Source organism: Athene noctua, chromosome 1 (assembly GCF_965140245.1).
Source record: "Athene noctua chromosome 1, bAthNoc1.hap1.1, whole genome shotgun sequence".
Classification (NCBI taxonomy): Eukaryota; Metazoa; Chordata; class Aves; order Strigiformes; family Strigidae; genus Athene; species Athene noctua.
Genome location: NC_134037.1, coordinates 32849512 through 32993690, shown reverse-complemented (window position 1 = coordinate 32993690; position 144179 = coordinate 32849512).

Genomic DNA, 144179 nt, shown 5'->3' with positions numbered 1-144179 from the left:
TAATGATTCTTAGTTTTAGTTCAGTTCCTTTTGTGCACCAAATGCTAGGATTCACATATGCATCTTTATGGATTCTCCCCTTGTGAATTGTGTCTCCCAATATTTTTTTTCCTTATCAAATATCTTACAATTTCTCCCCCTTTACTACATAATCTTCATGTGAAATGTCTGCTGACCGTAAGTAGTGCCTCTTGCTATATCTTGTATGTATATGTATATGTATATGTATATGTATATGTATATGTATATGTATATGTATATGTATAGGTTGAACCTTTCCAGCCTCCAAGTCAGAAGTTGCAGAATTTAACAGAACACAAGTAGGCCTCTCTACCTTTCTAACATTCCAGGAAAACAGTTTTTAGATGCATCTGACATTGTTTGATGGGCTACATTTTTCTACAAATCACAATCTGGTCATGAAATACAATAATAACTCTGAGCTCAGAAAGTGCTACTCATAAAATGCTTTAGAGAACAGTACAGTATAAATTGCTTGTGATCAAATACTTAAGTGAAATAGGAAATGTATAATCATTCAGTCCACTTTCATGTTCTAACACAGGCTAAGTTTGTAGATAATAGCAGGAAATACGTTCCTTGTCTGATGAGCATGGTTAGCAAAAGCCCTAGTTCTTGCTATTTCGAGTACCTGAGGATTATATTTAGGGTGTGTTAAATATCCAGCTCATTCTGATCATAGTTATCTTGATAATTTTAAGACACTGTGTTAATTATTCCTCACTAAAAATGAATAAAAAGTGTCAGGAAAATTATTATTATGACCTTTTCAGTGTGTGCTCTTTTCATGATTTTGTTAAGAATTTTACAAAAGAGTTTATGAAATCCAGGGAAAAAGGAAACCCATGAGACAACTATTTTACATACTAAGAAACAGAAGGAAATCAATGGTGTATGAATCTGGATGTGAGACACAGAACAATCTTACAGCAAAGAGGCAACAGGAAAGGTAGGAACCAGGTCACAGGTATATAAATAAGAGAGTAAAACTGATTTGAAGTGAGGCTGTAGAGTTTGCTTATTTTGTGCTGGTATATGATTACACTAGATTAATCCTAATCTACATCAAACAAGTTCAGATTTTGTAAACAGAAATCTTGGTTCAACAGTAAGAAAACTTTTTTATCTGGACATTCTATGGAATACTACCAATTTCATAAGGCAGAATCAGAACTGGTAGCAAGGAAGTAGACCAAAGGGAATTAAACAACCAAAAATTATCAATTTAAGGAAACTGAATTAGAATTCATTAACATAAATATGTTTTAAAATTTATACATATAAATGTGGATTAATTTAAAAAGTATTATCTAAGTATTATATTTATACATTTAAGAAGACACAATGCAGAAAAAATAAATTTTCCCATTAATAATATTAATGGATAGCAGAAGAATGGAAGGTGGAAAGGAAAAGCAATTTTGACCTTCAAATCAGTTAAGAGTATATAGGTGATCACATAAAAATTGTTACAGCTGGAAGTGATTCAAAGGATGATGATGCAGAAACATGTGACCCACATTTGTAAATAAAACCTTAAAATTTCAGATTTGAAAAGTAATTCTTTTTAACCTTTGATAGAGTTCCCTTTAAAAGTTTTAGATTGTAAATCAGTCACAGGTTTCAAAGGGAAAGAAGCAGTCAGCTACCATTTGTGCTAGTAGTGTCAGTATGCTAAACACGGAAATTATAATTCTTTTTAAGATAAACCATTTGTCACAGCCTGAGAGCATTAATGTTTTTAAAGGTAGTATGTATCTACTTACTGTATTTCAGACTAAAAAGAACCAAGAAATACCATTTTTAAATTATATAACAAAAGACATTGCTAGTGAAACAGCAGTCAGCTCTAATAGAGAAAGTTTATTTGAAACACACTTGAACCAAGACAATTGACTTTGTATTGGGTTTGCTGCATACATTTGGAAAACATACAGCTGTAATGGGACAGCCAACACATTGCCATCCTAAATCTGCCTTCAGTGTTTCTCAAAATCTTGTTCAGTCTCCCCTTAAACTTACATACACTTTTTTTATCCACAGCATTCTTTGGCAATGAGTACTACAGATCTGCTTGCTATGATGTGGAGAATCAGCTGATTTTGATTATTCTGAATTTGGCTTCTAGTGGCTTCAAATGAAGGTCACAGGCTTGAGGAATGGAACTGAGAGTGAAGAGCTGAAGAGTTCCTCCATGCCCACTACATCACTCACAGATTTGTAGACTTTTACTATAGCCCTCCTATATGATCTCCTTTCAGTTCTTTACATAGCCTGCTTAGTCTGTTCACAAACTCCTAATGAAAGGTATTTTCTGTTTACCATTGAAGTTCAGTTTTACAGAAGACAAAAAGGAAAAATCCCCAAATTACAAACTATTTATGGTAATATTATAAAAAGTCCAACAATATACCATGTTTTGTATCTATCATTCTCACATCTGAAAAGCATTAAAAGCAAAGTTGGAAAAAACAGATTTAATTTCTTCTAATGGTTTAAGATGTAAGTTGAAATAAGATGGACTGTTGACATACAAAGAGGCTTTTGTATAAGAGAAATGCAGTCAGGATTGGCTTCTGAATTTTACATTTTAAGCCAATCTGGGTAGAAATCAACAAGAACAATAGATAACCTAGCAGGTGATTGACTTATATAGGTTTAAACTTGAACTGAATTTGTCTAGCTGACTCATAAGCTCTGCGTTGATTGGTGGCTTACAACAGCATTGTAATACATGGGAAGAGGTACACTAATGGATACCAAAATGATAAGGATAGTGTTCTGTGGAGATGAATGCCTCAGAAGAAAACTTTAAAATCCTGTAATTAATAAAGAGTGCAAGGTATTGCAATATGCTCAATTTTACATTGGAAGGTACTATATAAAGCACATGTATTGATTAACATAAATCCTGACTATCAGTTTGATCTATGAAGAATATTGATTTGTATAACACATTTTACATTGTTTCTATCACTGCATCCCATAATTAATAGTAATTCCCTTCTTGGAGTATTATAAAGAATAGTAAGTGGGAGGACAATTTGATTTCTGTATTGATAAAAAAAGAGTAACTTTAAAGACCTACTCTTCCACAAACCTTATCTTTAAAGATCACTTTGGCTGCTGGCAATAGGTTTATTGCCAGAAATGGATGTAATGGAAAAATGCAATCAGACTAATTCTTCATTTAGAGAAATCAATCACAGAATCATAAAATCATAGAATGCCAGTTTGGAAGAGTTCTCAAGGATCATCTGGTCCAAACTTTCTTGGCAAAAGGATGGTCTAGACAAGATGGCCGAGCAACCTGTCCAGCTGAATCTTAAGTGTTGAAGAATCCACCACTGCCCTGGGGAGATTATTCCAGTGGCTGATTGTTCTCATTGTGAAGTATTTTCCTCTTGTGTCCAATTGGAATCTCCCCAGGAGTCTCCATCTTTGTAGACACACTTTTAATATACACGTGATGATGAGGTCTCCCGTAAACTGTTTCTTCTCAAGGCTGAACAAACACTGTTCTCTCACCCTTTCCTCATACATCAGGCTTTCCGGTCCTTTGTTCATCTTTGTGGCCTCCCTCTCCAACCTGTTCACATCTTTTCTATAGCAGGTATTCCAGGTGTGGCCTGACAAGCACTGAATATAATGAGATAATGACTTCTTTACTGGTGATTCAGCACACTGTTCTCTCATACTGAGCTTGTTGACAACCAGGCCCCCAGGTCCCTTTCCACAGAGCTACTCCCCAGCTGGGTTGCTGCACTCTGTGCTTCACTCCCAGATTTTGTTTTCTAGGTGCAAGATCTGATACTTATCCTTGTTGAATTTCATAAGGTTCTTGTTAGCCCACTCTCCAGCCTATCCAGGTCTTCCTGCAGGGTGTCTCTCCCTTCCAAAGTGTCCACTTCCCCACTCAGTTTGGTATCATCAGCAAACTTCATCAGGGTACATAAACTGCATCCCATCATCCAGATCACTTATGAAGTTATTAAATAATGTTGGGCCCAATATCAAACCCTGTGGGACCCCACTTGTGCCAGGTTGCCACTTTGAAGAAGAGATATTTCCCACCATCCCCTGGGTCCAGCCTGTCAGCCAGTTCCCAGCTCACTGCACATACCACTTGTCTAGACTATAACACATCAGTTTCTCTGGAAGGAAACTGTGGGGAACTCTGTCAAAAGCCTTGGAGAAATATAACGTTGTGGTTTAAACCTGGCTGGCAGCCAAGCACCACACATCTGCTCACTCATCCTACCCAACTTCTGGGGAATGGAGGAAAGAGTTGGAATGGTAATGGTGAGGACACTGGCAGGTTGAGATAAAAACAATGTAATAATTGAAATAGAATAAAATAATGATGATAATAATAATACTAATAATAGAAAATACAGATTATTAGCACGCAATGTGATTGCTCACCACACACTGACCATGCCCATCCCATTCCCAGTAACTGATTCCAGAGAAGAGAGAGTCCTGAGAACACAAACTGGGAAACCAGAGTGACCTTCCCCATGAACCCTTATCTATATACTTAGCATGATGTTGTATGATATGGTATATTCACTTGGCCAGTTTGGGTCCATTGCTTTGGCTATGCTCCCTCCCAGCTTCTTGTGTACCTGCATACCAACAGGACATGGGAAGTTGAAAAGTCCTTGACTTCTTAGCAACAACTATAAACATCAGTACATTATCAACATTATTCTCATATCAAATCCCATACTGAATCCAAAACAAAACACTATTCTAGCTACTAAGAAAGAAAAAAATCAAACCTCTATCCCACCCAAAACCAGTACATCCAGGTAGACAATGTTCACCTCTTGCCTCACATCAACTGAGCAGTTTACTTTGTTGTAGAAGGTTTTTCAAGCATGATTTGCCCTTGGTGAATACATGCTGTCTGTTCTAAATCACCTGCTTCATTTGACTTTGATAAATACCTGGGAAAGTTATGGAACAAGTCATCCTAGGGGCTAAGTAAGACTAGGCCTGTAATTTCCTGGATTCTTCTTTAAGCCCTTCTTGTAGATGGGGGTGACGGGTGACATTAGCTTCTTCTTATCTTCTGGGATGTCCCCCAATCTCCACGACTTCTCAAAGATTATGGAGACTGGCCTCATGATGACATCAGCCAGCTTTCAATGCCTTCAGGTGGATAATGTCAAAACCCATTGATTTGTAGGGGTCAAGCTCCTGTAACAGTTTGCATACCAACTCTTCCTTCACTGATGGTGGGTCTGTGTTTGCATCGACCTGGATTTTTGTTCCGGAGGCCTGGGGCACAACAGTGCTGGTAAAGATAGAGGTGAAGAAAGTGCTGAGAACCTTTGCCTTTTTCAGTGTTGTTGGTGACTAATTCACCTCTCCTGTTTAACAATGGACTAATATTTTCCTTCTCTTTATGCTTGTTCTTTACACACCTGAAGAATCCTTTCTTGTAGTTGTGAGAGTCTGAAATGTCATATGACTGTCTCAGAGCTTGCTTGTATCTGTGCAAACCTCCAAGACAAGCTTCTGCAGCCTGTGGATTGGTCTGGGGGATGTCACCCAGGGAAGTGGGACCCCCATTTCTTTGCAGTTGCATTGTTGGACTCCTTAGACAAGCCTCAGAGTTGCAGTGTACTGAGCTGGCCCCATCCTGTAGCCATTTGTGGCTCTACTACATTATCAATGCATGCATTGATAATGAACAGACAAGAGGCAAATGTTCCTGCCCTGAAGCCAGATGCAACAAAAGCTGTTGGACCAGACTAAAGAAAAACTAAAGGTGGGCATATATGCTAATGAGCGAATATGATGAACTTAAAAAGGCAGCAGAAAATTTTGCTCCCTGTGCATCCACCATGGAAGCCAGATCCGTGTGCACCCACCACCGAAGAACTGAAGACTGAGGGCCAACGGGATGCCACTGGATCCATGGTGGTGACTATTCTTGCAGCCCTATCCCGCATCCTTGCTTTATTTCTGTCTTTTCCTTTCATGCTGTCCTATTGCTACCCCCTTCACTTTTTAATAATAAAAACCTGTTTTGGGTATATGGCATTTGACCTCGTTTGTGTCTTAATTTTGCTCTTGGGATCATATGAAAACCTTCCCTGACATTGGATCGGGAAAGTAGTTTTTGACATCTCTGGCTAATTTCAATTTGAGCTGAGATTACGCTTTTCTAACTGCATCTCTGCATTCCCTGTCAATACCCTTGTAGTTCCCAAGGGGTATTGTCTGCTTTTCCATCTGTGGTACACTTGTCTTGTGTTTTTGAGCAGACTCAGAAGCTTGCAGTTAAGCCAAGGGGTCTCTTGCTCCACTTACTTCCCTTACCTTTAAAGGGGATGAACTGGTTTTGTGCTTCCAGGGGACAGTTCTTGAAAAGCTCCCATAACTCACTAGCTCCCTTTATCGACCATGGAAGCTTCCCACGGAATCCCTCCCAACTAAGCTCTGAGTGAGCTGAAGTTGGCTCTTCTGAACTCTGACCTTTGTCTGAGTACTAACCTTCAGTATGCTCAGCAGGATCCCACACTCCACAATATTGTGATCACTACAGCCAAGCCTATCAGTAACCAAAATACTACGTAGAAGGTTTTCTTGTGAGTAACGAGTCCAGAAGTGCCTCAGTCTTGGTTGACACATCTAACATCTGTATGGGGAAGGAGTCTTCTACACATTCCAGGAACCTGATGGATGATGTGTGAGGTGCTGCATTGTTCTTCCAACAAATGTCCATTTACTTGAAATCACCCATTAGAACCAGGTTCTGCTGACTCAAAGCTTGCTTAAGTGATCCAAGTATTGCTTCTTTGGCCTTATTATCTTGGTTTAGAGGTTGGTAGCATATGCCTACTGTAAGATACCCCTTATCCACCAAAATAGTCCATCCATCAAATCCGTATCTCTCCAATTTAGAGAGAAGGATGTTGTGGGGAACCATGTCAAAGGCCTTACAGAAGTCCAGACAGATGACATCTGTAGATCTTCCATTGTCCACTGTTTCATTAGAAAAGCATGAAAAAATACTCTAAGACTTTCTAATAGTGTGTTTTGGAAAAAGAAAGGCCCACAGGGTATTTCTCAAATAAAATCTTGGGAAAATGCTTGTATTTTTTAATAGATTTGAGGACTTATTTAATGCAATGAAAGGTTTTAATAACTTTTTTTTTTTTTAAATTTGCATATAAATATGAGTTATGAGGCACACATAGGAGTCATGGAGCACTCTTACAGGACATATTTGGTTTTATTTTGGGGTTGCTCTTATGATAATAAAATATAAATAAGAAGGAAAATGGAAAATGGTAGACTATCCTGTGAAGATACAATGAGAATCGAGAACCATTCATTTATTTTCAAAACTCAGCTATTCTAGTATTCTAACAAGAATCAAGAAGCTCAGCTCTGAATACTGAAGGAAAATGCAAAACATATGCATGCAAAGGGAAGTACCATCCTCCCTGATCTTGTGAGTTATTTTGTGGTCTTTGATGACAAGCTTTTGTCTTGTAGCCTGAGTCAGCCAGATCCTCAGAGTGCGGTACATCATGGAAGACTTATTAATTACAAGAGTTGTTCATAAAAGAGATGTGGACAATAGTAATATTCTTCATGGTTAAAGAAAGATTTCTTCTATTTGAAGCAGTGAAGACTGATAGGAGTCATAAGCTGGGCAGTAAAGACAACAGGAAATCCCACTACAGCAAAGTGCTGCACTTTCCCTGGGTCACTGGTATATATAAGCAATGTTTATGTTGTGGCTACTTATGGTACGGTCTGTCTTCCAGGTGCTCGTAATTAAATTAGTAATTGGTGATGTTATTTGTAGTGTTTTCTGTTGTCATTATTTTCTGCATCAGTAAGTATGGGACCAAACTTGAAGGCTTTCTCACAGTCTATCCAAAAGATACTGCAGCTTCATATACAGTTTTGCACTCTAATAACTGCTAATCAGAAACTGGATCTCAGTAGGTTTTGTTTGTGTTTTACATCACTTCTCCTCCATTTTGTAAAGATTTTTTTAAATGTTTGATTATTTTTCTTCTATTCCTTATCATTAGTAAGAATAATTTGATTAGCATAAGTAGCAGAGGAAAAATACTTGCTCCCCAGTCAGAGTTGCATTTGCTTTGTGTTTTGTAGCTAAATTTATTTCAGCAAAGAATCAAAACAGAAATAAGTTTTCTGCTTTTTAAATGGTATCTTCTCTAAAACAAAATTTTACTCTGTGGTGGGTTAGCACTGGCTGGCAGCCAAGGGCTCATGCAGCTGCTCACTTCTCCATCAGCTGGACAGTGTGAGAAAATAGAAACAACAGGAGCAAGTAAGTTTGTGGGTTGAGATAAATAACGGGAGAGTACTCCACTGTTACTGTTGCGGGGAAAACAAATTTGGCTTGGAAGAATTTACGTAACATTGCCCATTAAAATAAATATTTAATTTCTGATTCAGATAGTGGGAAACAGACAAAAAAAACAAAAACAAAAACAACAACAACAAAAACCACAAACAAACAAACAAAAAAACCCTGAAAAAACCCCAAATCAACCAAAACCAGAAACAAACATTTACACACTTAAGGAAAACAGCTTTTCTTCCTCCTTTGCCAGATTCATCTTCAGTCCAGACACCTCTCCTCCCTGCCTGTTATTGCTGGAAGTTAAACTCAGTGCTTTCAGTGAGTGAATGGACAGTGCAGCAGGTGGTTGTGGCCAGGACATAGAGGTTTTAATCCACTGCTCCATCCTTTGTGCTCAGTTCTTCTGCTATGGTGTGGATTCTCCATGGGTTGCAGTCCCTTCAAGGGCTGTGCCTGAAACACCATGGAGCACCTCCTCTTCCTTCCCCCCAGGCCCCCTTTTTTCAGGCTCAACTTTATTCCTTCATTCACTCTCCTGCCTCCTCCTGCATCCCCAAGCAGCACAGGAGGATGGGGAACTGCCGTTGGGGTCACACTGTAAAAGCTATAGTTCTGTAGTTCTGCAACTGTAGTACAGGTACATAGAGATTTCTAGACACTTAATAGGTTGGCACAGGACAGACCTGTGTGATGATGGATTTCTCAGTCTCCCAAAAAACCAGAAGTTACAATGGGAGAAAATAAACAAACAGATAATTGAGGAGGTAGCTGTTTTTATCTTAAGACTTTTGAATAAAATAAATCACTTCTTAAAGGTTCAGTATTTTTCAGGAAACTGATATTCTACCACAGACTTTTGCACAATAAGCAAGGTTATCCAGTTATATAGTCTTTTAATCAAATACTCTCCAGGACTGGGAAGAAATCAGAATTTTCTGGAACTGTCTTAAGTCTCAACAAGCTGAATATATTTTCCTACTGTTTTGAACAACAGGCAGTACAACCCTGAGCTTATTTGCTCATGCTAGCAGCACACACTAGCTGTCCATGAGAAACTACAGTTATGTCATTAACGTTTCTGAGACCAGTCTCCTCGCTTAGTACGCCTTCATTGCTGAGGACAGACTCTGTCATGTTTCTGGAACACTGTGAGAAGTTAGAATGGTTTCTCACAATTTCCTACCTGTTAGGTATAAAAGTTGGTACTTTGTAGACATGAATATGGATGCAAAAAGAGGGTATGTTGGAAAGGAAAAGTATTTTAAGCAACAATGACAGCATGTTTTTATCTTTCTGTAATACCTTACTGGAACTACATATATCAACTTTATATCAACAAGCTTGCAGTAATATTACAAATGGATTGACACTTTAAATATTACCAGAACACATTAGATTTCAATCATGTGGTTTTACCTTTGTCTACTTACCCAGAGAGCAGTATAGAATGATTCAAAGGAAGAGTGTGGTCTCCTCCCAACACCTCTATGTTTCCGTGTTTGGTGGTTTTTTTGTTTGTTTGTTTGTGTTTTTTTGTCAGGGTTTTTATACAGCAGCCATCATCATGGAATTCACCATACTGTAAAATTTATGTAAGGAGTCACCATACGCTTCATTACTGGAAATACTTATGATTTAATGTTGTTTTAATGTAGCTTCAGAAGAACTGATGCTTTCACTGCAAGAGTGCTATAAGCACTAGTGAAATAATATATTTCAGAAGCAAATATCCATATCTGGCTTAAGATACACCTGTTTACATCAAGCCCAAGTGCATGCTAGATGCATAAATATTAGGGATGCTGCTAGAGGTCTCTTTTGTAACATCTCTTAGGCTACAATAGCTAAATAAACTGCCTGCTATTATTAAAATAAATGATTAATTGGATTAATAAGAATTGAACAAAATATGAACACACAGATATTATTTTCCATTTTTCTGTATCTGCTGTGCAAAGTAAGTGTAGACTAGCATTGTGTATAATCCACATTACATTCAGACTGTATTGATGTAAATAATTAGTTAAGAGGTCAACTTAAAACTGTTACTTAAAGGGAAAATCAGTTAATGAAAGGCAATTTGCTTGATATACTTTATCTGATCAAGAAATAACCTATGGTAACTGGAAAGTGCTTGGTGTTCAGATGCAAAAGTTGAAGCAGTTCTTGCAAAAGTCAATAGGTGATTCTTAATTCTTTAGGATTGGAGTATGAGAGCTACAGGTGCTTATACAGAAATAGTGAGAGATCAATAGTAAAAGTGTCAGGAGTTGCTGAATGCAGTAGGCTGACAAAGCTGAGGCTGCCACAGCTCCATGTCCCCAGGACCAGCCCAGTGAGCATGTTCCCAACAGGCACTCATGCACACATATGCACAGTATACATACACACTACTGGGCACACAGATTAACACAGATGACACACTTAGCACTCACACAAACAACATCAGTGTCCTCATGTCCTCTCTAGTTGATCAGAATGAAGGTCACTTTGTGGGAAATACATATTCACATCTACAATGGGAATCCCTCCACTTTGCCCAGTAGTTTGCCCCTGGCTGCCAGGACTCCCCAGTTACTGACTCTTGTGTATTATGAGTCAACAAGACCCACAGTTCCACTCCAGTTGTAGACTCCCCTCAACCACAGACACACACACACATGCACATCCATGCACAGGTACGTTACAGATCCTCCAAAATAATTCTGCTAAACTACCCACAGTATTTAAGTTGTGATATTTTAAATAATACTGAAGTGGAATTTCTGGGGATAGTAGAAGGAATATTGTAAAAAGCATGAGAAAGACCCAGTAATAAAAAGAAAAAAACCCTGGAGAATTCATTAAAAGACAGTGGCAAAAGAAGTTCCTCAGATTATGTGGAGATGAAGTATAGCACAGAGGATTTAGCCTTGACCTTCATATGAAGTTATTGATTGTAAGCATTTTCTCAGATTTTTGTGTTCCTTATTGATATACATGTATTTCTACCTGGCAAAATAGGTATACATCACCGGATGAATTACTTATTTCCATAGAAAATGAGTTATGATTGCAATTGCAAATTTTTCGCTCACATGCATACATACATTCATTAAAAAACTCTTGGGTCAAACTGGCACACAAATGCAACAGGGATGCATTTACTAAAAGATGGAGATTCTGCTCCAAGACACATGCTGAGGTTTCTATTGTGCCCGCATTTTTCTTCTGGTTTAATTCCTCTGATTTCAGTAGGGTTACTTCAGAAGAGATATGACTCACTGACTTCAGCAAGAGTAATATCCATGCACCTAAAATCAAGGTTTTGAGCTTAGAAACAGTTTGTGAAGGATTGAAAGCAACATGAGACACCATCATATTTTAGATTGCCTTTTCTCTCCTTTATATTGTTGTAAGAAATGTGTGATGTTGAAAAACACTTTTATTTACTTAAGATAAGGATCTGTCCCAGTTTCATGAAATTAAGAATAGGGATGAAAGATGGTTGTGACAGAGGTGACAATAATCAAGCTGGCTGACAATTTCTTTGCATAGCCTACCATGTGACCTTGTATTTTTCCTTCTGTAGCTGAATAATGAATCTTAATATCAAACTATCCTGAGTTCAGACCTGACTTGTAAATAAACTTAGAATCAAGTGCTTTGAGATATATTTATTACCTATACAGTATGGAAATATTTAGTGTCCTCAAATTATGTTCTCTATCAATGAATGTATAAAATACCATGTTGTGGTTTGAACTCAGCTGGTAGTCCATCGCCATATGGCCAGTTGTTTACTTCTCCCACTTCCTTTTCCAGTGAAATACAGGAGGGACAAAAGAAGACATTCGTAGTTTGAATAAAAAACAAATTTAGTAATAGTAACAAAAACAACAGTAACAATAGGAAGTCCAAAAATGGGTAAAAATGCAGCAGTGGCTTACCGACTGCAGCAACAGGAACACAGGCCGCCCCTCCCCAGCAGCGATCCAACTGTACCAGAAAATCCCGCCAGGCTGACATAGAAATCAAAATGGAGCATGAGAGAGCACGCATATGCCTATATACTGACCATGAAGTCACATGATATAGAATACTCCGATGATCGATCCGGACTCGGCACTCTAGCGGTGCTCCCTCTCAGCCCAAAGAAAGTTAACTCTATTCTGGCTGAAACGAGGACATACCATTAACATAATTATGAGATATATGTATACATCAAGGAGAGTCTATATTCTTCAAAAAGACACTGAGATTTTGAGAAAGATATCTTTAGACTTATCTATGTCTAATATGGTGTCAGCTATCAAAGTAACATCTAATAAACATTTGTTAGAACTATTACATGCCAGGCCACAATATGACAATAGGTCTTAGATAAGATACTGTGGTGAAATGTATTGCCTATGAAAAGTGAGATAACTGAAAGAATTCAGAACCAAACAACTGGATTTAATATGTTTATGTTATTATTAATAGCAGTATTTACTGTATTGGCATCCATATAATTCTACTGTATTGGCATTTTCCTTGTGTAAATGCATTTTTTTATTCTGGATTTTCAAGTGTGGTGTGAATATTCAGATAGTATTTACACAGGATCTGGGACTGTGAAGGACTAAACGCATTGTTTGGTAATCAGCCCAACAGATGTAGGTAGGGCAATGAAAATAAAAATTATGTGAGATGAGTATTGCCTGCATTTGAGTCTATAGTCATGCTGTAGTATGACAGAAAACTGCAGAAGGTTGAGCAATTATATTTTGGAAACACATCCACAACATTATTGTTTCAAAAATGAACTTGTGAAACGTCCTTTCCCTATTCTTCCCACAAAGATGTGCTCTGTTAGTCCTTCCCAGTTCTGGCTTGTTCAACATGGCTCCAGTTTGTCTGGGCACTTATTGAATGAGCAAAAGGGTTCTTTTGACTTTAGTGTTTTCCTCATAACTCAACATTGGTGCATATATTTTCCTGCTTCAAAGATGCTCATTAGTGAAAGAAACAGTGTATCTCCAACCTTCTGGAAACTGTGAAGTGGTCTAATGACATTTTGTAGGGTGATTATTAGACCGTTTTGCCTTCCAAAGAGACCAATAATTTACTGAGAATTAAAGGTAAAAATCAGAATTCTCAATAATGTTGCCACTTCAAGTAAAATATTAAATGTATGCAAGGATTTAGCTTCCATTCAGATGATGGACAAGAGACAGGCGATTGACAAGTCATGCATGAATAGATTTATGTTAATCTCATTAAAAAGAAACAAAGGTGGTAATGTAGGCCCCAACACAATGAATTGTGTTATGTGTAAAAACTGATCCACAAAGGGAAAGAGTCAGTAACTCTCCACAAACTCTCCAGAGCCTGTTCACGTAATTCTTCTGGAGGGATACTGCACAGATGGCTAAGACAAAAGTAATGCAAATGAACGTTTCCCCTTTTTCTTATGTCTCGTAAAGAAAGTATCCTTCTGCAAGAAAATGGAAGGACTGGCACCAGTGTTTTATGATTATTGGCTTTATGAGCAACTTTCATTCTCAGAAACAGATCTTTCAAACATGAGATAATCTACGCAATGCAAAATAAAATTAACTGAAAAATTAAAATGCCACTCCAAACAATTGAAACCACTGAGTTATAATATGAATGATACAGTGGAGAAAACACCCATAATTCAAACATCAGGAGTGTACATTTTGTTGTCAATTGTCATACAAACACCAAAATTAAACTTGCTTCTCTGACTAAAACCAGCTTATATTCCCCATGGGACAGTTTATTTAAAACATTCATATTCCTAAAATAGATTATCTCCTCCTTTGGTAAAAAATTTTAATGTCATTTAGCACTTTCATCAAAATGCTTTTTTTAAACAGCTCTGCTTTTGATAGTATACAAAAAATATAACTTGTGTATTCTTATTTTCAATTAAGATCCAGTATTCCAATTCAGTTCCTAAGCACATTATTTCAATTAAATGCAAACTCTTTTAAGTTCTAGAAATGCATTAGTGTTTTCACATTTTCACAGCTCACAGTACGTGGACATGATCACAGCCAAGGTCTTTGTATGATCTTGTTGTTGATTCATGTCAACTTGGGAAACAAAGTCAACAAGTAACAGAAGGCATGTAAAAGTTAGCATGTAGGTTCTTAGCTTCAACAGTTTAAGTTGCAGTTTATGTAGATACTGATACCTGACCTGATAACTTAAGTTCCATTTATAACCAGGGAAACAAAAGTTGAATTCCTAGGGTAAAATACAACACATCCAAATCCTGACTTTAAATGGCTCATGCCATAAAGTGTCCTTTTTTTTTTTTTTTTTCCTTAGTGTAAATTGAGCCCAGAATCAACACTCAAAAGTGTTCAGATCTGAAGTACAATGAATCCTAGCAAAAATGTAAAATTTTCCATAGAATTTGCCAAGTATTTCTGGAATCTTGTCAAAAAAAAAAAAAAAAGTTCTTAAGTCCTGCAATTCTTAAATCAGCTAAAAACCCACACTTTGAAGATGCTGTGTCTGATACATGCTGTCTTCAGTGAACAAGACAGCTTACTTCAGAGCTACTGTCAGAAAACTTAGTGAACTGGGTTTTAGACTTGGAGACATCTTTGTATATTTAAAAACCTTAAGTATTTTCTTTTTTAATCTTTTGGGTTATTTCCTGTCTCCTGTTTAAAGGTTGTACTAAAGGATACATTTGAATTATTACATAAAGTGGGTCAGGTGCTGCTCACTGATGGTGAGACCAAGTGGCACAACACTACTTGCAGCCAGTGAGTCAAACTCTGGTACTTCAAATCAGGACAGCTGCATCCAACTCAACACTTGGGCCTGTACTAGCCATGACTGTATGTCTAGATCAGCCTGGAGGAGCAGTAGTTGGTCTCAGGCAATTTCCCAGACTCCTTTCTGGTTTATGTTTGGAGGAAAAGGTAAAAGGTTGTTTCTATGTAACTGTGTAAACAGAAGAAAATTTCACTGGCTACTCCTACAGAATTAGAATGAGACTAGGGTGTGCCATATAAAAGCTTTGTTAGACTGGAAAGATGGAAAAGTTACTTCTTTTCATGTTATCTCTAAGATCAGAATCAGTGTAAATGAGCTAAGGATAACCATAACTGGTGAATTCTCTACATCAGTATTGTGATTAACAATGATTCATGTGAACAGAAAATTCCCTAATTTTAAACTCATTTGAAACTCATTAAAAAAGAGGAATGTTTACAAAACAGAAAAGGAGCAAAAACCCATGATAAAACCTTTGCTTAGTCAATGTCTTCAAACAAATAAGAGTTAAAATTCTTTTCAAGAAGTACTTGACATTGTCTTAAGTTTTAATGTAAAATTAGAGGACCGTGGTATTTAAATTATGCAGTACCAATAGTGTCTCTCCTACACTTTTTGTAAGTATTTCAGTTTCTCATTATGCAGGGAGGACCATCTGACCTATGAGGAGGACAGAAAAATTAAGAAAATTGAATAGAAATTATTTTAAGAGTCTCATTGAACTCCCACTGGATTCAATAAGTAAATGCCTAGCTATTTCAGTGGGAGTAGTACTCTAGGCCTATGATAAGCAGGTTATATTTTCTAATATACAGTATATAGTAGTCCTATAAAATGAGATTCAGAAACTATTTGACCTTCAGGTTGCTTCATCTTGTAGAAAGCAAGAATTATGGAGCAAATACCTATAGGTCTTCCTAACGTTGGAGGGACTAGATCACATTTTTAAGTACAATAACAACAACGCATGTAATTTATAGTCACTTATTTCACAACACAAGTGATGTAGACATGAAGAAAAGAAACAAAATCTGTCAATTTAGTCAGGTGATTATATGGGTCATATTTCTTAAAATATATCTTGAACTGGTGAGGTAGCATAAATGCCTATCCTGGATAATCTGGGGTAGTCCTGTAGCAAAAGTGAAATAAAATCAACCTAATGTTTGTTTGGTTTTTCTTTCAGAGATACTTCTCCTTTCAATAATTATTAAAGATGAGGCTTTAAGTGTCATTAGCTTGTCATGTAATTCTTGTTTCACCAGCTGGAAATGAGCACAAGTGTAATCATTTGAGAATGGAGAAACAGCATCTTTTAGACATTAGTTGTATAATATTACAAATGTCAGCTGCTTCAGTATTCATTGGTTAATGCTGACGCCTATAGCATTATTATAATTTCTTTTACTGGTACTATGAATTCAATGTTTTAATAAAGTGTATTGGATCTTGAAGTGAATCAAATGAATTTAAGTAACCATCTTCAATGATTGTCATTAATATTGCTGTAATTAGATATCAATAAAAAGTAGTTGGGAAAGGGCTATACGTATACATAAAAATAAGTTTAGAAACCCCTACTATATTGCATGAAACTGGAATCCAGAGTAAGAACTTATATGGAAGTGAACCGTCTCACAACTGAAGCGGAGAAGCCAGCAGCGGTTTTTGCAAGTACACAGGCACAGGATGGTGCCAGAGGTCTCAGGTCTATTTATACAAGTGATCAGTTATTGGTATCGAAAGGTGTAACAACCTAATGAAGCTGCCCATAGCCGATAGCATAGTTGGAACTATTTAACATAACAATTAATTGTACAGGTGTAACTGCTCCACAATTGGTTATGTGAAAATAGTGACCCAGATATCCCACAATATGAAGCATTTATCATTAAAGGGAAATAACTTTAATGCCTGTGTTTGGTTTAAGATTTGACCCTTGAGGTTTGACTGCATTTTAAATGCAACATAGGGTCTCATAAAAATGACAAATAAATAAAATAAAATATGTGGTAATGTTTTTGAATATTACTGATGCGACTTTAGGCAAACAAGGGTTATAGGGCTGAACTGAATGTTGTCTTTTTACAAGTAATATTACAAGTTCTTTTTTTTTTTTTCAATATAAGAAGCAGAATCATATACCAAATAAAGTGCTATGAAGACCATTTGAAGATAATGTCTAAATTTTATTACTCAAAGCTATTCTATACACACTGGTAGTATATCATGATACTGAAACTGCATAACTCAGAGCACACTATGTTTTTTATTGTACTTTTATTTGATGCAGTTTTTAGCAGCTAACAGATGAATTCATATGATCCCGCATAGAAGAATTTCATATGATCAAGAAAAACAACTTCAACCGTTCTGTAAAATTCATGATGGTATAAAGCATTATTTTTGCCTCTTCAAGCATATTACTACATAAATTCTTTATTCTCAAATAATTTTCTGTTGCTCTGAATATAAATTTATTTTAATACAAGGTTTTAAAACATTCTGCAATCACTCCTTCCTTTTTTTTTTTTTTTTTAACATCACACTTTGCATGTTGTTTTGTTTGGGTGTTTGATGACCTGTTAGGCAAAATGCTGACAAATTAGAGAAGGATTGATTTTGACCTTTTACAGCTTTGAATCTGTAGATGTTTAAACACATGCTCGGCTTTCTGAGTGAATAGTCCCACTGTTGTCAGTATGACCACTTTTGTTAAGTTTAGAAATTTTTGCAGGGTCAGGATTCAATTCTGTAGAAGTCCAACTACAAACAAAAGAGGAGCTGACTCAGCAGATTTATCTCATTGATATTAGAGATTCAACTGTATATAAGCTAGAACTACAAGTACTTGGCAGATTCTAGGAAATTTCAGTCTTAATTTGTGAAAGAGGACTTAAAAGCAAAACCATTCTCTTATTTTTAATTAAATTTTCTCCTACAGTCAACCCTTTTATTTGTATGCACAGGTGGAATTTCTGTACTTCCAAAGTACTGGTAATTTAATATGAAATGATGAATCATTTACCAAACAGTACATCTGATAATTTAAAAGCTAGGCTAATATCATACTTACATTAATTGCAAAGGATATTAGTGTTTAGAAGGAAATGTCAACTGTAGTGGTAATTATTAATTTAATTTCATTTAGTTCTAAATAATTTACAAACTTCTGGAACGTAAAACACAGTTATGAAACTTACTGAATTACATCCTACAGAGCTGACCCTTAAATTTAACCACAGTCTCTACAGTTTGTGATTTAAAACTCTTATAATCCTAATGATTTCAAATTAGCTATTTACCCTTTGCTTATGTTTGAGTAAATCAATTTTCCTATAAAATTTCAAGTTACGGCAAAAAATCCTGAAACGGAGAAGGAATTAGTTAGATTTTAAAATATGCGCAGAAACTGTGGGGATAAAGTGAAATCCCAAAATAGCAAGGACATTAATGTAAATTTCATCTTAAATAAAGGTCAAGCTATCAGATCATGTTGAAGAAAAAATGTTTCATGTGGAATTGTAATATGCAGCATTGTAATCAACTTCTAGAGTCTATGGGGAAATAAACTTCAATTCAGGTGACCATGGGTAAAGCTATTCATCAGGGAATAAGATGGCACCTATTTTCTTATCCTGAACATCAGCATATCAACTGGACTTGAACTGAAAACAGTTTTACAGCCTGCTTGTCACAGATTTTGGACATTAATCACTTTAGCTGGATGCTTTGCAAATGTAATTCTAGCCAGTTTGCCTATATTAGTTCTATTTGTACAGCACATGGGAGTTTTTTGTACTTGCTTTGGTTAAAAATAAGAAATAAGAAATAACAGTCTTCCTTTCCATGAACATCTCATATACAAAGGATGAGCGATGACATTTGATCTTTCTTACAAGAATACAATTTCTTTTTGTCATACTCAGACACCATTTTTCAATGTGCTGATACTTTCTGGTATCAATATTACAGCAGTGTGATGTATGGAGTACAGGGAGATCAAGGTGAATGTGGCCATTCTCATTAAAGGACACTGCTCTGCGAAGAAAAAAAAGATATATTTCTAGTGGTGAATGATGTACATATTTCTGCAATATCTTGTAACTACATTAGAAAATTTTTGTCACCGTACAGAATGGCTTGTACTGGTTCTTATTTCTTGAGTTTACAAGGGTAAGAAAGAGATCAGCTGACTGGGCAACATGACCCTGGTTGACAACATTGCCTGACTTGTGTCAGTAGCTATCTGAATGAAACCTGAAGGTATCAAAATAGGAGAAATACTTTTCACATTTGTTGCTTGTTGCTACAAAACAACATCTAAAAATAAATATATTCTATCAGTGCCGTGGCATGAAAAAAATGTATTTTCCAAGAGTTTGTAAGAACCAAAGAGGGTTTGTTTGTTTGTTTGGTTTTGCTTTTTTTGATTTACCTTCCCTTAGTTCTGTAAGTTGGCAGGATTTTAGTAGAGTCATTAGTCTATTTTCATAGGGTTAATGACAAATAGTAAAACCAATTTCTTATATAGCTAGATTTTAAAAAAAATTATTAAAAATAGATATATTTAAAAGTAGATTTCTTATATTCACCAACTACTGTGAGTTTCTCAGCACATATGCTTTTAAGAACAGGATGTTTCTTAGTTTCATGTAAAACTACCTTATTTGGAAACTCATAATATACCCATAGTTATATGAAGCTTAGTGCAAGTGCAAGGCCAAGGACTCCTAATCACTTTTCTGTCCCATGCTGGAATGTAAGATCCCATGACCAAGCTAATAATGCTGTTTAAACTAAATAGATAATGCTTAATATGTCTTTGGGCAATGGATTCACACTGCTAAATGTAATGCAGGTATACACAGACTGAGGAAGAAAGTGTTTGCTGTGTTTTGTTCTGTTGTGATTTGTTCTGCTTTGTTTCAAAGTGAAGAGCTGTCATCAGAGTATAAGTAAAAAGTCAGTAAAAATTCTCAGAGTTGCTCCGCACCTTGCATTAGAAATGTGTTGTTTAATTAGTCTCTTACACATACAAGAGGGAATTTTCCATTGTTATTTTTTATAACTGACAGAAGGTAGATTATTCTTTATATAAATTATATATTGTATATATTATATATTAATTTTGTTTTGGAAAATGTAGTCTAATTAATTCTATTCAAAAGTATGTGCATGTAGGTGTTTTTCGTTGGATCCATATGAAACACCTACCTGAATACAGACAATACTACATATGTAATACATCTGTAATTACCTTATCTGTACTTAAGGGCTTCTTCAGTAATCAGTTTTCTGGGGAAGAGTGTTTCAGAAAAGGTGCCTGGTTTAACAGCTATAAATTAATCCTTTGAAATGAGTTAATTTTTTTCACCCTTATTTAAGGATGAAGCTTAGGGAAAATACTACAATTGTAATATATGTATAATTTTTAAAAGTGTCTGGGTTTAAAATAACAGAATCATGATATACTCCTATTAATAGTACTGCTATAGTACAGGTTCTCACATTCTGAAGGTGATTAAGGCACTTGGAGCTTTTGACTCTGCACCAAATCTCAATGGCTTTTAAATAATAGGAAAGACTACTGCCATCATGCTTGTGGCTATAATTCAAAATTGTACGTTTTCAGTAGATTTATATTATTAGCATACTCTGCGTGGGTAGGCAGGACTGCAAATATATGACATCAAATTTATACTACTATAATTTCTGAATAAACTATAATGCATATATATTTCTTTTATGAGGAAATGTGTATTTGTTTATTTAGCAGTCATTCATAAAACGGTAGAAAGAAAGTGATCTGGAATAGAAGTATTTTACTGTCTTTTGAACTAATGGTCCAAGTCTTATCACCTGGCAACACCGTCTAGGCAGTGATTCATGATATATGGATAAAATATAAGGATACAGGCAGTAATCATAAAGACTAACTGGCCTCATGAGGCTAATCTCCCTTGGCTTCCTCAGTAATCCATGGACAAGGATAGATCCTTGGAAGAGTCATTCAGAGGAGGTTTCTAAACCAACCACTATGAATCGTCATCTGGAAAACATATCTTTTTGCCTTGCTTAACGAAGAAATACCAGGAAATTAGTCTTAAGAGGCCAGAATTTGCTTCTGTGAATACCCCTCAAAAATGAGGGTCTGGAGGATTCCAGTACACAAAAACAGCACTTGAAGCAGAGACCCTATATGAACAAAACTACCATCAATTTAGAACTCTGCATTCTTAAAGGGAACATTATGAAAAGGTCAGGAAGCTAAATGTACCCCCTTCGCTCTGTCTGGAAAGTATAACTGTGCAGTGAGCAACTGAACAGTTAGACAAACAGAAAATAACTCATCTTCATGATAATTCAGAAATAAAGGTTTGTTTTGATAGGTCTTACAGCAAAAAGTTCTGTTACTGAATAACACTGTTAAAAGTGCTTCAAATGAAACTGGTGAAATTTCTTGACCGAGCCACAGAACATGAGATTTTGATCTAATAAAACACCTGAGCACATACCTAACTGACATGTTAACATCTGTGGTACTATTTGTGCTTAAAATCCAGAACACATTAAATACTTGAAATGTCAGTTCAGGACTTTAAAACAACCAAAGGTAAAAATAATTTCAGGGAATTGTCTGACCTATTCTCTCTGGATAGCACTGACGAACAGATTCAAAGTTTGGTCTCAGTACTACGTGCACTGACTTTTTTCCTGAATAATAAAATGCAATATATTGTTTAGTTGTTCTGGAACAGTTCCACATTTTAGTTAGTTTTGCCAGACACATTAACCAATATTGGTTTTCATTTTTATGTTTCTTTTCTTGCAGCATTCACTTTTTACTCATGATTTTAACAAGGTAAACTAATGCTTGTTTGGTTGCTTTTCTTCCTCTCTCTCTCTCTCTCTCTCTCTCAGGAATATCTCAGCTGTCATAACACTAGGACTCAGTCCCACTGCATGTATTAAGGATTTCAAACATTTCTTTTGTGCCTGTGGTTCCTGTGACATGGCAATGCAATATGGTCAGAACACCAGAGTCAAACGAGGTGGTTTTGAACTCTTGCCTAGTGTTGAATGTTGTATGGACTGGAAACCACAGCACTATAGCCAGAGAGCCAACCTTCTTTTCAGAGAGAGAAGGGGACAAATAGGATATGCAAAGAGCAGATGTCCCCAGATCTACAGAGATGTAGCACTTGTTTCACATTAATGTCCAAGCACAAGAGTTTTAAGAGGTTAGGCATCTTGTCCTTTTCTCCATGTCACTTGATATAAGTATACAGCCAATTTCATTTCACATAGTTCTGCTATTATAATTCCCTCCTCCTACACATTCATACACATTAATTATTTTTCTTCTTTTTTCTGCTATATTTACATAAGGTAATACAGCTGACGTTAATTTGTTAAAAGAATCGGAAAGCTTCTGCATTACTAAGGGACAAAGAGGATGAGCAAAGAGGAGAGTAATTCTGGCTTTCAATGGACTATTTGTGAGTTTATATTGGACATAGTAACAGTGTAAAGTATATTTTCCTAATCATCATTATGCTAAGAATATTCACAAAATGTCATTTAATGAGTAACATACTATTACAAGTCAATGCACTTCACAGCTTTGAAATATTAATTATATATGATGCAATACAAAATAGGAACTATGTTGTTGAGGTCTACATTAAAAGAAAATGAAAGCAAAGATCAGCTATGACAAGCTGGTAAAATTATTCATCAAAACCTAGAATTCTATACAAAGTAAAATATAAAAGTCCACCTTCTATCCATGAAAGATGCATTATCAATAAGGTTAAATGATTATCTCATTTCACCCATTAGCAAATGTCTAACAGTAAAATGAGTGAACATTTACACAATCAGGATGTAAAACCACTTTTGTAATTATTGTCAGTGTGTACTTCTAGAAATAGAGAAATTGTTTCCACTTCTAGCTTCCCTATTGTTGTCACAGCTTTCAAGTAACCTCCCAGCACACTGATTTGTTAACGGGTATTAAAAATGCTACTTGGTTATAGTTGCAGTGGTAAATTCCAGTGCTTAAAAATTTTGTATGGCAGAGTCATCCATGTGACCACTCTGGGGGTCAGATACTTAAGATATCCTCAAAGCCTCAGGAATAATAGATAGGTCATTTATTTAAAATACCTAAAGCATTAACGTTAGAAAAACATGTGTCTCTTTGTTTCATTTTGTTCTGTTTTGTTTCTTTGATTTGCACCTAAGGAAATTTTTTTGTGAAATATATAACGTATCAGTAACAAAATTAATTATTAGAATTCAATTTACTTATCGCTATTCTCCCCAGGTTAAGATGCTGATAAAATTAAAAAAACCACTGAAGCTTGATTCTAAAAAATTTTCACTCATGAAAAAAATGTATAAACGTGATCAGTCATACTGAATATGAACACTACAATAGTTACTTGTGTGTGTAAGTGTTTTTAAGGCTGAGCTCTAACTCTAGGTTTATAACAGAAAAAAGTTGCTTGCACAGATTTGATTTTACAATGAAGTTATGAACCCTTGTCCTTTATGGAGACAGAATTTATAATGCCAAAGGAGTTCTGCTAAAATAACTTATACAGGTTGCATGAAATTAAAACATATTTTTGTCATTTGTTATTTTGTTTGTGTTCTCAATGACCATACATGATAAATATTTGTGTAGGGAGTTATGCCATTATAAAATTAAAGTTTTAAAAGGTCTTGATCTGGTGTAACTCTTTCAGTACTTATGCCAGTGACTTTCATTGGAATTCCAAATGAGAAAAAATCATCTGTTGGATCATAGCATGAAGACAAGGAGATTTCTGTTGTATTAATCCTTCATTCTTCCAGAAAATGTCTATCCGAAGTTCGATAAACAAGTGATATCTCTCCCAACTTATTCCAGAGAGATATTCAAATGTGTGTATATAAAAAGGCAGATCTATAAAATTTGGTACAGACAGGTATAGCTGGATCATTTCCATATATTTATTTAGATAGGAACGAGATTTTCAAGTGTTAGATTACCCACTGACAATCATGAACCTCTTGATTTTACTTCATCTAATGACTTGTGAACTATGAGAACTAATGTATAGAGCAGCCCAAATAATTGTTCTCAGAAGTGAGATGCTCAATATTTACCACAAATGCCAAAGGAGTTGGCTGTAGGATCACTGAGAGCAATATTAATATTAAATGTGTGTACAAACCAGTTGACAGTTAACTTCCAGTTCATACAGGGTCATTCTCCGTCCAGTGGCTTAATGCTAATTTCACAGTGTGCCGTACTGACGAGCAGGTGCAGCAAAAGTGCAAAAGTGGAGGTGAAGGGATGAGATCACCACCACGATCATGTCACATGATGCAGAATCATCTCTGTCCTCTTCCAGAACTGCACATGGTAGTAGATGCAGATAGTTGGAAAGGAGATCAACTACATCTGCCATGTCCATTTCAAGTGCCAAAGAGAATCCATAGAGATACACAGAACATATATACATTACAGTCTCTATGTTGGAAAATGGGAAACAATAATTATTTATTTGGTAGATCATTCATCCATCTTTAAAATAACAACATAATGGGTTTTTTCTACAAAAATGAATAGTAGTAGTATCTCATTGGAGCCCAGTGGCACTTTCACTTAAGCATGAATTTAAAAGTGTAATAAAAACATTGAAACAATACTTCCCTTTCTATTTTCTTTGTGTTCTGACTTCTTTGGTCTTGCTGCAGCAGATGGTAAATGAGACTCAAAAGGCAAATCTTTATACATTAAAAGAAGAAGTCTTGTTTCTTAATAATTTTTTTGAGGCAGTTATGGGCAAATCTGGTGTGGTCATTTAGTCAAAAATAAATCAGAAATAGGATAATTAATTCCTTATAATTTATTTGCTTATAAATGCAAGCAAATCCTTAAAAAGGTTTTGAATTTGTCACATAAAAAGCCAACCAATTCACAAATGAACAGTGCCTATACAGATGGGAATCAATGGACTGTATCATATTCTGTATCTCTTAAATGCTGTTTGGAAACATACTTTTACATCTGGATAGTTTATTTATCAAGTAGTGCTGAGTCACTGTTAACTGTGGTACACTGTGCCTTCCTCCCTCTATGGAGTCCTTCTCTTGTGTAGCTATAAAAGAAGCCTTAAAAAAATTCTTAAGTGGTTAACTTCATTGAACTCAACTGCTCAACTCTAAACATTGGTATTTTAAAATGAACTTGGAATGGTCTTGAAATACTTTGAAATATTTTTGTTCATGATTGCTACAATTCTGGAATGACCAAACTAATACACGGTGGCTACATGTCTTCTGACTTTTTCTGGACTGGAACATTGTTTGGCTGTCTACAACAAACATTCCCAATGTTATTGCATAAGAGTCTGAGCAGCCCATGTAAACATTGCACGCTGACATTACACTGACTCCCGGCAGAAGGGATAGCTCTTCTAGATATGTTTAGCTACAAAACTTTTGTAGAGGAGACATTTCTGAATAGTATGCATTTCCACCATGAAATTAGTTTTCAGGTTTTTTAACATCACTGATAGAATCTCATTCACGAACTGAAGTAAGAGAGTATTATTTTGCTGAAGCAAAATGTTTCAGAACAATCAATGTGTATATTTGCAGAAGCAACCAGAGTGAAATGAAACAAAAGCTCCAAGGTTTTATATGTAGAATTGAAAAAAAAAAAAAAAAAAAAAAAAAAAGGAAAAAAAAAAGCAGCTGTGAATATAAATCTGACACTGTAATACATGAATATAATGATAATTCAAAATAAACAATTACCTTCTCATCATTCTATAGAGACCAGATTGTAAAAAGCAAGCTACCATTATACTTAAAGACTTTTGTAATGTGATTAAATTCTTTTGAGGGGAGTTTGAAGTGTTTAAAACCTCACTGAGACCTCTGACAAATGTGTGATGACAAATGACAGTGAATAAAAACCAGCTACATGTTCAGAGTTAAAATGTTCATGGAGAGACAAAGACTTATTCAACAAACTGATATTAATCCACACTGCTTTCTTTGGAAGAGGGGTTTTCTGTGGAAAGCTTCTTATTATCTCAGACTATGTCTGCTAAGCTGCTGTATGCATATCCATTTTAGACTTTCTGTGCCTTCTTTTTAGAAAATTACAAAATGACTCTACTTTGTTCTGAGGTGGAATGAAAACAAAGGTCAAAATTAGTCAAGAAATAAAAGGTCTGTTTTCCAGATAGCTTTAGGTCTTAGGAATTGATACACTGTAAGTTATATCACATGTCTTAAAGTCAAGGGAAAAGTATATAGTCTAAAGAAGGAACTGGAAAACTTGTACTGGAGTCTCCTCTCTTTTTATTACTGCTTAATTAAATTCCCTTAAAATTAAACTGTTTCTTAAATACCTCAGCACAAGTGAAAAGAGAATCAGGACCTCCTGTTCCAGAGGTCGGAGAATCTATAATTACTCCATAAAACTTTTTATATTTTCCAGTGTCTGGAATGTGTTGGATGTCTTTTGGCAAATTTTCAATTTAACAAGTCTGTTACCTATTTATAGCAGAAAATTATGTAAAGCAGAGATGGGTAGTCATCTAGGCATCAGGATATTAGCACTCCCTTCAAATGATTTTATTTAATGAAACAGTGTTGATACAGGACAACACTAGAGTAAACAACTTACTTCATCTTCCTTAGGCAACATTTGTCCCTCAAACAGAGAACAAAACAACATTTGGGTCACCAAATGTGATAGGCAGTATTAATTAAAATACCAAAAAACATTTTAGTGGCATTTCTTAAAAAGGTCTAAGTCTACAGGTAGATAGCAAGGGATCACAAGATGTTGGCAGTAAAAAATGTATCAAAGAATACATGTATATACATGTATAGAATCCACATCTGTATACAATCCTTATCAATATACATGGATTTTTTTTTTTTTTTTTTCTGTTAATGGGTGGCAAAGTGATTACTGCAAAGTTACATGTGTGGTTGCCATTTGATAGTGGGGACAATTGACTAATAGTTAAATCAGTCCAGCATCAATGACTCTGGACCTTGGAACAATACATCCCCATTGATGTGCCTGCACTAATATGACCTTCTCTAAACACAATGTTTCATGAGTGTGGCTGGAGTATCTCAAATCTGAGTGGACACCAAAGCGATTAAGTTTTGTGAGGTGCTCAGATAATATGGTAATGGGTCGCAGAAGTATCTAAAGTAAATGGAGTTTATGACAGATAAATTTTCTGTTATTAGATCATTTAGCTTCTCACCTAGAAAGGTTCTTGAACATTCATTCTTTGAATATCTGGATAGTCATGTGTAGTTAACATGATTTTTTCCATGGCTAGACTTAGACGTTCTTAAATTTCTTTCAGAGCATTGGTGTCTCATGTCTACATCAGTGAGATTGAGGCATTCTTTCCTCAAAAATAAAAATATTAGCAAGCATTCATTCATTTGTATAAAGCACTCAAATATTATAGTGGCAAACTATATCAGTATGCAGAAAAAAACCCTGCATGTTCTGCACTTACTAATGCAAATTTGGCTTTGTGCAAGTAACTAACAAGATTTTTTGGTTTTGCTTTTTTGATTTTAACATATAACAAAAATGTAGGTGAAAGCATCGCAACATATATTTTGTATCTTCAAATAAATTACTTGCAAGTGTCTTGATATATGGACGAAAGCTATACATTTAACATAATATTCCTTTGTATTTAAAGCTGTTACAGAAAATTAGTCATTATTTCTTCATCTGTAGAGTAATAATTCCTAATGTTCTCAAAGTCACATACTAGCATATGTTAACTGAGACTTATATTACCCCTCTGGGTTAGATAAAGAATACCTAAATTTCACTTCACTTGCAGTTGAAGTGTAGCCAAATGTAGGTTATTTGTGGCAGATTTTTTTCTGCTCAGCTGAATCAGAGGACGTATTATCAAGAATATATTTGGGGTTATTCTGAACGAGAACATTCTCAGAGCAGACAAGTAATATCCTCTGTCTTAAGCAAAACACCAAGGAATGCCAAGCTTCTCTTTGTACTTTTTCCAAAATAAATTAGCTGCAGGGGAACAATCACCAGTAACACAATGCTGAGATGTTATATAGGTCAATACTGATTCTGATCATAACACAGGTACATATAATTTTTGTGTATTACCACCTCTTCCCAAAGTAATACCCAAAGTTCCATTGCTGTTTAGCCACTAAACCAGTGTAAGAGCTTGTTTTGAAAGGTATAACAAGATAACAGAAGAGATTACTAACCTCTGTGATTTTGTGCTTGTAGGCTGAAATAACAAAGATGTATTTCAGCTCTGTATAAGAAAGTACTTTAACACATTCTGAGTTTTAAATCAACAGTGTTTAACCCCAAATTAAATAGTTGGCTTTGTATGAGCTAGGCTGCAGGGCACAGTGCCCAGTTTTGGAAATATGGAGATGCATACTGTGCAATAGAAATTATGTGTGATTTTTAATTTCATACTGCACACTCCACACCCTTGTGTAACTCATGATTTCCAAGCTTCTCTGGAACCTTTCCTAGTATATGATGTGCATGCAACTGAACAGCTTTTAGCTCTGGATTAATTTGTTTGTATTCAGATTATGTATGTGTGATTGTATCTATATATTTATATTCATATTATATGTATATATATATAATTACTTTTGTGGTTTAAATGGTCTAATAATGAATGGGAAGGATAGCAGAAATTAAATCTTATTTTTATCACTAAGATCTGATATAGGTTTTATACACAATGAATTTAAAGGATCAGGTTAGAACTATTTCAAGGAGGTTAGTGTCCCTCAAATGAAAATTATTACCCTGCAGTTAAGACATGCTCTTTGGCATTGTAAATAATCCACCATATTCAGCAGTTTAGCATCTTAGCTTTGTGAGAGTTACTGCTAAACTATATGACTTGTAATGGATAAGTAATGTGCTTGAAGAAAATTATCTCTTCAGAGATGAGGGGGCCAGTAACTAAAACTACAAAATCTCAGTCACTTGTGTCTAACTGGTCATACCCTATTTCTGTTTTCACCAGATTCCCTAGATGTAGCATGAAGCTGTTTGTCTAGTTCAAAGAATCACCAGGAGAATTAATTACTTAGTATATGAATACCTGAAGATGGAGAGAGCTGCACATAATGTTGTAAATCACACTTATTGAAATACTTTGACTAGAATTGTTAATTATCATTCTTGGCTTGAACAAGATATTTTTCATCTCTTAATCTGAGAAGTCTCATTTGCAGACTGGACAGAGCTTTTATCATGATCTCAGTTGTTTTGCGAACTGAAGCAGCATGTATAATAGGACCAGCTTTTCTCAGCATAAACAAAATTCATTATCTTTGTATATTATCTCAGCATTTTGCTTCCTGTCTAATATTCTTAGCATTTATTATCCATTGCTGCAGGCCAGTGCAGAACAGGAGCCGGCAGATTTCCCTTCCAAGGTTGTTCAGTACAGGATGGGGCCAGACTCACAAGCTGGCTCATAGCTGTTGAAAGAATTAGCAGAGGATGGAATATCACTTTCTTGTAACTGCTTGCAGGAATTATATATTTATTCATAGTATCAGCTTTTGCTCCCCTGCTATTATGCTTGTGCCTTCCTTAAATAAAGCATAGGGCTACTTAGTGGGTTCACACAGGCTCAACTAATTTTGGAAGATGCGGCATGATTTCCTTCAGTTAGAATTTTCTTAAAATGCCTTAGCTAGCTATTTCTTTGCAAAAAGTAGAGTTTTAAAATCTCACCCACATGCACTTTTATAGAGTTATTTTGTACTGGCAGGAGAACAGTCACCACAGAAGTTCTACTATACACCATGAATGGGATCTTTTTTGTTACTTTCATGGTCCTTGAACATTCAGGTTCTGAAAGTCATTCAAAGGTACTAAATATCAGCTTTTAGAACTAACACACTGTCAAGCGTGAAATGCATATGAATAAGACAAAGGAACTAGCATACATTTTTAAAGGGTGCAGATTAAGATGCTGAGGGGCTATTTTTTTCAGAATATCAGAAAACTAAAGAGTCTTCTTTTTCTGGAAGATATTTGCTTTTTTGTTTTGAGTGAAACAATATAGTGAATAGGCCATATTTTAAAGATCTTTTACTTTCAGTTATTATTGATTATGTCACCAGAATTGGTAGAAGCAAGGGATTATTTTTTAAATAATTTATTAGTACTTCCTGCTATGCAACCACTATCTATGAATTTGAAATGACATGTATGTTGTTAAAAAGCCAATTAAATCTCATAATAGCAGAAACCATTAACGTGTGGGCATCCTTTTAATCATCATTTTAACATGATTTTTACTACCAAATTCAATTCTGACATATCTGAAGTAATCTTTTGCATCGAAAGTATTTCAGATTTTTTGGCATTATTTGCATGCTAACAAATAAAAGTTCTGAAAGTTGACATGATTTTTTTCAGTTATAGTTATCCTTTAACATTATTTGAAGGTGAGTGAGAACATGGAGACATTCTGTAGGAAATGAATTACATCGGGGGGGAATTTTAGACATTGATCAGAAACAAAAGCATACTGTAAGCATGTTGATAAAGTATGTGTTAGTTAATAAAGGATGAATAAAACTCAAAGTATTTTTTCTTAAAATTTCTGTGTAAATAATATGAAAAAATGTTTATGTTAATGGATGCCAGTATGCATATCTGCTTTGGAAGCTAATTAGAAAGCATTTTACATTCTGAGACATTTTCAAATCACTCTCTCAAAACTGTTATGCAACGTCCTTCATAGAATTTCTATCTCATTTATCTTTTTTGTTCATCTTCCTTGCATTTTCTGTTCACCTGGTCATTTTCTTCTCTCTGTTCTGATAAACCCTTGCTTTTCTCAAGAATACTTTTCTCATTCCCTTTTTTCACCTCATTATTATTTATCCTTTATATTGCAGTAGTTCCTGGAACAGGGATTCTTAAACACAAGGAGCCATGATTCAACTTAGGGTAATGAGTATAACCATGTAAAAAAAAAAAAGGGTAGTTACAAGTCTGGAAATGACCCCAGAACTGAGAATGGAAGTGGGGATTGTTAGCCCTGAAGTGGAGCCAGAAGCAGAAAAGTTTTGAGAACATTAGCCAAAGGGTAAAATTATATGTATCCAACACAATGCAAAGTGCTGCAGACTCTACAAGGGAATAATTATAAGAATGAGACAGAACTGAAAAAATGATACAAACAAATGGAAAAATATGAGGTAATTTGGAGAACAAAAATAATAAAATGTGAGAGGTTCTTGGCCAGTCAAGTAAATCCCAGGTTTTTTCCTACCTCCACTTTCTTCCTGAACTTTTGCTCCCTCTAAAAATTATCACTAAGTACTTCAAGCTTTCAAATGTTCTTCACTCTCTGCCCTCCCAGGTTGCAGCTTTTCTCCATATCTTTCTGAAGAAAAACAAGGTTGGATGGTGTGGGAGGGAGCTTGCCTTTCAGTTCAATATCTTCTGCTGATACACTGACAGCTATTAAACTGCCTACCCACTTCTCTACTAAGCCATGTTTTCATAGGGCAATACAGGCCATCTCAGGTCAGGCACCATACTGCCCCGCAGTAACAAAACTCACTTCAAAGAAAGAGAAGAAGGATGCTGACAGCTGACACTGCAGCTCTTTTATGGGAAAAGGCATATAAGGGACCTTGGAGCTCTATAAGAAATGGCAGAAACTTTGGATCCACCACTGAGTTAAACGTAAGAGGTTAGACTAATTTTGCCAGAGTATTTGAATGTTTTTTTCTAGCAGTCTTGCTATATAACATTTCTGGTTGTAATCTCTATTTCTTTCATAGCTAGAATTTGCAGCAGCACCTGGACACCATACTGGGTAGATTGTTTACATTTCAGTAACTATTTTAAGATAAACTGTTGTTAATCAACTCTTTAAGGATATATCAGAAGACACAGGAGGCAAAGTTAAGAGTTTTGATCATGAATTTTTTATCTGTTTCATGTTTGAAATGAGAATCTTAAGGAATATTAGAGAATTATACCAAAATAAAAGATTTCTAGCACAGTAGTGCATGTATTTTTAATTTATGTATTATGTATGTGATTTTTTCTGTTTATCCTTGTTAAATTTTGATCAGGTTAATATTATTAGAATCAGTGAAACTGACAGAGTAAAATGAGATGAGAGACATAGAAGTGTTTTTCCTTTAAGAAGTCTCGGAGTGGTTTTCTCAGGATCTCAAAGCAGTGCTGTTGATTTTTCTCTCTTCAGTTTCACTTGCTTTCCTTCACATTATTTATTTATATAACTCAAGAAAATAAAAGGTTAATTTGGGAGAAATCGGTACAAGATTGAAAATCAATACACTGAGATGAAAAACTTAGCAGCAAGTATGTTGGGTAGTTTACTTCCATTTGGTGTGGCTGTCTGGAATGAAATGGATTATTTCCCATTAAATGAGGCAGCTTTGGGGATAGAAATACACTGAGTCTAAGTGACTTACTGAAATGTATGTCATTGTGGAAAAATTAATAGATGAACACACAAATTAGGTGGGAAAAAAAGGAAGTTATACAGACTGAAGCTAAACTTTCTTTGCAGGGTATGTCGAGAAAGACCCCCATCCTCAGTCTATCCCTTCTCATCTGTTTTTCTTTGAAGTGTACTGTGAACACTGGAAGAAAAAAAGACTCTTGTAAACAACATGGGATGAAGGTGAGGGCTACTTTATTGGACCTACTAGGACTTCACCCTCCGTTTCAGCAAACACAGTTTGAGAGTATTTCAGCTGGTCCAGTCTGTTAACAAATACCTTGCAAGGCCATGAGACATTCATTGCTGTATACTCACATATGACGTATGGCTTCACAAACTGTACTGTACACACAGGGTGATGATCTCTCACCTTTTGGAGCAATGTCACTGCTACACTAGCATTTCTCTCCAAGAAAAGCTCATGAGCAAAATTCCCAGCGGATCAAAAAGTTTCATTAATCACACATTTAGAAACAGAGAGCCACAGTTGTACTTTTTCATCACAAACATGGTATTTCCTCTTTCTATCTGCCTTTTGACCTGGGCATCTATAGATGGAATTACTATATGACTGTCTGGTTTTGATTGTTGTACAATCCATGCTTTATCAACAAGCCAATTCTGAGCAATGGACATACTACCGCTCCCAATATGATGAGCAGTGTGGTGTTTATACATGTTAAGTGGTATTTTGTTTAAGATTTATGTGCAGCTACCAAGTATGATGTCAAAACTTTGCCTGCTATTCCCTAACCCTGTTTGTTTCTATCATCAACCAGCAGTGGCTGGGGTGGCTCCTGGGCCAGGCACTCAGGAATTAGGGGGTTGGGGTCAAATCATTGAAGCTGTCAACAGGAAGAAGGTGGAAACTCCACACTCCTTAGGATGGCTCCCAGGATCTGTGGCCACTGACCCTTGCCACCTCACTGATGCCTGTCCAGTCAAGGAAAGCTCATTGAGTATCATGCCAGTGTGGCATCATAGCTTATTAGATCCTATTTATATTTATGTGTGTTAACCAACATATAATTGCTTTTTACTTTGAGAATGTATATATCCTACTTGCAGAGTGTCTTTGTACCTGCCTAAAGATGCCGAAGAAAACTAGCCCAGGAGAAGGGTGGGAATTATGGGAAGAGAGAATCAATAAAAACTCAGACATCCAGGGAAACAATAGACAACAACATATGGTCAATCAAGCTTTAAGTTTCTTGATTTCAGGATAAGAAAGCATTTCAAATTATGTTGGGAGTCTTTATGTAGATGGCTAGAGATTTGGTGAGTGTGTAAGTTCTTACAGTTTTACATTGTAGTTGCTTAGGTTCCAGAAATACTGCTTCTATGTATATAAATATCTTGCTCTTGACAAAAGAGAGTAACTTGGCTGTATCAGAAGTAAGTTCTGCTAGACTCCTTTAAACTGAGCATTTCTCTTTCTTTCTTTCTTGAAGGATACGCACATATTTTTCCCTGTGGATGAAGTGTAAACCTGTCTTTTCAAAGCAAAGATATGGATGTCTCCATTTTTACCATGGCCTTATGATCAGATCAGAAACCTGGGCTCAATTTGTGTCTGTGGTTAGGAGTTCAAATCCTCATGTTCCACATCTCCAAATCTCTTTTTCTAAGGTGGCAGTACTGTTAAATCAAAATTTAAAAAAAACCCCAAAGTGTTCTCATTTCTGTACAATAAAGAAAAATACATTGGAACCAGAGATGATGTATATAAACCTGGTTGTCTTGTCTCGTGGTTGTTCAGTACATTCATCTGAGGACTAATGGGTTCCTCAGAGATTTTTAATATTGTATCAGTGTTTTTATAAGGGAAAATGTACAATCAACCTTTAAAGCCAGCACCAAAACCCAAGCCATTCTTTGAAACTGGTTTGGATTGATTCCAACGGAAGTGTAAAGAATGCTCTGGTCCTTCTTCCAGAGTACAGCCAATGCTTGTGGTTACAGTACTTTTGAGTTACTGGATTTGAATTCAGTAAGGTAAAGACAGATACTAAGTCAGAATTTCCATGAGATAAAATAGAATGTTACTATTCAGCTGCTGTGTAGGGAGAAAAAAAAAAAAGTATCGATATCACCTAACATTCTACTTCACCAGTAAACATTGTTTGGTTTTCATTTGAAAGAAATGTCAAAAGAACCTACTGTTCTGGGTTTGGCTGGGATAGAGTTAATTTTCTTGAGCTGGGAGAGACCATAGCTGGGCTGTCTGACCTGGGTTTAGTGCAGGATAGAGTTAAATTTTTTTGAGCTGGGAGGGGGCACATCTGAAGTTCTGGGCCCAGATTGGCCATTGGAGTATTCCATATCATGTGACATTATGTTCCATATGTGAACAAGGTCGGTTCTGTCTTACTTCTGGTGGGTGTGGTGGGATCTTTGTTCTTTCTTCCGTTGGGATTGCTGCTGGGGACAGGCTGGGTATTGGTCAGCTGATGGTGAGCAATTGTGCATTACCTGTTTGTACTTTCTGTTACTGTTTTGTTACAATACAAACACTAAACTGTTTTTTATTTCAGCCTATGAAGTTTTTTTTTCCTTTTTGTCTCTCCCCTATTTTCTGGGTGTGGGGAAGGGTGAGTGACCAACTGTGTGGTGTTTGGCTGCCAGTTGAGTTCAAACCATGACAGCTACTTCTAGGAGGTGGCTCTACTCTGTGAAACCCAAGTGGTGGTAAATGTTCAGACTCTGGAAGCTATCTAAATAGAGTTGAAAACTCAGCACTGTCTTCTGTTTTTTTTCTGTTTGCTAATATAATCAGATTCCAGCTTGGGGTTATTTTGCAGAATTTTGTGAAAAGATTTTTGTGAGAGAAAAAAAAATCTATAACCACATTTCCCAGGCACCCAAATTTCCCTGGAACTTTTCTAGAAAATTGGTCCCTTATTCTACAGTGGGATCCTGCCCAGTCAGCAACCCATAGGCACTTAAGGGGATGATTGTTGCCCAAGGAGGTGATATATCAACGTCAACAGTGCTGAGTAATTCATTAATTGCATCGACATAATGATTAGAAATTAAGGAAAATGTCTCACAGTAAATACTTTTTGCTGATTCAGTATTTAATAGTGCCCACATTTTTTTACCTGTGAGGAGTAATTCCAGGTATTACATATTTCCAATACCATCTTCTCTGTAGTGCTCCTGTGTTTTCCTTATTAATTTTTCTCCCTGGTAGCCTAAGTGAATAGCAAATCTTTTCACATTTTCTTATGTTAACATAATATCTTATAATTTATAGTAGAAATAGTAGAAGATATGGTTCTTTTTCAATTAATTTTGGGGGGTGATTCATATCAGCTAAATTTAGATGTCCACAGTGGCGACATCTACATCTGATCCAATCACCCTAGTCTCACAGTAAACAGATTAATCACCTGAGCTATTTTAAATGTCTGTAGTAATTATGAGATGAAATTTATCTGAAAGTACTAATTTCTCTCTACTGACTACAAATAGAGTCTGAAGTGACTACCTCAAATATAGGAATCTACTTTTGCCTGGAAAAAGTCCACATTCTGTGACTTTTGTTATTTACATTTCAGGTGTCCTCTTATAATTTTAATTTCTGCTTTAGATTACATTGACTTTCTTTTTATTTGCATCAATAAATACATATATTAATGAAATTAATATCAATAAACAATAATGATCATAAACACTGATTGTTGACATCAGGAAAATACTAAATTCTGCAATTTAACCATTCTTCTTCATTGCACACAGAAGTCAGACTGAGAACAGAATCTGAAACTAATGCAATTATTTGTGTATTTTATGCATGTATGAGAACACAAATCTACCTTGATGTACTGCTTATAAAGACAGTGTCATACAGGCATTCTAAATTTGATAACAGACCTTGAAAAAAAAATTGGACTATTATAATTGAGAATTCGAAATTTAGTTGGAAAATAGAATTATAGCTGCCTTTAGAATTAAATTAAACACTGAACTAAAGCATAGCAGGCACTATAAGCCAAATTATCCTAAAATATAAAGGAGTCCTTATGACATGGAATTTACTGGTCTTTAGCCTTTGTAGATGAATTAGGGCACTCTAAAATGTTATAGTTTTATGTCTTAAATACTGATTCTTTTGTCATAAAGGGAAGATCAGCTCTCCTCTTGGTGTTGTTCTAAATATTTCCTCAAAAATGTTAAGGAAAGATCATCTGATGCATGGATGTCATGAACTACAGTCTGATGTTTTTAATTCACAAGGTTAAATTACCATTTATCAATTGTAAATCTGTAAACCAAACAAAAAATAAACAAGAGAATTAGCGAAAATTAAACCCCACTTTTACCCAGAGTGTTTGTTTAATTTGCAAATCCTAAACGTTGTGCAATAAATTTTATGGTGTACGAAAATTAGTAATGGACATGGACATACACTCTTTCAGGAGAACATACCCTGAAAGGGTGTTTCTCCATCAGAAGCAGCATTGTCAGAACATGCTTCTTGTGAGAAGATTTAGTGGGTAAATCATTAGATAAGAATATATATACTTCATTTTGGAAGACTTCTTAAAAACATATGAAACCATAATAAACATCCCATGTCTAATGTTGCTCCTCCTGAAGTGACTAGTAAGTCATCCATGTACATAAGCAACTGTGGATGTGGATCAGGTTTCTTATTACTAGTACTATTCCTTTCAGCCACCTATGACCAACAGATCTGACATCCCTTTTCACTAATTCTGCTTTCTTAGGGTACCTTTTATTGAACAAATACTAACCGCAGTCCTAAAAATCGACTGATTATAGTTTGGACTCAGTTGCAGCATTCCATCTCAGGGGAGGCAGACTCTGACCCACAGCAGAAAGTGTATTTGCAAGTAATCTGATATATTTTGCCACTTATGTCAAATTTGGTTTTAAAGTAAAACAAGCAGATAAGTAGGAAACTACATGCATATGAATTTATAATGCTGCTAATGGCTTTTCTTCAAACAGGAAAATGTGAGTCCTGTATCATGTGACTTAACTGTATGAGAGCTGGGAAAGCATTCTGAATTACACCGTAAGCACTACATAAATATGTAGAAAGTGCACAGAAGTAGAAATTTAATATCCTCTTCACATCTATATTACTGTAAGGTCGGAACATTACAGAAATTTGCAATATGAAAAAGAAACCAAAGAAATGAGGGTGGCTGAAAGAAGCAGGAACACGTGGACAACCAGGTATAATCTGTCCCATTATGAACAACTAACATCAAAGTCCATTTGACATCACAGAATCAAAAAATAATAGAATGGTTTGGGTTTGAAGGGACCTTAAAAATCATCTAGTTCCAACCCCCTGCCATGGGCAGGGACACCTCCCACTAGCCCAGGTTGCTCAAAGCCCCGTCCAGCCTGGCCTTGAACACTGCCAGGGAGGGGGCAGCCACAGCTTCTCTGGGCAACATGTTCCGGTGCCTCACTACCCTCACAGTAAATAATTTTTTCCTAATATCTAATGTAAATCTACACTTTTCAGTTGAAAACCGTTACCACTCATCCTATGATTACACTCCCTGATAAAAGAGTCTCTTCCCATATTTCCTGTAGGCCTCCTTTAAGTAATGGAAGGTCTCTTTAAGGTCTTCCCAGAGCCTTCTCTTCTTTAGTCTGAACAACACCAACTCTCTCAGCCTGTCTTCATAGAAGAGGTGCTCCAGTCCCCTGATCATCTTCATGTCCCTCTTCTGAACTAACTTGAGCAGGTCCATGTCCTTCTTATGCTGGGAGCCCCAGAGCTGAACACAGTACACCAGGTAGGATCTCACGAGAGTGTCATGTCTCAGTTTCTTGGGAAGATGACTCAGATTCACCGATTTCCTGGTCAGGATTAAAGTGAAACAACACCAGGGACTCTTTAATTCACAAAATTCAATTTTTATTTGTTCACAACAGATATTGGCATGAAGTTTTGTAAGTAAGCCTTGCAACCTCTTCAACAAGCAGTAAACCTTATAACATGCACCCTCTAACTGGAAACTTTACAACATATGTCAACAAGTGGCACATCTCATAACATACACTGACAAGCCACAAGTTTTATACTGACAAGCTGTTAGTCATACACTGACTAGCCTTGCCGTATATGAACAGATATAGGGACAGAGTGTGGGAGAGGAAAGTAAGGAGAGAAAGAGCAAAAGGAAAAGGGAGACAAAAAAAGGGAAAGATTTCACCACTCCTGATTCCAGCACTGGTCCAGCCAGCCCAGATGTTCAGGTCTGAAGGGATTCACCACCCAGGGCTTTGACTCATTCTTTTATAATTCCTTCCCCTTCCTCTGGGCATGCACTTTGACTCATTAGGCTAATTAGGCATCTTGTGCAGTTGATGCCTCTAGAATTTTTTTTTTTTTTTTTTTCCCCTGGAAATGGGGAAGTGTTTTAGGGGGTCATTGGGGAGTTACTCTTCCCTCCATGTAAATATGACTGTTGACTGACCTATTTTTGGGTCATGTGTCATGAAAACAGCTTCTCTATTGACTTTTTACAGAGTCATTCAAGATAGGGAAGTTCAGCCTCAGAAAAGTGTGATTCTACCTCAAGTGGGACCCCCTCCTCTTGTCACGTCTTCATGCCATTGCCTGCACAACCCCAGTGTGTCTGCAAAGACCACCTCCTTTACTGAAGTTCCTCATCAGATATTTTAAGATATTACTTGTGATTGCGTAGGACTGTCACAGAGAAATGAGTAGAGGGGGAAAATCACCTCCCTCGACCTGCTGGCCACATTTCTCTTGATGCAGCCCAGGATGCAGTTGGCTTTCTGGGCTAGAAGCACATTGCTGGCTTATAGTCAGTTTTTCATCTACCAAAACCCCCAAAGTCCTTCTCCACAGGGCTGCTCTCAGTCCACTCATTTCCCAGAATGTATTTGTGATTAAGACTGCTCTGACCTGTGTGCAGCACCTTGCACTTGGCCTTGTTGAACTTCATGAGGTTTGCATGGGTCTTTTAAGATCCCTGTGGATGACATTGCTTCCCTCCAGTGTGTTGACCACACTCCACAGCTTGGTGGTGTCAGCAAATTTGTGAAGGGTGAACTCAATCTGTGTTGCCAATAAAGACGTTGAACAGCTCTGGTCCCAACACCGAATCCTGAGGAACGGCACTTGCCACTGGTCTGCACTTCAAGTCTCTCAGTGCAACCATCCAGCCAATTTCTTATCCATGGAGTTGTCCATATGTGAAATCCATGTCTCTCCGATTTAGAAACAAGGATGTAGTGTGGGACAGTGTCAAATATTTTGCAGAAGTCCAGGTAGATGTCATCTGTTGCACTTCCCTTATCCACCAGTGCTGTAACCCTGTCATACAAGACCACCAAATTTGTCAGGCATGATTTGCCTTTAGTGAAGCCATGCTGGCTGTCACCAGTCACCTCCTTATCTTCCATGTGCCCTAGCATATTTTCCAGGAGGATCCACTCCACCTTGCCAGGCACAGAGGTGAGACTGACTAGCCTATAGTTCCCTGGGTCTTCCTTTTTTCCCATTTTAAAAATGGTGATAATGTTTCCCCTTTTCCAGTCAAAGATCTACAGGAATGGGAATATCCTTATCAAGTTTCCTGACAGACCTGGACCAGCAATTAACTGGAATTCAATGTCAACTCAGTGTTCTCAGCAGTATTTCCTTAGCTTACTCTCTGGGACAGTCTTCTAACCATGTGGTAAATATTTCACTGAAGAAGTATTGCCTACTCCTCCTTAAAGAGTAAGCTGAACTTTTGTTTTGGAAATATGTGAGTATTGACATAGGGTCAAAAGAATTGAGGTTGGCCAGCATAACAAGTTGTCATCTAGAAGCTACACTATGTTACTATGTTAGTGGTCACGTTAGTACCCTATATTTGTTCTAAAGTGACTTGCAAAATCCCTTAATGCCCTTTAACTAAAAAAAAAAGAACATGGAGAGTGTTGTGGTTTGTAAGACACATGACCAGTTTAGGGCTATACAGTGTCTTAAATTCTAGACCCTTTTCACAGAGTTTCCCAATATCTATTTCTAGTCTTCTCCAGTGGACTGTTACAAGTACCAGTCTCAGTGCCCCTAAAGTTATTATACAGAAAAACAAACAAAAAAACCAAAAAAAACCCCTTCCTATTTTCTACCACTTTCTTTGCTGTTATGTTCACCCTTACACTTCTTTGTGGATGCTATGGTTGGCTCTTTAATCTTCCTGGAAAAGAATGGATGTAGGGTGTTTACTATGAGACATCAACAACTTGAGATATTTGCTAAGAGGTTTATGATGTTCATGGTGGGAGTTTCTTCCTCTTCTGTCTTGTGGTCCACTTGTGTTTATCTTTATACTTTTCCTTATCACAGTCTGCTTCCTTTTTACTTGTTCCTGCTGAATCCTATCTAGAAGATTATATGGTTTTTGTAGTTTTTTTACTCTAGATGTATCCCAAATTCCCCCAACCTAAGAAGTTAAAATTTAGTTCTTGAGCATGTCTGAAGGGGATCAAGAAAGTAGGGAACTGGCATTTTATGACCTTGTGTTGCCTTTATATATGTCTAGTCAGCATAATGTTTGTTCTGATAACAGTGCAAACCATGACATTATGACTGTGATTGATAGTTTAGCACTTAGGTTGAAGTGAAGACGATGAAAAACGGCTCTTTATAATAACCTACTCTTTAGAGCATTTAGTGAGTAGGAGACATTGGCCATAGGTTTATTGAAACCTGAGAAGGTTTAAATGCTTTTTTGGTTAACGTCTATTTATGATGAAACATATTATTTTCCGGGAAATGAAAGCTGTATGTTGGGTAGAGGAAACCAATGGACTAAAGTTTTCCTTTAAACTATGTGAGTATTCAGATCACTGGATTAATCGTTAAGAACACCAACTACTACTATTCTAAACCAGAAGTTACTCATTCAGTTATGTTCTGAATATAAAATCAATTTATTAGGAATATCATGTTACTGGGGTTCATGCTAATGCTGAAATCAAATATTCATGACCTGTCTGACCCATCCTCCTGCTGAATGTCTTCTTGTTTATCATGTAAGGTGAAAAATCAGTGTTTAAATTTATTCTTGAGTAGCTAACTATTACAGCACGGAGCCGCCTAAATACTTGACTCAAGGTTATGGATCTCACTCTATTAGGAACAGAGACGAATTCCCCAGCTGTAAACTGGACTAATGTATTTTGTCGCCCCAGAAACCTGGGTAGGTAAACATTTGGTGAGGTTGAGAGAGACCCGTGTACTGCTCTAGTGGAGACCAGGTAAGTGCTTCAGGTAGAATAAAGATTTTATTATTCTGTCAGTAAAGAACTTTCATATGATATTACATATGCCCTGGTGGACTGTCTAAGATAGGGACTCTGGAGAGTCATAAATCACCTTCTGAAGAAAAGAATTATCTTTGTATTGTCTGTGTGAGAAATAAGAACTATGTATTCCTATTGATCATCCCTGTCCAACCTGTGAATGGCACTAATGGGGTCTGGAAGGAGTCACCTCTGGCTCTGTCTAAAATAACTGTGCTCATCTGCAATTTTGTGAAAGAGATTATTCAGGAAAATGAAGATGTAGGGCTGTATCCACCCTTATTGTGTCCAGAGGAACAGTGGACACAATTTGGGAAAGCAATTTTGTCTGTAGTAAGAATAGATAATTTTTTTGTTTCTGTTTGTCTTGTGGTAAACTGTTGATCCTGCAAGGACCATGCCAATAGTAAGAATTATGTTAGGTTGTTGATTTTCTTGTTTGACTTAGTTTAGTTTTGCTTTGGTTTTTCTGCTTTTCGTTTGTTTGTTTGCTTGGGGGAGGGGTGGGGTCGGGTTTTTTGGGAGTTTTTTTTCAGTTTTTGTTTTTGTGTTTGTTGGTTGTTGTAGGGGGTGTGTGTGTGTGTGTGTGGTTTTTTTTGTTTGTTTGTTTTTGTTTTTTCTGGAGAGAACAAACACAGTATGAATTCCTGATTCCCACACAGAGATACCACTATACTAACAGCTCATACACAGCAGAAAATGGAAGATGGGAATCCAGAGGCTGCCTTATGCTTCTAAAAATAACTGGACTAAAAGTGACAAAGTCTGTTAGGAGCAAGAACAAGAATTCCCAAGTGGCTCTTTAAACTTTAGTCTGTGGATGCACATTATCTGATCTGCTTTCCTTTCTGGTTGAATGAATTATTTCTGGTTGCCTGGTTGTCCCACTCTGAAACAGTCCACTCAGAATCTTCAGTAGCATCTTGGTTAGGGCATTAGATGAACATTCAGCTGCACGGTTTTAGTACTTTAGCACCATGATAAACTGGAGCACACAGCTTCAAGTTTTTAATCAAATAATTTAACAGCTGAGCTAATATGCAAAGCAGAGAAACAGCATATCATCAATCGATATTTTTATAAAGAAAACAGTAGGAAAATTCTTCAGTCAAAGGACAGACTTAGCTTGCTAAGAGTGGAGAAGTCAACCAGATCCCTTTTTAACACTTTGGACTGACTGAGCTAAGTGCTGACTTAGTCATTTCATGCTGTGTCTTGATGTGATAATAAATATAGTTTTAGAGTACCTACTACTGGATCAAAAGACTTTAGCCACATGACTATTTCACCAAGCAGGTTTTTAAGCCTTTGAAGCAATAACTTTTTTCTTTGTTGGCCTTATGCTTGATAAAATATCACCTGGCTCTACCACTCTTTTTATGCTGCTTCAGGTGTCATCTACCAACTTACAGCAAGCATAAACCTTGGTTAGAAGTATGAAGTCAGCATAAAATTCACATCATCTGCTCTGATTACCTGGACAGAAATACAGTCCTATCCTCCAAGCTGATCTGCAGTGCCTCATGATCCAGAAATAGATTTAGTATGAAATTTTTATGAAATGACATAACACAGATGACTACAGGAGCACACTTTCATAGATCTGCCTCTTTCAAATCCTTTTCATAGATGTGGATTCAGGAACATATTTTCTCTGGCAGCTCCAAAAGCAAAAATGCCATGCAGGTATCCTGATAGTATAGTTCACTGCCTTGTCAGATGAGCTAAGTTTTGTGGGGCTACATTATAAATGGGATCACTGAAGTGACCCGAGTTAGGTTAAAAAATAAAATCCTCTTTACTGTTGTTGCTGGTTTGTTGGTTTTTTGTTTTGTTTTTTGTTTTTTTTTTTTTTTTAAATCCAGTGAACCCTTTTACAATATTCTCTGTACACAGCTGCATCAGAACAGACTGAGAAAATGGCATACTGCTGTGTAGGCTAAGAATAAATAACTGGGAGAGAGAAGGGAGCAGAAAGTTCTTACAGCTTTTGCCACTAGCAGAAAGCATCAATGAACACCACCCTTAGGCTCTTAATTCAGGTTTATGGATTTCACTTCCTAAGCTGGATGTCTAACTTCCAGACTCTTCAGCACTTAACATGATATATGTTCAAGTCCCTTAACTTCTTTATTGTCTCTAACCCTTGTTCCCTGTATCTGTAACATAATTTTTAACAGTTGCCCTGCCAATGGTTAGCTGCCTGTAGTATCTATGGAGAGAGGAAGATTATCAGGAAGTACCTTAGATACCCACTTAGGATAACAAAGGTTTCAAAAGTGTCAGAACATGCTATATATTTTCACAGGAATGTGCACAAAAGAAGGTAGAATTCTTCCTCTGTTTATTTGTTCTGTAAAAAGAACCTTTTAAAGATAATTTTAGTAGAGGGTGGAACTGCTGATTCATTCCTCTACTACCATTAATCAAGTACCGAAGCTGAAAAATATACAAATACATGTTAATTCAGGTTTAAATATGATATTTTTAAGGGGTTTTTTTTAGGAATTCAGTGTACTCCAGCTCTATAACAATAATTGAGCAACTGCTTACACTTCAGATATTGACATATTTTAATATACTGCATTTTTTTTTTATTAGTAATTAAAGATAGAAGCTTAGGCAAGATAGCTAATATGTTATTGTTGCTATTTAGTATAATAAATCAACGTGCTCATCGTTTGCATTAAGGTATAGAAAGATAGAGATAAGGTTTCAAAGTGTATGTCATCCATTTTTAAATACTATACCTATTGAAATGACTCCTGAAATTTTGCACAAGGTGCTACTTTCAGTCCCACTAAACATTGACATTGTCTTTATCTTTGTATTTTCTGTATGGTAAAGAAGGTTTAGCAGTAAGTATTTAGATCAGCTCTTCATCACACCAGTGTAACCAATTTTATGATAATTTACAGTATTTTCATTAGAGAAGAAGGGATGGTGGGTTTGAATCACTGTAGACATGAGATGGACTTGAAGTATTGTGCACTGGAACCTAAACAGGTGCTCTAAGTGCTGGGAAAACAGGGTACTTTGGCCACTATCACATTAAAAGGATAGGCATGGATAGCTTTTGAAAAATCATATACTCCACCTAGGGCTTATAGACCTTTATCAAGGGGAAGATCATTACTGTCACTTGAATAGACCGAGGCACCTATGTGCGCAGAGGAAGTGGTCTTTAAACTTCTGTTGGCTAGCTCTAACCAGCTTTCTCCTCTGAACGGCAGGTGGGTTGTAGTGCACTGTGCCCTCCCACTTCTGATGCACTTGTTTTACAAATTTCAATCCACATCTGTGATTTAACAGAAGGTGAGTCTTTAAAGGAATTATAATAGACCCCAGATGGTAAAACAGAAGCGACAGCAATCTCAGAGGTTTCTGAATTAACTCTAGAAGGTTTTCCCCTTGTTTAGCGTTTTTAAGCTAATAGTTTCTGCCTTTTCAAGCATATTAAAAATTACATCTGTTTTAATTTTACTTTATTTCTGGTTTTAGTTATAGACTAGGTTGGAGTATATGACTACCCGAATAGAAGAAGTGTCTCATTAAGCTATATGGGAAATTCACATTTAGAGTTTGATGTTTTGGTTAGACATATTTTTAGACATTGTTTTACTAAATTATATATTTAAGGAAATATTTGCATAGAGTCTTGGAGGCTCAGGATAACCTGTTCCACATTTCCTCCATAATGTTAAGGGAAGAACCTGCAAACATCTGAAAAGCAACCTGAGAAATTCTTTAAATCTCTTAAAAATCCAGTATCATGACTACCTACTCCTATTGGTAGAACAGCACCAGAGAGACAGAAATCTGTGATTATTCCTTCCTTTTCATATTTTGTTCTCTTTTTCTTAACTTTCGTAGTCCTGCCATTCCCTCTATTTGACCTCTGCTCCTATTAGAAAAGACAAATGAACAAGAAAGGATTCAGCTACCAAAGCTCTGGCAATCACTATTTTAATTTGCTTGGAGGTTATATCTCCATTCCCAACCCTCAACCTCTTTGTGCTTTTCTGATCAGAAGCTCTGCTGGGTGAGAGCTGTCTATCTGTATTTGTACAGCACACAGCACTATTCTCACTGGGGCCTTTGGGTGTTACCATCCTACAGTAATTATGTTCATTAGCAACAACAAAGACAAACTATGTCTGAAAAATTAAATGAATGTACAGTGCAGGTCAGGCCTGGGCCTCTGAGCCACCCTTTCTGTTAAAGGTAGTTTTCATTTTAGAGATTTGGAATAGATTTTGAAGGAGCTCACTCCAATGATCCAAACACCTCTACTTTTCAACACAGTTGTTTGTGGTTTTGGTTTTATTTGTTTGTTTGTTTGTTTGTTTTAATAGCGATAATTTATCAAAAAAAGAAAAACAATATTTAGCCATCATTTCTTCATCACTGGGGTTTCCTATAATTTCCTTAAAAATCTTCACTTTCTAACCTTTAACTCACAGTAACATGCAACTCAAAGATCATGCACAGACATTTTGATACATACTGAGATCAACAGAATTAGATAACAAGAATTTGGAATGCAGTGGCTAAGTAGTTAAATGGATTCAGAAGGCTGATTTGGCCTCATGTACAAGGTGTGATGTATCTGAATAATTTTTAAAGAAAAAAAAAAAAGAGACATTTTAAAATTAGTGAGGTGAAACTTAAAGTTTGTTCAGTAGGTGGCCTACCAATTAATTTAGGCAGAAGAGAAATGTGTTAGGCAGGAGGCAAAGAAGAAGCACTGTTTTCATGATAAAAACACTGTTGGAGCTATCTCTAGTTCTGGTCTCTGTTTCCCAGAGTTATTTATGCATATCATATTAGGCATCTGTACTTAAAAAAAAAAAAACAACAAAAGCAACAAGCAGAGCACATGCTCAGCACAAGTTTCCCACATTCTGGGGTACTGCTCCCCTAATTTAATTATTGAGTTCACACGGACAGCAGTACTTGGCACAGCTGAATAATGATTATTTAGGTGGCTATGTTCAGGACAGGTTTTGGTCTTCTGAATCTGAATCGGATGGAAACTCTTGCAGTTTGCCGAGATGTTCACAAGCATCTCTGTGTTTTCTGTTGATTACATCCAAGTAGTTCCTCTCAGTAATGGGAAATGAACCTTCATATCAGTACTATGTTATTTGACTAAGTCATGCAACATACCAGATATGCACGTTAAATATCACACTGATTCATGAGGCTAACAGATGAAGGCTTGTGACAATTCCATCACATCATATGTAGAGCTGTAGTGTTTCTGCCCTCATGCTTTTTGTAGAGAGGACAATCAGTTGGGTGTTCTGAAATGGTGTACAAGTCAGACATCTTTACAGGCTTGGAAACAAGAGGAGGCAGTCTGAATTGGACCCTCAGTTATAATTTCAAAATATGTTCAGTAATGGAAAATCTCCTGCTGCTACAGGTTGTTTATTTCAGCAGTTAATTATCCTCACTGTTAAAAATCTGTGTTTTCTCATGTATTTGAATTTGTCTGGCTTCAGTTTCCAGCCCTTGATTCTTGTTACACTTTTCTCTGTTTCATTAATAAAAGCTTTAGTGCTTTCTACCCATGAAAGTACTTATGCACTGTAATTAGACCTGGCAGGGAAATTGTTTTCTTATCTCACAAAAGGTTTTGTCATTTTGCAACATTCAGGAGAATAATTTCATGGAAGAGTCTGAAATGTAAACTGAAACCAAATACAATTGTGCTTCACAATAAAGAAACAATATTGAATTGCTTCACAAGAAAGGAATAATATTGAAATATTTTGTGCAGATTTTGACTGCTGGATTTTTTTAGATTTCTTTTTAATGATATCATGATGTTTCTAAATCTTATGCCCATTAACAAAACTGATCAAGCTCTTTTAATTCTCTCAACCTTAAATATTTTCCTCCACCCCCTGAAGCGCACTTGTAATTCTTTTTATTCATGGGCTTGCTTAGTAACAGTACAGGTTTTTCAATTTTTTTGTTACTGATCTTAAAACGGTTTTCATTTCAACTCAGAAGTGCTGTACATGGGAAAAAAAGACCAGCTTTATAAACACTGGTTTCTCATCAACACATAGAAGAGTTAAATTTATCTTTGCCTCATAACACTGGTTTTGGAGCTCATGCTGGGTGTTGTCTTTTAGTCTGCCCTCTGCCCCGTCTTTGTCTTATTGGATTTCCAAATCCCTTTTTACAATCCCTCCTTTACACCAAGCAATCTTTCCATTTTGTAACAAGAATTAATATTTTTAAACTTACCTTAGGACATCACAGTCAGACAGTACTGTTTTGATTTTTTTTTCCCAAGTAAGCCATATGTGACCCATAGTCACAATCTACTTGTCCTTTATATTAATTCCCCCACAGCCTTTTACATCTGCTATTCTTGTTATACCTCTTTACTTTGTCTCAGAGAGACAATACTTTTTTTTTTTCTTTTTTTTTTTTTTTTTTAATGTTATTCTTCATCTGCTCTAATCCTGTGGACCAGCTGGCTAAAAGCCTCTCTAATATGCTTCAGTGATTCTCCTAGGAAGACCTTACCATGATTTGTCTTTCTCATCAGATATAGTCTCAGATATTTCCCTTCAGCTAAATGCTTATTTATATCAAAACATCAGAATTTACCACAGGATTTTCACTGACTGTAACTGGTTTGCCATTCTCAGTAAAATTTTATTTATGTATATCAGAGAAAACAGGAAGGACAAGCTCTAACAATTTAACAATCTAACAAGAAACAGATTTAATCATCTTCATCTTTTTAACAGTTTTCTGTCATCTGAATCAGATTCTCGCATCAGAACATGCTATTACTTGAACATTTAACAAGAGATTTCTTGTGTTTAAGAAAGAAGATGTGGAAAAGATTATGACCCACCTATTTAGAATTTTTTGTTATTCTGCTCCAGGATTCATACATTGATTTACTTCTTATTACCAAATCTAACAATCTAATGCAACACCAATCTAATGTAAGTAGAATTCAAATATATTTATTAAAGCAGAGAGTAACAAAATTTACATATTTAAGAATAAAATCTAGAGAAGATTATGAAGGTGACTGAACCACCTAAATGATGATAAGAAAACAGCTAGTTTTCTGCATTTCCCTTAGGATTCTCCTTTCTGTCATGTCTATACAATACAGATATGTACAGTTTCACTTAACCGATGCAGCCATACAAGTAAACTTATATTATTTACATCTTGCAGTATTATCTAAGTATTTTCCTGCAAATGATCATTCCAAGTATCTTTTAAAAAAAATTCAGAGACGTTCAGAAGCACATCAAACTATTCACCCAGTCACAAATGTGAATTTTAATGCATTACATCTATTAAAAGTTCAGGTTTTACTCACAGCAAAATGGATTTCCTTGCACACTACGTGACTATATAGGTATTTCACTGTACAAAGGAAGACTGCATTCCTGACTCCGAGAAAACTAGGTGAGCAAATTATCCTTTTACCTGTGTTTTGCTGGTATGAGGCTATTAAAAAGCTCATATAAAAATTATATCTCACACACAGATCTTGTAAGGGTGCAGTTGCAAGGAAGCCTCCATCAAAAAACAGAAGAGCACAAGTTATAGTAAAAGAAAAATGACATCAACAAGACAAATGACAATGTCAATAAGATGAATACAGCAGTGAGAAGAGCCAATCAACAGCATATCTACATGACAGTGCAAGTGACAACACCGAACCTGCCAGCCCAGATGCCTGACAATTCTGCTAGGGAGCCAAAAGCATTTGCTGAGAAAAAAAATATCTTCGCAATTTGACATCTCTGCTGCAAAAGATAAGGAGTATGAGTACTATAATGAGCTGAGAATAGTATATGGCCTATTCCCCCCAAAAGGCATATAGTTGTTGGGTTTTTTGGTTATTGTGTTTTTTGTTTTGTTTTGCTTAACAAAACTTCTATTTTGAAACAATTGAGTGAAAAGATTGGTGGGAAAATACTGAAAAAAAATGTCACCCCCATCCTCCCAACCCCCACCTCAAGTGAATACGTTAAAGGACCTTAGTATTAGGTTTTTTCTAGTAGTCACTCACCTCGAGCACAGGTATGTTTGGGGCAAGGAATCACCATATATATAGTAAATTAAGAGTTTTATGCTGAGCTTGTTTCACTCTAAATCATGCTTAACCTGACTTTACACAGCAACTTTTATTATTTGATATTTTACATTTTAATTATACCAAATTACAAAACATGCAAAGAGGTAAAAAGACTGTCTTGGAATAAAGCTTTTGAAATTATAATGCTCATGTGTCAATTCAAAAACTACTTTTACTCTTAACATAATGACCCCCCTTCAGCCAAAAAGTCAATATGGTATTCCTTTATCATCAGAATAATTGGCTATTCAGTGCAATTATTTCTTGTACATCTAGATGTATAAAGGCAATTTAAAATGAAAACATACTTTTTCCACTGAGATTTAGAATACGTGGGTGATTTTAGGATAATCAAATGTCAACGGAATTATTTCATTTCCATTCTGATTTATTACAGCTATTAAAGCAGAAGGTAAAGCATAATAAAGCTATCTGCTTGGTATACCCAGGAGCTATTTTTCAACACTAAATAACAACCATATTAATTATTTTCACCTGTAAAAATCAGAGGTTCTGAAGAAATGATTGAAATCTGAAAAGAATCTTTTCAACATAATAATTTTATATCTTACTTTATAGACATTTTAAGCCAATAGGAAATTTTTTTTTAGTATTCTTTGCCTATGGAATTATTTCACTGATTACCACCTAGCTTTGAAAGGAGCTGACACTATGTGTGAAATCAGAGGAAAAAAGTCAGGTCATAAATGAAAAAATGCATCATAGTGGAAATAGGAAACTGACCTTTTATAGCAGCACTAATGAGAATCACTCTAATAGCTACCGTAACCAGATCTATGAAAACAAATGCTCACAGATAATATGTTTTAGAATATTTAGACACATCTTACAGTGTGCATTAATGCCAGACATTATTCAAAATCCTTAGTGTTTTAGTGAGATGATTAGGAGTTTTAATATCTTCATATTAATTCTCTGTGAAATGACAGTCAGTTAGCAGAGAGTTTGTGAGACAATGGATAAAAAACTACTTGTTTTTCATACAGGAAAATAGTGCAAAGTATTTTAGCTCTGGGATTCAATACTGCACACAGCTTGATATTTTAGAAGCTGTGCAAAAATCTTTTCATCATGTTGAATGAATTCTTCAAGAGAACCAAGAAGGAGTATTAATGCATCACTGTTCTCTGTAACAGAAAAATTATTTGTTATTCTTCATGTTGTGCAATAACGATTGCTCTTGTTTTGCTTATTTGAAGTGAGACTGTTATCATGGAAGCCATAGAAATCCAAAGAAGTTTCAATGGTTGCAAACATTTTGCAAATAAGGCAGCAAGCCTTGGAGAGACCATTCATTATGCTGTGTGGGAGGGAAGCTAGCATTAAAGAAGTGATGGCAAAACAGACACAGCAGTAACACAAAACTAGGTGCTGTACAACACTTCCAGAACTATGTGGAAAATAACAGGACCATGAGTAGCAGAACCTGTGAAGTTCCATTTCCTGTGGATTTGTGTTTTAGTTTGAGGATTCTCTGATGACAAATAAGATTGGAAAGCACACAAAGCATTTTCTTCAATGGTGAAATACGATCTTTCTCTCTCTCAACAAACTTCTTATTTTTTTCTAAATTTTCAAGAATTTTATATCTATCCAGACTATTAACACAACCTAGGCAGATAAAAATGTTACGAAGATAATGTCTCAAAGACAAATACACACATAAAGCATTTTTTAATTCTGTGTAGGGGTTTACAGATGCATAGGAGTCTAACACACTATCATAGTCAAGAGAGATCTAGTCAATAAAGTCAGTGGAGGTGAGACAGTATTTCAGCTGACTCTCAAGTACAGAGGGATTAGCTTGAATAGTCATAGCCATGAATAAGTGTCTCATATAATTTGAAATCCTTTAGGGATGTTGCCTGGCCTTTGGTAGAACCTTAGAAGGGCATGAGTATCTCACAGGCCCTTTGTAATACCTGACTGTCCTATGTGATATCTCAGGTAGTCTAGGATAGCTCAAATGGCATTAGTCATCACCATGTGAGCAACTGAACCAAGCATCTAGAGGCTATGCAGCTGAATAAAGCTCCAGATTTGTTGACTTCTTGATTATGCTGACTAGGTCTCCTGTGCTGTCTGCAGCTGTTCACCCTTCAGGGTCTAGTGACATTTAAGATGCATAGAATACCCTGTCTAGCCTACAGCTGTGACCCTGGGATAGCACAGGTCTTCCATTGTATCACACTGTCTCATGTGTATGTCTTTGATAAAGAAGGGCATCTAAAATGGCACAGAATACTTACATGTAGGCAAATCCATTGAGACCCACTGATTGTAACAGAAGCCCAGATACATATGGCATATATGGGCACTTATTTCTAGACACATTAATTTGTGTGTATAAATTAAAATCTGAGTTCTCACCAGAAATACATACACATACAGATTGAGTAGAGGTGAGACCCATTTTCTTGGGAATTTTCTTCATCAATATGGATTCTAAGAATTTGCTAGCTCTATAAGAATAGTATCACAAGAAATTGTGCTGTAGAAAAATAAGCAAACAAACAAACAAAATCAGTGACAGACTAATAATTTATTCCACCTATATATGATCTGCACCCTTATTGTTTAGTACATAGAGAATGCAGTATGGACACTGTTTACTTGCTGAACATTTCCAGGCAAATAGGTACTGTAATTCATGTGCATAACAACACAGTTAAATTATAATAAAAATAATCAAAAGGCCAAGATATTTTATGTTTTCCTTTATAGACTTCTGGAGCAGAAGTCTGACAACCTCACAGAGAAATTTTTAATGTGAAGATGCACAAAATTTTTAGCAATGATTAGCATCAGTCTTCTGTTTAAAAAAAAATAGTTGTCCTAGGTCTCAATGTATAAAATACCTGAACATTTCTTGATTTCTGACTGTAGGCCTTACAGAGAAATTCAAGCAGGTTTTAAGTAATAAGAGATGTGAAAAGTGCCTATAAAGAACCAGGAACCATAATTATAGCACGAACCAGAATGCTACTGCGTTATATAAGGATGATGTTTCACAAAAATCTTTTCTGGACAGAAGAGAAACTTGGGGGGAAATAGAAATGTAGAAGACACAGACCAAAGTACAAAAAATTAATAACTAGAGCAACACAAACCAGTAAATGTAAGAAAATCATTACAAACTTACAGTATCACAGTTTTTGGATCCCTGCCACTTCATAATGATTTATCATCATCTTTATCAAAGCCGAAACATTTTCTAGTTGTCACAAGATTCATGGTAGAAAGTCAATAGAGCAACATGAATTAATCAACATGTCATTTTTAATACTAATGTGATTCACATAGTTAAAGATTGAGAACAGAAGACCAAAGGAATCTACTGCTAATGACACATGAAGGTTTAGACTAGATATCAGGAAGTATTTCTTTACAGAAGGGGTTGTTAGGCGTTGGAATGGGCTGCCCAGGGCAGTCGTGGAGTCCCCATCCCTGGAGGTGTTTAAGAGTCGGGTCGACATAGCGCTGAGGGATATGGTGTAGTTGGGAACTGTCAGTGTTAGGTTAATGGTTGGACTGGATGATCTTCAAGGTCTTTTCCAGCCTAGATGATTCTGTGATTCTGCATTTCAGAAGTCCTGCATTAATTTCAAAAGCATCACTGAGAATTATTCTTCTTGAGAAAGTGATCTGGATAGACAAAACCTCAGAACAGTGCCACTCAGTTCAATGAAACAGAAAACGGGGAAAAAAATTAAACCAAAAGAAGTCATATTGAAGTGATCCCTTTATATGATTCCGGAGTATTCTGGATTCTGCATCACACTGTTTTGCATTCATATATTAATACAAATTATGACAGTTTAATGTGTTACTTTTTGTTTACTGTCTCTCAGCAGCGTATAGATGCTTCTCAGTAACTTTGTAGGTGTCCTTTTAGTATAAGAATATAAATAGCCATAGAACAAACAATTTCTGATTCATATAACTTTTATTCAAGTATATAATGACTTGTGCAAGCCTGTGTCATAAAACAGTACTATGAGATTATAAATCATTGCATTTATTCTTATAATATCATGTGTTTTATTAAGAATTGAATAAATGTCTTACTGCACTTAGTAGAGCTACTTCTTTTCTGTAAAAACAGTACTCAAGCAATATATATATGAAGAAATGTGAGAAGTGTATCAGTATAGATATAATAGAGCAGCTGATATTGAAAATATATATTTAATAATGAGAGCATATAATGGGGTATAAATCGAAGGAGGGGAACAAAGAACTTTTAAACAATAAATCTAAGACTTATATAGAAGGAATTTCAGGCACTGAAAGCCATTTGGTGACAGTTTATCCTACCTCTGATTCAAGAAGATAACGAAGGTGCTTGAGATGGGAACAAACTCATCTTTGGTTCCTTCGTGGTCCTTTATTACTCAGTACAGTGCATACAGTTAGGCAGGATTCATCCAGGCCTTTGAGTGAAATCAAACTAATCCAATGTTAGAATCTTAAAAACTTAAATTTTAGGAATACTACTAGGTGGAACTTTTACTGATAGTTTCCCTGAAAAAGGCTACAGTGGATTTGAATATACACATTGGGATCTAATTAAATTCAGTATATGTCTGAAATAAATGCTACCTGAACACCAGTTCATGAAGAAAAGATGCTTGCAGAATCTCTTTTTTTTTTTTTTTTTTTTTTTTTTACATTCCCTTATTGCAATATTCTTTCCATCTGCATGGAAAATCAAAATTCCATTCTCAAGAACTCTAAGATTATTTCTTGTTACAATGAAGAGTGGTACTCCAATGTGTAAAATTGCTCTCTGAACAAACAGTCTAGAAAAATATGCAAATTATTTTTGATAACACGATCTGACAGTGTTTTGTTGTAGTTTTGTATTGCTTGCTTTCCTTCTGATTCTCAATATTTTTTATAAAACTTGAAACATAGGGGTCTTTTTTGGTTTTGCTCTTGTTTTGTTTTTAAGGAGAAAACAGGTTTTTATTGTGTAATATCAAAGTGGATGTTTTCATATTTTCAATATTTGAATGGAAACCTGAGCTAATTGTTTCTGACCTACTGTAGAGAAAAAAGACCTGATGGATCTTGAGCACCTGTTAAATGGATGTATGACATTCACTATGCACAGTCTGGATCTTCAGAATTAACTTAGTTTTGCAGGAAATAATTTTTGCTTTGGGATCATAATGTCCAAGTTTCTGTTATTTTAAGTACTTTTTCTGAACTTTGTTCTAGGGGTAGAAGCATCTGTGATGTAATTTGAATTTCAGCTACTCCTTAAAATTATATGGTTCATCAGAATGCACATTTAATGTCTAACTTCATGAACCTACTTAGAATGGGTTCTGACAATCACATCCACTGAAGAATTATATATTTAAGAAACTATGGTCAACAAAGATTTTTATTTTAATCACCCAACTTGACTGTAAGCCATTGACATATACAAATGTTTATATACATCAGTTGTTAATAAGTGAGTAATCCCATTGTTCTGGGATATTGCATCTATGCCTAAAAGCTTTTTTTAGATCTGATTTGTTTGGGGTTTTTTTTTGTTTGGTTGGTTGGGTTTTTAAAATTATTATTTTAATTAAAGTAATTTAACATTTTTCTTTGAAGAATTTGCCAAAGCACAAGACAATCTAATACCCACCATTAGCTCCAGTTTATTAATCTGCATTTCATTCTCCAGGCAGAGCAGGGATTAAGAGGCAAACAAACCATAAATACCTGAGTAGTTCTAATTCAGCAAAAACAGTATTAGTTGTATAGTAATGTCATGAATGCACCACCCATCTTTGACATTCCAACATTAAGCTATTCTGCGGGATTTCGGAATCAAAACAGTGACTCGTCTATTCTTATTTTCAAAAAACTCACAGCAGAACATATAGATTTCATCGATATGTTTGTGACTTCATGTAGTTTTCTGTTATTTTGTTCAAAGCACTATATAATCTGTTGTATCAAGATTTTTAAAATTGTGGTTTAAACTTCTGTATTTTTTTGACTGGAAAGAAGTCAATGCTCATTTTGGATGGACAGAGAATCACAAACGGTTATAGGCTTTAAATACCATGCTCTTCTAAGTTCATTTGACTGCAAAAGGAATTAAATTGGCCTTTAGTAATGCTGATCACCTGGTTTCTGTGACCTTTCAACATACCTTGTTTGGAGTTAAGATGAAAAAAGAAAAAATTCAGATATGTAATGAGAACTGTTATATTATGACATTCAATATCTCAATAGAAAACAATGTAAAAAGTTTGATGATAATAAAAGCCAAAGTTTTGTTCAGTTTTCTGAGTTCAATGGATTTTTAAGTCAATGTTAAAAATTATTTGTAAAATATATTTCCCATTAGACCAAGAGAATTTATATTAAAAATAATAATATTTAGAGCTTTGAATAACATCACAGAATTATAATTTGTAGATAGAGATTTGTGTTTGTCATCTTCAGTTCTGGGAAATACCTGTTCCTTTCTTAATTACAGACATTAAAGAAACAAGCCACTTGCATCTCCCAGGCCAATAAAACCCAAAATATTATTTATTTAAATTGCTTAATTAACTGTTATGTAGCTGAAGTAAGAAGGCAAAATAGGTACTTTAGAATCAATGCACATGAAAACATAAAAAATACATGGCATAATGCTGAAATGTAACATGTATTTCCTTCTAGTTTTAGATAGGTTATCAGTAACTCTTCTCATTCCCAAATTAATCAATGACTAGACACTTCAATGTTTAGAGAAAATGAACACAAAAGGAACTCGAGTGCAGCTTAAATGAATTTATTTGTTTTACTTGCATGAATATTCATCAACATTTATTGTCAGTGTTCAGTGAATTCTGCTAGTTAGAAAATGCATATGGTGACCCCTGTGGATTTCTCTTCATAATGCAGGCCATCAGATGAGTTGCTTCAAGCTGCACCATGGGAATTTGAAGCTTGCAAGACATCCTAGCCTAAAAATCTATGAAGATTACTATGCTACTACAGTATAGTATGAGCAAAGTGTATTATCGCTGTTAGTGTCAATATCAGTCAGTTAAGAAATAGAGGCTCCAGAAATCATACACACCTAAGTACAAAACACTGGAAAACAGAAAGGAATAAAACGAAGTAATCTGTCACAGTGATGGCTCTTCCCCCTTTCCTGACAAAGTAATGCTGAAATAGAGCTACACAACAGTCTAACAGGGAGTTTGGCTGTCCCAACAATATGAAATATCTGATATGGGAAGTCACAGTTTTGGTCATTTTCAAAAGATTTTGTGGCAGAATTGGTAGAACATGTCTAAAGATTTATGTTAAAAGAAACTGGAACTGAAGGTATGAACTGTAAATGCATACTGAAGGTATCTAAGAACCTTATAAGAAGCTAGGACATGCTTCATTAACTTTTTTTTTTTTTTTTTAAATTATTTATGAAGACAAACAATTTCAGTTCAAATAAAAAGATTGCTTGCCAGCTTTGGGTGTGTTTTGATAATGGGAGTACAGATATATATTACTGTTCACTTTATTTTTACCCATCTTCATAGATCTTTCTGAATATTCATTGTTTTCTCTACTGTAGTAGTTTTTCCTGCAGTTAAGTGAAAATGGATTTTTGACACCCTATAAAAACCTTTCCCAAGAATAAATAATAAAAAATATGTAAATTTCACATAGATTTTTGTCAAAAGCTTGGAATCTTTAATTCTTATTACTTGTTCTTGTTAATTCTAATATATTAAAGTAAATGAGTATCATTGTAACAGTTGGGTTGCCCTATATATTCTATTATTAAAGAAATGTGATATAAAAAAGAAATCTAAGGACAGTATAGATACTTCTAGGTTGTTTACCTGACCTTTACTTGAAATTCCCAACTTGGAAGTAAATTTCCAAGCCTAGCACCATGTTGCCCTGACATGCAGAGAGAACAGTATGATCTTTGCCCAGTATTTTTAGACCCTTTCTTCAATCAAAATGACTAAGAAAGGTGTCAGGCATGAGATGCAACACTAGGAAGGATAGTGAGGTCTGAGAGAAAAGATAGCTGTAGCATACTAAAGTTATCATGCTTTTCAGAAGCCTGCACTATTCCACTCTTTTAAGTTACAGTTATCAAGGTTTTCCCTTAGTCATTCACATTTAAAGGATAAATCTTATGAAGTTTCCAAAGATAAAAATACTTTTGGCCTAATTTTCTAATGTGCTGACACCCACAGCTGCCTGTGAAATCAGTGCAGGTTTTGGGTGTTCAAGACCTTTGAAAATCAGGCCACTTATTTTTAATTAAAAGGAAGAGGAAGAAATGTGGGGAAAGAAGACATGTATAACTATGTCTAGGCAGTTGGAGTTCTGTGACCTCTGCTTCTTATCCTTCTCATAATTGTCATGCTGTTACCTTGTGCTCTCCTCATCTGTTTCTTGTATCCACCCAGTTTTACAGTTTACTCTTAGTTCATAACTTTTGGGGCAAGGGATATATTTTAATGACAATGGTATACAGGGCACAGAACAAACAGGCTTTGATATCTTGCTAAATACTTTCAGTCTGTCCATAATATCAATTAATAGCAATAATAATCAGACAAAGACTTCATCGCTTTGAAATGTGAAGCATTTTCCACAGGTACTGAGCAAAACGGGAAAGAAGATTATCTCTGCAGATCTCCAGGAGCAAAAGGATATCTGTGTTGGTGTTGATCCTGGACAATACATAACATAGGCTGCCATCCAGCCATGCTTGCATCACAACCGTTTAATGAGTTTAATGATTTTACGAGGTGGTAAAAATTGCTACTGATAGAATGGGCTTTCTAAAAGCAGTAGACTTTATAGAAATGAATCTATACTTCTCTGTATTTTTATTAAATACACAGCTTTTTTTTAATAGATCCTTTCTGAAAAAAACTTGCTTTCTGGATGTAATTTTCAAATATTGCTGGTTGCCTCTTGACACAGCTGCATTTTTTTAAAATTTTCCTTAGATAGATATGACAGACATGGAACTATTTTTATGTAATTTACCTTGCATTTCACGTTCACTGGTGAAATATCCTGTAGATAGAAACATTGTATTGTGAAATCCTTCCCTCAGATTTTTGGGTTTGCTTTTTTAATTTTGGGTGTTTGGCTTGCACATTTCTCATTCTGTATCTAATAGTCCCTTACTATGTATAGTGCCTTAAATCCTACTGCATTTTTTTTCTATTTGTGAAGTTAATAATAACTGTTGTGTTGACAGATATACCTGATGCCACATTATGATTTATAACCTAATGAAGTAAAATAATTGTATACACTCACAAAGTCTTTCCAGGTAAAACAGGCTAAAAGGCCTGAAGACATGTAATTACAGTCAATAGAGAATTTGAAAGTCATGAAAAATTGAGAAGAGAGAGAAATGAAAAAAAAAGTGGGAAAAAAAAAAAAAAAGGAGTTGAAAGCAGTCTAAGAAAAGCCTGAGGCATCTGAAGACAGTCATTACTGAGGCAAGACAAGAGATATACTAAAGATAGGTAATGTCAAGTGGGAACTGTAATGAGCCAGAGTTAAAGCATGGCTGCCTGCCTCCTAAAAGCCAAATAAACTACTGTAGACCTGCTTAAGCTTTTTATTTTGCTGATGGTTATCTTTGGCAGGAACATAAGATTCCTCTTATATACACACTTGAGAAGGTAGGGTGTTCTCTGCCAAAATTCTGGGAGCAACCATCATTAATGTTAAATGGTTCTTGCAGGAAATGAGGAGAAAAAGATAGGGTGAAGGGAAAAAATCTCCAATGCATAATGGCTTATTAATAACCACAGGTATTTCTTACACCTGAAATTATCAGCACAGGGAGTTAAAGCATATCAGTCAGCCTAAACATCCATTGTTAAATTAAGAACTTATGGATGAAAGAAGAGGAGGAATAATTGTGTTTCGGAATTGTGCATTAGAATATTCCTATTATGTCTCTTGATCCCAAACCCATCTTAGAAAAAGCTACTGGCACAAAGAACAATCTACCGATGGATCAGCAGTAGCACATACGCAGTTGTGCCTATCTGGTGTGTATCTGTTTGATTTTAAGTTTTTTACATAGCCAAGTTTTCAAGTCAGAGCTGATGCAGACAGAAATAGAGTAAGTCATATCTCTAGGTAGTAGCTCTAATGTTTTGGTTTTTTTTTTTTTTTGTAATAAGAACCTAAGCACTCCAGCCAAGGCCACAGCTCTTATTCTCTGCTTGTAACTGAGTTACCTTCAGATTGCCTTCAATTATCCACAACTGGAGACTTTTAGGGAAAAGTCCAAATTGCCTTAAAATTGATGAACACAGAAGGTACTGCTAGCTGAACACTGTTATTTTTATTTTTTGGTCATGTATTAAATAGGGGTCTTTTTCAGCTCATGCAATTATGTAAGAGGAAGGGGAGGAGAAATAGACAGTTAATTTTTAATGACAGTAATGTAGTATGTAATTTGTAACCTCAACATATATTTCAGAAGTTTGGAATTAGATTCATTCAAATGGTAATAACAGCGACCCAGGTAGTAGGAGGAGGCATTGATCTTGTATCTACATGATGACTTCATTGCATGTAGAGCTCCTAATGTTATGTCAACACCTCTTGTGTAGCTATGCATTCTTAATTTTTAAATGAAAACACATAATCCTTCCACTTCAACCAACCAAATCTCTTTCACTCCATTCTGTATAGTAACTGCAATAGAAATTCCTCCTGTGATTTCAAAAAACCACACATTTACTTGAGAACTCAGAGATTTAGTCTTACATTTGGCTTCTTGGTGACAAAGTATTTCATAGTTTTAAGACTCTACTTTTTTCCTATAATCCTGTCATTATTTCATTGGGGCAAAAGATAATGGTTATTTGTAAGCTGTTTCACTGTGGATCTATGAGACCCTCCTTGATACACAAAACCACTAACTAACCTATAGAAGTAATGACTGGTGAATCTGTTCCTGTAAATGCCATATATCTTAATTTCATTCTGTAATTTTTGTATGCTACAGTAATGGATGCTGAAGGAGAAAGAGTGATCATAACAGCACTAATAACAGAAACAACACATGCTTGATGTTTTGGGATCCATCTCTATAAAAAGGGACTGGGTATACATAAAATTATTATTATTCTATTTTAAAAAATATTTATTCAATTTCTGTGAATAACAAATATTTTCATAGATGAGAATATAAATTACTTTGGAACATGGAACTATAAAAGAGAGTATAGCAATATTTATAATAGGCAGGAATCTAAGAGTCTGAATTTTCATGTTTTCTATACTTCTCAACTGATTATTTTTGACCTCAGAAGTCATCCCTGGTAGTTTCCTCTCAAAATAGATAGCTAAATAAATAAATAATAGTTTTTCTCAGTTACATAAACATGAACCTGACATAATTTCAATGACACTATTTTTCTCTCTCTTCAGACTGTTTCATATTACAATAGGTTTAAAAAGGATAGCATTTTTTTTAAAACTTTCGCATTCTATGACTTGGATTTATCACCACTAACTTTAGACATTTTATTGAAATACCTCAGTAGGAAGCCCAGTTGCTGTGCACATAGTCAAGGCAGAGTGAAAGATGTGGGTGACTTCCTAGGAGCTGAATAAAATTCAAGAGAACTTGCCTTTATCTGTTGATTTCAGGCAAACTGCAGATCATCTCGTCAGATTAGGCATTTATGTCTGTTTTCAAGGTAAAATGACAGAAACATTAAAAAGCCACTAAACTGAGGCATTATTTTTAGAGCTTTTTCTCATGGCTTAAAGAAGTAGGTGGAAACTGAAAGAAGCAGACAGGTATCCAAATTTTAGGGCTACTAATCTATCTGTTTCTTGGAAAGGACCCTCCTATATAATTTAAAGTTCTTGCTTTCCAGATCAGTCCTATAAAACATGATAAAATCACAGATAGATTAAAACTTATGTATCTATTATGCTCACTGGGAAAGCCAGCTCTTCATTTCTGTTTTAATTCTTGTTTGCTTTGACAAGACCAATAAAGATGGCATTGACTGTGTTAAATCTACAAAAAGGGTAAACCTGCTGTTCTTCCAGCATCAGAATGTAATTCAGAATGTAGCTTCTGCATATGACTAATAGGCTTACATTTTTAAAAAGTATCTGTCATGAATTATACTACTTAAACAATTCCGGGCTGCTGTAGCCAGCCTACTGCTGATAGTGCTTAACTAAAGTCAACAAAAAGAACTATCTGACAGATACTCTTTGTTGAAAAATTAATTCAAATTTCAGCTGTAAATGTAATAAGTTATTTAATAAAGTAACTCTGCCCTCTATCAAAGTTTGCAGAATTCTGTTCTGCCCAAACTGGAGTATGTAGATATAACCACACATTATAATGAAGATTAAAACAAAATAAAAATGGAGATAACATCTGAAATGTCATAGTTTCCATGTTTTAAATAGTATTGCTATTATATAAATAGACTGATATTTATTTTGAGTATTTTTTTTTTCTATGCCAAACATTTATTTACACATATCTGTTCTTAGACTCAAAAAAGCCAAGCAGATACAAATGTCACGAAAAGGCTTAAAATGTTAAACTGTGTTTGTGCTTGGCTTGGATGATGCAACCAGTGGGCACTAAGTGCTTGGCAATGAGATACTGAGCTATTCCCTGTATGTATGCTGATAATCAAAGCATTGTATGGAGTGAATGCCACTTCAGTTTTATGCGCTTTTTATGTGACGTGGCATATCGAATCTGCCAAGCAGAGGACCATCTGGAAATAGGTCATCAGAATGGATTCTGTCACCCTCTGACAGACAAGTGTGAGGACAAAAAACAGAATGGGGGAAAACCCACCCCACTACCACAAAACCTGGCCATTTACCAGCAGAGATTAAGTACAACAAATCCGATCTTAGTCTGTATACTGGAATAACATGTTATTTAATAACAGGCATAGATATACTCAAGTGAATTTAAAAATTCCTTTTAAATGTACTCTCTTATGGAAAAGCTGTTTTTTGTTTTCTTGTTTCTTTCAGTCCCAAAAGCACAAATCTTTCTGGGCATAACAGAAGTGTTATCGTTTTTTCCTCTTCTTTTTCTTCACCTAGGGAATAAAAGTGTTTTTTAAAAGCTTCACAGCCTGATGTTCAACACATATTGTAGAAACACTCACAGACAGATTTTTGATAAGTGTTCTGAAGCCATTAGGCTACTGTAGTTCAGCTGAGAAGATATTACACAATCATATATCACTGGAAAAGTAAACTTGTGCTCTAAATGTCATCCAGTTATTAAAATACCACAGTTTCTGATAGTCTGACCAAAATGAAGACCTATGAAAAGTGGTTATTTTCACTTGTTTGTTGGGTTTTTAAGGCAAATTTATCATTTATATAGACATTCTTATCAGGAGTGGATTATAGATGGAAAATCCTTATGTCAGAACTGAAGGGTTAAAATGCACTTTCAGTTGTAAGTCTCCGAGGAGCAAAAAAATGCTCTGCACTTTGTATGACTGAGAAACAGACATAGACCCCCATTGAAGACAGTCACAGTTTGAAAATAGAACAAAACAAATCACAGAGTGGTCTAATGATATACTACAGTTCTCCAAATAAATCAATTTAAGAACGTATTTACACCAGCTCTGTGATGAACTGAAATCACTCAGGTGGACATGACTGTACTTCTAGTGTGTAGATTCAGTCAGGGACTATTAAAAATATCATTCTCTCGCTCTGTCTCTTGTTTGTTAATTCCTGCTTATTTTTTGAACACTGCTTGGAAAACAAGTGTTTCTGGACTCTAGAGAGATTTGAGTGAATTACAGGGTAGACTTAGAGTGGAGATGTTGTTGGAGAGAAGAAGTTGGTGTCAAGAGAAGAAGGATTGATGATTAGCCTAGCAATGAAGGAAAACTGGTATTTTTAATTCTCAGAAGTTGTTTATTGCAGAGGAGAAAAGATCTAGACGTGTTTTGTTTTGTTTCGTTTTTTTCTTTTTTTTTTTTTTTTCCTAATAAAACAGCTAAGATATTAAAAAGAAAGTGATACCCTAAGGAAACCAAGGATCTCCTTTTTCATAATGCAGTTCAGGTTTGTTTTTGAAGCTGTTGATGCTAATGTGATTTATGTGGATGTACTAGAACTTAAAAGTAGCGAGAGTGCAACAGTTATGTTAGATGCTGATAACTCCAGGTATGTTCTTGCTTGTCTAATAACTGCTGGATGTATTTTATTGTTTTCCCTTTGTAAAGATCATATATCAGAATAATTACATAAAATATTGAGGTGAAAATTCCAGGGGAAATAACTTTTTCAGGCATTTCCCTCAAGTATCCTTGGAGAAATATTATTTTGAAGAATACAACCAAAAGAACCAAGAAAAGTTAGAGCATGTGCCAGTGCTGAGGAGCTCTTTGGGAAGACAGGAACTCCCCTACAGCCACAGAGCAGAAGACGCTGAAATGAAATGAGACCTTTCAGACTTTGTGGTAGCATTCTAAAATGAGCAAGCACTGTTCCCAAATACTTAACAGATCTCTTTCTGTGTCCCTCCCTTTAACTTAACCCAATCCAATAGATCTGTTAGAGCAGTTAAATAAGACATGAGATACAAAGTGAGATACCCTCTCTGGTTTAATTAATAAACTATTGGTTAATCCAGGGTGATCCAAATGATCTCTAAAGGGCTATTTACTAGTTTGTTGATGAGTTTCTTTTTCTAAAATGCATTCTTGATGAATATTTAGTTTCTATATTTCCATAAAGGGACAAGGTTAGTAAATCAATCTTTTCCAAACCCGGGAAAAAAGGGAAAAGAGGTGAAATCCAGAGTGGGGTTCTTTCTATTTTACACATCCCATCCTCCTCTATAGAACTGAAGATTAATGGATAACATGATGCTATTTTCTACTTCAAAATACAGAAATACAGAATTTAATCTTTGTTGCCATGACACCAACCAAAAAATGGGTCAGATGTTGCATTAAGGAAAAATTTTAACTGAATTTTAATTTATCTATATGACCTCTTTTATTATATTTATACATATTAGTATATATTATGAACATATAGATCTATATATATTTACACTGTATATATTTGCTGAAACAGGGGACAAATTTAATCCCCCTTTTATAGACAGAAAACTGAAATACAAAGAAAATAAATACCTCCTCAGTGGTGAGAAGGGGAGGTGTTATTGCCTATCATACCGTGGTCTAGATGATCAGCAACCCATCTAGGGTTCAGCATGAGAGGTCTGCATTCCATATTGAATTCAATTTTGACATATGCAGTAAAGAAAATGGTTACCGGGGTATCAGTGCTATGTTCCCTAAAGAGCTGTGGCAGGTTCACCCGCGCAATGAAAATAGGGCTTCTTGGCTGCTGAAGTGACCACTATTGATTCCAAGTCAGGTTCAGCCTGGGTATCAATGGAGTCCCCTGGGGGAGCCATTTTGAGCTCATCCCCTGGAGCAGCAGCTGCGGTCGAGGACTCTCCCCTTGGGTCAGGACGCTGCCCAAGGAAACTCCTCGAGGGGCCTTGGGTCGGGACGCTGCCCTGAGCAGGTCCTCGAGGTTGAGAGCCCTCACTTGTCAGGTGAGTGATAAAGCGTTTTGGGTTGTTGTTAAACTCTAGGGAATGGGGCTTTGTTCTGCGTTTTGGGTTGTCCTTAAACCCTTAGGAAGTTGTTCTGTTCTCCTCTCATAGACATTAGAACTTATAATTTGTGGAGGGCTAGTTAACTGTGTTAACAATAAATTTTTAATTTTTGGTGTTTGCTTGTTTATTTGAGATCCTCAGTAACAAGAGCAAATAACATGCAAGAGGCAAGAAAAAAGGGCAAAGTATCTTGAACAGTAGGATGTAGAGACGGGAAATCAAGCCAAGGAATATTTAAATTATGGATTGTAGCGAAGAAGTGAGTAAGTGGATTTAAAAAGTATGCTTATTTTCTTAGGCTGATTTTTGTAGGAAGATTTATCCCAGCGTATAAAGATATATAATGTTTGAAGAGATATAGAATAAGTTTGAAGAAAGACAGAGAAGGTCAAGTTCATCTGCAGCAGATACGGAGATTAATAAGAGCCTAAACAAATCAAAGCAGGGCAGAGAAAAGGGAAGAATGACTTCTTAGACAAACTATGTGTGCAAAGAGGGAGGAGAGAGAGAAAAAACTGGATTTGGACCAATCAGCTAAAAAACTCTTAACAGCACAGAGAGGGTACAGCACTGTTCAAGAACAGCAAAAGTCTACTAATGAAAAACTACTGAAGAGAAGTATTACATGTGTTTTGAGCTGTATTATTTTTAAATTGACCAGGAGACCTGAGAAAGGAAAAGTCTGAGAAATATGTGGTTTTGGTTAGAAGTCATGCAATGAATAGGAAAATAGTCATGAAGGTGGAGGAAAGAGTAAAAGGGTGCAAAAAGAGAAAAAGGTAAGGAAAAAAGCAGTGCTGATGGGGAAGATAAGTGCCCTAATATTTGACCTATGAAGTGTTGTATGGATCTGTGTAATTTCTCCTGCACATGCATAGAAGATAAGCTTATGAATAAATTCCAATGGCTTTATTTAAGATGCTGTCATGCAATAATGTGCTGTATCGTACAGCAGGTAGAAAAAAGTGCTGAAACCTTAGCTAAAGTAACATTCTGTTAAGAAGTAAAGGAAGAGATTGCTTGGCACTTCTATACCATTTATTTCATGGTATAGGAAGCAGGCAAAACATGGGCTCCACCTTAACTAAGATCAGTCCACTGCTAATAGCTTTTTAATCTATCTTCTGGTATAATAAATAAGCTATAATTGAACTGATTATCTTGCTCCTTTTCTGTGGAGCTTCTTCCTAAGAACATCATTAGAATATTTGATTCCTCCCTAGAAACAAACTTTTAAACCTGTTTAGGGAGCAATTAAAATTAGAGTGTGAGGTGATGCTAAATGGGAACCAGGTAACCAAAATAAAAGTAATTTTTCTACTCTCCACACCCTTTCATCTAAAGCAGCAATTACTAGTGCAAACTTAGTGAAAGGAAACTTCATATTTTCTGATAATTCAAACAGTATAATTCCAAATCACCACTTAACACCTATTCACTGAAAATTTTCCTTAGACTGGTTATTAAAGGTCAGATAACATCCTTAATTCAAATGCATGTTTGCACTAATAATGGTATTATGGCTTCGTGTTTTTCCTTTTATGGCAATTTAATGTAAATGTATTTTGACAACAGATATAATTTATCTTCAATGAAGCAAGAGGCTATGGCAGGCAGACTGGGAGGATCTCTCATGTACAGTGCCAGTGTATCTTTGCAAATATTTCACTTAATTCTGAGGTGTTGGTGAATGATCCTTGAACAAGGTCTAAAATATGACTCATTAAACCCATATTTTGATCTGCTCATTTATTACAGTGCATTAAATAATTGTCTTCAATACTCATGCAAATCATGTATTCACTGCTCAAATTTAATGCTCAAGATTGAAAGACATCAAAAATGTATGACACTTTCTTTCCCACATAAAATGTGTATGGAAAGAAGGAGAAGGTGGAGAGATTCTGAAAAAAGTTAGCAACTAAAGTTGTTGCAAGCCTGAAGCTGAAGTAACTGATCTCTTGATGACTTACAAGGAGGTCTTATGTTCTGTCTTGCCTAGCAAGTCATAAAAAAATCATACCTTAGCTACTCTAGCCAGCTGCCACATTTATGAGTAAGGACTCGTTCTACAGAACTACAGATGGGGGGGTATAGATGTAACTATTTCTGTACAGCAGACAAATACTTATTCACAGATGGCAGGTCAACTCAAATTACCTGCAAAAAAAAGTTCATTTCAGCCGTTTATTTGGGTGAGAAAAAAAGAAAAACCCTACCAAAAAAATCATATGATATTTAGGGAAAATTAAAAGTGGGAAGACAGAAGGTTCAGTGCATTATACCCCAGTCAGGCCTTATCCTGAAAGGTGTTTGAGTTACTTGACTGATACTTGATTTACATTTTACATGCCAATTAAATGAATTCAAATACTGCACATATTTTTGTGTAGATATTCAGTTATAAATACAACAAACAAGTTTAGAATCCATGCAGGCATAACAAAGAAAAAGAAATTGGAAATTGATTCAGTATTACATCTCCTAAAACAATTAATTTAATACTGAGTAATTATTAATTAACTGAAAAGTGTTCCAGAATATTATGCCATACATACAATAAATCGTAAAAGTTATCACCATGGTTAAAAAATCATACATTCATTAGCACTAGAGGCCACTTAAACAGCAGTTAAGTGCACAAAGCTGTCAAAAAATATGATTATTATACATCTTGTGTATGATATCAACATGCAGACGGAAAATGAGGAGGACTGGGAATATTAGGGAGCCTGTTAGGCTGAACAGAGTGTTCCTTAGGCTGAATGTTCCTTGAAATGTTTCCTGCTTTTTGTTTCCATGCACTACTGAGAGCAAAGTGTGTTCCTGCTACTGCTTCATTTTACCTTAAGACCTTAAGGAGTGAATTTCAGAAGTTAAAAATGGAGCAAGACACCTTGCTTTGCCTTGATGCCTTGAGCCAAATATAAAAGGATTTAGATGTTGCCATGCCAGTTTTAACCTAAACTATTAATTAGTTCTCCAGGACTAGTAACAGAGCTCACAGCAGTCAGCTGGATGACTGACTTTCTTGCAGACTGAATACAGTTCTCAATAACAGTTGCAAGTGGTGTGTTAGGACACTGGAAAGAAAAAAATACAAAGAGTTAAAAAGGTCAAGGCACCTAAAATTGGCTCTCCTGCATAGGTACTTGGATAATTTGGTGACTGTGTGTCATGGTTTAACCCCAGCTGGCAACTAAGCACCACACAGCTTCTCACTCACTCCTCCCCAGATGGATGGGGTAAAGAATGAGAATGGTAAAAGTGAAAAAACTCATGGGTTGAGATAAAGACAGTTTAATAGGTAAAGCAAAAACTGTGCACACAAGCAAAATAAAATAAGGAATTCATTCATTACTTCCCATTCAGCCATCTCCAGGAAAGCGGGGCTGCATCAGGTGTAACAGTTACTTAGGAAGACAAATGTTATAACTCCAACAGTGCCTCCTTTCCTTTTTCTTCACACAGCTTTATATTTCTGAGCATGACTTCATACAGTATGGGATATCCCTTTGGTCAGTTGGAATTAGCTGTCCCAGTTGTGTCCCCTCCCAGCTTCTTGTGCACCCCTATGTACTCGTTGGGGAGGGCAGTGTGAGAAGCAGAAAAGTCCTTGACTCTGCACAAGCACTTCTCACCAATAACAAAAACATCCCTGTATTAACAGTGCTTTTTGCACAAATCCAAAATGTAGCCCCATACTAGGTATTATGAAGAAAAATAACTCTACCCCAGCCAAAACCAGCACGTTCTCCAACCCTTATTCCATACCTTTTACATCATGCTCAGATCCCACACTATCCAATACATCACCATTAAACACAGCATGAGGCAGTATCTCCTTCTCAAAAAAAGTGCTTATACCACAAAATTGGACTTTTTGTTGTGGCTTACTCTCCTGTTAAATCCTTTTCAAAATTTCTTCTGCTCACACGGTAAGAAGACCTATACCACAAGGATGTCTGTCCCTACTTTTGAATAAAATGGACTGTGACTTGCATTTTCTGCTGAACTCAGTGTTGTCAATATATGTTAGCTTTGCTCAGAGCATGCCTAGTCAATGGGGCCCATGAGGGAGTGTCCAAACCATGAACCTAAAACAGCCCTGCAAACTAGACAGTTTAGACAGTTGCATCTTTTTTTTTTTTTTTTTTTTTTTTTGTGAAGGAGATTTTCTGCTCATGCAGAGCTTTGACCTAACAAAAATGCTTCTTAGGAACATCTGACCTGCTTAGTGCCATGGGAGACTGTTTTGCCCAGGAATCTTAGATGCTAAGTTTACATCTTAATTTTTGCATTCTTCTCTTACATAGAGAGTCCTAATAAAGAACTGGTGGCATCTCTATGCAGAATTCCATAGTCAGTGAAGGATGAGTTCTCACTAGACCCCAAGGAATTTCAGTATGCATTAAATATCTCAAGTCTCTAATAATTTACTATCCACAGCCATAAGCAGACATCATTCTATACCTGAGCTCCTCCTAAGGTTACACATTTCCATTCCATTTCCTGTCCCTTTATTTAATATTGTTACAATACTTCTTTGAAGCTCTTCTAAATATGTAGAAGAGGGCTAAATTAACTGGGTCAATTATTAATATCAGATTCTTCATTCAGTTCTTTGTGATATCTGAACGAACAATTGTCAGTATCCGTTTTGTTACTAAGTTGCTGTTCAAGTTTCTGTTACTGTTTAAGTTTCAGATGATAATAACTCTGACAGGGTTCTGTACACGTTTTTGAGTAAAGAGTTAAAGAAAATTCTGCATGGTATACAAGTTATCCAGCTGGGTGATTTTTCTGTCTGCCTCATCTAGTTACCTTTATTACCACTTCCTCCACAAATAAAGACTTGAGCTTGTCTTTTTGTGGATTTGAGAGTGTAGGCATTTGATCGCTGCAAGGAATGCCTTCATTTCTATGTTTGTTATCTTGAATTTATTGAGACTCACACAGAAGTCCACAAAGATCTGATTGTGTTTTTTTAGAGCGATTAGTGTGGATTTGCCTCATACTGCTCCTGATAAGAAAAATGTGGGTGCATATTTACTTCTCTCTGTCTCTGCCTCTGTCTTCATCTCTGTGTAGAACAGAATTTTTTTCCCTTTTCCTCTGGTGCATTGTATCTCTACTTGGTGTGTCTAATTGATTTTTCTATTTCAGAGGATTGGAGCTTTGCCAGTCTTTTAGGGTCTGCCTGAAGCTTTTTATAGATCTCCTCTTCCTGCTCTCTTTTCTTTCCTTATGAATCTTTTCCAATTGTCTGTATTTAAGTAATTTTTCATTTAATTTTTGTCTTCTTTAAGCAGGAGGTGAAAGTAACTACTTCCTTCAGGTTGCTGCTTTGGTAGGCTTTCCAGGATAGGAGGGCGGACGCCTATTCTTTATTAGAGTGACAGATAAAGACTAGATCAAGGGCCTGCTCTGCAGATGTCACAGGGAAGTCACAGGTAATTAAAGACAGGCTGAAGATGTATTCATGTGTGACAGAAGAAACATCTGAAGCAGTTTCTAGTAGTGTCACTGGGATATTACAGGTTTTTACACAGGACGTGGCTTATGCCCTCAGTAAGAACTAGACAACTTTGAAGACTTGCTAAGATGCATGTGGGGAAGACTGTGAGGTTATTAGGGGTGGGAAGAAAGTGGTTCTTGGTGTTTTCCTTCTATAAATCCCTGCTGGGGTTTTCGGCAAGGCTGTGTTCCAACATGTATAATGTCTCTCTTCCTAGGACCACTGCATGCTTTAATCACTATAGAGTCAAAACAAAGATGAAAAAATTAAAGAAAAAACTAACAACAATAATAAAAAATATTTTCCTCCCCAGTATTTCAGATTAAAACATGGATTTGGAGGTATCAATATTCATCCAGGATTTTCAATAGCTTAATAATCTTAACTGAATTTGTACTCAGGTTTTAATGAATGTAATAGAATCAATTTAATCTGAGGTCACAGAAGGTGTGAGGGAAGCTTTACTACAATTAAATTGCATTATACCTTTATTTGACCTGGTCCATGAGTTTGGTACTGATAAGTGAAAACTAAAATAAAACTGTCATTTTAAACTTTACACACATGCTTAATAATGGGAGTTTAGAGACATTATACTGTACTAGTTGGATTGTTTTTCTTCAAAGTAGATAAAGAAGAAATAAATATGAAACTGAAATATATGTGCATAAAACCTATACAGCATACAATATGATTTAATAGGTTACTGGAAATTAAATGAAAGCATTAACTAGTCAGAAATCAATATTATAGAAAGCTGCAAAAATGAGGGGCTTTTGTATTATTTACAGTAAGGTCGTAGTTCCATGTGCTGTTAAATTCACTTTGAAATTCATTCAGTCATGTCACCACGTTATTTGATCAAAGAAAAATGGGCAAAAGCATTCTTCTCAATCAAAACCAATCTAAAATTTTTGAAGGGCTAACTTGTTCAACACCCTTTTCATTATGTGCTTATCCTAATTTGTAACTAGAACCTTCTGTGGTATGCTGCAGGCTTTACACATGATAACGTCCCTGTCTTTTGACAAAAATCTAGTCCTCTAATGTCAACAAGGTGTTTCTGCCCTCATTTGTGAGAACATATTCCCTCTGTACATTCACTCACTTAGGTCCAGTTCTTTCTGCTGCAGGAAGATTTTCTTTTCCTAAACTGTCTTGATGCCTATTGCTTCAGAGCTCAATGGCCAGACCTATTTGTCTCTATAACCTAAAGACATAATACTTCTTTTGATTTTCCAGTGTGAACAGCCAGAATCATCCAGAACAGAAATTGCACACCTAATGATTTGTGCACCCTTATAATTCCAGCTAGACTCAAGTATTAGATCTTCTCAGGTGCTGGAAGAAAGCCTTCTTAAAGAGAACAACTTCTTAGAGTTTGAGGGATGGGATTTTATGCCATCTCTATACACTGTTAATAGAATACAGATTTGATAAACCTGGACTGCTAAGATGCTCTGTCTGTATTGCAATAGAATAACATTCCTTGTTGGTCTGCAGACTGCTGACCCCCCAGCCTGAGCCAGGAAACAAGGGTGTGAGGAATTATTACCAGGAAGGAAACAAAAAACATTTTAGGAAAAAATATTTTAAAATAACTTTATGGACAATATTTATTCTGTAATTAATTCAGTGAAACAAAACAACCAGAGAAATCATATGAAAGAAATAGCTCTTACTTTATAAGCCATCAAAAAGGAAACAAACAAACAAACAAACAAACAACTTAATAATGAAGTACATATAGGTTTCTAAGATATTAAGAAACACAAATAGGTGATTGTCCTCTTAGAGCTAAAGATTTTCTACACAACAGATGTTAGCTGGGAAGACACAAAAGACTTAATGCCTGCAGGTGGGAACCTCAATATGTACTTCTGCCTAGTTCCAGAAGAAACAGTCCAGAAGGCCTGTGGAACATCCAGTGCTGCAGATCTTCAACACTTGGCTCCTCAGGGTCCAGAGGGGCCAGATCTAACATTGAGCAGGAAGTTGGACCACATGATCTTCAAAAGTCCTTCCAAGACTCAGTGATTAGAATATGATTTCAGGGAATAATCTTACTTGGGATCTTCTTTCTCTTGGAAAAAAGTAAAAATAAGAAAAATTTTAACACTCTGCTGCTGATCTTCCCTACTTTATTGGAATGCAGACGTGTTGAAAAAATGCCCTCATTCTAGAAACCAAGAAGTTTACCTCTCTCAGAACAGATGAGACCTTGTGGGTGATCCCTGTAAGAGATTTATAAATATTTTTGTGCACACGAAGTAGATTTTGGTATTTAGATAAACATATATTATCATTTATAGGACATTTAAAGTATCCAAGTCATCCACTGGCAAATATGATACAATAAATGTAGATGACTCCTGGAACATTGGATGTAAGCCAGGCAGGATATTCAGGGCATGTAGATGACACCAGATAAGATCTGAAGAGCACTGAATGGCACCTTGAAAACTCTGAGTTCCTCTGAATTTCTTCCCATAGCTTTGGTCTGCTCCACATGGCTCTTTTATTCTCCAATATATTTTTCTTGCTGAGAATATATCCAATACTGTGCCTTAGGCTTGCTAGGTATTCCTGCCTATCCAGTGAATATATGCAATTGAAGAATAGGCAGAATAGGTCAAAGCAAACAGGAAGAAAGCAGAAGTCCTCAGATGCCTCAGTGGAACTATGCATGCTTCCATTCAGCATAGAAGAAAAATATTCAAGAGCTAATGTAGATGATAGAAGGGGATCGGAAAACTTGACATATTCCTGCATGGTGTGACTTCAAACACCCTCCTCCCCACGCCTTAGGGATTTTTAATTCACTACACATTTACAAGTATCTACAAATAGCTCTAAATAAAGTGTTTCTTGAAGGTAGGATTCATTTTTGGCAGTACATTTTTTGGTTTGTTTTTATTTGTAAAAGCTTGCACTGTTCTTCTATCCAGCAGATAAATTTCCTTTAGCATGTCTAAGTTTATGGGGCTGATCTGCCATGCAGGGAAGAGGTCTTTACAGAAAAGTAATGAATACACATCTGCAGAGCTAGGTTAAAAAAGACCTGGGAACAGTCTAGAAAGCAGCCAAAAATCAAAATTTGTACAGTTTTTTAAATTATTTTTTTTTCCTTACAAATCAACAAAATACATACCAATAGTCATGGATCTTGCATAGAATAATCTGCCAGAGCCTTAAGTACAATTTGACCCTGTTAGTTCTCCTAGACACAAGAATGAGTGGCAGCAGGCCCTGGTTGATGGTGTTGTTTCAGATCAAATTCCTGTGCCCAGCTTTCTGCCATCCCCTCCACTTTGTTCTTCAGGAAGCAGCAAATGAACAAGACCAACCTCAAGCCTGACAGGAAAAACACCACTTTGCTTTCAGATGCCTGCACGACATTTTCTCTGGTGAAACCGAATAACAGGTGAAGCAGTAATCGAGGAAATGCTGGTGCAAGTCAGTGTTCCTAGTGAACAACATAATTTGCCATGGCATCATTCAATATGTGTGATCACTACATAGCACAGTGGAGACAACATAGAAGTGCCTGCGCTGATTTTGTACAGGATGCATGGAAAAGACAGGACATCTAATAGCTATCCTGCAGACTTGGAAAAGACAATAATAGTGAGATAAGTTTGATGATGGAAAATCCTTTTCAATAGGGCATACATTTTTCTTTGTACATTCTTTAGCTGGACAACACTTTTGGAAATAAGAGCATCAGAAACCTAGCACAGCAATAAATGATAGCTATAAGATGTCATGCTGATCTACAAAGGCTTGAAATATGACAGACAAATATCCTTTTTCCTAATGTACAATCATAACAGAGTGGTGGGAAGAAAACAGAGATAGATGGTGAGAGGAATCTATTTTAATTTCTTCTGTCTCTCTACCGCAACAAATAGGTGTAAGAACATTGTGGGCAGCACCACCCAAATTACCTCACCAGTTATTATACTGGCAGTGGCTATCTGACTAGCAGTGAAGTTGGGTCAGGTAGGAATGAAAGTTATAGGCTTTCGGAGAACCATAGAATATGGTATTTTCATGTTTGTCGTCTTCTTGTCAGTTAATATATATATTCCAAATCACTTCTACATTACTTTTCCTAACAAAAAGAAAATCGAGTTAAGTTATGTTATAAGACTGCCTTCCACAAACAGCAGGAAGCAAGAAACAAAATGGCAGGCAAGGGAACCCGATAACCCAGTCAGAGACACAATTCTTATTACTGGTATTCTTCCAAACAGATCTCTGAACAGGCCGAAGTCCATCTCCACCTAAGATTGTTATCCTGCTTTTTTGCCTTGTTCCTTCCTCTCAGGATCCTCAGCTTGACTCTCTCATGATCACTACAGACTATACTGCTTCTCACTTTCACATGTCTGCACAGTTTTTCCTCATTTGTAAGCATGAGATGCAGGAACAAGTCTCCACTTTTCATCTCCACTATCACCTGTATTAGGAACTTGTTATCAATGTACACAAGAAAACTGAACTGCTTGTGACCTGCTGTGTTGCCCTTTGAGCAGGTATTAGAGCGGTCCAAGCCCCCCATGAGGACCAGAGTGTGCAAACGTGAGGCTTTTTCCAGTTGTCTGAAGAAGGCTTCTTCCACGTCTTTCTTCCTGGTGGTCCACAGCAGATACCCAGACCTTGGTTTGCCCTTTATTTCCTACACCTAAGCTCTCAGTTGTCTCATCACCCACCTCTGGGCAAAGGTCCACACATCCCCCCTGCTCTCCAACATAAAGGGCAACTCCTTTCCTTGGCCTCTTGGCCTCTTCTTCCTACAAAGGTCATACCCATCCATGGCAACACTCCAACCGTGTGAGTTGTACTACCACATCTCCATGATCCCAAGAAATTGTAGCCTCCCACAGCACTCTGAACTCTGATTGCTCCCATTTCTTCCCCATGTTGCATGCATTAGTGCACATGCACTTCAGAGAGGCACCCAGCCATGCCCATTTCCCAAGAAAGGTAGAATCCAGGTGACCCTACACTGGCAAGATAACCAAAAATAACCATAATGGATTGTGTTTACTCTTATAAATGTGTTTTTAAAGGGAATTTCTCAACTATGGAACTGGGTTTTTTTGTTGTTGGTGTTTTTTTTTGTTTTTTTGTTTTTTTTTTTTTTAGCTCAACTCAGAGTTCATAAGATAGCAGAACAATCTTTTTAAGGAAAAACTCATGAAAATGCAACATGTTTATAGACCAAAGAATAAATATGTTTTATTTTCCCTAGACTAATAAACAAATACGTTTTGTACGCCAGGCATAATGTAAACTACAGATACTAGGAATAAAACCACAACTGAGCTGTCTTACTGCCCACTCACAGGCTGAACGGAGCTGTGAAAGAAGCTTCATTGAAGACTCCCTTGAGTATTATTAGATGGAAGAAAGAAGGAGAAAGTAATTGAATTTATGGAATTTATTTTATATATACATATCTTCAGTAACCTGTGCTGTTGTGTTTTGGTTTTGGTTTTGGTTTTGGTTTTTTTTTTTTTCCTTTACTTACAAAGGATAATGAAAAATCCTCTGTATGAGGAAAGAGGTTCAAGAATGAGGTGAACAGCTACTTTTTGATGTGTTTAATTTCCTTTACCTTTATCTGAGTTCATAATGCTCAATAAAATTTTGTCACTTTATTCTCCATCTATACTGTATATGAAATGCTTTTGAAAAAACCGATAGTTTAGAACTTCAATAAGTTAATGTCATTTTTTCTGGTCAAGAAATAATGAGAGTTGGTAAAGATTTGATAACAATATGGCACTAAAATGTAAAAAACATAAAATGCATATAATTTCAAATAAAGAACACTCTTTTCCTGTAGTATATTAACAATAACACATGAAATAATAAATTTATATCAGAACCAAAACCATGCACATACTATTAATCAGGAAAAGATATCTATAATTTAGAATATGCATGCTTTTGTAGAATAGTGAATTTCACAGAATCATCTAGGTTGGAAAAGACCTTGAAGATCATCCAGTCCAACCATTAGCCTAACACTGACTGTTCCCAACTACACCATATCCCTCAGTGCTATGTCAATATGACTCTTTTCTCTGAGAGGTGTATTTGTCATAATTGATAGGACATATTTCTCTGTGTGAAGCTGACCAGTGCTCAAATATACAACAATATTTATATTTTAATCACTATGTGATGGAGGAGAAGGACAAAAAGTATTAGGATTTTCCAAGGCATATACAAACGATACACAAAATTTTTATTCGTATCACAAATGATCCTTATTTCTTGTTACCTATATAACTTTTTAAATTAGAAAAAAAATATCGATGTGTTATTGAGCTCTAGACCTTATGTCTCACTTATTAAGTAGCCCTACATGCATAAATTTTCAGTATCTTCTGAAGAAGACATTCTCCAGCAGACCTTACTACAGTTCCATCCGTATTGAATTGTTAGGGCAGCTCTTAAAGACTTTGAGGAATTCCTTTTAAATTCTTTATATGACACCTGTAGTGGTTCAAGCCCAGAGGTCAACTGAAGTACCACTCACTCACTCCTTCCCCCTCAGGGATGGGGAGGAGAGAACACAACATAAAGCTCCAGGGTCAAGACCAGGACAGAGAGGGATGACTCAACAGTTATGGTCATGGGCAAAAGACTGACTCAGCTGGGGAGGAAAGAACATCAATTTAATTTTAATATCACCAATAACACTCAATTTGCCAATCAGAGTAGGACAGTGATAAATATAACCACATCTCAAAAACACCTTACGCCACCTCTAACTTCTTCCCAGGCTCAGATTTGCTCCAGATTTCTCTACCTCTTCCCCAGCAGTGGCACAGGGTACAGGGGATGAGGGTTGTTGACAGTTTATCACCTGTTGTTTCTGCCGCTCCTTCCTCCTTAGGGGGAGGACTCCATACACTCTTCCCCTGCTCCAGTGTGGAGTGCCTCTCATGGGAGACAGCCCTCCATGAACTTTCTCTAATATGAGTCTTTCCCACAGGCTACAGCTCTTCATGAACTACTTCAGCGTGGGTTCCTGCCATAGGCTGCAGTCCTCCCACCAACAGACTGCTCCAGTGTGGGCTTTCCTCAGAGTTCCAGCCTTCTCTGGACATGGCCACCTGCTCTGGCTGCAGGCAGACAGCCTGCCCTCTCACCATGGGCTGCAGGGCAGTGTCTGATCTGGTGCACCTCCCCCTCTTCTCCTTTTTTCCACTGACCTCTGTGTTTGTATGGGTATTTTCCTCACAACTCCTCGTCCCCCTTTGCAGGTTCCCCTTCTTAAACATGTTATCACAGATGTGCTACCAGCACTGCTAATTGGTTCGGCCTTGGCCAGAGGAGGGTCTGACTTGAAGGTGGAGGAGCTTTGAGCAGCTTCTCACAGGAGCCACCTCTGTCTGAGAGGACTGAGTAAGCCTTTTGCCCTGTTGAAATCTAAAGATACGATCACCATATTCCATTCACATCACCAAAATATGAATGGAAATTGCCATGCTGCTTATCTCACCTGTGTTTAAAATTAAGTTTATCCCCAGCTCATGATCTCATAAGAAGTCTCTATACCTGTCAGACCGAGTGATACTATCTTCTATTAAAAAATGTCTACTAGTCCATAATCTGCCATTATATTTCACACTCTATATCTCTTTATTCTTTTCTTTCACAGTACTGATGTGTTGTATCTCTTTACTATATTCAGATTTCCATCTGTATCTGATCTGTAAAATTATTTTATGCTTTTTCTGCTGTAGCTCACATGACTGATTCAAATGTTCTCCATCAACCTCCACTGTCCCGTCCTGGTTCATAGTTAAGTTTTTCATAAAATGTGTATTTCTGGATACTGCTAACTGCAAACAAAGAAAAGCATAATTTTCTTCCCCAACCTCTCAGTGCTTGTCTTTCCAAATATTGTTCCTTCTTTAATATCTGAAATGAACCTAGAGTACTCTTAATTACTACAGTCAATCTGTATTACTAGTTTTAATCATGAGAAGAGGCTAAGCTGCATGATGATTTACTTCTGTGAAACTCCATATAAATCAACTGGTGTTAGAAGAAAAGGTTTCTTTTACTATTTTCTCTCTTGCTGTACTTTACAGATTACCTTACAGACAGAGCTATAAAACAGTGCTATTGGATGTAACAGTGCCATAATACAAGGGAAAAAACAAACAAACAAACAAACACAAAACAACCCAAAGAAAAAAAGCCTTGAACATTTAGCCTTAATTTCCAAACAGTAGAAGGTTGAGTTTAGAGAATAGAACTTCAAGCTGATGTTTCATACAACAGTGGACTATAATGTAAATCAATTATTACTTGGAATAATTGTAAAAATGCAAATTACGTGCAAACCTTAGAAAGACAAATAGATTTGTCTTTGCAGTTCTCAGCTATTTCTCAGAAATATAAAAAGTGTTGAAGCTCTACAGTACTTATTACATATAGATATAATCTTCCAAGGAAATGGAAAAGTTTTATTCAAACTTACTGATGGTGATAAATGATAAAATGGTCTTTAATTAAGTTATTTGCAATTTACACCTAGCCCAATTAGCAATACTGTTTATTTATAGGACAATGGTGGTTAATAGAACACTGCTAATTCTGGTAAGCTGTACTGGTTTTGACTGGGATAATTTTCTCAATAGTGACTATGTTTTGGATTTGTCCTGAAAGCAGTGTTGATAATACAGAGATGTTTTCATCGTAGTTAAGCAGTGCTTACACAGAGTCAAGGCCTTTTCTGCTTCTCACACCACGCCACCAGCAAGTAGGCTGGGGGTCCAGAAGAAGCTGGGAGGGGACACAGCTGGGACAGCTGACCCCAACTGACTAGAGGGATTTTCCATACTATATGACATCATGCCCAGCATATAAAGGAAGGGGAAATGTTCAGAGACGTTTTTCCTCCCAAGTAATCATTACAGGTGATGCAGCCCTGCTGTTCTGGAGATGGCTGAACACCTGCCTGCTGATGGGAAGCGGTTAATGATTTCCTTGTTTTGTTTTGCTTGTGTGTGTGGCTTTTGTCTCAACCCATGAGTTTTCTCATTTTTACTCTTCTGATTCTCTCCCCCAATCCCACCAGGAGGGGACTGAGCGTGCAGCTGTGTAGGACTTAGTTGCCAGCTGAGGTTAAACCACGACATAAGCCTTGAACAAGCTTGTAAGAATGTCATTTGGTAAAACAGTGAGTCTAGCAATTACTTCAAACTCTGGGAAACAATCTTGGGTGTTGATGGCCGTACATAAGAAAGAAAAAGATAAAGAAAATAAGTTGAATCTCTTTTTCTGGTATTTACATTGTTATGATTCCTGGTTCTGAATATTTTTATTGTACTAACTTATTACATTATTATTATTTTTCATCTCTTTCTTATCAGATTATTATGCCTTGGTTGCCTGGATGTTATGTTGATTTTGCATAATAAAATCAATAAAACTTACTGGACATTGCCCCATAATTGTTTGATACATGCTGTCACTACAGCTTGCTATACTGTATAAGTATCTATAATTTGATCTGCTGTTTTAATATTGGCATAAGCAATTGCAGACACATTCTCAAGACATGGAATACTTCTTAATGCTTACCTATACATTCAGGGTGAGACACAGACCTGATGTTACTGAGGAGCTCCATGGAGCCTCAATGCATTCTGCATTCTGTCTGCTTTATGGAGAATTTAATTGTTCATTTCAGGAGGGCAAGGTATCCTACCAAAGGCTGCATCTTCCCTGATGGGAGCAGCTTCATATTGCATATGAGAGTTATGCAAGGTAAATAAGGCACCCTGAATCCAGCTCTGACAGGAAAGAACTTGTGTCACATAGCAGTCAAGAATAATTAATAGATTGTAATGAAATTCAGATTGAAAAGTGGTTGTAATAATCAAATTCCAAGGTTCCATGATTAATGTGTGTCAGAAAGGAACAGAAAGCGGTTTATTTTTTCAGAGAAAAAAACCCTGTCAACACCAAAAATGGCCACCCATAATCTCCTAGTGTTTCAACAAATTTAATCAGTAAAACATAAGGGTTTACATAAATAAGCAAATAATAGAACTAAATTAGTGATATGTAAGTGAAAGACTGGATTTCTCTTTATGTCATTTGACAGTAGCCTTAGAACAAATCCAGAATCAGGTTTCTGTGTGTATATCAAGAGACTTTAACTGTTCTCCATTCCCACACCTACAGGGTAGCTGTATTTGGTGTAATTACTTATCAATAATAACACAACCTGAGAGGGATTCAACAAGAAATTAGACATTATTTTATCATAATTATCTCATTTTTTATATCAGGCTTTTTTCTTACTGTCTTAGGAACAGAAAATACTTCATGGTGACTGAGGTTACCTGTCACAGAGAATATTAAGGGATAAATCCTGTACATATTTTAGGGCTGTATTTTACTTAACTGACTTTATCTGTATTACAATGATAGAAAAAATCCCACAAATCTATTCTGAAAAATATTGAGAAATAGCAAACCAGTGGACAGAAATGTATTAATATAAATAGAAGTTTGCGCTTATGAATAGTATTATAGTGAGAAAAAGGAAGTTGAAATATGAGTATTTATTAAGATAGCAAGTATTATTTAAGATAACTCCCAGGATATGTAATATTAAACAACAACATTCTGTTCATAAAATAAACTACGAGCAACAGCACACAGTTGTATAAACTGGATTTCTGTATTTGAAATAGATAATTTTTATTATCTAGTACTTCAGAGAGCAAAGGATCAAGAACATCACACATAGATAGCTTCATAATTAAAATATATATTAAAAATATGATTAGGTGCAGTTGGAGAGAACTTTAAAAATGAACAAGTCTTAATTGTCTCCAGTGCCTCACGGATGTCAATGTAGTAAGGGAGCAGAAGAATCAAAGCTGCATGAGTAACAAACCCAGCATGTGGCATCAAGTCATTACAAACCCCATTGAGATCCCCCTTGGTGGTATTGCTAAATCTAAAACTGGATGGAATATATGAAATAATTGACTCTTGGTTGGTTATCTATTTGTAGGATCAGTTTCCTTCTGAAAACCTTTAAAAAAGTGAAGAATGCATTTGGATAATTGCCACCATCTGAACACAAAGTTATTCCACTTAAAAAAAACCAGATACAAGCCTGAAGAGAGGATAGTGGCATTTAAGACTCTAAAGAAACCATTCTTAAACAAAACACACACACACACACAGTTCCTGCTTTTAACTGATATAAGTCTATTAAAATAAAATGAAATTTTCTGATTTGTTTATGGCACACAATGGACATTAGAATAATATCAGAAGGAGCTATATTTACCTAATATAAACCATGTTCATGGACATATATATAAAAAAAAAAGGTTTCTAAAAATCTTTGGACTGGTTTAAGCCTTTTATCTTTCATATTAGTTAAAGAAATGAGAAAATACTCCTTTGAGAAATGGAAGCTGGATATTCGCAATGCTCTTTTAAAATGAATCACTTAAAGTCTTGATTCTGCCTTTTAGACAAAGCAGACAGTAGACCTCTTGTGGGATAGTCATGAAAACTGGCAGTGGAGTCTGTGAGATGGGTGAAAAGGGTAGAAGTGAAATTTTGCCTTCCTGGAATACATCATATTTAGCCACATCTTACTGTTAAAGTAAATTGCAATGATCTGGAGCTTGTTCTCCTGCTGAAGGATATAAAAGACATTTTTAAGAATGTCAGAAGTTTGAAAGTCCTAAAAAGCCTTTATAATATTGCCTAATTTCTGTTTGCAGGTTTTTGGCATGTCGGTGTTGGTGTTTTTTTTTGTTGTTGCTTTTTGTTTGTTTGTTTGGTTTGGTTTTGGTTTTGTTTTTGTTTTTGTTTTGTTTTGGGTTTTGGTTGTTGGTTTGTGTTTTTGGGTTTTGTTTGTTTGTTTTTAATTCCACAAAGGTATTTTTGTTGAGAAAAGCAGATGTCACACTAAACAGTGCGCACCGGGTAGTTCCACCAAATTTTGAAGTTATGTTATTGACTGCCTGGACCAATACCACATTTCATGTATAGTGGGTTTTTTTAAGAAAATAACTTAAGGGTTAGAAAGAACTCAACTACATGAGTATTACACTTTCTATGAAGATACATAAAAGAGGATGTAATAGAAATTTAAGAGTTTGGTTAAAAGATTTACATATTGCAACTGTGTTGGTGAATTATTTGGTGCTTTTTCAGATTTTGTGGGATATTCTTTAATGTTGTGTAGAAGATAATATGTTAACATATCTGTAGAAACATACTTGAAATTGTGTTAAATTTTATTTTGGAAAAATAAAAACAATGTAAATCCAACTAAACTTCATTTAAATTTCTTCTCCAGGAAGAAGTTAACTTTCCTTAAGGATATAAATATTTTTCTCCTTTCTTTGTTAGTTCTGATACACAAAGAAATAAATTCCTTCTTTGCATGAATTGAAGGAAGCAAAATGAATTTCAGTTCAGCCAAATAGAAAGCTGTAACCTCAGAAAAATAATGCAAAATATAACTGGGGAATTTGTAGTACCTGTGTTCTTACAGCTTTACCAGTGAGATACAAACTCTGAAAAGAACTTGCCAGTCTTTGAAGCCAACCAGCTAAACATGTACTCCTTATTCAGTATTATGGCCAAGACCAGTAGTTTAATCCTGATAGAAGTTATTAGTTGCAGTAAGAAATTAAAATTACTTCTGTACTTCTACAAGTATGACCAGTTTCTGTCCAGGTCTAGTGTACATAAAGTGTGTAGTATGTTGACAACTTGGAACAGGTTCAGATATAACCACCAGTTCACTGAGAAATTAGAAAATATTATTCTGATAAAAGGTCTTAAGAATTTTGACCTCTGCGGTTTATAAAAGAAAAAATATGTTGTTCACCCTGTTAGTGTTTTTATTGGCCACAAACCTCTTCTAAGGAAAGTTTCTCAGGTGTACACTCAGCAGTCCAGGCCTGTACAGTGAATTTTCCTGGTATATTGGAGGAAGATATAACATGAATAAATATGGCTAAAAGACCAAAAGGATTAATAAAAAATTTTGAATTTTTAAACTTTAAATAGCGACAGATAATAAACAGAATAGGTCTGTAAACAGTTCTGCACCCTTTCAGGTCCTGTTCTCAGTCAAACAAGGAGCCTTCTAGGTTTTAGAAAAGTGTCTGCAGCTCCCTCTGGTCCTTAGAAAGAAACCTAGCTCTCCGTAAGCTGCTTCTTTCAGAATGTCTTGAATTTCCTGTGAGCTAGAGACTCTCAGCTTCTTGCTGTGATTCTCTCTCTAATGACCTCTCAGAAACATGGTGCAGTCTGGAAGCATTTACCCACTAAGCAGGCTTTCTCACTCCCTGGGGACTGGACATAACCTGTCGTCCCTCCTGATTGTTAGCGGTGTTAAAGAAATGATACAACACTCATCTGAGAAGTCAAACAGCCCATCACACCAATGCTGAAGATTTGTGAGTAGGAAGTAGATAATCTCAGAGACATATTTTAAACAATGAGTACAGCAGGCCAGTAAAATACCTGACCCCCCAAAATTCTTCATATTTCTAAATTTCTAAATCAAGATCTGGGATTCTTTTGTATAGTGCAAAGAAAATACTTATTTTACTTCTTTGACCTGTGTTGTGCAGAATTGTAAAGCTATATCTTCTAAATATCAAACTGTTTAAAACATCAAATATGATAGATCTTTTATTTCTACTTTATAATATTTTGCTGCTGTCTTCAGTGATTGTGAACAGTGACAAAATCTTGAAATTCCCACTGTAAACATTTTTGTGTTTTCTACAACCATTTACACAAGTCCATTTTGAAGGCTATAGATTATTGTGTTTATTACTATTCTAATGCTTACTCTGAAATGGTGAGATGTTGTAGATAGAAACAAGTACAGAACTCATCCCATAGCCCTTACAGTATGCCACATCACATTATTATGTATTTTCTATATATAGGATGAATCTGCTCAATATGTTCAAGTAGTTGCCAAAATATTCAAGTATTTGAGAAAGCAGCTATAAAATACACCCATAAATGAGTCTTCAATTTAAGTTGCAGTATCTTATGAAAGGAAAAGACATAAAAAAGATTTTAATTTCTTGAGAGTAAACTTTTATATTATATTACAGACACAGATTGTCTTCATGCAACATTGTAACTCTAAGTTATTACTTTTTGATGTACCTGAGAACATAATAACTATAATTTTTCCTTATTACACATCTATGTAAACCTCTGTGGTTGACATATGTTTCTGATTAAAAACTCCCCCCTAAAATATTTAACGTTTCATAGCATATTTGATTCCATCCAAGACAGAACTGTACTGCATTTTCTTACATGAACCAAGCTTTCCTAATAACTAAAATAATGTTGGTTTATCCCCAAATTTGAACATAATTTTATCTAGTTATTATTAATTTCCCCACTGCTTAGGTAACAAAAATCACAGAACATTGATAAACAAAGTTTAAGTAAGTTTAATGCTGATAAAATTTGAGGGCATTTTTTTTCAACCGCTGATTACTCCACAAGCAGTGAACACACAATTTCTTATTTACAGAAACATTATATTATAGGAATGCAATGCTTTGTGAGCTTCCTATCATGACACCAAAATGTTGTCCTAATATGCTATTTTAAAGATACTGCTTGTCAATGAGGGGTCTAGCCAATATCTGCTAGCCAGATACTGAAAGAAAAAGAAAATAAGCAATGGGATATACCTCTGTATTTTTATTTTAGAATTCTTGCTGCAACTTTAAACACATGAAAAAAAAAGACACGAATCACAGAATCGTCTAGGTTTGGAAAACACCTTGAAGATCATCCAGTCCAACCATTAACCTAACACTGACTATTCCCAACTACACCAGATCCCTCAGCGCTGTGTCAACCTGACTCTTAAACACCTCCAGGGATGGGGACTCCACCACTGCCCTGAGCAGCCCATTCCAACACCTAACAACCCGTTCTGTAAAGAAATGCTTTCTAATATCCAGTCTAAACCTTCCCTGGTGCAACTTGAGGCCATTCCCTCTTGTCCTATCGCTTATTACTTGGTTAAAGAGACTCATCCCCAGCTCTCTGCACCCTCCTTTCAGGGAGCTGTAGAGGGTGATGAGGTCTCCCCTCAGCCTCCTCTTCTCCAGACTAAACACCCCCAGTTCCCTCAGCCGCTCCTCGTACGACCTGTGCTCCAGACCCTGCACCAGCTCCGTTGCCCTTCTCTGGACACGCTCGAGTCATTCAATGTCCTTTTTGGAGTGAGGGGCCCAAAACTGAACACAGGAATCGAGGTGCGGCCTCAGCAGTGCCGAGTACAGGGGTAAGATCCCTTCCCTGTCCCTGCTGGCCACGCTATTGCTGACACAAGCCAGGATGCCATTGGCCTTCTTGGCCCCCTGGGCACACTGCTGGCTCCTGTTCAGCCGGCTGTCAATCAACACCCCCAGGTCCCTCTCTGACTGGCAGCTCTCCAGCCACTCCTCCCCAAGCCTGTAGCGCTGCTGGGGGTTGTTGTGGCCCAAGGGCAGCCCCCGGCATTTGGCCTTATGGAAACTCCTCCAGCTGGCCTCAGCCCATGGCTCCAGCCTGTCCAGGTCTCTCTGCAGAGCCTCCCTGCCCTCAAGCAGATCAACACTCCCACCCAACTGGGTGTCATCTGCAAACTGACTGAGAGTGCACTCGATCCCCTCGTCTAGATCATCAATAAATATGTTAAACAGGAGTGGCCCCAAAACCGAGCCCTGGGGGACACCACTCGTGACCGGCCGCCAGCTGGATTTAACTCCGTTCACCACAACTCTCTGGGCCCGGCCATCCAGACAGTTTTTTACCCAGCAAAGCGTGTGCCCATCCAAGCCATGAGCAGCCAGTTTCTCTAGGAGAATGCTGTGGGAAATGGTGTCAAAGGCCTTACTAAAGTCAAGGTAAACAACATCCACAGCCTTTCCCTCACCCAGTAAACAGGTCACCCTGTTGTAGAAGGATATCAGGTTTGTCAAGCAGGACCTGCCTTTCATAAACCCATGCTGACTGGTCCTGATCATCTGGTTGTCCATTCTATGACTTTTAATGGCACCTGAATGAGTATCGTTAGTAACTCGGAATATTTTAATAAGTAACTTAATCAAAAATATCTATTTTAGAAAGACTTCTTTTGCCCAAAAGTGCTATCAAAATTCCTTTTTTATTTTCTGTATTGTCAATATATTTTGTGATTTTACTTAAAGATATTATCAAAATGTTTGAAAATTTTATATTTAGGAGAACTTGATGTTCGCTAACACCATTAGCATATTCACTAACACAAAATGTTCATTTAGAAAAAAAGAAAGAAATTAATAAGTCAGATTCAAAATTGTGATATCACTAATATTTGATATTTACATTTCTCACAAGAAGTGGCATCTTTTTATTTTAGGTGATGAAAACCAAATGAGGCATATCTTTCCTGCTTTGCAACTCCTGTTAATATGAACAAATCATACAATATTTTTTCTAGTACCAGCTTCTGAACAGGTACACTTTGTTTCCTTGCTAGTGCTCACTGTCTCCTAGGAGATGGATCACATTATCAAAGGGTATGCAAAACTAAAAATCAAGACAGAAGTTATTAACTGGCTGAGGCTGTTCTTCATGTCTACCTTCGCCTCAAGCAAATCAGGGAATCTGAATCCTAAGAGCAAGAACATAGGCATGGAAAGGAAAGAAAAATTAATCCAACCATCTGTTTTGCATCTAACTGAATGAAAGAATACTAGGATAGCAGAAAATTCAAGTAGAAGAAGAAGAAGAAAAAAGGCTTCATAAAATAAAAGCAATTAATAAATAAGGAGATTATTTACCAAATCATAAATAGCCCCATGAGTTAAGTAAGTAACACAATGAGGTAAGTACCAAAAAAAGAGCAGGACTCTAGGCCTCAATACACTTCAGGTGCTGTAGGTCTGTTCCACACCTGCACTCATATCTCCTGTGACTGTCACCCTCTCATTCACTCTCCTTTCCCTTGGGCTCAAAAATTCTCAGGATGTCTTGTTGAGAAACAGAGGACCTGGAAGGCACCTGTAGGAGGAAAACCAAGAAACTGTGGCTCTCAAGGCCTAGCATTGCAAGAAAACTGCCTGGAAAATGTTAAGGAAAGCAGGATGGGTTTCTTTATGATTTTTACTTTTAGAGAAGTTAATGGGACTCCAGAGCATTCTCTCAACACATTTCTGTTTGACAAATCAATATTTTCCAGTGAAAAATTGCTCTATTTGGGGAATTCCTGACTAGGATTCTTTAGGCTGGTTTTAAAGAAAAACATATACTTTAAATATTAGCTGTTCCACTCACTTTTTGATATAAAAATTTTTGAAGTGCCTAAAGAATAAAAAGAAGCAGTTGTCAACTCTAACGATGCATTATTATTATGTTTTTAAGGTTTATACAAAGAAGTATGATTTTTCTTATTTTTGCAATGAAGTAATTTTCCACTAAATATATTAATACTCCCAAAGAATGATATTTTGTAAAATGTGATGGTTTTCCCCTCATGCTTGTGCTGTGCCCTCTTTTTCTCTCTCACACATACATACACAAAGCCACGTGCACAGACATGCACATGCACAGACTTGCCTGCTCTTCCAGAGGCTTAAATGACAACCAGTCTTGTTCCAAAATCCACCATTTTATAATAACGGTACATTTTCTTTTTCCCCACAGCACTAAATGACTCAAAAAGGGCTTGCTTCAACATAGCTGTCATTGCACTGCCTTGCATTTCTGCCCACTTGCCTAGTTTGCAAAGAGGAGGGTGACATGAAATCAGGAAGGACGAGTGGGTGGTGGTGGTTGGTTTCTATTTGGAGAAAACTATTTGGAAAACTGTAGAGTTCTTTTATCTGTCAATGGTATAACAGAGTCTGACATGCCTAGCAGTAGGCAGAAGCAGCTGTCAGTAGTAGTATAATTTATTAGTATCTCTTATTGAGTAAGGGGGTTGACAGACTAACATGGGAACAAAGGGGAAATCTGCCAAGTCATTGGCTTGCACCTCAGGCTCAGAGTGCCGATAGCCCACTGTGGAGTGTATAAAGGATTAAATATGTATTGATTATTTCAGTGGTACAGTCCACTGACTGCATTGTCAGTGATAAGTAAAATGGCTGAGGCATTACTTCCTCTTCTAGCTGAGAGAGTCCCACACCCAACATGCTGACTTCTAAACTCCTCACCAGGAATAGCTAGAGTTGTCCACAAACAGGATGACCTGGAAGATTTGTTTTTTTCTGCATGTCATAAACCAAAACCAAATTGACAATGGAAAAAAAAAAAAAAAAAAGTGTGATGGATAAAAAAAGTGATTTAAAAACCACACAGTTAGTAATTATTTCCTAACAATTATACAGTAAAAAAATCTATTTGATGACATTGTGCTACTACTGTTTAAGATCTGGAGTGAGCATTATCCAAAACAAAAGAGGAAAATTATTATCTGTGCTTATTAGATGAATATTAGAACATGGTAGTGAAAGGAAAACACCTCTTTTTTACTTCTTAAAGTGGCAGTTTTCTTATTTTGGAAAATGTCAGAAGGAAGGTGACTCAAGAGCACTTCCCCGAGTGCCCCCACATAGCACCCCATGCGGGGTTCAATCCAATATAGACTTGTGGTAGCTACTAAATACTATTTAAAAATACATTTAACACCTCTGTTAAAAAGCCAACATTTCCTCACATTAGTTCCTGGAATATGTATGTTATCTTTGTGGCTGTTTTTTGGGGGGGAGTTTTTCTGAAGGAGTTTTGTTGTTTTTTTTTTTTTTTCTGTAGCAATTCATGAATAAAAAGTAACTATAGTAACTCCATGGTAACAACTTTGGTAAATAATAACATCTTAATGGTGAATCCTGAATGTGTTATACTGAGAGACAATCAAAATACAAAAGAACAAATAATTTTTTGGAATTTATGCCTCCAAGTATCATGAACATGATTGCAGACAAGAGCTGCTTCAGTACTTCAGGCTCATTATCTTAAAGACTTTATTGTGAACCTTTTAAAAGTCTTTGCCATGCAACAGAGAAACAGAATCTGAATTAACAACTGCTTCAATTTGATAATGAAGTCAAAAAACAATTCTTAATTCAATCTTTTGTTAATTGATACTGCGCTACTAATGTTGGAGAAAAAGGTAGCAGTGATTTAGGGAAAGGTTTAAGTGGTAATGCTTTTGTTCAGATTTTCTATGATCCTACAAAAAGAGTGAAGTCTCATGCTGAAGTATTTTTGTACTGTTCTCTCCTTTTAATCTCCTCGGCTGGTGGAAAATATGCATCTTTAATAAGAACCACACGAATCATGACTTTACGCAGATAAGATCTAAAAATGCATTTCAGTGAAATACATGCAAAGATTTTGCTGGTCTTAATACATGAGTAGGTTCAACTTGCACTTGCTGGACTTTCAGAAATAAGGGTCTGTATTAGCATTTCTGCACTGGACTGTCTCTTCCCCTCTACCCCCTCCCACTGGCAGAAAAACAAAGGTACAATTTAGTAATCTTGTAATCTAAAAAATGCATGAAGAAACCTGATTATAATTGAATTTTAATTGGAATATTGTATTTGGTTTTCAAACAAACAAGAAAGCAATTTTAAAGCCTCTTTTTATGTTGAATATTTTGCTCATATTTTATAGCTCAGCTTTGTTATGTAAACCTTGGAGATTACATTAAACTTTCCTGGGAACATGTTATTCCATAACTAATAATTTTGCTTTCTTACAACTTCCTTTGAAGTAGTTTGCACTGATGACCATTCAATAGAGTGTTTGCTGCTGAAATCTTTGACCTGATCTATTGTCTCAGTTCCTGTAATGCTAGAGTTACATATTTTTCAGATAAATGTTAATTGACTTGTTGTACTGTGAATGTTGCACAACTTTTTCCTTACACTACACATGGGAGGAAAGAACTTTCTGTATCTGACACACAGATGTCAAATGGTCCTTGTCAGTGTGGGGGGGTTTCCTGAGACATTTAATGGTGGTGTTGTCTCCCAGTGGGCAGATTATAGATCATCCTATGGAAATACTAAATAATCTGAAATGCATACTTAAAGACATACAGCTTTGTTCTCCGTATGTACCATATTCAGAAATTCTAAATCAATCTTCCTCTTTGGGATCGAAGTAAAGCCTTTATTCTGGGAACATTATAGGCTTTGCAGAGACAGAGATGATGCCATTCCCAGTCTTTCGTAGTTATAGGCATTTTTGAAACCAAAATGTGACACAGAGTATATCAGCCTCATGGCAAAGCAATAGTCGGTGTAAAAACACCTTCTTGTACAAAAATATTTTTCTGCGGCGAATCAGAATATTCAGATTTGATTTCAGTCTCCCAAAAACTTTTAAAAGGTTCTTTGGTAGTCTCAGTTTTGTGATCACATCTTGATTTTGGTGTATGCTTTAATGTCTAGACTACTGAAAAACAAATGTAAGAAACAATATGATAAAAAAACACACTAGGAATACTGTCTTAGCCTTTATAGTATAAGGAAAAAAAGGACAATTTGTTCTGAAAATTTTCAGCAGTAATTTTCTGAACCACTTAAATGTAAAAAAAAAAAAAAAAATTCAAAAAAAATCTTTATTCCAGAACCATGAAAGCTTGAATCCTATACACTTATCAAAGATAGAATGTTCAATTAATTTTTTGTACTTATTAGGAAAAAAATATATAACAGGCAAGGGAATGGTTATTATGATATGTCAACTAACAATCTGTCCTGAATCCAGAGCAAGTCAGATATGGTAAAAGAGATTTTTTTTTGTTAACTGTGTTAATTAGGAACCTTAACAAATGGGTCACGGGTCCCATCATTATGGTTAATGTTAGGTTATGTGATAAAAGGCTTGTCTCCACACACATGAAGGAGAACATGGTCCCACTTGTAGGCAGGGGCATTCAAATGCCCCAGTCAGAGATATGAACCCCTGACCTGTACTCCCAGGGCTATCCTAGGGGAGTGTCAGCCCTGGGGTCTGGGGGACACCCCACATCAGGAGTCAGCAGGGACAGCTTTCAAAAGACTGTGGGGAGCATCACTGCACAGGGGTATGTGAAACAGCACTGACATATTGAACAAGACTAGTAATGAGATGTTTAAGGGAGAAAGTGAAGGTGGAGAAAGGGAGGGATCAAAGTAATTTGGGAAGGAACAGATGCAGTAAGATAAAGAGATAAGGGCATAAAAGGGGCTGGTCACATGTTAACAGTTGCTGGTCATTACATGTATCTGTCTATGACCCGAACCTGATCGGAATAGTCTGTCTACTCTTATTAAGCTCCATTTCTAAGTAATTTCCTGACTGAGTGACTCTCTGTGCTGGCGTGTGTGTGTGTGTGTGTGTGTGTGAGTGCCAGCATGGCACTGTGGGTCAGAGCAACCATGTGTCTGGGAATCGGCAACTGGAGACACCAGGGGGTGTGTGCATGGTGTGAGTGTTTATGTCAGTGTATGAACACTAAGAAATACTAGATTGGAGTACCCAGCAAGCAGGGGAAGAGACTTGAGAGTCAGATATTGGAGGTGCCCTAATTCTGCGCTCAGAGCAGGAGAGACCAGAAGGTCTGCTTGTTGGCTATGGGAGGGATCAGGAGGTTTGAGCCAATGACTGGGGGGTCCATGGGGTCTGGAGTTCAGCTCCTGGTGTGGCTATAGGTCTAGGCCAGCTACTGGAGAGACTTGTTTAAGTGTGTCCATGCAGCTGGGAGACCAGGGGATCCAGAGGCCAGCTGCTGGGTCTCTAAGGCCAGTTACTGAAGACATCCACATTGTATATATTTGTAAATATGTATATATATTCTGCTAATGTTTTTTATGCTGAGAGAAGGGAACAGCATGAAGTTGTTTGTGCTGTCTGCATGTGAGCAAGTGCTGTGTTTTCTGCCTGTGTTGATCTGTGTAGCCAACCATGTGTACATGTACTCTGTGTATGTGTGTCTATTGGGAACACACACAGCTTCACTCCTAGATGGACCTGGGGCCATGGAGCTGTGACAGCCTTGCCTCTGTTAGACTACCATATTCAGCAGCTTCTAACAGTTAAGACCCATGGGACAAATGTACAATTTAAGTGTTTTTACCTTCCTTCCAAGAAGAAATAGAAGAATTTCTTGTAAATTGGTTTTACATGGATGCTGAGAAATCTTTGCTTAACCAGAAAATCTTTTTTGTAAATAATGACTTTAGAGGCCTGGAGGCAATTTACAGCTGGACGAAATGCACATAGAAACAGGAAGAGAGGTTTTAGATTTAAAGCAGGATGCTAAGTCTCCAGGGGGTCAGTCTATAAAGGTATTTAGGAGGAAAGTTTTCCTTTGGGGGGGGGGTCAATGTAGACATCATTCACTGAGGAAGACAGAGTGTGTATGTCGTATCACTGATCAGACTGACTCCTTAGGGTGAGTGGGTATTTGTCTTGGGAAGACTAATTTTTAAAGACAGCATTCAAACACTCAGCTAAAATGAGGTCTTTGCAGCAATGTATACCTACTGCCTATTTTAATTTTTCAGTGACTTGCTTTTGTAAGAGGATGTACACCTATTTGATCCATCTTCTGTTATCTTCATGATAATAAACTCTCTACAGGCAAATATAGTCTTCCCAGTAAGATCCCTCTATGCAGTTTAAAGATCCATGTGTATACAAAGACCTCTTTCCTGTATACCCTTCCTGATGTTTCCCGACCCAGTGTAAATAATTCAAGCTCAAACTGCTTATTGTATATAAAGAAAATTTAAGAGAAAGACCCAAGCTGTCTGAGATGCTTAGATGCTCAAGGGATTCTTTAATCATCTGATTCCTCTGAGATACAGGCAAATAACCTACATCCCAAGTACAATGTATCATAATTCCCAGATGTATACATTATTTGATGAGCTTACACCAAGTGTGACAATTTCAGTGCATGTAAGAAAAAGTCATGATTGAATAGCCCTTGAGACCCACCCTACATTTTCCTTTCATGAAGTTATTGCAATGAGAATACACAGCTATATTCTCTTCAGACTTTCCAAAAAAAGGATTTTTTAGGGATGATTTCTACAACAGAAAGTCTCTGAACAGCACTGCTTTATTAGTTTTCTAGCACACTTTTATCAGCTTTCTCCTAAGAGCAACTTTATTACCATTTCTCTTTGGAGAAGCACAACCTTTCCTTATAATCCTAAGGTCACATAGCTCAGTTGAGTGCTTAGCTGTTAGGTGATGTCTCTGAGCTGAGTCTATACCTTGGCTATGAAATAACCTTATCCTTAGTGATTGGCTGATTTGAAAGGGCTTCCCATTCCAGTCAGTTCTGGGTACACCCCATAAGCGTAGGGAAGCTTGTAAACAACTTCACATACTTACCTGTAGATAAGGGGCAGTTTGATTCAGTAAGAGTTAAGTATCTGTCAGGTTGAGCATCTCTAAGTGACACCCCTTGAGGTGGGATATATTTGCCATTTTGTACTCCTTTCATCTTTCCTTGCTGTGAATGTGACTACACTGTCTTACTGGGTTTTATCACCTGTGTTTATAGTTGTTGCTATCTTTTTTTTAGATCTAGAATTTATGCAGTCTCTTGGTTGTCTATCACTTTTAGGTCAGGCACATTTCTCCCCTGTTGCTTTTGATGATGTAACTTTTACTGTTCTGTAGCTATTACTGTCAATACACTAAGCTGAAGATGTCATTCTGATAGGGGACAGAGAAGGAAAGAGAGGGAATTCCTAAATTTTTAAACATTGGGAGATCTACCATAAAATTAATGTTTAAGACTCAGAATATTTCTGATCTCCTAGTTCCTTTTGAGGAATTAGAAACAGGCCCAGTCCTTCAGCCTTCTTCAGCATACTTACCTGAGAGTGAGAGCCTGGAATTTCAACAAATTGTTTGGTACCAATTTTTCTTCCCTCTTTCTTTCTCAAAATGAGAATATCTCATTTATACTATCTTCATCCCTTGAAGATATTGTAATATTGGTGAATGCTTCCATGTTAAAATTAATATTTTTCCTACTTTTCCATGTTTTCAAATTTTGTGCGAATTTTTATCTATTTCTGTTAGATAGTTCTCAGTCTTTTCCAGGGTACGTTCCTTCCTCTCCATTATGCCTTGCTATCCTTTCCTTTATTTCGTGTTGTGAGACTCCCTGAATAAGGTTGTAGCTCAGTTCCTCAGTGATGGAAGAGAGGCAATCTACTTTACAGGTTTCAAGTGTTCACTCAAAAAAAAAAATAATTTCTGACTCAAAGTAAAGGTGGTCAGAAGTTCCTGTTGTAAACATCAGAGGGACTAATTTCAGCTCTTTTCCTTCCTTCTGCTTTCACTTTAGAGGGACTGGACAGAAGGAGCTTATAGCTCCTCATAAAACAATTTGCTGTTTTCTTCAGTTTTGAACCCAGAAATAGCATGTAAGCTATAGTTTAGTTAAATGTTTCCATTCTTTGTTCAAAGTAACCCCTGTAGTTTCTGCAATGAGTAATTCCAGATTTTCTACCTCGCATCTCTGTGAGGTGAAGGGATGCCGTTCTGTATCAATTCATGTACACCATTTCCTCTTCTCTTGCATTGTTTCCTATGTGATAATATGTGAGTTTGTCTCAATAGCCCTAAATGAAAAATATAAAGGTAAAAATACTAATTTGAAAAGAACTCTTACTGATAACATATATGAACACTTCTTTTATTAGTTATATTTTCAGCCACTTGACTGCTTTGATGTGTTTTATATTTTTTCAGATGGTTCATAACAGTGCTAACAGAACACTTCAATCTCCAGATGAAGAGTAAGCCTGAGGGCCTAGTGGCAGCAAGCTTGTGAACTAAAATTAGCACACTTCAGAGCATATGTTTGCCGTCATTTAGAACTATGGTGAACCAATAGTTACCTATTAAAAGTCAATGCCAATACATAAGATATTTGTAAAGGCTTCACTATATTTTGGATCAAATCCACTAAAATATTTCTGTCATAATTTTACAGTCTTTTAGAGTCAAAGGTTCATTTCAAAATAAATTCTTAGAAAATTCAAAAAATCTTTGCATAAAACTTGGGCAATAATCCTTTAATTTCTACTCTTTATTTGCAATTATTTCTGTCCTTTACTATTATCTCGAAAAAAAGATAAATAAAATAAAATATAATGTTTTAATTAATGGAATTGGCCATTTTTCCATTATTGCTTTGATAGCTTCTGTCTATTTTTTCTATCAATCTGTTCATTTTTACTCTTTCAGTACACAATATATATAATCATTGGACTAATGTTGGATCTTCAGTGTTTTATATTTTGAAACTTTAATCCATTCAACGTTATAATTTGTACATCAGACTGAGCTTAAATTTTAAGCTGTGTGTTCATAGTTCATAAAATTTCATCACAACACATTTTTAGATAAGCTAAGGTGAGTTTCTATATACCAAAGTCCCACTGACCTCCTATATACCAAGGTTCCTCCTATATGCCAAGGTCCCAAGGTGCTCACATTTGACCAACCACTCTATATTCTTTCTAGAAGAACGTAGCAGGTGTATGCTGTAGATCAACCAAATGGAAGATCAAGGTGTCACCGATTTTCCAGAATCTCTATGGTAGGGTTTCATTTACTACAAAAATGATCCTAACCTGCAATACAAATTCTCTGTTGCAGACAACTTCTTAATCAGAACCAGAAGATCCCTTCATAACCATAAACTAACATTAACATGAGCCTTAGCATGTGAGCAAGATGACGTTTCTGAGAAACAGGATTGTCTAGATAATCTCATATATGAGTTACTTCTGGCAAACATTTTCTCTCTGATAGAGACTAGTCTCTGATATGAAAGAGGATGAAGAACGTCACAAAAAATAAGATCCAGATGACCAATTCTGCATCAAGAGAATAAGGATTTCTCAAACTTACTGACAACTGGAAGAAACCTTTAAACAGGAAACGTATTTACAGTAAGTAAGTTTATGCAAATCGGTGAATATTTGATTCATAGGTACAGATGTACCCAGGTGGCGACCAGGAGATGATCACAACCAAGGACCCAAATCTTTTACACCTTTAAACATTTTATTTCCCAAAATGGAGTAAAACTTACTCTTTATAAATAAAACATCTCTCCTAGGAAGATTTCAGATGAAAGTAACACCAGCTCCCTAGCACTCTATTTAATATCTAATTAGCTCACAGCTAGGAAATTACATCTTATTTAAAGGTTGAGTTTGTCTAATTTTATTTTTCAACCCCTGGATCTTGTTACATGTTTGTCATCAGCCATGAAGAACCTCTGTTCACTAATATTTTTTGCCATGTGTTCCTTTGTTTAGTGATTGAGTCACCTCTCGATGTTCTCTTTGGTAATGTCAAACATTCTAAGTCTTATAAGATTTATTTTCCAGTCCAAAGACCTTTTCTTTACAAATATTCATAAATCATTGCAATACTTCATATTTCCTTTAAAGAATGGGCATAAAAATTAGAAACAGAATGGTGTTCCAGTGGGTACAATAACTTTGTTAGAAAATGTCCAAAGTAGGAATGTTTCCCTGTGTATAAATTTTACTCCTACTTTTCTACATCCAGGAATCTCATTAATCCTCATAACATTATAGACGCTTATGCTAAGATTGTTAGGTCTCCTAGTCACTGCCTTCCAAGACAGTCTTTCATGCTGTCCTTATTTGATTTTCCTCAGTGGAATGGTTTGTATTTAGCTCCTGAATACACTTTTTGTTAGAGTGTTATCAGTCCACTACATCTGAGAAGCAGGTTGGTCAGTCAGAATGAATCACACTGACCTGGTGGAAAAACATGAGTTTCTAGAACTAGAGTAAGGAAGTAGAAGTTGGTAACTCATGGAAAATCAGATCTTCCTTACATACTCTCCACCATGGTAAACACACATTTGAAATTCCATATAGAATGCATGGAAAGAGTTGGGTCCCTACTATAGTAATAACAAATCCAGTAAACTGATCAGGAAGCCTTGAAGTCATAGAATCACACATCCACAAAATGGTTGAGCTGGAGGGAACCTCCAGAGGTTGTTTGGTCCAACCCTTCTGCTCAGACAGAGTCACCTGAAGCTGATTGCCCAGGATCATGTGCAGATGGCTTTTGAATATCTCCAAGGATGAACTCTCTACAACTTCCTTGGGCAAATTTTTCCAGTGCTCAGTCACCCTCTCAATAAAGAAAGGGTTCCCTGGTGTTCAGACAGGACCTCCCGTGTTTCAGTTTATGCCCATTGCCTCTGTCACTGTGTGCCATTGAGAAGAGCCTGGATAGAAATACCTTGATACTATTGATAAGGTCTCCTGAGCCTTCTCCAGGCTAAACAGTACCAGCTCTCAGCCTTTTGTCATAGGACAGATGGTCTGGTCCCTTCATCATCTTCATGGCCCTTCGTTGGTCTCTGTCTGGTATGCTTATGTCTCTCTTGTGCTGGGGAGTCTAGAACAGGACACAGCACTCCAGATGTGGCTTCACCAATGCTGAGTAGAGGGGAAAGGATCACCTCTCTCGATCTGCCAACAAAAATCCTCGTGATGCAGCCCAGGACACCATTAGCTTTCTCTGACACAAGGGCATGTTGCTGGCTTATGTTTCATCAGGATCCTGAAGTCCTATTCTGCATAGGTGTTTTCCAGACAGTTGGCCCCCAACATATAGTGGTCCTGGGCTTGTTCTTTTGCACTTCCCCTTTGTTGGACTTCATGAGGTTCCTGTCAGTCTATTTCTCCAGCCTGTCAAGGTCTCTCTCAATAACAACACAGCCCTCTGGTGTGTCAGCCACTCCTTCCAGTTTTCTACTAATTAACTAATAGAAAATGTCAAGGGGATGGCTGGTTTTAAAGATCGCACCTCTACAAGTGCTAGCTACCAAACTGGTAACAAGCACTCTGTAAGGGAAAAAGAGTTCTGTGAACAACCTTTCTTGATATTAGTTGCCTATGTCAGGTGAATCCTTCATTGTAGAAAAAAAAAAAAAAAAGTGGAGAGATGCCACTTTCTCTCTTCCATTTTCTCTGATCCCATACACCAGAGTTGAAAGTAAAGCCATTGACTTATGGAACTTAAAAAATGAGAGATAAAATTGTTAACATGATATGGGGACAAATAATACAATCGTAATAAATAAGTTGGGACCAAAGGAAACGTTATTAGTGAACACCATACCATAAGCAGTTTTACTGTGTTTTCATAGACTGCTTCAAAAGTCTTGAGAACCCACCCAGACTTTTAGCCAGGTTGCTGAAAAGTAAAGAATTTCTAGGTGCTAATTCTTCCTTTTCCCCTCTGTATATGACCGCAGCTAAAGCTGCCATGGATAGAAGTGTCCTTTTCCATTAAATAATCAAAAGTAATCAAAAGGACTACAGAAAGAAAAATATTATGGACAAGGCCAAAGAGCACGGGACAGATATTAGTTGGTGAAGGTGAAAGTGGTACATGTCCGTGCATTAATATCTAATGACACATACAAAGATCTTTAGTGTGCATTAAATTTGGACTGGCTCTTACTGTTATTCCGTGGTGTAAAAGCCTAATGAAGCTCTGAATTTTAACTGAGCATAAATATGTACAAATATATACAATAAGTATATAAATGGGGTTCTATTATTTCTGGAGGTTATTTTAAAGGAATATTCAGCTTATTCAGAACCTGTGGAGAAATGAACTAAACATTGTTATTCAGTCATATTTGTTTTGAGGGATACTAAATCTGAGCTTTTAACAGGTCAAACATAAAATATAGATACTTCTTTTGCAAGGTTTTATTACTCATTCTAGTTACTATTTAGCGATGCTGATCGTTAACTTACAGTTTGCCTATGCTTTCCTCATGACTTTTCTTAAAAATAGGAATGATATTTTTTTTGGTAGTCAAGGATAGTTCTAAGCTACAACCTGATTTTCAACAACAAAAGTTGTGGCTGGGAGAAATGTATCAACAAACAAATAGCTGCCAAACTTATATGTATTCCAGCTTAAGAGCTGGTGCCTGCCAGAACCCTAAATACTCTGACGTCAATAAAACTATTAAAGCCCTTCTGGAAATTTCTGCAGTCAAAGGCAATTCAACTGGTTCATCTCTGTATAATGTGGAATGACTGATTCCAATCACAGAACACAATTCTCAAATTGTTAACCTACATAAAACCCAACAACAATAAATTGTTGCTCTTGTTGCTCAAGGGTTATTACCATAAATAAACCAGGCTGCTTTACAACTAATGCTGATCTTTGGTAAAATTTCATAAAACCAAAAGGGGAGTCCGTTATTTAAAGGATATTCAACGCAGAGGGAGCAATGCCTGAGATGAATAAACCTTTCCTTCCAGAATGCAACAGACTTCAAAGCTTCAGGTTTGATATTAACCCTTTCAGTGCTTCCAGCTGCTCACTGTTGAATAGCTTCATTAAGTTGAACTTTAATAATTTCACCAACAAGTGAAAAATTTATGAAATCATAGTTATAACTTCAACTCTTGTTGAACAAATGATAGCATATATTCTGTAATTGAGATGGTAAATGACTATAAAGTGTTCCACTTCAAATTGTAGCACTGGTTTTGATTTGCTTATTATTTTGCTAGAATTTAATCAACTGAGTGACATTTTCTGTGTTTGATTTCTAGCACACATTGTTACAGGGGAAAAAAAAAACAAAACAAAACAAACAAAACCCCAACATTTATTCATCCTGTAAGCTCACTATTACTGACATGAAAGACAGAAATACATTTATTTCCAATATTAAATTTCTTACATCTATACATGGAGTTCTAGAACATTTGGGCTTTGTATCTGGAATGTGGGAGTGGTTATCTGCAGTGAAATGAACATATCCTTCAGTGGCACACCTACCCAATTTCATTCAGTTACAAAAGTTTGAAAACTGTTGCTTGCATGTATTCCATATGAAAAGTGTAATCAAATTCAGTCAGCTGAGGAAATTCTGGCTTCACTGACTTTCACCAGAACAGGGCATGCTCTCAGTCACTGCTAACCTTGAGTACCAGTAGAGCTGTAGCAGTTAACAGACATGTCTTCAGGTTGCAGAATGGTATGTTATATTGGAAATCCTGGAGGAGACTAAATTTTTGGCTTGCTGGTATGAGTGGTGATGAACAATTGACAGACTTTTCACCAAACTTCTCATAAAGCTGCATTATTCAAAGGGAAAATATTTATTCAGGCTACTCAATAATTAAGAATGAGTATAACATCACTGAAGTTGACAACGAAAATACAATACTGAAAGCTTATGTTCAGAATTTGATGACCTGCACAGTAAAGGAGATGTCAGCATAAGTCTTAGGGATGATTTTTTTTTTTTTTCTATTTTTCCATAAGCAAATTGACCTAGGAATCTGCAAAACAAAAAAGTATTTTGAAAGAACATATCAGCTAGAAAGTCTATCTCAGATATTTAAGGATACCAGAATTATTAAGGCATCATGTGTTCACCATCATGGCTCTACTTATTTCCTGTCAATCTGAACTAACAATAACTGAAATAACAGTCCATCTCAAAAGATAAATTATTTGTAACTATTTAATAAAATACTGGTATACCTGATAATATATTAAAAACTTTTTATTTTTTAATATTAATGAACTGAGAAAATATTTTGTATTCATTATCTCTAAGATGCACAAAATTTCATGTGGCCAATCCAAGTTTCCAACTTACTTTTTTTTTTTTTTTTTTTTTTATACTATTGACATTGCTGTTAATCTAGCAGCAAACTACCTTTCTTCAAATGGCAGCTGATGTCACCATTCTCCTGGAAAGGTAAAGATTGAAATTAAGACAGTCAGAAAGAAAATTTAGGAAGCAAACACATAGCATAACTTTGAGAAATAAAGGAAGGCTGACACAGCAATGGGTTTTTTTTTGTTTTCATCTTACATTTTTCTGATAATTTTGTTTGTTTCTTTGATTAGAGGGCCATATACACAGTAGTATTCTCATAAATCTTCCTCTAATTCTTGAATTTTAGCTATTGAGTAGGCATAGATTCTACTGAATTCAGTGTTGCTATTCAACATTTCTGAAATGACGTTAAAGCACTGGGAATTTTAGATTGCATAGATTGTGAAAGTCTGGCCTTCATAGATATGTTTTCTTTACTAATGAATGTCAGGAGCAGGCAAAATGACTGATAGTTGGGAAAGCATCTGTGTAGTGAAGCAAGTTAAATGAAAGAAAAACAAAGCAAAAAGCAAGAAGTAGTGTATCCAAATGGGAAATGGCAGTATGAAGCTGAAATGAGGGAAAGTGAGAGTGACAGTCAAGGCAACAAAGAAGAGATTCGTGGTGTACCCTGCAGTCAAGGATGAATTAGACAAAGAAGGTGAAAGTAATGTGAATAATCTCCACTAAAGATATTTTGCTAAGATATCACCTACATCCACATAAACGTGACACCTAAAGCTCTAGGCTACTACAAGACAAAATCTGTATAATGGGGTTTACATCTGTTTGGAGAAGGAATATGGAAGTCCTCTGGGTGACTGGTATGTAGGTAGAATCCAACACTGAGAAGTGGAAAGGTTTTTCCTCTTGGTTTAAAAATTTCAGTGGGGCAGACAGTGCTACTGGGAGTGTATGAAATTGGATTCTTTACCATCATATCCTCAGAGTGAAAGAGACAAGTAATCTGGTTTATGGGGAGACACTGAAGCTCAGTAATCACAGATGACAGTGTTGCTCTGGAGAGAGACTGGTAAGAGGCTTCAGAGACAATTGGGGACTGAAATTCATTGGAAAATGTCAGCAAGGAAGTTTAAAATGTGTATACCAAATGTGTATTTATAAGATACATTTGTCCTTCCATGAACTAGAATTCACAGTCTGTTTGGCAATACTATATTAATTCTATCAAATTTCTATTCTTTCCAAGTTTATTTGAACTTACATTTGAGCTGAAATTTACATTTTTACTTTGTTATTCAAATACTAGTATTTTAAAATTTTTGCCCTACCAGAAATCCCTCTAAGATATTTGCCATTAGTGTTCCTGAAAAGAGGTTATCCAGATTGCATAGAAAATAAACCGTTGTGGAGTTCTTCCAATTCATGATGGAGCTCTGGAAAAAAGGTGTCTTTTAATTAGTCAAAATGAAAGTGTAAGAAACACTAATTTAAAATGAAGTAGTTGCAGGAATATGAAAACTTATCCATAAAGGAGATGTAAACAGTTGTGTTATTATATCCCTCATTTGTAAATTACCCTTTGTATAACCCAAATTCCAGCCACTATTAGGAGTAACTTATTTCCATCACAAATAGAACGGTAAGTTATCCCAATTTTGTAGAAGGATATAAATTTGGCAATATAATCAAAGATGTTTCTCCAGAGAAAAGGTCTTGAAGAAGTTGGGATTTTGTTCGTTTGCTTGTTTTTTTAAATTTTGCAATCAATCTGTGAGCTAGAGAACAGAAAATGCATGTGTGCTACTTCTTTATTTTGAAGTTTCTTAGAAGAAAATCTGTATACATGGACTTTCATTAGCTATACAAGTCCCTGTCCCTTCACTGGGTCTTGAAAGCCGGTGAATGAGATGTTTGTTTATGCTAATACTTCCTTATACACCTTCCTAGGAAAACAAATAATGTAATACTATGCCTTTAGCATAATTATTGGAATATACGTGGAATAGATTCTGCTGTTTCCCTAGATTTTAATTTATATTAATAATAAATAAATATATAATTCCATACCTAAGCACAAGAATCAGTACTTACCTTAAATTACTTTTTATTTCAGTCATTTTCCCTCTATTACCCTTTCTTTGTGTTTCTCCTGTTCATCTCTCTGCCATACAGCTATGTCGATTGTACTGCACAAGAGTGCAGCTACTGAATATTTTTCCTTTGATCTTTTTAACACAGTGGAAAAATGTACATTCCTTCCCAACAGCATAATTATCTTTTTTTTTTTTTTTTTTTTTTCCCTCAGCTCAGTGTGAGAACCAAAGCTCCTGTACTTCGAACTGTTGACAAAATAAAGATGAAATGTCTATACATCTTTTCCATTTTTCTTTACAGTGTAAGTAATATTAGCTGTGGAGATCATATAACAAGCCCTGTAACTGCAGAGTAAACTAGATCCCTCTTAAATGGCACATCCCAGTGGAAGCAGAATGTGCCAATTAAATGATCATCCCAATTACTAGAGGCTCATGGGGATACATTGTGCTGGTGTGGTTTATAATTGCTTTCATTTCATGGATTGATTAAAACAAGCAACAGCATCAGCTTCTCATCTTGATTACCTAATAGAGATGATTTATTTTGTATCCATACAGTTCTTTCCTGTATCTGTAACAAAAATAGTGGAATTGATTGTACAGTATGTGCCAAAATAAAAATAACATTTTTATTCCCATGTGGCTCAGCTGAATTCTTTATGGTCTGATGATGAAAACTCCATTGTCTGAGTAATATATTTTAAAATTGGGGAAAGAGTTAGATATTGAGCTCCATCTTGATCCCGGAGGAATTAACTGGAAGTATTTACTCTTGAACTGAGAGCAAAGCTTAACTCACATTTTAAACACAGAAGGTGAAATCAATGACCAAAATCATGAAACTTCAGTGGAGTCAGAATTTTATTCAGGAAAAAAAAAAAAAAAAAAAAAAAAAGTGAAAAAAGTGAAATTTATCACCTAAAACTAGAAATAAGCCGATCCATCCTGTACTTAAGTCAGACACCTGTCTCTGGAGAAACTTGGAAGAGTTTGTACTCTTAGGGAAGAAATAATTTTCTTGCTGTTAAACAAGTGTTAAAGAAGAGGTTGTTTACATCTATACGATACTGTTTTACTGGACTTTACCCTTTAACAAACCAAAAGAGCTCCCAAAAAGTAAAAGAAAAATATCAACAAACAAACACCACAGATACTTTTATATATTTTCACAGTTAAGATAACTGAAAAAGTAAGCTTTGTTACAGAAATGGGCAAGTGTCATTGAAGCAAGATAGTTACCTTCCTGAATGCTTCTGGTGATAAAAAGTCACTGACTTTAAAATTGGCTGAATCAAGCCAAAGAGTGAGGTTGTTCTTATCACCCACTTCATGTGTTTCATTCCAATGTGATGCAGAATATATAAAGTTTTTGTTTCTTTTAGAATCAATGGGTGACTTCAAACAGTGAAATTAGATGCCTTAAATTACATGATGTGATTACTTTGCTGAGAGCCAGCAGGGAGGTATACATCTGTATGTTTTATTGATCATGATCATATACTAGATACTCACAGCACTCTGGAGACTTAAAACCCTACATTTGAGGAAACTTCAAAATAAAAACAGCAGAGTACTCATCACCTTTTTCTACCTTTAGAATAAGCCAGGAGCTCATCAGAGGTTTCTACACTCACAACTTGACATTTCTCTCTCTCTTTTTTTTTTTTTTTTTTTTCTTAATGGAATACATAATTTCAGTTTTGGGTACTGTATTTTAAATGACCTTTAATCTGATTATTAAGATCCTTATTAAATGTTACCATTAACTCCAAGGATCTTCAAGATTTAAAGTAAGAACATACTTTGGTGGGTTAAACATGAGTCTTGGACCCAAAGCTTACTTCTGTGTTTTAGAAAATTATGTCTATGTATACATAAGAACATCTATACTTATTTTTATAGTCACTTTCAGATCACTGTGCATAAAAATCTTTAACAGAATAAGTATCAACAATAACTGTAAAACAATGTGAATAAAACAGAGGAGATAATCAAGGACTAAGAAAAATATTTCCGCTGCCATTTTAAATGAGTAAAACTCAATAAAACATTCAAACAGGGTAGAAATGATACATAAGAATGTGACTGCAAAGGAGAGGTTCTAGTGCCAATATGGATGAGAATGTGTAGTGTTAATATGCAGTGAGCATGTAAACAAAAGAGATTTAGAAGCATTTACAAAATTAAATCCTGCCTACAAATGTGCCTTTTCGCTTTTGTAAGACTACCATTCCACCATAACTCTGTAAAAGCAGGATACATCACTGCAGGTTCCCATTACCCATCCTAACACATTTACTTGCAGGTAAAGTCCTCCACTGCCACTTAACCTTATCCTTCCTACATATACCTATAAAGGACTGGCAGAATCGTTTTATCTTCCTCCTCTTTGTGGATTATCATTACAGGCTGCTGTACCTCCTTCCCTAGCTTTCCATCTTTTCCTTGTCTTTTTAAAAGTAAGCTCCTTTAGGAGACCCTCCTGTCCTGAATAAGGATCCAAGAATAACTGCTCTTATGTTTAGCCCTCAGCAGTTTAATGTTCCTTTCCAGTCCCAAGGGTAACAATCTGTTCCTTTTATCCCTTATATTTTATCTTTCTGTACAACTACTGCTTCTAGCACCATTTTTCTAACATTGCTGCTTATCCTTGTATAGCCTTCTTTGGGATGTAGACTGTTATCAGTTAAATACAGCTCCTGAAATTTCATTTTCTTTTCTCTCCAGGTATCAAAATCTAGTTAAGTAGTCAATTACAAGGATTTCACCCCCATGGTAAGTTTCTTGGCTTTCATGACTCTTGAGAGGGAAATATTCAGTATGGTGAATGAAGAATTAAATGTGCAACTACCATTGCCATTAATGGGGATGGTGGTGAGATTTCCTACATTTCGCATTGTCAGTTCACCCTTTGATGTCTAGGACATACTTAAAGGCAAAAAACTAAGATGTAAAACGTTATAATTGACAATAAAACTTGAAAGAAATAAATTTATGATTTCTTAAATTCAACTTACATTGATTGACTTCTTAAGATACACAAGAAAGCTGAACAAAAATACATAATCAGAAAGATAAAAAAAGGATACTAGAAACAAACTTTCCAATATCTATTTCTAACATATACAATTTCTAGTAGTATTTAATGCCTTCCAAGTTCCTAAGTCAGTATGCCTTTTGCAAACTTTTCTAAAAATATTTATATTTTTGCTATTTAGATCCAGCATATTAAATGTGCCCAGATGTAATCTGATGACTTGATATTTCACAGAATCCTTTCTTTTTCCAGGAAAAAAATCTTTAATTGTAAACATTTCTGCTTCTGAAAAGAATATTGCATTTTATTTATTAGAAGCTAGAATTTACAAAAATGCTTTAAAAGAAAACATTTAAAAGGATTGAAAGGAGACAGCTTTTGTTTCTAGAAAAAAAAAAAAATTCTAATAAATTTCAGGCTATGACTACAGAAATATTGTATCATCCACCTCCAGAAAAGATCTCATACACATGCTTAACATTAAGCATATGATTTGTCAGATCACTCAAAGTTAGACACTTGTTAAAACCTATTGTGGATTAAGCTCTGCTAAATTATCAGGAAATTATCACCAACATCAGATGGCTTTCTGTATGCCAACTTCACTAATAGTATTCAATGCCAGCAGTGGTATTGTTAGAGGTATAAATGGTATTCTACATTTTGAAATACATATAGAAGTCATGACTCTAAGGCAGAAAACTGTAAAACATTTGCTGAAGTTATAAACTGATGTGCCATCATTTTACATACTTAGGTGACAAAAATGAAAACATTTATTATATGAAAATTTCTTATTGAAAAATAATCCCACAGCATTTTTATGTTGAAAATTGTGTTTAGTTGATGTTCTCATACTTGCTATTTCCCTATTAAAGTAACAACTATTCTAACCCATGCCCTTTCAGGAAAGGAAAAAGGAGGAAAATATAAAAACCATTTAAGAATCCTGCCTACCCTTTTTATTTACTACAATTTGTTCTTTAGCTTGAGCTACCCTTATCTAGTAGATAAACAACTCCTGACAATTACTTATTTGTAAGGGAAATTCAGAGCTTAACAATGACTAGTGTCAGGATAAATCAGAAGTAACTCTACTGAAATCCCTGCAAGTACATGTTCTATATGCTGTAGAAGTGATGGGAAAACAAGGTTCTCTCTATAATGTACAGCCCAGAACCACCACCAAGAAAACAATACAGAAATAATTAATAGATGAGACACAGAGCATAGCAGACTTCACTTCTATGGCTTGTATAAGAGTATATGCATAATCCTGGAACTAATAATTTGTACTAGATGACTTCTACTCAAAGACAATATAAAACGTAAATTATGTGGCTTTTATTTTGCTAAACTTCTATTTAGTACAAAAGTAAGGAAAGGAAAAATGTTCAACTTGTGTGTCATTTTAATATTTTGAATGTACTTGGATACAAATTTTATACAGTCTTGTATAGCTAGAACAAGCACATACCAAGAGCACTGTGGATATTTATAGACACTGGAGTGAATTCATGCAGAATGGAACAGCTCTGTAGCTGATGAAAATACTCCTGTTGAACTGGAAGAGAGAGACAGATCCATGGTAGAACATCTCAGATCTTGGTGTTTAATAGTTAACCCAGGAAAACAAGGCATTTTCCATTGTTGCTGTCTGTCAGAGTTTTTAAAAAGTTGAACAATGCTCCTTTTGTGTTGCCCACTGGGGGAAATGAGTGCTATTCAGCTTTATTATTGTGACAATTCATGTAAAAAAATCTAAGTTGTATACAGGAATATTTATAGGAATTAGTTTTAAATTTTCATGTGATACAAAATTGTGATGGGCAGTTGAAAACACCAGAAGTTTGTGCTATCATTCAGAGGCATGAGTACAGGCTGGGGACGAAACATCTCAAAAGCAACTCTGCAAAAAGAAAGACCTGATATTCTTGTCAGACAACAGGTTGAATATAACCCAGCACCCTTGCAGTATCCTGGGTTGCATTAGGAAGAGCCTTGACAGCATTTGAAGAGCAGTGATCCTTCCACTCTGGTCAGCCCTGATGAGACATATCTGGAGTGCCAGTTCCAAGTCTGTGCTACCCAATAGACGTGGATGTACTGGAGCAAGACCAGCAAAGATGATAAAGGGATTAGAGCACCTCTCATATGAGGAAAGACAGAGAGCTGGGATTGTTTAGCCCAGAGAAGAATCAAGGAGGATCTTACCAGTGTATATAAATACCTGAGGGAGGCAGTAAATAAAATAGCGCAAGACTATTCTCAGTGGTCCCTGGTGAAAGGACAAGAAGCAATGGGCACACCTGAAATACAGGAAATGCCATTTAAACATTAGAAGAAAACTCTTTTTGGTGAGGATGGTCAAATACTGAAACAGGTTGTCCAGAGAGGTTATGGTGTTTGCATTCTTGGAGGTATTCAAAACTCAGATGGACATTGAGCAGCCTGCTTGAGCACAGGGCAGTTGGACTGGATGATCTCCAGAGGTTGTTCCTGACCTCAACTGTTCTATGACTCTTATTCTATGGGCAGGTACCAATGGCTGAAGTGTTTCTGAAACCACCTGGCCTCTGGAAGTTACAGTCCTACATGATACAAATAAGCAACTGGAGCAGAAGAATGAGTATTCATACAGAAAAAAAAACAACCAACTAAACAACAAAAAAACCCCACCCCAAATGAAAATCTCCCACAAGTTTGACAATACATGTTTCTACAAACAAATAATGTATTTCAGGGTAAAATAACCTCAATCTTGGACATTCCAAACCAAGAAGAGATTAAACGTTTTTGGTAAATTACTGATTTGAATAGTTTTCTTACCCAGAAATGTGTACTAATAACTTTCTGCTATTTTGAAGATAAATGTTCACAAGAACTTGAAGTTTCCTATACCTATTCTCCCAGTTTTGTTATTTTTTTATAACTGAACTCCTATAGTGCCTATATAATGGTGGTAAAGCTGTATTTTAAGTGCAAATAGCTGTGCTGGCAATTTATCTCACCATCACCTGTTCCTGTTACATTGAGAGATGGAAGTGATTTATGTGGATTTATAATACAACAAAAAATACAACTACCACAGAAATCATGCCATGGTTGTTTTATTTTATGCTTCACCCACCTGCTTAGTAAGTGGAAGATAATGCTTTAAGAGTTTGATGAATGGAAACCAGGTTCTATTCAAGTCAGACAATGTTTCTGGGTACTGAATCCATGTAATTCCCAACTATACACCGTCTGGATGATGGATAATGCCAAGCTACTGGGCACATTTTATTCTCCGGTGTTATAAAACAGTGGTGAGAGAATTAGGGAAATGCCCAGAGATTCAACATACAGATTTTCCTTTGAGGACTGCTCATACACAAGGAGATAGAGCAAGCTGCCTCTTCATATTGCTAACTGTATCACTTCACTAGTATCAGCATATTTATCCCAGATGTTGTGCTGTTGTCAGCATGACTGCCATGTGCACTGCCTGCCATCCCTCCTGTGGTGCAGGTAGAGGATTCTATCACTTATAAATAGTTATGAACACAGTACCAGTGCTGCTTTCCAACACAGTGATGTCTGTCAGAGGCAGACATAAATTCAGTTATTAAAATGCTTTTAAAATTACTCTCTTATACTTGCCATCTTCAGCTATTTTTCTGGATTTTTTTTTATTATATATATATATATTCATATAATATAATTTATATATGATAAAGACTGTGAGACAATCAAATCCACTTTATGAAAATCTTACAGGTTAAAATATTTTCCAGGAAGAAAAATACAATGCAAACCAAAACCATGCACCTATTTCAAAGTGTCAGGAATATTAGGTATGGTATAAGAACCGGGAAGTGTTAAAAAGCCATTTAATACTTTCCATTGTGTAGTTAAAACTTTCAAAAGAAGCTGAAAACATGATGTACAAGAATCTGTCAAAACAGACATTGTTTAACATCAAAAAAGACTCTTTCTAAAGGAAAATTAAAGTTTCAATGAGATGGAGAAACAGAAGATAATGAGGACTCCTTTACGGTTTTTTTTTCAGGGTATACAGCTGTAGGGAAAGGTAGACACACAGTACAACAGTTTTTTAATGGATTATAATGAGGCACCCACATAGACTTTCCAAGAGAATATCTAGATGATGAGTGTTCACATCTATCAGCTGGTTGTACATCACTACAATAAATTATTGAGAATGTGTGGAATAATTTTTGATTAATAAATAAGATCAGGTAGGCTTTGAATATTAACATGAGTTTTGAATCAGAAGTATTTGCCTCTACACTTTGGCAAACTGAGAAATGCCAACATGCATTTGAACGGCTTTCTTTTGACTTATTACAAAAATCCATCTATACTCATTTATTCAAAGGCAGAAACTGAGTAAATAATCTCTCACGTACTCTGATGTAAATAAAGAATATAGACGAATCTATACAAATACCATTTCACTGCACATTCATACTGTTGGTACTATGCCATGATCTGGAATTTCTCACTTGAAACAGACAGTAGATTCTACAGTACCTTTTGGTCTAGATAATAATTTCAATTTAGATAAACATTTCTGCTGTTCTATCAATATCAGCCTTATGAATCAGTGAAAGTTTAAGGAATACATCTAAACAAACTGCATTTTTGACTTTTTTTGGAGGCTGCCTAAAACATTTAGGTGGGCGCTTCATGTTACTTTAAATAAATAATAATTATATAAGCATGAAAGTTCTAAAAACCAAATAACTTTTTCTCACTGAAGAGTATTACCAAAAAAGTAAAAAGTATTGGTCAGCTGCAAGGTAGATCAGTAAGAAAAAATGGGTTGAGGCTAAAATGTCATGTATAGGATGACATGGTATAGGAGAGGAAGAGTTCAATTCTCCATGTTCCTCCTCCATAGGCTGAAGCACATTTGAAGTTCCTACATTTAGGAAAGTGTGAAGACTGCTTCTTCAAGATTACTTAAAATGCTAATGACAACATTCTTCCTCCCTGCTTCCAGTGAACTATCAGAACAAATCATTTTACTGGATGAGAATAAGAAAAGCCAATGTACCATGTTTAGGATTTGCCTCTCTGCTTCAGATTACAAATGTGTTAGGACAACTGAGCTTTGATAGGCATGGTTTTACACAGGAAAAATATCTAACAAACACAAAATAAATTTATAATATTACTACTATTAGAAGTGGAAGATACTTGGAAGTCTTCTTGCTCATATTTACTTGGATTTGCAGTGCCACTGACAACTAAATACTGCCTTTTCCATCAGTACTCACCTCATGTTCAACATCAAAAAATATATTTTTTCCTGTAGGGTTGGAGACTTCCTTAGTGACTAGCGCTGTTACTGAATAAGGTAATTTTACGTAATATGAATAATATGAAAGGATCTATAAAATGATGAAAAATAAACCCAAGCCCACCTCAGTCATTCAGTTTTAAAGAAAAAATGTATTCCATTGTTTCAGAAAAGTGTGTGTATTACATTAAAAAAAAAAAAAAAAAGGAATATTGCTTTTGTGAATCTTACAGTATTTGAAAAAACTGATGTAGGCAGTATTTTGTAAAGGGATGGTGAAAATAAGATTCATTAAATATTCAGTCTCACAAAAAAAAATCCTAAATATGTGCTTTTAAAATTGGCAGGATGGTAAATGAACTTTTAAAGATACAAATCTAACATTTGTGTTTCGATTTGTTTTGTTTTCTAAAGAGTCTGATACTTATTTAGACAGAAGATTTTGATACAGAAGCAGATTGGAACTAGTCGTTTATAATGCACATCTCATTTCAACTAAAAAATAAAAAATTTTTATAAGTTTAATATCATACTAGACCATAAATACCAGTCTGGCCAATAATTAGGAATAATTTCTTTCTGTGCCACTGAAGGTAAACCATCTATATTTATAATTCACAGTATTGTGTCTACACTTATATTCTAGGGGCTGATACCTTGCTTTTTTCTGGCTCCATATGTTAAAATGTGGCTAGTGTCTAGCACTTTATAAAGAAGTCTACACAACACTTGACCCAGATTTCCTCTAGAGTCTATATGCTGCTCCCCAAAATGCAATTACTATTCTGTGTAGGGGGTTTCTGGACGAATATGAGAATAACTACTGTTCACAACACCTGTATTTCTATAGCGTAAAAAGAGATTTATGTTGCATCCCCTATGTTGAAAGACTAGAGCAGAGTGATAAAGTTGGCAGGATTATGTCCATACTTCTGTTTCATGTTGTATGTTCACTACATTGTGTAGTGAACTGATTAATTAATTCCAAAAGTCTTATTTTTGTAAATGAAAACACATGTATTTCAGACAACCAGGGCCCCAAGGGTGATCTGAGAAGCTAAGTTACTGTACAGATGTAGCACATGTTAAAGTAAACTAAACTCTATTAGGTACTAGAAAGCAACACCTCATTAACATGGGGCTTTCGAATGGCAAATTTATGGTGCTGATATCCACCTAAATTGTACAGTTTATTTGAAGTGAATTTTATGACACTTAAACTGGTGACAGGTATGTAACTGCTTACATTAAGTACAGCCTTTGACTATGTATAGATATATATGCCATGTTCTTCTGTCAAAAAATAGAAAGCTCGCCTTCCATTTTCAGATACATTATTTCAAATGTGTGCTTTAAAGCTAAACAAATTGCCAGTAAAATTTTAGAGCTCAAACCATTTTTCTATTCCTCTAACGAGCTTGGTGAAATACTAAGTTCACCTAAGCAAGGGAAAAAAAGTCTTCAGAAGCTTTCTTAGTAATTTCAGATTAGTTTCTGAGCATAATTTTTTTTTTTATCATATGTAAAAAAAAAAAAAAAAAAAGACTCCTTCCCTTTTGTATTCTTCCTGTGTTCCATTTATATTGACTTTTTAGATCTATCTAGTCATGTACAGGTGCAGAAGACTATCCTACTCTTCCAGAGCCTACTCTGAAACATGAGGGTAGCAAGCTCCAAGTTTTCATGGTCAGTGTAAGCAGATTTTCATGTCAGTTTAACAAGACAGAATGATGAGGCGCTACTTCTTGTTGGAGACCATATGGTTGTGGTTCTACTTGTAGATTAAACACTGCCTGAAATACTCCTGGGTGCTGAAACTCAATCACCTCTGTGCTAAACTGCTAAGGATGTCTGATGTTTTCAGTCTGTGCAAACTAGAGCTCTCCAAAATGATTCCTGGATGTAGTCTGGGAGCTAGAATACTCTATAGACCACTTCCAGTGCATTTTGCATGCAGACATGCTCTTCTGGAGCATATTACTAACATAGACGCAGGCTGCTTTTTACCAGCTGCATTCAGTGCCCGGGGACTTAAACCAGGAACGTTTACATTACTACTCTAAAGATAGTCTGTGGGCCACTTGAGGAAAGGACATGTTGGTCAAGGAGTTCTTGTACTTTAAGATTCGAAAAACTAGAGGTTAAGAAAACTGATCTCAAGAGACAGAGATTAGAGAAGGTAAATGAAGAAAAATGGCCTCTATATGTACAGCTAAACAGCCTGGGTTGAGATGAGTTGATGGAAGTTTGGCTTCTAGAACTGAGCTTCATATAAATAAAGTGTGATTAAGAATTGAATCTGCTCATGATTTTTTGCACCTATATGGTATATAGAGCCTTCCAGGACTGTGGTTTTTGTTCACTCCCTCAGTAGTTCTGAAGGAAGAACCCAAGGTGGTAAAGCATGCTAAAGATCTTCAAATAATGTTGCAAAATGTGAAATTAAATTTGAGAAGACACCATATGGAGATATTTTTATGTATTATTTTATAATCAGTGAAGACTGTGTCATACCAATACAGTCAATGTCAGATACTAGGGATGAGGTTTTCACGCCTGATTAGGTCCTTTATGTTAGTGGAATGTCTGAACTCCACCAGTATTGTCACTTCATAACTAGGTCTTGATTCAGCTGACTACACATAGTAACATTTGAGATGTTAGGGCTTTCCTTCCTGGTTTGCACCTGTAGTACAAAGGGCATGATCTCTCCTCAGCAACTATGCTGCATCTTCTAGATCCATGCAGACATTGTGCATTTGTTAAGATACCTGATGTTATCTCAGATAATCTAGCTATTGCATGGCACTGTAATACCCATGATTAAGTAAAGTACTTGCTTAGGGCTTCTGATTTGGTCTTCTGAATTTCACACAAGGTATGCCAAAACAAGAAAATTGTTTTGATTTGGCTGCAGATAATTCTGCGTGTACAGGTATAACTAAGTGCCCCTTCCTGCTCATTTGAGGGTACAGGACATGAAAGTCCCCCCTCTTCAGCTGTTCTTTCTGTCACCACTGAACATGCAAATACTGTAAAGGAAGAAAAACACTTAGACCATTTTTATAGATATTTTTTTAGAATCGTTTTGGGTTGCATTTCTGAAAGGGTCAGAATCAGTCTTTTATTTTCCTTTTATGACTATTCAGGTACACAGAGAGATGACTACACCCTAGGTTGAGCTTCAGATAAGTGAAAAGACCATAAGAAACTACTGGACTTGACATAAGACACTAGTGGGCGTAACAGGGTGAGAAGCTCACAGAAACTGCAGATAGTGCCATGAGTTATGGTTAATTTCACAGATGGATCAGAGGAATTATGATGGATGGCAGAATTTCACAAATAATTAAGTAGAATTTTAGGGACATTTTGGAGAAAGGAATCTAGTCAGACTAGAATTACCTATTAGCAATACCACGAAAGGAGAAGATTACCTAGGTAATCACATTAGAAATACCAAATTCAAGTACACATGTACCAAAACTGAGACCAAGAGCAAAAAAAGTATTTAGGAGTGGCTTCTATAGTCACAAAAAGATGAGGACAGAGAAAAGCAGGGATAAAGGTGGATGGGATAAAAACAAGTATGGGGGTGGGGGGGTGGGGTGGGGGAAATGAGGGAGGATAAAAATGGACAGTTGGGTATAATCAGGCTGCTGGTTAATACATTTGTCTGACCAGTCTGATCACTGCAGTCTCTCCTATGACCATCTGTTGAAGGAAGTTTTCCATTCTGATTTTGCAGACAAGGAAAATGAAAGTTGGCTTTAAAAAGTTTATGGCTATAAATAGGTCCTCTTCCCTTTAAAAGTTCTAATATCACATTTGGAAAATTTGACTTTTTTTAAAGAAGATTTTTTTTTTTTTCAGCTTTTAATATGAGGATTTCCCATCAGCTCTGTATTCCCTTCTCTTCTTAGAAGTTCTTAGGAGCCTTGGAATAGTAAATTACTTCTTTAAGTGAATAGTTGGAGTACTAAACCTTTTCATAAAGATTTTATCTCTGAAATTTATTTAAGGGAAGATGAAAACAAAGAATTTTAACTTCCCAACTAGAGCTTTTGAACTTTGCAATTCAAATTTTACTCTCCTACCAGGTGGCCAAGAGGGCCAATGGCATCCTGGCTTGTGTCAGCAACAGCGTGGCCAGCAGGGACAGGGAAGGGATCTTACCCCTGTACTTGGCACTGGTGAGGCCGCACCTCGATTCCTGTGTTCAGTTTTGGGCCCCTCACTCCAAAAAGGACATTGAATGACTCGAGCGTGTCCAGAGAAGGGCAACGGAGCTGGTGCAGGGTCTGGAGCACAGGTCGTACGAGGAGCGGCTGAGGGAACTGGGGGTGTTTAGTCTGAAGAAGAGGAGGCTGAGGGGAGACCTCATCGCCCTCTACAGTGCCCTGAAAGGAGGCTGCAGAGAGCTGGGGATGAGTCTCTTTAACCAAGTAACAAGCGATAGGACAAGAGGGAAAGGCCTCAAGTTGCACCAAGGAAGGTTTAGACTGGATATTAGGAAACATTTCTTTATAGAACAGGTTTTTAGGTGTTGGAATAGGCTTCCCAGGGCAGGGGTGGAGTCCCCATCCCTGGAGGTGTTTAAGAGTCAGGTCGACATAGCACTGAGGGATATGGTGCAGTTGAGAACTGTCAATGTTAGGTTAATGGTTGGACTGGATGATCTACAAGGTCTTTTCCAACCTAGATGATTCTGTGATTTTGTGATATTGTTACTTTCCTGGCTGACTAGTTGCCTTACTATAAAAGACATGGTTTTCTAATTCAAAAGTCAAATATAGAGTAAGAAAAATCCTATATTTTTCTGTTATTCATCATCAAGAAACCAAAAAAGAACAAATCTAACCTTTTCCTTTCAGATATCTCCATTCGTAGGTTCACTGTGCAGAGATGCACCATTTTGATAGTTTTGTGGAACTAAACCAGGCATGTGAACCTTTTTAAAATGTACCCATCACTAGTTTTTCCCACTAGTAAATATTTAACTGAAGCAAAGAACATGGAAACCCCCCTAGATTTTATGGCTGTAGGGGTCAGAGGCCAGTTGAATTAAGTACCCCAAGTTTTGCAATGCGAGAAAATAAGTACCTGAGCTGGGCAGGCAACCTGGCCTAGGTTCTCACATTTGTTTTGTGGTTCTTTGTATACTGAGCTTGTGCAATGGCCTTGGTAGATCAGTTCAGAGTAAACAAAGCACTGAACTCTCTCTGGGGGCTGTCTTGGGAACCTGCACTTCCAGTCACTTAAGCCAATGAACAAAAAAAAGCAAGGAATACAGGTATATTTGAACCTAGTAGATGTCCACTGTGCACCTGGGATTTCAGAACGCGCAGTCTTGTTCCACCCTGCAGGAGGAGTCTCCCAGACATGGATAAAATTCCTCTGAACACAACATCTAGAGAGATGGTGGCACTGCCACAGGCAGAGGGTGGCTTGAGCTCCTCCCCGTCCCCTCTCTGCAAGCTACTGTGTGTTTTGTATGAAAAAAATATTCTCACCCAGTCTGCTACTGGATGAAAAAGGAAATCCTTTCTGACTATAAATACGTGTTCCTCTTCAGAAGCAAGAAACATCTTCCTTAAAGTGGCTTTTGACTGCACACAGAATAAATGGTGATCCTTCAAGGACTGACTACTAAGGCCAACCTGGGACAGGTTTCAGCAGTGCTTCCCATGAAGTCCTGGTAGAGTGGTAGACATCTCTGAGCAGAAGACCTTAGAAGACAGGTAGTGACAGCTACAAATACCTCCAAACCTGCAAAAACATCCACTGATCAGGACTGTGCTCCACAGAAAAATATGTGTCTCAACTTTCTTTTTCCATTTCTTTCCTTCATGGTGTTTGAGATTTTTTTTTTTTTTTTTTTCATTTTTTGGGCTATTTCCTAATTTCACAGTTAAGTAGGGATTTTTTTTTTTCTCTTTATTTGTTCAATAAAGCTAGAAAAATAAGTCCTTGCTTTAGAATCAATACGATGTTTTGGTTTGTTTTTTTTTTTTTAATTTTCTGTGTCCATTTTCTACAGGCTAGTTTAAAATCTGAAGTTTTCTCTGGCTGCATGACTTACAGTGAAAGTACAGAAATCCAGCAGACCATCCTTTCTCTCAGGAGACACCTACTTGACATCCCTTTTATTGCTAATGGTAGAATTTAAATGTCTGACTTCTTTCTGCATGTAGTTTTGCTGTCTGCACTTTAAAACTGTTTCCTAAAGAGAAAGTACTGGTTAAAATATGTCCCTGCTCCCTCCCCATACACTCTTTCACTGAAATATGCATAGTGCTGGGGAGGACTTATAAATATCTGGTATTGGTGGGGAAGAAACCCACAGACAACTTCAAAATTATGTTTCTTGATCATAAATGGCTAAAGAATTATTAAGCAATGGATTTTGGAAAGGTTTTTATTTTCTATTGTGAAGAGAGGAGCTGACATCTTACATTCCAATCACACAAGTCTAATATTTTCAGACTACACCTGCATTATGATTTTAAAGATGACTCTGTGGTTTTGAGGACTGAGAGGTTTGGGTAGAAAAGCCTGAGCTTGGCAGAAAAAGTCAGTCTGAAGTACTTTGGATTTTTTCCCAGATCTGCTGTATCTCTTTCATGGTTTATAGAGACATCAGCATTTTATACCTCAATAATTATTCTAGGGATGAAATAGTTCTCAAAGTAAAGTAAACAATGATATTGTTAAATTGGCAACTTTGCCAAGGAAGACAAATAAGAAGTCCCTATATATGGTACATGTAGCATGGGCTGAAAGAAATATCTTCTTGTAAAAATACTTTTTTTTTTTTTTTTTTTTTTTTTTTTTTTCCTGGTGGGGGGAGCTTTTGAGAGGTTTTATCAAATTTTAAAAAACAATGATTCACACTATGCTTACTGAGTTCTGGTAAGAAATTCCTGAATATGTTGCAAGGTGGCAAATATAAAGCAGTGAGCTCTCATCTTGTTCAAAACTGTTATTTTCTGGCAATGCATGCATCAGACCTCTTGCTGGCATTCAATAGCCTAACTGCCAAAAAAAGAGATAAAACCAAAATATAGTTAGAAAAGAGTGTCACAAACTTCAGTGTCTTTACATATGACTTATGAAATGTCATAGAAACATTGACAATACAGTAACTGGGATGGAATTTGGTTCAGGTAATATCAGTTACATGAGCTGGTGTGACCAATATTTATACCAAAGTCCTCCAAGGAGCTCCTGGAATACGTGAGTCGGCAGTCCCACATCTTCCCCAAGGACTTTGTTAGTGCTGCAGCGTGGTGATGAGTTATTTGATGTCCTGTCTAGGAGAAAACAAAACTAAGTTCCTGATGATCTCTGCTTCTCTGCGTTACCGTACTGTTTACTGCAGCTGCTTGTTTGTCTTGGCTATATTTCTAATTGGTCGAAAGAATCCATGTTTGGGGTTTCTGTTTCTCCTCAATTCTTATCTCCACCTCCTTATCAAATATTCAGTCCTAATTTGCTTAACTCCCCAAAGCTGGTAAAGACATTTTCCTCTTCAATTTTGTGTTGTGTAATTTTATTTCTGCTTTTATTTTGCAAAATATGCTTTTATCTCAAAACCAAGAAAACAGAAATATACCTAACCAATTTTTAATACAGGAATGATTTTAACCACCTTAAAAACACATGTAAGCCACAGAGCCACAGCTATACTCACCTATGCTACAATCACACAATATGCGCACAATCATTCATTACTTCATGTGCAACAGAGGGAGAGATTTCTAAATATTTTGCAGAGACAGTTGTAGGAATAAGCCATTTGTGTTAGTTAAGATAAATGCTACACCCACATTTCTTCATTTTCTCTCAAAGAAAACACACACATTTTCTATTTGCTCCTGAAATGGCATGCATAACAAATTTTAAGGAAAAATTGTGAGACGTATGATTTGGCACTCACCCCAAGAATATTCAGGTATTCTGTCGTCTGTAGTATATAGTCATAGCTGTGAGAATATTCATATGTGTGATTTATTTTAAAACAGTTTAGGAAAAGTGAAATATAATATTTGTGACATATAGTTTAAAAACCCACAAACATTTGATTGATTTTATTATTTGTATGGATTTGAATTTTAACTATAACAAAGTTTCTTGTGACGCATATACCACACACATGCAGCACTAGCTCTCTACAGGAGACTTACTGCTTTTTTTTACTGAACTTATCGAAAGGGAAACCTTATGGTCAGTTGGTTTGGCATATTTACTAATCATTCAATTTCATTGTGAAATAAAGACAAAAAATAGTATTTAACAAGAAACAGAATAAAATAATTTTAACATTTTTCTTATATATTTCAGCAGCAGCTTCATGAATGAAGTAATTGTGAATTTTTTTCTCTTAGAAGCTGCAAATAGGAAGCAGTTTTATAACTGTCTTTTTATTCAACAGAGGCCTGCCCCAGAAAGTGTCAATACAGTAATAATGGACAGATCACACAGAGACAAATGGGAAGGGTAGTCATTTTCAGTTAATAGTAACTTTATGGAGAGATTAGCGTAGACATTGTGCTCCTATACAGAACAAAACTATTAATATATAGGAAAAAGTGCTATGGTGACAATATCTTTATGATTTATAAGTGCACAGTTCCTGTTCCTATTCCTACATATAAGTTTGTCTCACCCTCTTCCTTTTCTCTTTAAATACATACTAATATAGAAGTTCAATTGTTGCTGAACTGGAAGGCAACAAATGTAGATGGCACAAGGAGATACAAGAAAAAACAGCATGTTTTCAGATAAAGGGCTGCTTTAAAGCCAACATCTGTTCAGAGAAGTATTTTCAAAAACTTCCAGATTCTTACAAAGCCTTCATCCCAGATAATCTGTGTAGTCTCATGGACTGCTTAAGTGAATCATGCAACAGAATTTTGCTAATACCTTTAATATGATATTTTACTCTAGATCTCAGGCAGCCTCTGGAAGTATTTTTTTTTTTGTTTGGCTGTAGAGGGAACTTTGGGTTGCTTCAGTTCAGTGACTGAGATTAGAAGGAAAGTGTCCAATTGTTACAGTTTAACATGAACACATGACTAAACCTGTTTGGCGGTTATGCTACCTCCATAAATACTGTAAAGTGTATAGCAATGTAAATCTCATCTTAATGCCTAATATTTCTTTTCATATTATTTTGATAATCTCTAAGCAAACTTGTTTTTCACTGTCTCCTCGTCAGTTTTTGTCTTTGTGTTTTTGTTATACCTGTGTCTGGATTGTGATATTCTAGGCTGCTGAAAGAATTTTTCTGTATTAAGATTCCACCACTTGCCTAGTGCCCTTCAGCAGGGATTTAGAATAAGGTATAGAAAATACATTTGCACTTCTAAGAGGGGAATTAGACATTTCTAATCATTAAACTAAAGAGTACTGCAGATCCAGGAAGGAGTCCACAGTAAAACCTAAAGGATAGTATTCACAAAAGACATGATTTGACTAAAACGGAATGAAAGCAGCCAGCATGGGGCAGCCAAAGGAAACTTTGACTGACCAACCCATCAGCTCTATGATGAGCTGATGGGCTGTGTTGTTAGAGGAAGGACAGTGGGTGTTGTAATCCTCAATTTTTGCAAGGCCTTGGACACAATCTCCTACAGTGACCTTATAGCCATGTTGGTATGGCATGGACTGGGTAAGTGAATGATAAAATTGGTGCAGAAGTGATGGGGCTGCTTGGTTCAAACCATGTTGATCAGTGCTACAAAATCTACTAGCATTATCTAGTTACTAAGATGTCCTTCAGGGATTGATACTGGTGCCAATACTGGGGACAATAATTTGCTGATGATACTAAATTAAGAGGAGCTGTGGATGTCCTCAAGGATAGAGAGGCCTCACGGGGAGATCTGGATAGGCTGGAGAACTGGGCAATTGCCAACACCAACCATATGAGCAAGTGATGTATTCTCCCACTGGGAATGGGTAAACCTGATTATACATACAAACTGGGATCTGAGAGGCTGGAGAACAGCCCTGTTGAAAGAGATTTCGGGGGGATAATCATATATTATCCCATTTATTTCAATTAACCCTGAGATCTAGTTTAACTGATTACTGTCTTGATTTCAAACACTGCTGTTCTTTGATTCATGCTGAATCTAACAGTTGTGAGGAATTTCTGGAAAAAATACTCAAAAAAGTCCTTCAGTATCCTCTTACAAATACCTCTTTGAAATTTTCCATTGCAACAATATTTAGAGAAACAAAGAACATTTACCCCATTTCTTCATTGATACCAATATTCACATTCACCAATATCCTCTTTTTTCTTCTGTATGGTCCCATAGAGCTGCTTCTCAATGTAAACAATCAATATGCATTATATACAGTCTTCTGAAGGAAAAAAAAAACAAACCAAAACAAACCCATAACAAACCGCTATGGTTCATAAAGAAAGGTACTTATTTGGGATGAGAATTTCATTGAACTACACTAACAAATGAAAAAGTCTGTTATTTGTATGTTTGGTGATATTGGGGTTTTTTTAGCAGTCTTGCTACTGATTTTGGTTAAAAAATTTTTATCAGGATGTTCACACAACTGAAGACAAATCCTAAGTTATTTTACAGGTATCACTGCAAAGTTATCTAGATAACAGAGAAAAACTAATTAGACTTGAAACTCAGACATACATAGAGAGAAGTACCTTAGCAGGCGGTGCTGAAATAATTAATACATAAACCAGAAGTAATAAGGAGTATAGACAAAGGAAAGAAGGAAGCAGAAAATATAGAACATGCTTACTTGTTTCCATTTGATGATTTTGAATGCAAATATTATACTTTACAGTGCAATTCTAAAAAGCTCCAGATTTTTCTTGTATTTTCCACATTTTTAAATTACATACAGCATTCTCACACATCTCACCCTCAATTTACCAGAACTGTTTAACAGAACTTTACACAATCACTTATTTTATGCATTTTTTTATAATTGAAGATGAATAGTCCAGATTCAGAAAAAAAATACTAAAACAAACAAAAAAACCCCACCCCAAACTTGTTCTCATTTTAGATCCACATCTCTGTTTTGTTTTGGAGATGTTTCATAGTGGCTCCCCACAGCTGCCCTATTTACAGAGGCTTTTCTTGATTCATGTAGAAGTTCTGATGCACAAAAACTAGATTCTTTTGATTTGCATCAAATGTGCCATCTGTTCTTGATGGAACAGTCTGAAAAAAATGAGTGATCTGTAGCAAAATGAAGTCTTTCAGTGTGTACCAAACATGAACGCGCACTATCAACAAATGCCTATGTTTAGGGCTATGCCACCAGGCAGCACCTGCCGTCCCTGATGCAGGGGAAACAGAAGCTATAAAAGAAGGCTGCCTCAGACCGGAGGGCAGACCTCTGTCCTGTCCACTCAGGGGCTGTTTAATGTACTGGCTTCACAGGGATCCACCACAGGGGTGAAGCTGGGGTGGAAGATAACAATGTTGCAGGAGGGTCGCCACTATTCAATGACTACAGGGGCCTCTCCCCCTCTGATGTAATCTTAACAACCTGAGCTTGTATCCTACATCCAGAACCCCTCTTTGCCATCTGAAAAGCTGTCACAGAAGTAGGAATTTCCATTCCAATTCCAAGTAATTGTCTATTTTTATCCTCATACAAAAGGCAGTTTAAGACGACCAGAATCAGTTCGCCTGGAGTATTCTTCAAGAATCCACCATTCCCCTAACAGTGGTGTCTTCATATGGATGTTGACCACTCAGAATTAGGAGTGGGTTCAGGCAGCAAGTCCTGAAATAACATTAGGAAACAAATAGGAAGACTGTTTCATCTTCTTGGATGAAGGACATTACACACTTAACGGTGGTAAAACAGTAACGCAGAATGGTCATCTGGGAGTCCTTTCCTATGGGGTTCACAGACAGGCCTGCAAGTGAACAGCCTACCTTCTGATAGCTTTGAATCACACCCATGATAATAACATTTATTCCTTTTTGTTTCTGGTTGCTTCTGTCTCCTTACGTGACAGAAAAAAACACTGAAGAATAAGGATATCTCAGTATTACGTACTATCATGTTTAGATGGGAACAAGCATGTAATGCAATGGAAAACAGCTGAGGGAAAGCATCATTCAATAGTTATCTGATGGAAATTTATTCTTGATTGTTTTGTAATTTCTAAGGCTGTCCTAAATGATTTAGCATAAACAATGCATGTACAGTCATATCAGATACACATATGTCTTTAAACATTGAGATATATTTATGGGTAAGGCAAGCATTTGATCAACTATTCACAGGTGGTTTTCTGTGTTGCTCCAGCTAAGAAGCTATGTCCTTAGGGTATGTCTTTACAGTACTTCAGGAGCAGATAAACTCATCAAAAAACTCTGTTTTGGTTAATAATTTTTTATCATGCAAATGTTCAGCTGTAGTCACTTTAGTAGCAATGATTCTTGATTAAAAAACTTGTCAATCATAAAATTAAAATCCATAAGGAAGTTTCCTTATAAACATCTTCATTTTTTGTTATTTTTCTCAGCCCAAAAGAATTTCTTTCTTAATGTATTTTATATCACTAGAATTTTTCTCTTTCACATGATAAGGAAAATGTATGAAGTCTGAATTCAAGTAGGCTATATAGGTTGCTGTTCTGTAAGATTCTGCACTATAATAGAACATTCTAAGGTGTAAGATACTTATTTGCTTTTATGAGGGGTCAGCTCAAAAGTTTGTGTTTTAAAAAATTGATCAGTCAAAAAAAATTAAATCACTTTAATATCCAGAGTTACATGTAATTTTGTGCTAAGAAATTAAACCTCTGTGTCTGAAGCATGAGTTCAAATAGTAATTCTCTATGTGGGTTGGGATTTGGACTACAATGACATCTTATACTGAAACCATACACTCTCAGCTAATAGTGATGAAGTAAAGAAAAGGGTGATTCTCCTGAGAGGGAATCTGCTTCACAAATCTTGAGGGCAGTTTGGACTTGCAGTGTGTTGACAAGCTCAGCACAGAATATATCTGTTGGGAGGTGGGACTGGCATCTCCAGGTTTCTTTTGTTGGGTTTGTTTATTTGTTTACTTTGTCTGATGACAAGAAGAGTTAACTGCTATTTCTGCTGCTAAAATGCTGAAAAAAACCAGCATACTTGATATAACTTGTGCTGTCAGCTGAGACTGTTGCTGACATTAAGAATGTTCCTTGTAGTCAAATGACCTTGCACCTGAAGTGCTAACCAGAAAAAATGTAAGTTACATAAATTACTGTGTTTAGATACATGATGTACTCTTACAAAGAAAAGGTACCATCTAATACGGGGGAAAAAAAATCCAGTAACTGAAGGCTACAGGGAGGACATGGAACAAATTCGTTTAAACTATCAGAGAGGTCAGTCTGATTCATTAACAAGATATGTGAGAGCAATCTTTTACAGGTGGCCGAGAGATGAGTATACCACAAAATAATTTCATCAGGTATTTGCTTTACCCTTTGCCATGGGAGTTTCTTAGCAGAATTATGTCTTATATGTCAAGATGGGTATTGCTAAGCTGGTACTTTAAAACTAAGCAGATTAAAAATCAGAGTGTACAAATTGTGAGCTCACTGTCTACAAGCAGTTACCTCTGCTATAGAAAAACAAGTCAGTTTTATCCCTAAATTCACAGGGAGGAGTTCTATGGCTTTTCCTTTACAGTCAAAGTGGCTCACCCCATTTGTTTTTATTTCACAGGGAGAACAGGCTGAAACCTCACCACTCCTGTTCTCCCATTTAGTGTCAGGAGCTAGAACCAGTTAAATAGGCATTAAATAGGCATTTAATACAGAAGGCTAAGGATTGTGATGCTCATCTTGGGAATATCTAAAAATTAAGCACTCAGCTCCATCAGTAAAAATTAGTGCTGGCTTTGGCACCTAATTGTGAGAGTATCAGCACTTAGAAGGGCTTTCCCAACAGGAGTAGCAGGAAAATGAAGGGATGATGGAGTTCCTCAAGGCAGGAAGACTGTAGGAAACACAGAAGGAAGCAGGAGGTCTGAAGCTCTACCCCTCTGGAAATCTTCACATCAGCAATTGTATCAACAATTTACAATGTTCATTGAAACTCAAAAAGGCTTCTCTCATATACATAGATTGCCTGTCTTCCATTTATAGACTAGAATACTAACTCCAAGAGTGAAGTATGTCGCTTAAAAAGTGCACCCACAAGCTGCAAGAAAAGGGGAACAAAAGTATTTTTACAATACTTATTCCTTTCTCCTTTTCTCAGAACAGTTCATAAACAGTTGGACTATCATAATCAAACACTGTACAGGAGATGGGAATGAATCAGTGTAGCTTCTCTGTTCTTAAACTTCATGTTGTAGTAAAATAAATGAATGAATATATAAATTCTTACTTTTATCTTAACTTTTATCTAGTGTTTATGCTTCAGCATGTTTGACAGACTAAAGTAATTTAATATTCCCTGCAGAACTGTGATCCTAAGTAAAAAGAATCTCCTAGTAATAAATGCAGGGATTTTAATTTGCATGCTGATATGTTTTTTGGTCTTTTATCTTTCCAAGATGTTCTGAGGCTTTCTCAATCAATTGCGTCCTTTGTATATTACTCTATTATAAAGATCCTCACAGCCTATCAATTCACTGCCATTGGAAATAAACTAGAATGAACCCAGAAAGGCAATGATGGCAGACAGATATTCAAATAGAGTTGTAAATGCATTTATTGTAGATGATACACGCAATAGAGAAACTCCTGTATCTTGTTTAAAACTTTGGTCAGTTTCTTTTCCCTAATATCAGTAAAGCGACAGTTCAGGTTGTGAATAATTTTCCCTTTTTCCTAAGGAACAAGGTTATTAAATTTTTTATAATATTCTAGCTCCTCCGATGCTTCTTGCAGGAAAAAAATTCCATTTTACATGACCAGTGCTGTACCAAGATTTTCTGTTTTAATGTTGTGTCATAGAAAATACAGTCTTTAGAGACTGTGATTAAATTCATACATATGTACTCTGACAGTTTGTTCCTCTAGAAAAGGCACAAGAGGTTAAACAGTTTCTAATGATCCTGATCTTACCACTATGAAAAGGGCAATTTCCCTATCCCAATATAACAGAGACTAATAATATTAATAAAATTATTGCAAAAGGGATTCTGTATGATTATGATGGACATAGGAGATGTCTTTTGAGCAAATTTTGCCATTTTCTTTCCAGAGTCTTCTAGATGTCTTGGTAAGAAAAATTCTCTTGTGGGATGTATGTATATCTGTATCACCCAGGGACTTGAATTTCTTTGAAAATTGCAGGTATTCATCTGGTAGAGAGCAATTTAATTTAGATTTTTATATAGCCAGTGGCTGATAGCTGCTTAAGTTATATACATAAGTCAGTGTCTTATTTATGTGTCCAGCCTTAGCAGTAGAGCACATGGCATTGCTGAATTACTGAATCAATACTATCAGGCTGTACAGTTATTAATTTGGCCTAGACCTTTCAATCAGGCCTGCTTGCACAGATTTTGGCACTTATGTGGAGCCCCACTGAGTTCTGAATAGAGGATATAATCTATATTTTGCTATTGTCTCAACTGTCTATATACTTTGTGCCCTAGAAAGCTGACTAAATAAATGCATATATATTTTATCTACTAGGAATGAAAACTTGCTGTGCTTCAAAGATACATAAACATAAATTTCCCCATTTATTACCAAGTCATTATAGTAAGGATTATTTATTACTTGTATGCAAAAAAGTTTTCTATGAAATAGAAGATTACATTGGTAATTATATCAGACAAGTTCTTCATAATACTGTGGTATTTGTTTCTGTATATAAAATGGTATAAGACAGTCCCTCCTGTTGTATCTTTTCATCCACAGTTACATTTTGTGCAGCACAATATTAAATGCCATCATGCTGTTTTGGTTGCAACCACTAATTTTTCAGTGCCAGCTTTATCTTTAAGGACTGTTATCCTTGGTTTGTGTTTGCATTTTTTAGCCAATATAAGTCAGAAGATTCACAGATTGAGTTTCACATGTACACATACTTAATTTTAATGACCATCTAAGTTATATCAAGAGTCATAACAAGATATTCTGTAGAAGGTGTTGAGGGAATAAAAAATTATTCAATAATTATGTGTTTGCCATAATGTTCTATTTAGTAAAATGCCAGAAAAAATATATGAAAAGTCCATTTATAATAATTTGATTAAAATAAGTAAAAAAAAAACAAAAATAAAAATTTGCGGGTAAGACATTTATAACATCAGAGCTGGAGGTAATGATAACAAAATACTCCTGCATATTTAACAGATCTATTTCAAAATGCACTTGCAATAATATAATTTATTCATGCTCTATATGCTGTGTGCATACAATAGATGTACTGTAAGAATCAGATCTCATTAAATTAAACCTTCAAACCTGGCAACCTAAATATATAAAGGAGCATTGAAACTAAATTATTTAAAATGTTTCATCAGAAAAATATTCTGACTGAAGCTCTTTATGATTGTAAGACATGCTATACTTTTACGAAAACTGTTATTATGACAGATTAGAAAATACAATGGTTAAATGCAGAGCTTATTGTGTCATTCTACTACACACGGTGTTACATGAGCAGGTTCCACCACGTTAACCAACTGTGCTAAATTTTTTTATTTTCCACATGTAATCTGTACTCAATCTCGAAACATAGTAATTTCCTCAGGATCATAAATTAAATAGTTTGGTGCATTATGACATGATGAGGAAGCAATCATTGCAGAAATAAAACAGCAGTGGGTACTGTTTAAATATAACTATATATAAATTTTGCTGTAGGTACTTTAAACAAATTGAGAAACAGATCACTGCAAAAGATTAATAAAAAGCCCAATATATTTCCTTTCTTAAAAGCTTTCCCTTAAGTTATATGAGCAAGAATCTGTAGGAAGCAGCTACAATTTTGAGCGGAATTGAGAACTACCACACACACATTGGAATACATATTGCAGAAAGGTGCAGGAAGAGTTTGCTTGTCAGTAGACCAGTTCTGTCTCTCTAGTCTTTTTATAGTGGTGAAGACACCAATACTCTTTGGATTCAGCCTGGGTCTTTTGGTGAGGTAGCAGAGAAGCAGGTAAGACAAATTCTCTTCTCTCATGGCCTTCTCAGTATCCTAGATAGGGATACTTGTTGGTCATCAGCTGAAAATTATAGCTGGAAAACAATACAAAGAGGTATCACAAAATTATCTTGTTGTTATTACTAACAAGACTTGAGTGACTTCAAAATTAACATATTCTATGTGTAACTCACACTGCCAGAAAGACTCCTTCTTATTCACCTGTTCTTTTCTATAAATACCATAGCTCTTAATATGTCTGAATAGAGATATGAGAAATCCAAACATATGGCCAGCAGTGAAATTCTGTTAATGGTCTCTGAAATAAAAGGGATTACTTACTGTGTTATGAACGGTACCAGAAAACCTTGGCTTAGTTCGAATTTAGCTGGTTTCTGCAAGAGGAACTCAGTAATTAAAATTAATAACAATCTTAAAACCACTGCCTTCAGCTTCGACAAGAGATTGTTCCTATAAGGTCTTCATTCTGCAAACACAAATTCTTCTAATCTCTTGGAACAGACAGTTACTTCTTACAAACATTTGTACACCACAGTAGTCAGCAACAGATGTAAGTCACCAGGAATCACTCAACATTTGTCTAGAGTGTTCCAAAGCCAGTTATTAACTTTATGGATTACTTGTGCCACTGTGTTTGAACACCATCCTTATAATCTGCCAAAGCAATATTTTGCATTTTAACCCTTCTAAACTATATGAATATATATGAAAATAAACAATATTTTAATAATTCTAAACTAAATGAGAAACAGAATCCCAATTTCAATTTTTAAACTTGACCTGTTCTCTGAAATATATGATGCTCTCACTAAAAAGTCAATGTCTGACAAAAGTTAACAACACATGCTGGTATCTGAAAAAGCTGTAGTAACTCAGATTCCAGTGGTTCCTAACACACAGTAAATTTCAACTTTTTATAGGTGATTGACGTCAATATATTTGTTGGAAATTGAAAAGAAAACCATTGATGGAAAAGAAATGCAGGTAACTTTTAGATTATTAGTTGTCAATTTTCTGTTTATTTTCTCGATTTCTCCCTGGAGAAATATGTGAGGATGTAAGGGTATAAAATTAGAAGCACAAGAAAAGCATTGGTTGAAATGCTCCTGGCTGCACATAAAATATATTTTAAATATCATGGGAATAAATTTAAGATTGAAGATTCAATGAAAAAATAAACTAAAATCATTATTGACAACAATTGTAGAAGGAGGGGAAGCAAGAACTGACTTAAGAAATAGCTTTCATTTTCATCTCTTTGTCCCCATTTTGATATTCAGTGATCCAGCCTTCAAATGTCCAACTGGGTTGGACTAGTCTGTTATTTAGCTGAGTATCCTGTTTCTGATGCTGGCACTCATATATGTTCTTTAGGAAGAGCATGTGAACTTGACTGCCTTCTGTGGTCCTTCACCCATGTATTCCTCTAATACCCTCAGTTGTTTTCTGAGGATATTCCTGCTATTTCTCCTTAGTAGCTGCATATAAATCTGCTGTCCAATAATCTGTCTAATTTTTTAATTTATATTTTTTTTTGTTAAACCTACTGACACTATTAGCCTCCACAACCTCTTGTGGCACTACATTCCAGAAATTCGCTGAGGAAATAAGTATTTTCTTTTCTATGTTTTAAATTGATTATTGATCTCCTACTAATTTCAGTGAACTCCATTTAGTTTGAGTATGGAGAGATTTGGAGATTATCTGGGTTTTTGTTGTTGTTGTTGTTGTTTGTTGTTTTGGTTTTTTTTTATCCTATCCACCATCACACAATTTTCTAAAACTCCATACTATCCCTCAGCCTTATCCTATCAAAATTGTAAAATCTAAACTTTTAGTCTTTCCTTGTAAGGCAGCTGTTACGCCTCTTTTCCTGTAGTTGTACCTCATCTAACTGTCTTGTTTTGAGATGCTAAGAGCTACATAGTGCAGAAATTTTATATGTAGTAAAATTATACCCTGCCTCTATTTTCATATAATTTTTAATGAAGTACAGTGTTTTCCTGACTTTTGGGTGGTGTTGTTTTAATGATTTCAGAGAACTGTGGAGAGCATTCCTAAAATCTTTCTTGAGTTTCAACTGCTAGTTTCAACTCCAGCATCAATGTAAAAATGGCTTAGGTTATTTTCCCCTAGATGACTTATCGTATATTTGATACTCGTGAAAACTGTTTCACTACCTTTTCATTTGTTTTTTCAGTTTTATGAGGTTCTGTGCACTTACCTTGTCATCAATATAAAAACTGAATTCCCAAAAGACCTTTAGTGTCATTTGTCAGCTTGGAGATTTTGTTGCACACTGTCTTTTTCTGGTCACTATGATGTTGATGAATGAGTGCTCGCACCAAGACAACGCTTGAAGAGTGCTGGCAGCATAGTGAGATGGAATTTTCCTCCACTGAATTACCTATTGCTTTGTAACATAGTTTATCTCTCTACAAAGAATTTACGTAAGTGATCTGTGTCTAATTTAAAGACTTTCATGCTTACACATATCCATAATGTACAAAAGGGTTTCAGCCCCTGAGGGTATATATCTTTTATTGGGATGCAATGGTGATTTAACACCCTAAATTTCTCAGCCCATAGATTTCATGGAAGAAATTTACAAATCTAAATTTTCAGGCAAAGAAATATGAAATTCTGTTTAATAAATGAAAATGCTTTTGCAGAGAAGATAAGAAACTTTTTTAAAAAATTAACATAAATCCATTGCTTGTTTACTATGTCAGTGAGGCCTTCAACTGTAAGCATATAGGTTATACAGAATAGTCTGTGAAGCAGGTTTTTTTTTTGCCTGAGTATTCCTATTTCTGTTTTAGTTCAAACATGAGTTGTCTGTGATATTGAAGAAATTAATAAAAAAAATTATTCAGAACATGATGTTCTGCTAGATTATATATTGCATTTGCTACCTTGACATTAAACAAAAGTTAATTTATCTATTATGTATATTTGTAGAGGAAGAAAAAAATACTCTTAGTAAATTATGTATATGTAGTCACATGACTATCATATAATCTTTGTGAAAAACAATTAGTGGTCAGAATGATTCTTTATTCAATTTTACAAAAGCTTCAGCTATTATTTCTTTTAATATAGTTAATACAAAAATTACAGATGTGAAAAGAATCATACTATCTTCCTTACTACAGGAAAGTAACTGAAGACATGTTTTGTCACACAAAAAAGTTACTGAGAGTGTGTGTTATATATGCAAATATAAACATATATGTATACTAAGGTCTGTTCAGCTAAGAAATGAATTAATATTTTCCAAACAGTAGCATGATTATATCTGGTAGAATTGATTAATCACTGAAATTTTACAGGGAAGTATCTCTTCTGCTACCAGCAAAGCTACACTGGAATACTACTGAACCACAGTAGATTATTCTACATCTGGATCTCCAGCAGAGCAATGTTACTATTATTGGCCGCAGAAGAGGGTAAAATTTTTGTTTTTTAAAAAAAGTTTGCCTCTTTGCACTAAAAAAAATAATTCTCGCTTATCTGACATTTTTTTCTAAAGGAATATTAGAACAAGTAAATGTACAAGTAGTTGATTATGTGATCTTTAACATCTAGGCATTTATTCTGTAAAAAAATGAGTTGAAATTATAACTCGAAGCAAAACATCTTATTTTATATACCACCCCCACACCCCCTTTTTAAATCAAATTAGTAGCTGATCTTTTCAGGTCTTCATTGAAAAAGTATGCATAAAAGAAAGAACTGCTGTCAGTTTCATTTAGCTGGATTCTTAGAACCCTATGAAAGAGTTCAGCCATGATTCCTCCAACCTGAGCAGGTCAACAAATATCGCTGGCTGGATGCATCTACTGAATTTTTACTATCAGGTTAACCACTTGTACTGCATGTCCGTGTCCAGGTGTTGGCAGCAGGAGTCCACAGGGATAGCCTTGTGAGGAGAGGGACTGCCCTATGACACACATGGCTGATGTGGTCTCCAACAGACCCACTGCAGGGCACAGATGAGCTCCTCAGCCAAGATGGTGGCACCTCTGGGAAACATATTTAAGATAGGGCAAAACGTTAGCACTTAGCCTTGTTGGACATGAACATGAGGTTCACATGGATCCACTTCTCAAGCCTGTCAAAGGACCTCTGGATGGCATCCCTTCCCTCTAATGTATCAGCTGCACCACTCAGCTTGGTGTCATTCACAAATTTGCTGAGAGTGCATCAATCCCACTGTCTATGCCATTAATAAAAATGTTGAATGGTATTGGTCAATACAAGTCCCTGAAGGACAACACTTGTTAGTGATCCCCATTTGGACATTAAACCATAAACTGTAACTTTTTGGACACAGTCATTCAGCCAATTCCTTATCCATTGAATGGTTTATCCATCAAACCTATATCCCTACAATTTAGCAACACGAATGTTTTGTGGGATCATGTCTAAGGTCTTACAGAAGTCAGGGTAGATTATAACAGTTGCTCTTCCTTTATTGACCGATGCAGTCACTCCATCATAGAAGGATGATTAGGTTAGGCATGATTTGCCCTTTGTGAGGCCATGTTGGCTGTTTCTAATCACTTCCCTGTCATGCATATGCCTTGACAGAGCTTCCAAGAGGATCTGTTCCATGTTGCTACCAAACTCAGAGTTGAGGCAGACTGGTTGTTAATTTTCAGGGTCCTCCTTTTTACCCTTTTTAAAAATGGGTGTAACATTTCCCTTTTTTCAGTCACTGGGGACTTTACCTGACTGCTATGACTTTTTGAGTGTGATGGAGATCAGCTTGGCAACTGCATCACCCAATTCCTTCAAGGGCATCTCATTGGGTCCTGTGGATTTGTGTAGGTACATGTTCCTCAGAAACACAGATAAAACAAATGCAACACAGATAAAAATTAATGTACAAATGAAATACAGATAAGCCACTCATAAAATAAATACATTGATTTAAAATAAATATGCAGTTTTAAAATTTATTTTTATTATCTTAAATATACTGATTTTAAAATAAGATCAGTGTTCTTACAATTATGTAATTTCTGGCATTGAAATCCATATTATATCATGGAACAGCCTTTTTTTTTTTTTTTAATATTTATTGCTTTCAGTGGTTAACACTTAAATGAGAAACTCAAACCAAAATCAGTCAAGTTTGAAGAATCTCTAGAATTTCTTTGAAAAATTGATCGTTTCATTTAGATGATTGTATATGGATTTAATTTTGTTCAAAAGCTCTATCTTTTGACCTTGGTGCCATGTCTGAGATCCCACTGAGGATTAGTGGCTTAGAGAAAAGTGGAATTCATGGCCTGATCAGTCCATGACATTCTGCTACTGCCTATGTGTCAAATTTAATGGCTTATGACAGATAGTTAAAGCTAAGGAACTCAAGGTTTCTATGACAGATTGGTTGTTTATGAAGTGAACTGATATGTGTACATAATGTAATCATTTGCATAGCTAATTTATTATTGTTGTGAGCATTACATTGGCTTGTGTAAATTACACCAGTTTGCTGTTCAGATAAAAATGGATATTGATGGATTTGTTTTGACACTGCACAGGTTGGCCCTGACTAGAAATTTGTCTGAATTCAATTCTTTGCTGTCTGGTGTCAGATGGCAGAGTATGTCTGCATGTCAGATCTGAGGACCTAAGTCAGTGGACACAGGCAAAACTGCTTAGGTCTCGATACTAGAGGAGTTCAAACTTCTGTTCACTGCTCTGGAAGAAGGATGAGTAAGAGAGAGAGTTGACAGACAACCTCCACAGATCAGGGCTGTCACCAGGAGATTTTGGGCAGTTAGCAAGTGCATATATCCAAGTTTTATAAATACATGTTTCAGGTAAAACATTTTCCTTAGAAAAGATTGATAGGAATGTAGGTCCAAAACACTGATATCTAGTACAATTTCCTGGAATGTGGGAGACTTAAGTTTATGTCTGTTCTACAAGGGGTGATTTTACAATAACTGTCTACTTTTATTCTGTAGCCATCATAGTCCTATATTACCAGGTATATAGTGAAATGCATCTTTATGGGCTTTTTTTCTTTCTTTTTTTTCCTGGCATATAGCTATCTTAGTTCATGTTGAAGAGTTAGGCCTATATGTTCCATTTAGGTATACTGTTCATTAATTATAGCTAGATCCTTAGGTAATTCTGCATTCAACCTAGTCCAGGTATCTATGAATTCTTTCTTGAATTTATATAAACTTCCCAAAGACCTATAAATCTGTTCTGAAATAAAAGAGATATTGTTGGGGTAGTTTGGGAAAATTAGGTAGAATATTTCTTAGATTTTTAATGATATACCATTTTAAAGGCTACTTATTGGTTTACAACTGGCTTAAGCTAAATTAACTCTGCTTGCTGCTGAAAAGGGCTCTTTCCTGTTCTCATCCTCGTATCAGCATTTGCAATCAGGTGAGACAGATCATCTAGTTTTGGTGTATTTTTTTTCCCCACAATTAGTTTTCAGTCATAGTTAATGTTGCTAGTATTGGCTGAAGGGAGGCAGCAAAAACTGTATCTGAGAAAGGCAAGTGCAATTTTGGAAAAAAACAGCCTTATTTTGACTTAAGTTGATCATGAAGAGTACCCTAAGATATATTCAGGACTTCCCCTTCATGATCAAATAACTGTAGTTACAGTAGTACAGTGTAGTACAGTGGAGTGCAGTGACAAGATGCATCTTGTCTCAGAGACTGGTACATGTTCCCATGCCTTTGTTATCCTTTTCATTATACAGGTGTAATGAAATAGACATTGGTCACCACCATGAAGCTACTCAGAATATGAAGGAATATAATGTGCATATCATGTCAGTTAACTGCAGTTTCATGTTGTGATTACATCACACCAGTTTCTGAAAAGTAATGGCTTTCAAAAAGCTTCTGCAGGCTGTGTATGGTCTTTGTATTAACCTATAATATATCTATTATGTCTCAGCTCCTCTGATTTCTCAATCTCTCATGAACATCATCTTGCAGTTGAAGTCAGTGGCAACTTCTGAGCCAGTGTTACTTGTTTGAAGTGGGAGGCAAATACTGACAGGATATCATCTGTTCGATTTAATTTCTTACTGTGACTCATTAAAGCCTGCTTTACCTTCTGTGAATACTAGAAAGGCTACCCCTTCCCCCGCATGCCCCTTAAAAAAAACAAAACAAAACAAAACTTTGCAAGTGACTATCTGGCAAGTAATGCAAAGTGAGCAGCCATTTTAGCACACTTTGCTGTACATTTTAATTAATGAAATTGTACCAGACAGATGAGGTCTAGAAAAAAACAGCACTTGCATGAAAAATACATAGTGTTTTTGCTTTAAGATGAAGAAACAACAATCAGACGTGACTCATATTTTACTGTAATAAATATAAACACATATTGTATATAATTAAATATGAGCCTGTTTGTTTTCCACCTCAGAGTACCTTCTGCTCTTTTTCATACAAATTGAAATATAGAGTAACTTCCATAGAGGGAGGGTGATAGGTAAAAATCTGCCCATGTATAGAGTCAACTTGCATACACTTTCTAGTACATTTAAATAAATGAATCCATCATACATGTCAACAACAGCACTCTAATGCACTTCAGACAAATGAAATGCTAAATACTGCAACATGGAAGCTTTCAAAATACCATCTCCAAATTGCTATAATAAATTTTAAGTATTCTTTAACATCCACAAACATAAAAAATAATTATATAAATTTTGAAAAGTCTGTGGAATTTAATAGTCTGACAGTCATCTTTTCTACAGTTTTTTAAGGTTTATCTGTTTAATTGAAATAATTCAGTGTTAAATTTATTATGAAATAACATGGAGAAACGTGTATAAATACTTGATGGGAGGGTAAAGAAGATGGAGACAGACTCTACTCAGTGGTATTCAGCAACAGGACAAGTCACAATGGACACAAACAGAAACACAAGAAAGTCTATTAAAATTAAAAAGGTATTTTTTTACTGTAAGTTTGTTTGAACACTGAAACAGGTTGCCCAGGAACATGTTGTTGAGTTCCCATCCTTGGAGATACTCAGACTTCAATGGAACATGTTCCTGAGCAACCTGCTGTAGCTGACCCTGCCTTCAGCATGAGGGCTTGAACTAGACAGTCTCCAGAGACCTTGCTGAGCCTCTACTATTCTGTGATGCTATGAATGTTTGCTCTCTGCCTTCATAAAGAGAAATTATGTGGATTTCATTTAAGACAGACACAGAAGATTTTACTGAAGGATTTAGGGAGAGATTTTTTGACACAGTCATTGTTTCCACTTAAACTATTCATATCACCAATGTATAGCTGATCTATATGAAGGAAATATAGGAAGTTAGAGTCACAAACCCATCCACTGATGCCAGCATTTCTGCAGTGCATCTTTCTCATGTTCAGTAATGTAACACTAATTTAATTGTTTTTCTACAGTGCTGAATTTCTTTTTCTCTACTTTAAATATTAGTCTTTGAATAGCTTTGTTCTACCAGGAGTGTACTGGATGAGGGAAAGGCTGTGGATGTTGTTTACCTTGACTTTAGTAAGGCATTTGACACCATTTCCCACAGCATTCTCCTGGTCAAACTGGCTGCTCGTGGCTTGGATGGGCACACGCTTTCCTGGGTAAAAAACTGTCTGGATGGCCGGGCCCAGAGAGTTGTGGTGAACGGAGTTAAATCCAGCTGGCGGCCGGTCACGAGTGGTGTCCCCCAGGGCTCGGTGTTGGGGCCACTCCTGTTTAACATATTTCTTGATGATCTAGACGAGGGGATCGAGTGCACCCTCAGTCAGTTTGCAGATGACACCCAGTTGGGTGGGAGTGTTGATCTGCTCGAGGGTAGGGAGGCTCTGCAGAGAGACCTGGACAGGCTGGAGCCATGGGCTGAGGCCAGCTGGAGGAGTTTCAATGAGGCCAAATGCCGGGGGCTGCCCTTGGGCCACAACAACCCCCAGCAGCGCTACAGGCTTGGGGAGAGGTGGCTGGAGAGCTGCCAGTCAGAGAGGGACCTGGGGGTGCTGATTAACAGCCGGCTGAACAGGAGCCAGCAGTGTGCCCAGGGGGCCAAGAAGGCCAATGGCATCCTGGCTTGTGTCAGCAATAGCGTGGCCAGCAGGGACAGGGAAGGGATCTTACCCCTGTACTCGGCACTGCTGAGGCCGCACCTCGATTCCTGTGTTCAGTTTTGGGCCCCTCACTCCAAAAAGGACATTGAATTACTCGAGCGTGTCCAGAGAAGGGCAACGAAGCTGGTGCAGGGTCTGGAGCACAGGTCGTACGAGGAGCGGCTGAGGGAACTGGGGGTGTTTAGTCTGGAGAAGAGGAGGCTGAGGGGAGACCTCATCGCCCTCTACAGCTCCCTGAAAGGAGGCCGCAGAGAGCTGGGGATGAGTCTCTAACCAAGTAATAAGCGACAGAACAAGAGGTAATGGCCTCAAGTTGCACCAGGGAAGGTTTAGACTGGATATTGGGAAGCATTTCATTACAGAACGGGTTGTTCGGTGTTGGAATGGGCTGCCCAGGGCAGTGGTGGAGTCCCCATCCCTGGAGGTGTTTAAGAGTTGGGTCGACATAGCGCTGAGGGATCTGGTGTAGTTGGGAACTGTCAGTGTTAGGTTAATGGTTGGACTGGATGATCTTCAAGGTCTTTTCCAACCTAGATGATTCTGTGATATTAAAGGACACAAAAATTATCCAACTGTGCTGCCCATAACAAACGTCATAAAATTTTGCAGCACGTTTTATCAGAGAGATATTTTATTGCATTAGCATCAGATATTTTAAAATCATGTTTCTTCTTTCATTTAAGTTCTATTATATGTAAAAAAATTAACACCACTACCACTAAAATTTCAGGTAATTTCAGGAAATTTTGAAAAAAATGCTAGACAAGCATATAGAAAAAAAAGACTTTTAGCATTCCCAGGTAGAAAGAGATCTCCTTGATCTCATGAAGCACAAAGTTCTGAGAGTGAGAAAACTTTCTGGTGAAATATCATCACATTTCTGTCTTTTATAGAATTCTCCAAGCCATCTCAGTGGTCATTGTCAGAGATAGTATTTTGGTCCCTATGGACTGTTCTCTGCTGTGCAGCAGTCTTTATGTCTTGCATAACAGATCTATAAATTCAAGCCAAACAGTTATGTTTTGTATTGTTAAATAAAGTCTTAAATATTCCTGCTATAATTTTACAGTACACTGCTCAGCTACTTTCCAAATATTCAGCTTTCTGTTCCTTGTCTGACCTTTGTGCTTTTTGAATACAAATTCTTGATATGTTAGCTTACTGGCAAAAAAATAAGTAAATTAATAAGGTTTTTTTAAGACCTCTGCCAGCTGTGTTTCCTATGACTCTAAGGACTAAAAGGATCGTTGAGTATGTACAGAGACACTGAAAGTCTATATTATAGTTTAACATTTTACTGATCTCAGAATGAATTTTCACAGGTCCCCAGTTGTAATACAGAGATTCCTCATCTATGAAATGCTTTGAAATGGGAGATGAATGCACAAGGTATGGATGAGTTAAGACAGGGGCTTTATCATTATCATTTTAGCTGTAGCTGGTAGGTGTTTATGTACATATTTGCAGCATAAAAGTAGATCTAAAAATTTTCCAAAGGAACAGCACAGCAGAACAGAGGAGCCATTCTTGAATAAAATATTGAACTGACATTATTTTATAACTCCAAAGAGGAATTAGAATAGTTTGTCCTAAATTGTAGTCTATATTTTACTGTGTAATAGCATAGGTTCAGTGTATTTTAATCCTGACATCATCTTAAGATTTTGAATTTCATAAAGATTTAAACAGTATTTTTTCTGTCACTTCACTGGTCAGTTGTGTTAGGAGATGCCAGACCCAGTAACCTGACAGATACGAGGTCGTCACAGTGTCCACATTCAGAAAACAGTGAGGTTAAAGCATGTGCTTCAATAGACACAAACACATGCACACACACAGAGAGCCAGGACAGCCAGTCTACGCTGTAGCTGGACTCTGAACCCACACCCCATGGTCTCCCTAGTCAGTCATTTGGACCTCCTGGTCCCTCCACTAACCAACAAACAGACCTTCTGGTCTCTCCAGATTTGAGCCCAGAATTAAGGCACCTCCAGCGCATGGCTCCCAGGTCTTACCTGTTCACTGGATACTCCAGTCTGATGTTTCCTGTTGCTCACACTGACATAAACCCTCACACACGTGCACATACCCCATGTCCCACGACACATGGCCTCTCTTTCCCACAGTCCTACTTGCATTGCTGGCACTCAGACATCCACCCCCCCCACCCCCCCCACCCCCCCCCGACACATGGGCACAGAATAGACAGTCCATCACCCAGGAAATGAGTTATTAGAAATTGAGTTTAATAAGAAGAGGGGGCAGACTATGCTGATCAGGTACAGAGTACAGAATACTGATCAGCAATGGGTAACATGTGATTGTCCCTTTTTTATTCACTTGTCCATGTCCCTACTTTTTCCTTCCCAAACCACCTCAGTCCCTTCTTTTCTCCACCTTCAGTTTCTCCCCTGAACATCCCATGACCAGCCTTGTGCAGTCCCCGGTGTCATTCCCTGGCATCCCATGATGAGCTCCATACACCTGGGTAGTGATCCCCCGCAGCCTGTGAGGTGCCCCAGAGGTTCACCTCTGCTGACTCCTGGTGCGGGGTGGCCACTGGCTCCTGGAGCTGATGGTCCCCTGGGGCTGAGGTCCCTGACTGGGGCATCAGGGTGCTCCTGCCTACCATTGTACCACTGGGCTCCTTCTAATGGGTGTGGAGACAAGTCTTTAATCACAAAAACGATCAAGATGAGTCCTGATAATCCCTGCATCCTGTAAATATCTCAAATATTAGGATGGAATTTCCAAGAGCTGGATCAGTTCCACATAGTCAAAGGCTTTATTTATATCAAAAAGCACCCACATAATTCTGTGGCATCTTTAATACTAATCTATAATGAAAAAATATATTTCATAATTAATTTAAACTAGGTTTGGAAATTGTAATGAGATTATGGATGAGAGTTCTTCCATTCCTTGTAATCATAGTATCACAGAATATCAGGTTGTAAGGGACCTTAAGGATCATCCTGTGAAGCCTTTATTGGCAAAATCATAGTTTTGACAAGATGGCCCAGCACCCTGTCCAAATGGATCTTAAAAGTGTCCAATGTTGGGGAAAATTATTTGAAATAACACACCATAATTAACTGATGTTATTAATAATTATTAGTAGTATTTTATATGACATATATTTTAAAGAGTCTTTACCTCATTGTTAGATCTGTTGTTTTTGTTTGTTTGTTTGTTTGTTTTCTGAAATGTAACTAAAATCTTTTCAAAATGCTTCTTTGAAAAGCTAATATCAGAGCTATCAACCAAGAGGCCTGCAGGTCTTTTTGGTGTTTTGTTTTCTTTTTAGTTACTCTGGGCTGGGGTCATAATAAGTAGCGAAGGAAATGTTCCAGGATCCAGTTGTTCTTCTCTTGTTATTTTGTTAATTTCAATTTATTTCATTTCTTATGATAAGATGTCCTTTAAGAAAGAGTCAGATTTTGAGACCTAAGAAAGATTTAGCAATTAAATATTATTTCTATTTTACCTGTCCTCTAGGTCATTAAATGTCAAACCAAGGGAAGTTTGCTTGGTTACTTATTTTGGTTTTTTCTCTTCTGATTTCAGTACTTCCAAAATATTTTTCTTTCAGTTTAATTCCAAGCAGTTCAGGATCTGTCTGTAGTTTATTGTTACTGAATTAAGTGTCATCTTTTACTTACTATTTCTTAACTAGTATTCCTTTGTTTTGTTAATCCAAGCCCTACATTTTGAAGGATGTTGGTGGGTTTTAAATATTGAGAATCAAGTTAAATTTTGTCTTTTATGTCTATCATGAATGTCAATGGCAACTACAGAGAATTTTCCCTTAAGTAATGCCAAAGTTATTGAAATCAATGTAAAAATAAAAGAAAACCAACTGTCACAGGTGTGATGGATTACATACCAGATCATAACTCAAGTTTTTTCTTTACACTTTGTCAGGGAGAATAAATTTTTCTTTTTTCTACAATGGCAGTTAGAAAGATTGCTATAGTGACCTAAGAAAGGTTTTTACAGAGATATGGAGTTCATGTACATCTAGAGATACGTGAGAAATTCTCAAATCTTTGAGACTTTCTGAATAACAGATAGGTCTTCCAGTATGCATACATTCTTCTATTTTAATTTTTATTGAATCTAAACTATGATAAAAAAAATTAATTCTGTGGATACTCACCATTTTTAGTATTTCCATTACCATGAGTTACTCTTCAGTAACACCCATGGAGTAAAACCAATGTATAAAATCTCATAGAAATAGGTGCTTAGGTCATGCACTTACTTCTAAATGTCTGTACACAGCTGACCTACTCTCAGTATGATTTCTGGTTTTCATGTCCGTAGAATAATAGTCATGAAAATATGTTCAGACTGAGAAAGACCTTTGATAAGGAGTCCTCTTTTCTTTCATTTAATATTAATATCCTGAATCTTATTTAGAATTTCATGGAAACATACTAATTTATGAAACAAAATTATTTTAATTGCTTCTGAAAAGTTATTCTATTTCATAGCAAATGTTTCATATAACTGTCCAACAATATAATATTTTTAAAATTAATTTCGTTAATTTCACACTGAGTCAAATATATAGCCCTATGTTGAGTGTTCCCATTTCAAACTCCAGGAGGAAATTTCTCTGACTCCTTACTTCACAGTACAGTTCCCTCTATTCCACAGTATGCCGCCTTCACACCATTCTATCTCATATTTAATTGTAATAAATCACATTCTTTCTTGTTTATGATCATTTAAGAAACTTTTGTTAACTCTACAACAGTAACTGATATTCGTATTAATTAGTTGTTTCTCATTTGTTCCTGTCTACGAATTCAACTACCAAAGAAACAGTAAATCCTGTCCTAACAACCTGATTCCTGCAGAATCCCCAAAACAACTTAATCCCTTTTAGACTGTTGGGTTTCACTTCCACATGCAAACACATCAGTATAGATGTTGAGGTCTATATTGGAACCAGAAGACTTATCTGCCTGTCCTGGTTCAGCTAGGATAGGGTTAAGTTTCCCCAGCAGTGGGGAGGGAGCTCTGGCCCTGTTATTCGATACCATGCTGACTTCAGGTCCGGGTGCACAAGCGTGGGAAGAGCAGAAACAGTCTTTGTTCGTGTCGATACCTTCACTGCTGTATCTGTGCGGTATATCTCTTGTTGTTTCATTGTTATTACTGTTATTGTTGTTTGGTTTGTTGTTGTTACACGTATTAAATTTTACCTTATCTCAACCCCGGGGTTTGTATCTCACTCCCTGCCCCATCCGGTCCAAGGGTGGAGGAGGAGGCGTGGCATCACGATCTCGGGTTCCAGCAGGGCATAAACCACCACACTGACTATTATGGTCAGTGGAGATCCAATCAACATAGTCCGTAGAGTT